General features: G+C 50.5%; 16 protein-coding genes across 45 annotated transcripts; 8 read left to right on the top strand and 8 right to left on the bottom strand.

Annotated features, from left to right (window-relative positions):
* The first annotated feature begins 3,529 nt into the window (after positions 1 to 3,529).
* DCAF11 (DDB1 and CUL4 associated factor 11) lies at positions 3,530 to 11,438 on the top strand. Of its 8 annotated transcripts, none has more exons than XM_019968306.2 (16): positions 3,530 to 3,854; positions 4,147 to 4,211; positions 4,313 to 4,656; positions 5,558 to 5,685; positions 5,918 to 6,045; positions 6,320 to 6,384; positions 6,697 to 6,797; positions 7,032 to 7,178; positions 7,345 to 7,399; positions 7,757 to 7,825; positions 8,168 to 8,225; positions 8,324 to 8,509; positions 8,871 to 9,024; positions 9,437 to 9,589; positions 10,396 to 10,502; positions 10,593 to 11,438. In XM_019968306.2, the coding sequence occupies exons 3-16, from the start codon at positions 4,634 to 4,636 to the stop codon at positions 10,725 to 10,727; spliced, it is 1,509 nt and encodes a 502-aa protein (XP_019823865.1). In that variant the 5' UTR covers positions 3,530 to 3,854; positions 4,147 to 4,211; positions 4,313 to 4,633; the 3' UTR covers positions 10,728 to 11,438. The 8 variants fall into 8 exon arrangements, with proteins under 8 accessions (XP_019823865.1, XP_019823858.1, XP_019823863.1 ...); XM_019968299.2 differs by having other exon boundaries at positions 4,313 to 4,679; XM_019968304.2 differs by lacking the exon at positions 4,147 to 4,211 and having other exon boundaries at positions 4,500 to 4,679.
* Positions 11,439 to 11,642: 204 nt separating this feature from the next.
* Positions 11,643 to 15,515, top strand: FITM1 (fat storage inducing transmembrane protein 1). 2 transcript variants are annotated; one of them, XM_070797092.1, is made up of 3 exons: positions 11,643 to 13,506; positions 14,428 to 14,509; positions 14,878 to 15,515. In XM_070797092.1, the coding sequence occupies exons 1-3, from the start codon at positions 13,380 to 13,382 to the stop codon at positions 15,488 to 15,490; spliced, it is 822 nt and encodes a 273-aa protein (XP_070653193.1). In that variant the 5' UTR covers positions 11,643 to 13,379; the 3' UTR covers positions 15,491 to 15,515. The 2 variants fall into 2 exon arrangements, with proteins under 2 accessions (XP_070653193.1, XP_019823856.2); XM_019968297.2 differs by lacking the exon at positions 11,643 to 13,506 and having other exon boundaries at positions 13,513 to 14,509.
* Positions 15,516 to 17,426: 1,911 nt separating this feature from the next.
* Positions 17,427 to 20,148, top strand: PSME1 (proteasome activator subunit 1). Its single transcript, XM_019968294.2, has 11 exons — positions 17,427 to 17,640; positions 18,184 to 18,216; positions 18,363 to 18,425; positions 18,536 to 18,646; positions 18,735 to 18,780; positions 18,898 to 18,995; positions 19,240 to 19,308; positions 19,394 to 19,461; positions 19,551 to 19,605; positions 19,681 to 19,767; positions 19,931 to 20,148. Exons 1-11 carry the CDS (start codon positions 17,602 to 17,604, stop codon positions 20,009 to 20,011), a joined length of 750 nt encoding a protein of 249 aa, XP_019823853.1. The 5' UTR covers positions 17,427 to 17,601; the 3' UTR covers positions 20,012 to 20,148.
* EMC9 (ER membrane protein complex subunit 9) lies at positions 20,147 to 22,323 on the bottom strand. Of its 2 annotated transcripts, XM_019968296.2 has the most exons (5): positions 22,077 to 22,323; positions 21,858 to 21,934; positions 20,718 to 20,787; positions 20,533 to 20,627; positions 20,147 to 20,383 (listed from the first exon to the last, which is right to left on the bottom strand). In XM_019968296.2, exons 1-5 carry the CDS (start codon positions 22,278 to 22,280, stop codon positions 20,203 to 20,205), a joined length of 627 nt encoding a protein of 208 aa, XP_019823855.2. In that variant the 5' UTR covers positions 22,281 to 22,323; the 3' UTR covers positions 20,147 to 20,202. The 2 variants fall into 2 exon arrangements, with proteins under 2 accessions (XP_019823855.2, XP_019823854.2); XM_019968295.2 differs by lacking the exons at positions 21,858 to 21,934; positions 22,077 to 22,323 and having other exon boundaries at positions 20,718 to 21,528.
* A 2,764-nt stretch (positions 22,324 to 25,087) lies between these two features.
* On the bottom strand, positions 25,088 to 28,379 carry PSME2 (proteasome activator subunit 2). The gene is made up of 11 exons (XM_019968292.2): positions 28,234 to 28,379; positions 27,888 to 27,920; positions 27,389 to 27,451; positions 27,058 to 27,144; positions 26,937 to 26,967; positions 26,753 to 26,850; positions 26,134 to 26,202; positions 25,914 to 25,981; positions 25,690 to 25,744; positions 25,306 to 25,392; positions 25,088 to 25,215 (listed from the first exon to the last, which is right to left on the bottom strand). Exons 1-11 carry the CDS (start codon positions 28,279 to 28,281, stop codon positions 25,135 to 25,137), a joined length of 720 nt encoding a protein of 239 aa, XP_019823851.1. The 5' UTR covers positions 28,282 to 28,379; the 3' UTR covers positions 25,088 to 25,134.
* A 761-nt stretch (positions 28,380 to 29,140) lies between these two features.
* RNF31 (ring finger protein 31) lies at positions 29,141 to 40,451 on the top strand. Of its 3 annotated transcripts, XM_019968286.2 has the most exons (21): positions 29,142 to 29,535; positions 29,622 to 29,768; positions 29,897 to 30,052; positions 30,276 to 30,335; positions 30,439 to 30,514; positions 30,745 to 30,916; positions 31,405 to 31,792; positions 31,967 to 32,257; positions 32,726 to 32,974; positions 33,074 to 33,259; positions 33,371 to 33,577; positions 36,115 to 36,288; positions 36,372 to 36,470; positions 36,564 to 36,653; positions 38,097 to 38,211; positions 38,301 to 38,419; positions 38,686 to 38,799; positions 38,940 to 38,997; positions 39,640 to 39,736; positions 40,028 to 40,196; positions 40,309 to 40,451. In XM_019968286.2, the coding sequence occupies exons 1-21, from the start codon at positions 29,344 to 29,346 to the stop codon at positions 40,360 to 40,362; spliced, it is 3,213 nt and encodes a 1,070-aa protein (XP_019823845.1). In that variant the 5' UTR covers positions 29,142 to 29,343; the 3' UTR covers positions 40,363 to 40,451. The 3 variants fall into 3 exon arrangements, with proteins under 3 accessions (XP_070653178.1, XP_019823845.1, XP_019823846.1); XM_070797077.1 differs by lacking the exon at positions 38,097 to 38,211 and having other exon boundaries at positions 29,141 to 29,535; positions 38,243 to 38,419; XM_019968287.2 differs by lacking the exon at positions 29,897 to 30,052.
* On the top strand, positions 40,333 to 45,938 carry IRF9 (interferon regulatory factor 9). 6 transcript variants are annotated; one of them, XM_070797082.1, is made up of 9 exons: positions 40,333 to 40,458; positions 41,845 to 41,981; positions 42,300 to 42,483; positions 42,735 to 42,865; positions 42,954 to 43,077; positions 43,181 to 43,252; positions 44,091 to 44,432; positions 45,266 to 45,381; positions 45,509 to 45,938. In XM_070797082.1, the coding sequence occupies exons 2-9, from the start codon at positions 41,940 to 41,942 to the stop codon at positions 45,677 to 45,679; spliced, it is 1,182 nt and encodes a 393-aa protein (XP_070653183.1). In that variant the 5' UTR covers positions 40,333 to 40,458; positions 41,845 to 41,939; the 3' UTR covers positions 45,680 to 45,938. The 6 variants fall into 6 exon arrangements, with proteins under 6 accessions (XP_070653183.1, XP_019823849.1, XP_019823850.1 ...); XM_019968290.2 differs by having other exon boundaries at positions 41,845 to 42,025; XM_019968291.2 differs by lacking the exon at positions 40,333 to 40,458 and adding an exon at positions 40,940 to 41,097.
* Positions 45,939 to 46,076: 138 nt separating this feature from the next.
* REC8 (REC8 meiotic recombination protein) lies at positions 46,077 to 56,278 on the top strand. 3 transcript variants are annotated; one of them, XM_070797080.1, is made up of 18 exons: positions 46,077 to 51,112; positions 51,213 to 51,281; positions 51,392 to 51,534; positions 51,619 to 51,694; positions 51,779 to 51,899; positions 52,596 to 52,680; positions 53,007 to 53,077; positions 53,301 to 53,394; positions 53,500 to 53,572; positions 53,650 to 53,726; positions 53,881 to 53,933; positions 54,250 to 54,396; positions 54,701 to 54,767; positions 54,855 to 55,015; positions 55,165 to 55,213; positions 55,470 to 55,536; positions 55,643 to 55,955; positions 56,062 to 56,278. In XM_070797080.1, exons 1-18 carry the CDS (start codon positions 51,057 to 51,059, stop codon positions 56,089 to 56,091), a joined length of 1,752 nt encoding a protein of 583 aa, XP_070653181.1. In that variant the 5' UTR covers positions 46,077 to 51,056; the 3' UTR covers positions 56,092 to 56,278. The 3 variants fall into 3 exon arrangements, with proteins under 3 accessions (XP_070653181.1, XP_070653180.1, XP_070653179.1); XM_070797079.1 differs by having other exon boundaries at positions 53,301 to 53,572; positions 55,643 to 55,774; positions 55,849 to 55,955; XM_070797078.1 differs by having other exon boundaries at positions 53,301 to 53,572.
* On the bottom strand, positions 56,246 to 65,562 carry IPO4 (importin 4). Its single transcript, XM_019968281.2, has 30 exons — positions 65,297 to 65,562; positions 65,130 to 65,216; positions 64,858 to 64,937; positions 64,739 to 64,780; positions 63,608 to 63,737; positions 63,342 to 63,521; positions 63,028 to 63,093; positions 62,817 to 62,918; positions 62,647 to 62,730; positions 62,226 to 62,390; positions 62,071 to 62,124; positions 61,826 to 61,935; positions 61,433 to 61,541; positions 61,124 to 61,253; positions 60,809 to 60,922; positions 60,578 to 60,691; positions 60,227 to 60,347; positions 59,985 to 60,096; positions 59,755 to 59,870; positions 59,572 to 59,649; positions 59,434 to 59,491; positions 59,237 to 59,342; positions 58,962 to 59,155; positions 58,771 to 58,821; positions 58,254 to 58,379; positions 57,942 to 58,150; positions 57,701 to 57,833; positions 57,512 to 57,616; positions 56,732 to 56,801; positions 56,246 to 56,607 (listed from the first exon to the last, which is right to left on the bottom strand). The coding sequence occupies exons 1-30, from the start codon at positions 65,363 to 65,365 to the stop codon at positions 56,477 to 56,479; spliced, it is 3,246 nt and encodes a 1,081-aa protein (XP_019823840.2). The 5' UTR covers positions 65,366 to 65,562; the 3' UTR covers positions 56,246 to 56,476.
* Positions 65,563 to 65,781: 219 nt separating this feature from the next.
* On the bottom strand, positions 65,782 to 70,950 carry TM9SF1 (transmembrane 9 superfamily member 1). 3 transcript variants are annotated; one of them, XM_019968284.2, is made up of 6 exons: positions 70,820 to 70,950; positions 69,925 to 70,301; positions 68,565 to 69,186; positions 68,102 to 68,287; positions 66,923 to 67,196; positions 65,782 to 66,357 (listed from the first exon to the last, which is right to left on the bottom strand). In XM_019968284.2, the coding sequence occupies exons 2-6, from the start codon at positions 70,267 to 70,269 to the stop codon at positions 65,964 to 65,966; spliced, it is 1,821 nt and encodes a 606-aa protein (XP_019823843.1). In that variant the 5' UTR covers positions 70,270 to 70,301; positions 70,820 to 70,950; the 3' UTR covers positions 65,782 to 65,963. The 3 variants fall into 3 exon arrangements, with proteins under 3 accessions (XP_019823843.1, XP_019823841.1, XP_019823842.1); XM_019968282.2 differs by lacking the exon at positions 70,820 to 70,950 and adding an exon at positions 70,588 to 70,746; XM_019968283.2 differs by lacking the exon at positions 70,820 to 70,950 and adding an exon at positions 70,588 to 70,744 and having other exon boundaries at positions 69,925 to 70,286.
* Positions 70,951 to 75,667: 4,717 nt separating this feature from the next.
* Positions 75,668 to 80,535, top strand: TSSK4 (testis specific serine kinase 4). Of its 4 annotated transcripts, none has more exons than XM_070797087.1 (4): positions 75,668 to 78,011; positions 78,333 to 78,547; positions 78,937 to 79,318; positions 79,663 to 79,868. In XM_070797087.1, exons 1-4 carry the CDS (start codon positions 77,793 to 77,795, stop codon positions 79,693 to 79,695), a joined length of 849 nt encoding a protein of 282 aa, XP_070653188.1. In that variant the 5' UTR covers positions 75,668 to 77,792; the 3' UTR covers positions 79,696 to 79,868. The 4 variants fall into 4 exon arrangements, with proteins under 4 accessions (XP_070653188.1, XP_070653187.1, XP_019823835.1 ...); XM_070797086.1 differs by having other exon boundaries at positions 75,669 to 78,011; positions 78,955 to 79,318; positions 79,736 to 80,535; XM_019968276.2 differs by having other exon boundaries at positions 75,671 to 76,221; positions 79,736 to 80,535.
* Positions 80,536 to 80,923: 388 nt separating this feature from the next.
* CHMP4A (charged multivesicular body protein 4A) lies at positions 80,924 to 84,950 on the bottom strand. Its single transcript, XM_019968277.2, has 6 exons — positions 84,561 to 84,950; positions 82,897 to 83,046; positions 82,632 to 82,809; positions 81,950 to 82,064; positions 81,656 to 81,791; positions 80,924 to 81,235 (listed from the first exon to the last, which is right to left on the bottom strand). Exons 1-6 carry the CDS (start codon positions 84,589 to 84,591, stop codon positions 81,177 to 81,179), a joined length of 669 nt encoding a protein of 222 aa, XP_019823836.1. The 5' UTR covers positions 84,592 to 84,950; the 3' UTR covers positions 80,924 to 81,176.
* Positions 82,914 to 86,604, bottom strand: MDP1 (magnesium dependent phosphatase 1). 4 transcript variants are annotated; one of them, XR_011568750.1, is made up of 7 exons: positions 86,443 to 86,601; positions 86,263 to 86,323; positions 86,079 to 86,189; positions 85,644 to 85,751; positions 85,461 to 85,546; positions 85,143 to 85,287; positions 82,914 to 83,046 (listed from the first exon to the last, which is right to left on the bottom strand). XR_011568750.1 is itself a non-coding variant. In XM_070797089.1 (7 exons), exons 1-7 carry the CDS (start codon positions 86,477 to 86,479, stop codon positions 82,999 to 83,001), a joined length of 606 nt encoding a protein of 201 aa, XP_070653190.1. In that variant the 5' UTR covers positions 86,480 to 86,604; the 3' UTR covers positions 82,914 to 82,998. The 4 variants fall into 4 exon arrangements, 3 of the variants coding, with proteins under 3 accessions (XP_070653190.1, XP_019823837.1, XP_019823838.1); XM_070797089.1 differs by having other exon boundaries at positions 85,451 to 85,546; positions 86,443 to 86,604; XM_019968278.2 differs by lacking the exon at positions 82,914 to 83,046 and having other exon boundaries at positions 85,092 to 85,287; positions 85,451 to 85,546; positions 86,443 to 86,604.
* Positions 86,605 to 87,485: 881 nt separating this feature from the next.
* NEDD8 (NEDD8 ubiquitin like modifier) lies at positions 87,486 to 96,376 on the bottom strand. Its single transcript, XM_019968280.2, has 4 exons — positions 96,152 to 96,376; positions 88,674 to 88,721; positions 88,423 to 88,505; positions 87,486 to 87,855 (listed from the first exon to the last, which is right to left on the bottom strand). Exons 1-4 carry the CDS (start codon positions 96,167 to 96,169, stop codon positions 87,759 to 87,761), a joined length of 246 nt encoding a protein of 81 aa, XP_019823839.1. The 5' UTR covers positions 96,170 to 96,376; the 3' UTR covers positions 87,486 to 87,758.
* A 195-nt stretch (positions 96,377 to 96,571) lies between these two features.
* On the top strand, positions 96,572 to 103,172 carry GMPR2 (guanosine monophosphate reductase 2). Of its 2 annotated transcripts, none has more exons than XM_019968275.2 (10): positions 96,572 to 96,765; positions 97,151 to 97,264; positions 97,406 to 97,525; positions 99,723 to 99,806; positions 99,951 to 100,124; positions 100,898 to 100,979; positions 101,071 to 101,177; positions 101,364 to 101,406; positions 102,190 to 102,349; positions 102,546 to 103,172. In XM_019968275.2, exons 2-10 carry the CDS (start codon positions 97,178 to 97,180, stop codon positions 102,733 to 102,735), a joined length of 1,047 nt encoding a protein of 348 aa, XP_019823834.1. In that variant the 5' UTR covers positions 96,572 to 96,765; positions 97,151 to 97,177; the 3' UTR covers positions 102,736 to 103,172. The 2 variants fall into 2 exon arrangements, with proteins under 2 accessions (XP_019823834.1, XP_019823833.1); XM_019968274.2 differs by having other exon boundaries at positions 96,573 to 96,765; positions 97,169 to 97,264.
* Positions 100,437 to 106,341, bottom strand: TINF2 (TERF1 interacting nuclear factor 2). 3 transcript variants are annotated; one of them, XM_070797081.1, is made up of 10 exons: positions 106,016 to 106,340; positions 105,780 to 105,925; positions 105,557 to 105,661; positions 105,336 to 105,437; positions 105,150 to 105,257; positions 104,956 to 105,052; positions 104,329 to 104,788; positions 104,178 to 104,242; positions 103,979 to 104,070; positions 100,437 to 101,431 (listed from the first exon to the last, which is right to left on the bottom strand). In XM_070797081.1, exons 2-10 carry the CDS (start codon positions 105,795 to 105,797, stop codon positions 101,261 to 101,263), a joined length of 1,218 nt encoding a protein of 405 aa, XP_070653182.1. In that variant the 5' UTR covers positions 105,798 to 105,925; positions 106,016 to 106,340; the 3' UTR covers positions 100,437 to 101,260. The 3 variants fall into 3 exon arrangements, with proteins under 3 accessions (XP_070653182.1, XP_019823831.1, XP_019823832.1); XM_019968272.2 differs by having other exon boundaries at positions 105,780 to 106,341; XM_019968273.2 differs by having other exon boundaries at positions 100,437 to 103,853; positions 105,780 to 106,340.
* Between the last annotated feature and the right edge of the window lie 8,978 nt (positions 106,342 to 115,319).

The raw sequence follows: 115,319 nt of genomic DNA, 5'->3' as shown, positions 1-115,319 counted from the left end.
AGAGGAAGACATGGCAACCCACTCCAGTATTCTTGCCTGCAGAAGCCCACGGACAGAGGAGGCTGGCAGACTACATTTCATAAGGTCGCAGAGTCAGACAGGACTGAGCACGCACACATGCACCCTAGACCTACCCCGAGCTCTGGTTTCCTTCATGGAAAATGGTATTTTAAGATTTAGGTGAAAAAAAAAAAAAAAAATTTAGGTGGTAGGAGTGTTTATTGCTACTAGATTGTTTCTAGATCTTTTCAGTGGATAGGGATAGGAAAATAAAGCACCTCTTGAGTTCAAACTGATAGTTCCTATTCAAATTCAGAGCTAAAGGGTTTTTAACTTCTATATCACATTTGTACCTCCTACCCGCCACACAAAAAATTCTGGTTCCCAAGGACACCAAAGTATTAGAAATCCCGTAATTACTCAATTGCTTTATAGTCAACACACTTTTAAGTCCTGGGTAAACCAGCATACTTCCCCCTTTCCTTCTACATTGAGTGTGCTATAAGAAGAGAATGTATAAACACACGTCATCCATCACTTCAGAAGACAAAAGGTTCCTTTGTGTTGCCCACGTGTTCCTTTGTAGCTGGACATGTGTTCCAGGAGCTCTGTGCCTTCACCAGGCTGGGACTGGGGAGAGGGAAGACAAAGGTAGCCAGAAAAAAATTTGCTTTCCTTCTCTCCTCTCAAGCCCAGTCCGCCCCCTGGTGGACATGCTACTGAGCAGGAAATGCCCAAAGCAGGTCAGACAGGAAGTCAACTAGCTGACATTTACAGAGCAATCACTAGAACCAGTCCTAAAATGGGTGCTAACTAAAAAATCTCTCTGTTGCTTTAAGTGTAGGTGGGGAGAGTGGAGATTGCCTAACCGAAAAGCACTTACAATTTGTCACCAAGCAACGTGCCAAATTTCAAATTCATGAGAGGAAGGGCCAATAAAGTTTATCAAAATGACTTAATTAAAATTATTTTTTAAAGAAACAGCATTTTCTTTCAATGAAACACACAGTACATCCTAACATATAAATGCTCATATGCATTTTTTAATTATTGTCACAAGTGATATAATCGAGTTCATAGGCTTAAAAATCTTTTACATACAAAAGTCAATCGATGCATCAAGAGAAGAAATCTTACACTCTTCAGCATTTGATGTCAAGACTCATTTTGGCCATAAAACCTCAGATTTTTCTTTTTAACATTTACTGTGACTTTAAAATGTCTTATTCAATAACACACAAGTTCCATCTTTCAAAGATTTGAGTATAGATTTTGTTCGGCTTTAAACTGCATTTGTAAATTAAAACAGATTTGTAAGCTAAGGAGGAAAAGAGGAAAGAGGTCATTTTTAAATGAGTTAAGAAGATGAGTTTAACAGAAGTTTTTGTTTTCTGTGGACCTCAAGTGGTTGAACTGTGTTAACCATAATGATTTGTTCATACTGTATCTTTGTCATATTAGTTCATGCAAGACTTTCTCTACTATTTGTCTAATAATAAGCCTGGGTATTTTTATACTTTTTAAATGCAGAATTTAAACATATTGTTTTTGCATCCACCACATGTCACCAGAAGAACTACCACCTTTTTGAAATCTAAAAATGTAACTTGCACAATTTCCCACAACATAATAATAGAAGACTACATCATTTTAATGGCTACCTGGCATTTTTGTGTCTACCATATGAACCAATCCTATCCTGTAGCAGTGTGCTTGGATCTATATTGTTTCCAGTGTTTTACTACAATCCATAATTGCTCTCCTGAACATAAACATTTATGCTAAACTTGGCGTATAGACTAGGACTAGCTTCCCAGAAGTGACACTATTGGGTCATGAGAAAGGGAGTCTGATTGGTAGAGACAAAGTTTCCCCCAGACAAGAAATTCAGGGAAGGTGCAGAGAAGAGAAACGAGTAAGGACTTTATGGCCATATTTGCTTGGCAGAAGTAACAAAAAAAATGACAAGAGGGGGACAGATCGTAGCACTTCTAAGAGTAAAAAAAGAGCCAAGCAGGCTTGGAAGTTTGTATTTGAAACAAACACTAATGAACCAGTTGTAGGTTCTTAAGAACTAAAGGCTATTAAAGAAGAATACTTCCAGAGATCAACTAACCGGGAGAGGTGTGAAACAATGAAAATTTGATGTTGGGTGATGACTCTGAAAACCACAGGACTTGAATAACTGAATTTAAAGGGCAAAGAGAAGGGAAAGGTCATTTTGGAAAAGGATTCCAAATTTTCCAGGCTGGACAACCCAGAAACCACAGAATCCTAAGATTCTCTGATGATGACTCAAGACGGTGAAGAAAGGATTGGCATTTCATGGACTGAGGAGCCTGGCAGGCTACAGTCCATGGGGTCACAGAGGGTAGTAACACTTTCGCTTATATTATTTTATAATTTATTTATAAATATATATATAATATTTACTGAGACAATAAACACTACAGGACAGATAGTAAGTAACCTGGCAATAGGAGATGGCTGACTGGCAGAACAGGCTACTTAATTAGTAGATCCCAGAGCAATAGAAAATTGTGGGGCACTTACTCAAATTTTTTTTTAAACATTTCAAAGGGTGATAGCAGAATATTAAACCAAGTGTGGGCCCAAGAAGCCGGCCCTGGTGATCAGGTGATAAGCACCGATCTAGCGACCTATAAACCAGGAGGCAACGCCCAAAGGACTAACCACACCTTCGCCCTCCCAGGGAGAATGAGCCCAGGGAAACTAAGGGTCCCCACTCCCCTACCTGCCCCGAGGCGGCACTGGGAGGGGGACAGATGACAACACTTCTAAGAGAGTGCTGTCTGGGGTTGCTGAGGTGCACCTCGGACCCCAGATCTACGCGCCCGGCACGGACAATCAACACTCCCCCCACAGACACACATACCCAACCCCAGCAAGGGCAAGGATCCCAAAATACACAAGTCGCGGCCTTGGACTTAGCCGAGTTATTCATAAACCCGGAGGACCGGGGTAGGAGGCGCCGCGCGCCAGGACCGGCCTGGAGAGGCACCCGAAGGACAGAAGGTCTAAGGAAAGTCCGCAAATCCCAGAGGGCCCAGGGGGCGGCTGAGGGGAACAGACAAAAAGAAAAGGCCAAAGGAGACCGGCGTCTGTGTTAGGGAACGTCAGCAAAGACCGACAGGGGTCACCTAAAAGTTGCCAAAGCTGCTAACAGGAGGTCTAGAAACGGCAAACCCTACAAGAACAAGGCTTCCGGAAGCTAAGTCCGGAAGGGAGGGTGTGAGGGCCTATGACGTGAACACGTCCCAAAGGCGCCGGGCACCTCTTAGGGCAGGGACGGCAGTAGCTGCAGTCGAAGAAAAGAGAAAGGCTAGAGCAGAAAGGGGAAAAGAGAAGGAAAGAGTAGGTCCTTAGAGGTCGTCTGAAAAGTGTGAAGCCAAACTAACCCAAGGGACCGACAGCAAATTGTATCCCTTGCTAAGACACCTCACGGAAGCACGCCAACGTCTTTTGTAAGCCCCGCCCCTCGCCCATCTAGTCTAGTTCCGTGGTCTCATATTCAGGAAGCAGCCGGTTCCCTACATACTCCTCCCACGAGGAGCGGTCGCCCCTACTGGGTCGCGCGCTTTCTCCTCCCCTCAAACCCCTCGCGCACTTTCTCCCGCCCGTCTGTCAATCACCGCGCTCAGCTGTCCAGTAAGCTGGCCAAGAGGGCTGGGCCGTCAGGGCTGTCGCGTGACGTCCGTAATCCGCCGGTCGCGGAGCGGGGAGATGCGTGACGAAGGCGGCGCGTGACGGAGAAGCGGTTAGCCGACGCTGCGGCGGCAGTCCGTGTAAACAAGGCCTCGCGCCGCTGCTGGTCCTGCGACTGCTTCTCGCTGGTGGGTGGTCTCGCGCGTGGCGGTAACCGCAAGCTCTGTGGGAGGTGCTTCTCGGCTTCCTCCCTGCCTGCCCCCGCTTAGCGTACACACCCCCGGAACACCACGTGGGCGTGAGGCAAAGTGGGGGGGGGGTGTTAGGCCGAATTTTAACCTCATTGGTTGTTGCTGCCACCGGCTTTCGCAAGGGAGTGCTCTAATTGGCCGGCAAGGGGGGCGTCGAGGGGGTCTCTGAGTTCTAAAGCTTCTGATTGGCTAGATGGGTAAGCTAATGAGGCGCCTTTCCTTCCGCGAGGTGTTTTGATTGGTTCGCCAGAGAGGTTACCTGGGAATCCACCCCCACCCCAGGGACTTTGATAGGTGAGTTTGAGGTGGAAAACTGAGAAATTCCTGTTCAAAGGATTTTCACTAGTGAGCTAGGGTCAAGCCCTAGGTTTCACTCTGCTTATTTTGCTTCACAGGATTGGGAAAGGTTTGTGTTCCCGAAGCCTTGGGAGTTGTTACAGGCTGAGGAGAAGGGATCTCAATACCTAGGAAGAGTCGCCCTCCTAGAGATAGCTACTATCGATCTCAGGAAACTCTGGTGTTTCTAGAGCAGGCTTTGCTTTCACCAAACCCAAGGAGGTGACAGGAGGAGTCCCCATACAGGACTTAAGGATGCTGTGACCAGAAGATGGGATCACGGAATAGTAGCAGCGCAGGAACTGGGTCTGGAGACCCCTCCGAGGGCTTGCCCCGAAGAGGGGCTGGCCTGCGTAGGAGTGAGGAGGAGGAAGAGGAGGATGAAGATGTGGATCTGGCCCAGGTACTGGCCTATCTCCTACGCAGGTAACTTACCCCTTGGTGTGTCCCCACCAGGCGCCACCACAGTCCCTTGATACCAGCTGCTGTCGGGGAAGTTACAGAGAACAGGGAATGGGATCAGCCCAGGACAGCTGTTCTGTTTGAGCAGAACAGCCTTCTCTGCTGGACACTGGCAGCACCCCCCTAGGCAGGGTCAACAGGATGATTTGCTTTTGTGTTGAGGGGACTATTCAAGGGAGTCTAGCTATGACTACATACATGTAACCTATTTTCCAAGTAAAAGAAAAAAAGAGGGAGGTGGGAAGGAAGTGCTATGAGGGGTGAAGAAAAGAGTTGGGGATGTGAGTGTTGAATTTAAGTGAAGTCATTGACACATGATATGAGGCCATTTGGATTTACCTGAAAAACAAGTTTAAATTAACCTAACTCTAATCCTGTTCCTGAAGAAAGAATGCTTTGAGGGAAGTGACTACCAGCAATTGACTGGAAAGGGGGTGCAACTGGCTTTGGTTCTTAGCTATGGCTCCTTGAGGGAGAAGACAGGCTTGAGAATCCCTTCAGAAAACCATGTCCTATGCTAGACTCCTTGGGCAGAGAGACTCAGAAGGAAATGCTCTCAGAATTTCTAACTCTCTGGGAAGTCAACTTAGTAGATCAGTCAACATCCATGCAATGCTGGGGTTTTCTACTCCTCTTGTAAGAGTGAAAATTAGCCTCCTGGTGTGTCTTATAGGAGACAAAATAACAGCCATGGTCTAGTCAGCCTCAAACCTCAATATGGGAACAGTACAGGGGTTTGAGGACAAGGTGGTCTATGAACTACATAACCATTGACTCTGAATTTGGTTGGTCTGGGGAAGGGATCCTCCCCTTTATCATGGGGGGTGGGGCTCTCTCCACAGAGGCCAAGTGAGGTTGGTGCAGGGAGGAGGTGCAGCAAATTTGCAGCTCATCCAGGCCCTCTCGGACTCCGAGGAAGAGCATGACAGTGCCTGGGATGGTCGTCTTGGAGATCGATACAATCCACCGGGTAAGAGGAAAGGCAGACAGAGACCCTAATATCAAAGGATTTCCACTACAAAAGTTTTAAAAAAATTAATTTCGGCAAAAATTGAAAGAAAAAGATGAGATAATTCAGGGAATGAGGGAGTCTTTGCAGCCCCAGTATATTCAGCCATATTGAGAAGGCTGAGCACAGCCTTGCTAACTGTCTGCTGGGGCTGGAAAAGACCTAGGATGAAACTTCTATTTGGTGCTCACAGTGGATGCAACCCCTGACACCCGGGAGCTGGAATGCAGTGAGATCAAGACACAAGTGGAATTGGCCACGGGGCGGCTGGGGCTTAGGCGGGCAGCCCGGGAGCTCAGCTTTCCTCAAATGCTGCACCAGGTAGGCCTCTCCTCATCCAGCCAGTCTAGCCGCAGGACTATCAGTGCAGCCAGAAGCCACAATCCCAGAGAAAAGGGAAGTAAACTTTCCAAGGAAGCCTCAAGTGCTGGGGCTGGAGAGCTCTCAACCAGCCTGAGTGGTCATTTGGTGGGACTTATTACTGTGTGCTGGGTTCGTTCCTGTAGCAAGAGCAATATTTTTGGAGGAGGGGGCTTGGTGTGGCTGAGGTGGCCCTCTGTTTCCGCTAGCAATATTCCCCAATCCCTTCCTTTAGAGAGAACGGGGCCTCTGCCACCAGGGAAGCTTCTCCCTTGGAGAACGGTCTCGAGTGATGTCTCAGTGAGTATGGGGCTTGGTGGAGAGATTCCAAGGGCCAGATAAGTCTAAACTTTCTTAAACTTTGAAAGGATGAGTGTTAAAGGATTCTCAGGGATATTAAAGTTAGGTTATGTGGGGTTGAGGCTTTGAGGATGAGCAAAGGGGAAAAGTATAGCAAGTGAGAGGATGATAGAATGAATCAAAGACAAAGGCTTATACCCAAAGCTGGGAAGAATGCCCCTGTATTCACATCCAGCTCTGTTAGGATGCTGCTAACTGGGACAGGAGCCATCCTGAGCTCCTCTTACCCTCACTTTCTTTCTGCTTCCCCAGCTTCTTGCCCAATGATCTGGGCTTCACCGATACCTACTCTCAGAAGGCTTTCTGTGGCATCTACAGCAAAGATGGTCAAATATTCATGTCTGCCTGTCAAGGTACCATACCCTAGTCCTACCAACTGCCTTAGAATAAGAGATGTTCCTCTGACTGATGCTAGAAAGCCCCATCCAGGGAGCTCAGACCCTGGCTTAAGGATGCTTAGCTAGAACACATGTTTTGTCCCATGATCAAGGGAACATTCCACAGATCAGTGGTGAGTGAGAGAGGTCTGATCTAGGGAGGATTCCAGGAGGCTGTTTTCTAATTCTGCCTGATCGCCACTCACACAGACCAGACAATCCGACTATATGACTGCCGGTATGGCCGCTTTCGTAAATTCAAGAGCATCAAAGCCCGGGATGTCGGCTGGAGCGTCTTGGATGTGGCCTTCACCCCTGATGGGAATCATTTCCTTTACTCCAGCTGGTCTGATTACAGTGAGTGTGCCCCAGACCTCCGTCTCCTCCGTGCCATGACTCCATGCCTTTTCCTGGACAAATTGCTCCCTGGGTCCAACTTCCTTCCCATTTTTTCTGTCTCTTCCTGGCTGTACCCTCCTTACCTGGGGCCCTGAAAGATTCTTGTTTCTCTTGCTTCTCTTAGTTCATATCTGCAACATCTACGGGGAGGGAGACACACACACTGCCCTGGATCTAAGGTACTGGCTTCCCTTCCTGGTCAGACTCATCAGAAACTACTCAAGAAAGGCTCTCTAGGAGCACACCACTTGAACTGGAATTCCTGCTTAGAGGGGAAAGTACACTGCTTGCAAGTTTCTCTGTGTGGACTTCTGGGAGGGAACCACCCAGCCTGTCAGCCAGAGGACCAGGAACAAATAGATGGCTGCAGGATTCTTCTTGGTTCCTCACTGAGGTGCCCCACATTCTGGCATGTGTGCTGGCGGGATTTCTTTTCCCCTCAGCAGTGTGCCTTACGGCCCCTGTCACATTCTGTGTGGATTAATCAGGGCTGAAGGGAAGTTCACTTAATGCAACTCCTCCTCGTCTCTTTTCAGGCCAGATGAACGTCGCTTCGCTGTGTTCTCCATCGCTGTCTCCTCAGATGGACGAGAAGTGCTAGGAGGGTGAGTGTTTGTGGGGATGCCTCCAGAACTTAATGAGATAGAAATTCTCCCAGAAACGGGCTCTGCCATTACAGAGACTACAGCAGATACCCGTATCCAGGCAGCTGTGGAGAACAACCAGGGCTTGTCCAGGGCCAAGATTTACGAGTGGCTTCACTTCTCAAGCACCATTTCTCCAGCACGAGATGGGAGGTCACAGCTAACTCTTCTCCCACCTCCTGTATAAGAAGACACAAGGGCTTGCCCCTTAGCGGGACTTCGAGACACAGTGTCTCCAGAGCACACGTAGCATGGGTCCTCTCGGTCCTGGCTCCAAAGCCCTCTTTATCCCCTCCCCTTCAGGGCCAATGATGGCTGCCTGTACGTCTTTGATCGAGAACAGAACCGGCGGACCCTTCAGGTATTGCTCCCAAGATTTCAAGCCTCTGCCTCCCAGTCCTTGGCTTGTTGGAAGACCTAGAAAGAGGTTGTAAACATCCTGGCCTCTTTCTCCCCTAGATTGAGTCCCATGAGGATGATGTGAACGCGGTGGCCTTTGCTGACGTCAGCTCCCAAATCCTGTTCTCCGGGGGTGACGATGCCATCTGCAAAGTGTGGGATCGACGCACCATGAGGGAAGATGACCCCAAGCCTGTGGGCGCGCTCGCTGGGCATCAGGACGGCATCACTTTCATTGACAGTAAGGTGGGTGCAAAGGCAGGACTGCACGGCCAGGCGACTGAGTTGTGGTATCAAAGCAAACAGGTGTGGCAACTCGCCAAGCTCCTCCTTTAGCCACGGTTTGCAAGATCGGCACCATCCCACAAGGAGCAGGGCTTTCTGTACAAGAAGAGTAGAAGACAATCTGATCCAAGGTAGAACAGGAGCCAGCCAGTGTGCTGGACAAAGAAGGGGAAACCTAGCCAGGGTGTGTGGCTCGTGGTAGGAGACCAATGGTGAGGCCCACCTGGGTGAAGAAAGAGGCGAGCAGAGAGCAGCCTGCGTTCATACCCCTCAACTGAGAGAGGGGGGCTCTGATCCTCCTTATCCATCCTGGGATTCACAGGGTGATGCCCGATATCTCATCTCCAACTCCAAAGACCAGACCATCAAGCTCTGGGATATCCGACGTTTTTCTAGCCGGGAAGGCATGGAAGCCTCTCGCCAGGCTGCCACACAGCAAAACTGGGACTACCGCTGGCAGCAGGTGCCCAAAAAAGGTGAGAGCGGTAGAACCTGAGACCTGGAGAGTGAAGAGTCAGGAGTGGTAGTTAAAATATTTAACCTGTGGTAAGGCCCAGCATGGGCATGGTGGATGAAGCTGGGACCCCTCTCCTGACTCCCCCTTGCCAGGCATTAACTCTTTGTTTGCTGAACCAAGGGAAAGTCAGGGGTTACCAATGTGGGAACTGGGGATCACTCACTCCAAGCCAATGGATACCAAAGTACTGCAGCATCTTGACAATCAGCAGAGCCATACTGGCGTATATCAGCTGACTGTTTGGTGGGAAAAGAGACACCAGTTGGGGATTGGAAAGATGACTGTCTGTGAGCATCAGTGTTTGCTGAGGACAGGTGATACAGGAGAATCCAGACTCCCTAACCCCGGGTTTGCCCTGCATCCCTCCCCAGCCTGGCGGAAGTTGAAGCTCCCAGGGGACAGCTCCTTGATGACCTACCGGGGCCACGGGGTGCTGCACACCCTCATCCGTTGCCGATTCTCCCCCACCCACAGCACCGGCCAGCAGTTCATCTACAGTGGCTGCTCCACTGGCAAAGTGGTCGGTAAGGACTGTGTCAGACCAGGGAGTCTCAGGAAGGGCAGGAATGTTCCCCTGGCATTCTACCTGTAACCATCAGTGAGCACCTTAAGAAATCCAGTGAGAACTATAATGAAATTTCATTTAGCCTGAAGTGGGGCGGCTTAAACAGAGAAAGAGAAAACATTCTATTCATTAGCATTTTAAATTAAGAAAGGAACACAGAATTCTAGTCAGTAAATATACTAGATCACCAAAAATATACACGGTTCTGTTTTTTAATCAGTCAGGGAAGAGATTACAGATGAAAGGTAGGAGGGAACAGAGACAGAAAGACACAAAAAGCAGCAAGTCGTAAAGGATGCACAGCCACTGAAGCAGGAGGAATGCATGAAAAGAAACACAGACACAGATGGATGGAGCTGAAGATAGACCTAGGGAGGTGCTGAGATGAAGGCCCATCCAGGGAGAGAGGAAGGCGCACCCGAGTCCAGAAGAGGAGCAGCAGGTTCACAAGTCTATGGAGACAAGCCCGTGTTCACCTTTGTGGTGTCTCCCGTATCTTGTGAGCTTTCAAAAAAATTGCTGCTTTAAAGCCACATTTCATTTTCTTAACTGTTGACCCTGTAACAGTTAGCTAAGGGCCAGAGATACCCAAGCTCTGCTAGATCATATTCTCAACCTGAGGTAGGGAAAAGAAACTAACAGCATCCCTAGATGTGGGCTTTGTTCCTCTGGGAAGGTGGGAGGTTGCCTGAGAGGCAGGGAGAGATGAGGGATGGCTGGAAGGTCTTCTGGCTGCCCTTCTCCACTCTGGCCTTCCCCGGACAGTGTACGACCTCCTCAGTGGCCACATCGTGAAGAAGCTGACCACCCACAAGGCCTGTGTGCGTGACGTCAGCTGGCACCCCTTTGAGGAGAAGATTGTCAGCAGTTCGGTGAGGATGCTAGAGTGAGGGTGGCCAGTGTGTGTCCGGGACCAGGTGAGGGCAGCGTCCCCTGATTACTTGCCACCTTCTACCCTGCAGTGGGACGGGAATCTGCGTCTGTGGCAGTACCGCCAGGCTGAGTACTTCCAGGATGACATGCCAGAGTCGGAGGAGCACCCCAGCACCCCTGCCCCAATGTCCCACCCCTCTACAGCCTTTTCCTCGCCCCAGTAGATCTGACCTCCAGGCCCAGTCATGGGTGAGCCTCTTCACCAGCTCTCCACCTTCTCCTCCCTTTCTCCCCTATGGGGGAATCTTTGGGGACTCACTGGCACTGGCTGGGGAGAAACAGAAGCCCAGGCTTTGGGCCCCTAGCTGACCCCTGGGAGATCCTCCCCTTGGGGTAGTGTGGTCCTCTCACATGCTCACACCCAATCATCTTGGACCTCTGTCTCGGGCCGGGGTCTGGCAGGACTGCCATTATCTGATCAGCAGGAGAACTGTCCTGAGGGTTTTTAATCATGTTTGGATGTTAAGTGTTAGCTCCTAGAGTAGATGCCTGGGGCCAGGTCTGAACTGTGCCATCAGCAAGGCCCATTGCCCAGGCCTTCACATTGAGGATTAGACTGGTCAGTCAGAGGGCCAGGAGTGCTGGCCTTTGTTCCAGAGGTCCTAATGGCTAGAGCTCTAGCCCCTCAGGGAGAGGGGGATGGATAAGCACCCTCCCATGGCGGGAATTATGTCTTCTCTCTCATGCATCTGGGTCTTTGGGGTGGGCAGGCTATGGTGTGAGAGGCTCTGTGTGGCCCCACACAGGGCAGGTCCTCCCCCTCCCAGAATGTTCCATCATGCCAGAGGCCAGCAGCTTCAAGGAGGGATGTTGAAGTAGGACTCCTTTGTCCTATCACTGGCTTTGGCTCCCTCAATAAACTCTGTGGGAACCTGGCTCAGCATCCGCTTGTCTCTCTCTTTATCCTATTGCAGATCTTTTATCCTCTCACTTTAAGAAAATGGTTTCAGCAAAGCTTTCAGATATGTTCCTCTGTTAGAGAAATCACTGCTTTGATGCCCGAAGATGAAGGGGAATACCAAAATCATTTGTTAACTGAGCTTTGCAACAGGGCGTCCCTCACCGACCTCAGAAACTTCTCAGCAAATGGAAATTGAGATAATAGGAAGGAAACACGTTTTAGATGAGAACCCAGAACACCCCCGTCAGCTCTGCCCTGGAGCTGGTCCAGTCTATGGAAAGAAGTAGCCCAGAGCCAGAGATCACCTGCTGAGCACTGACGGCAGGCCCCATCTGGGCACTTCACACTCAGGACCTCACCCATTCTCACAGCACCCTTTTTTCCAGGTGAGGAAATGGAGGCAGGCAGAGGTCAGCCACCATGCCTCAGGGGAGACCATGGTGTGGACAATAGGGGAGCAGCTTGGCCTGACCTTCCCCATTATCTCTAAGGCAGTTCTGGAACCAGAATGCACACCTCCAGGGGGTTTTAGAGACACAGCAAGGGGTTAAGAGATGTACCTGTTCAATAGCAAAACACTTTTAAAAGAATAAATTGTCCAGATGCTTGGCCTCCAGGTGATCTCTTTCCTCCAATTGATCTGCCTGCATGAAACCATCACATGGATCTTCCCTACTGGCTCCTTTCATTCCCGCCTCTGCCTCTTCTCCAAGGAGGGACTCCCTGTTGCAAAGCTTAGTTAACAAATGATACCTATCTCTACCCCCTAACACCCAGAGATGCCACCCATCTCACCCAGAACTGTTTTACCTCCAGGATGCTAGAAGGAGATGCCAACTAAAATGATTAGTGTCCTCAAATCCTCATTCAATCAAGGCCCCAAGGGCCATCTATTCTCATTAAGAGATGCATTTCCGATACAATCTTATTGTATTATCAAACTCTGTGAAAGGTTTGTTGTACAAATAATATATTTTGTGCTACTAACAATTTTGAAATTTGTACTAATTTATATGGAAATTCCAGAGAAGGCAATGGCACCCCACTCCAGTACTCTTGCCTGGAAAATCCCATGGATGGAGGAGCCTGGTAGGCTGCAGTCCATGGGGTCGCTGAGAGCCGGACACGACTGAGCGACTTCACTTTCACTTCTCACTTTCATGCATTGGAGAAGGAAATGGCAACCCACTCCAGTGTTCTTGCCTGGAGAATCCCAGGAACTGGGGAGCCTGGTAGGCTGCCGTCTCTGGGGTCGCACAGAGTCGGACACGACTGACGCGACTTAGCAGCATATGGAAATTCAATGCAGAAGAAAAAAATTCAACTTAACGGTCACAGGAAATGTGTAAAAACTGTTTCAAATCATCTACTCTCTTTTTTTGGCAGAGACTTATGTATGATCAATGAAAGATTTTCAGGCATAAAAACATATTAGGATAAATTCTGTAGGGAGAATAGAATGGAAATATAATTTCTGTTAAGATCTTGTCACATTTTTAAAATGAAAAATGGTGAGGTATATAATCACTAGTGTTGTGAAAGTGTTAGTCACATGGTCGTGTCCAACTCTCTGCAACCCCATGGACTGTAGCCCACCAGGCTTCTCTGTCCATGGGGTTCTCTAGGCAAGAACACTGAGTGGGTAGCCATTTCCTTCTCTAGGGGATCGTCCCAACCCAAGGATCAAACCCTGGTCTTATTTGTTGTAGGCAGATTCTTTACCATCTGAGCCACCAGGGAAAGAGTTATATAGATAGCTTTATTTTTGAAAAGTAAGTATATATAATATACTAGATGTTTTGTCTTTTGCAACTATTTAAAATTACAATGAAAAATTCTGTGTCAGCTTAAACATGTGTGAGTGCTTCTGGAGGTCTTCAGGTATAGAGGCCCTGAGCATGTGCTATGTCGAGGTATGGGCAATGGAATCTGGAAGGGTCCTAATTGGTTAATCCATCTTGCTCAGTTTGCAGATGATGGCACTGAGGACCAAAGAGGGTTAGTTTATTTTCTCAAAGTCACAGAGTTGGGCCAGAACGCAGGTACCCTTTCTTGTTCATTCCTTTCACTACTTCATGAGCCTCCACAAAGGTAGCCCCTGAAATCTCATTTTGAGAAATGAGAAGACAAATAGGGATCTCAAAACAGTTACTGAATGAATAACAGGGACTTCCCTTGGGTAAGTTGCTCACCGCCCTATGGCTCCAGCCTCAGTGGTCAGGCTCGGAGGCCACATTCTATGTGTAGCCAAGCCCCAAAGTAATTGAGGAGCACAACCCCAAGGATTCGATGGACTCCAGACTGGGATTTTCCTCCTAGGGTCTCCTCCACCCACTATCATGTGGGAGTGAATTTGATCTTTGGGGCTCTGAGAGTCCAACCTGTGTGGGGTGGGGGTGACTTTGGCTGACCAAATAGGGACAAACAGACCCAAGCAAGCTGTGGACAAAAACAGCTCTGAACCACAGGAGTGGCCCTAAAACATGAACATGGTTTGACCTAGAGACATAGGACCTAAAGTCAAGGGACACAGGACTAACAAGGAAGGAACAAGACCATTGTCAGGAAACACACCCAAAGTGAGAACCCTGCTGACGTGGCAACCCTCAGCCCTGGCCCCTCACTGCCCCCCGCCCCTCTCCCCCGCCTGCCAGCTGCCAACAGGGCTCTGCCCTGTGTCTGCCACACCTGTCACTGCCTGTCCTTGTCCAGGGGGGGCCCCATCAGCCCCTCCTCAGCTGCTCAGCAGAGCAAGCAGTTAGCGGGGAGGGGAGGGAACATGGAGCGGGGGCCGGTGGTGGGGGCAGGGCGGGGGGCCGGGGCCCGGATCCGGGCCCTGCTGGGCGGCCTGGTCAGGGTGCTGCTCTGGGTGGCCTCTGCCTTGCTGTACTTTGGAAGCGAACAGGCTGCCCGCCTCCTGGGCAGCCCCTGCTTACGGCGCCTCTACCATGCCTGGTTGGCAGCAGTGGTCATCTTCGGGCCCCTTCTGCAGTTCCACGTCAACCCTCGGACCATCTTCGCCAGCCACGGCAACTTCTTCAACATGTGAGTCCACTCAAGGCTGGGGGCGCTGGCTGCCTGGGCTCAGGGATCCCAGCTCCCTCCAGGTTTCTGTCCTCCTGCCAGTGTGAGACTCTAAAAATAGACTAGGAGGTTGAGGACAAAGTCAGAGGGGGGAGGGGAACAGAGCCGGGGGGTACAGAAGCAGGGCTGAAGAAGAAACATGGACCCTAGAAGACTGAATGGACCTCCAAGGAGATGGCCAAGTTCAAGTGGCTGTGGGAGAAGCGGGGCAGAGGGCACAGAAAACAACAGGGGTGACATGTGCGACTGGAGACAGAGCCAGGCTGGGAACACACAGGGAGCAATGGGGCTGAGGGGCCTCAATAGCCTTCCCTCTTTTCTGCCCACAGAAAGTTTGTGAATTCAGCGTGGGGCTGGACCTGCACGTTCCTGGGGGGCTTTGTGCTGCTGGTGGTCTTCCTGGCTACACGGCGCGTGGCAGTGACTGCCCGGCACCTGAGCCGGCTGGTGGTGGGGGCAGCCGTGTGGCGGGGGGCCGGCCGGGCCTTCCTGCTCATCGAGGACCTGACCGGCTCCTGCTTCGAGCCTCTGCCCCAGGGCCTGCTGCTCCACGAGTTACCAGATCGCCGCAGCTGCCTGGCGGCCGGCCACCAGTGGCGGGGATACACGGTCTCCTCCCACACCTTCCTGCTCACCTTCTGCTGCCTGCTCATGGCCGAGGAAGCAGCAGTGTTCGCCAAGTATCTGGCCCATGGGCTGCCTGCCGGCGCACCCCTGCGCCTTGTCTTCCTGCTCAACGTGCTGCTGCTGGGCCTCTGGAACTTCTTGCTGCTCTGCACCGTCATCTATTTCCACCAGTATACTCACAAGGTGGTGGGGGCCGCGGTGGGTACCTTTGCCTGGTACCTCACCTATGGCAGCTGGTATCATCAGCCCTGGTCTCCAGGGAGCCCCGGCCATGGGCTCTTCCCTCGCCCCCACTCCATCCACAAGCATAACTGAAAGGAATAAAGGCACGTCAGACCTAGCTCCGACTCTGCTCATCACTGGGTTGGCAGGACCTGTAAAGGGTGGGTAGGGTAAGAAGAGAGTATAATAGTCGCCAGGGTTCCCCAGTCATTCCTTGCTGTCACTGACCTTGAATGTCCTTATGCTTGACCCCTATCCCTCCCATTGTCCTTTCAGTCTCCTGGTCTCTGCAGACGTCAAGCTATCTGGGGCTCTGATGTCAAAGACTGGCACTGCCAGGGCAGGTAACTGTCCTCAGGGATAGGCAGCATTCCCGCTAAGCAGATGCTCCATCTCCAGCTTGGTTGATCTGTTTTTCCTGCCTCCAGCACTGAATCCCTCCTCACCATCCTCAGGGGCCTTTCTATCTGGGCACCCTACTCAGCCACCCTTTCTACCCTGTCTTTCCAAAGAGGGTCTATACGTGCTCATTTTCTTAAAAGATGTTCATTGAGCCAAGCATAGTTCTTTGCCATGTGAATAAGAAAGACAAAGTTTTTGCTATTTGGGGGCCCGTGGGTTACTGCCTGATGATAAACTCACAAATAATAATACTATTGTGCTTACTCTGTGTCAGGCACCATTCTAAGTATCTATAAATTCTTTATATAAATTCACATATTTAGCCCTCACAACACCATGAGGTAGTAGTGTTCCCACTGTACATATGTGAAAATGGAGGTGCAGAGCTAAGTAAGTTTTTCACAACTAGTAAATATTGGAGCTAGAATTATTAACCCAGGCAGTATGGATCCGTTGTTTGTGCTCTAAAACAGAGATCAGCAAGCAACAGTTCTCCTATGGCCAGTGTTTATATGGCCTGAGAGCTAAGAAATGATTTTACATTTTTTAATGGTTGAAAAAAAAGAATATTTCTTAACAGGTGAAAATTACATGAAATTGAAATGCCACTGTCCATAAATAAAATTTTAGGGTAACTAGCCACACTAATTCATTTAAGTATATAGCTGGTTTCCTGCTACAATGGCAGAGTTGAGTAGTTGCTACAGGTACTACAAGCCTAAAATATTTACTATATGGTCTTTGACAGAAAAAGTTTGCCAACCCCTGCTCTAAACCACAGTATCCTCAAAAAAGAAACCAACTTCATAGAGATAGTGCGTGAAGGTACTAAAACAGGCTACTTTCTAATAGACTTGGAGGGAGTTACTTTATAGGCAGAGTTCTTTCTGAAGAAGTGATATCTAAGCTGAGAACAGAATGACATCCTGACGCAAGGTAGGTTGTGTCAGGCAAAGGGATTAGCAAGAGCAAAGACCTTGAGGCAGGAATGAACAACGGTAGCAGGTTTGAGAAACAACTGTAAAGTCCAGGTATTTATAACTGAAAAGAGGGAGAAAACTGGAAAGCAAAGTTGAAGGGGAACAGGTGCCAGATAGGCCTTTTGGACCAGGAAAGTCCTTTGGATTCTAAGGTCAACAGGAAGTTGAGAAAGTTTTAAGCAAGAGCAAGGTGGAATCCTGCTGCTGCGTGGTGAGTGGGTTACAGAGGAATGGAGCCCACAAGGGTCTTAAGAGAGCTGACCGGGTCCTCTGATGGGATGATGCCAGAGTCTGAACGTCACTGCGTGGGCCAGACGATACCCGTGGAGCCAGGGGTCCACGCTGGCAGAGCAAAGGAAGGGAGGCCAAGTCTTGCTTCACTACCCAGAAAAGAAGAGAGGCAGGTAAGGCTAATCACTGTCCCAGGCGGTGCTGGGAAGAGAGCCCGAGATCTGGAGCAGGGGGCGGGAGGGGCGGGGAGTCCAGAGGCGGTCCCCGGCCTAGTGGCCGGGGAGGCGGGGCGTCAAGGGCAGGGCGGGGAGGGTGGGGCAGGTGGGCGGGGATGTAGGCGGGGAATCGAAAGACCCGCAGCTATGGGGATGCGGGGAAGCGGAAAGGCGCCTCTCCGACTCTAGGGGGAGCCCCGGCAGGGCTGCCTCCCGGCACTCCTCAGCTCCTCGCCTCTCTGGTCTGTCCCCGCCTCCTCTAGTACCTCCACTCCCACTACCCAGGAAGGCCGTGCGGGGAGCGAGCGCTGCTTTCACTTTCCCTTCTCCGTGCCCACTCCTCGCTCCTCGTGCGGCGTAGGCCCCTACCCCGGCCATGGCCACGCTCAGGGTCCTGCCCGAAGCCCAAGCCAAGGTGAGCGCTGCGGGTTCTAGGAAGGGTCTATCAGGGAGGCGTGCCTCCGAGACGTTGAAGGAGTCCGTGACCCGCCCCCCAGCCCCTCGAGTAGGGGTCAGTCATCCGAACACTCATGGGCCCCGTACCCAGAGCACCTGAGCCCCGGGAGCCCCGCCAGGTCTGCCTGCGGGAGGAGAGGCGAGGCGGCCGAGGTTCAGCGGGGTGAGGTGAAGCGGAGCCCTGGCGTGGAGCGGAAATCTGCTGGCCCGGGGCCCGAGCCCACACACAGACTGGGTTCGGGCCCTGTCCTGCCACCATGGGAGGCCCCGCGCCCATTCCACAGGGCACTCCGACCCTGCCCCAGTCGCAGCAGCTCTCTTACATCCCTCCTCCCACTGCCCACCGAGGGATCTGTTCCCTCTTGAATCCTTCGCCCTTCCCTTCCAGGAATGTTATTCCCCAAATCCCACCCAACCCAAGTCAGACCCCATGCAACCCTAAGGGTTCTCGAATAAACTGGCCATGAAGCCAGATGTCTGAAGGGCTGCTTGTGTTCCACAGGTGGATGTGTTCCGTGAAGACCTATGTACTAAGGTAAGACCTGCGTGGTCATCACCCCACCCCTCCCTAAGCCCGCTGCTCAGCCCTCCCTTGCTAGGCAGCGGCAGCCCTTCCTTTACTGCCTAGGAAGGGAATTTGATTCTGACCCCCATCCTCCCTTACCGTTACCCTACACACAGACAGAGAACCTGCTCGGGAGCTATTTTCCCAAGAAGATTTCTGAGTTGGATGCATTTTTAAAGGTACTGGGGATGGGCAGGGAGTAGAGGCCAAAGGGAGAGCTTCAGGGGCTGTGAGAGTGAGGAGGTGAGAGCTCGCCCCTGCCTCCAGCCCTTCTCCCACCCTGCACCAGGAGCCAGATCTCAATGAAGCCAACCTGAGCAATCTGAAGGCCCCATTGGACATCCCAGTGCCTGATCCAGTCAAGGAGAAAGAGAAGGAGGAGCGGAGGAAACAGCAGGAGGCAAGATGGGAATTCCTAGGAGGAGGGACCCAACCCGGGGAAAAATCAGCCTCAGGCCTGACTCCAAAGAGCCTCCCTTTCCCTGCAGAAGGAAGACAAGGATGAAAAGAAGAAAGGGGAAGATGAAGACAAAGGTATCACTATGGTGGAAGGGACTTGTGTCTCACTTCCCAGGAGCTCCTCCCTAAGGATGCCTTTTCCTTGCCTGGCACAGTCCCAGTCATGTGCCTGACCCAGCGCCCACCTCCTAGGTCCTCCATGTGGCCCAGTGAGCTGCAATGAGAAGATTGTGGTCCTCCTGCAGCGGGTAAAGCCTGAGATCAAGGATGTCATTGAGAAGCTCAACCTGGTGAGCCCTCCCACTTCCATCCACACACTTCAGGTCAAACACTTTGTCCTTTGTCCCTACCAGTTGGGCATGGCACCTGCCAGGTCTTAGCAGAGAGGGCACAACAAGTAAAGCCAGAATTCCAGGCCATGGCATTTAGGACAGACCTGACACACTCCCATTCACTGTGAACAAGGGAACAGGATAGGAAACTGGGAATTGGGTTTGGGACTGATGGGGCTTCATTGCCATCCCCTCCTCCCAGGTCACCACCTGGCTGCAGCTGCAAATACCTCGGATTGAGGATGGGAATAATTTTGGAGTGGCTGTCCAGGTGAGAGCACTGCCCCACTCCTCTGCCATCCTTCTCTCTCCAGTCCTTGCTGCTTTCCACATTCCCTCCTGCTTTCTTTCCCCAGGAGAAGGTGTTTGAGCTGATGACTGCTCTTCACACCAAGCTGGAAGGCTTCCACACTCAAATTTCCAAGTGAGTCATTGCCCACTGCTCTGCCTCTGGTGGAGACTGAGGCCTCTGCTCCCTCCTCCTCCTGCTCCATACCCTTCTACTTCCCACAGGTATTTCTCTGAGCGCGGTGATGCTGTAACCAAAGCAGCCAAGCAGCCCCATGTGGTAGGTGAGGCCTCAGTCTGGGTGCAAGGGAGGAGGGACACCCTTGAAGTCAGGCCTGATCCAAGTCTCCCACAGGGTGATTATCGGCAACTGGTACACGAGCTGGATGAGGCAGAGTACCGGGATATCCGGCTGATGGTCATGGAGATCCGCAATGCTTACGTGAGGAGGCGGGGGTGGGCCGAGGCAGCTTTCCACACCCACTCCCTGACCCTGCAGGCTGGGGGTGAAGGGTTACAAAGTTCAACCTCTCCACAAGGCTAGAAATGGGGTACAGAGCCACTGGGGGCTGGTGGCTGACTCCTACTCCTCCCTGGCCCCATAGGCTGTGTTATATGACATCATCCTGAAGAACTTCGAGAAGCTCAAGAAGCCCAGGGGAGAAACAAAGGGAATGATCTATTGAGACCCTCCTCTCATTCTGTGATGGCTCCAACAGAGACCTTCTGACTTTTACAGGGGACTCCAGACTTTCCCCACCTTCTGCCTGTTGGTTTCTCCCTCACCTTACCTCCCAGGCACAATAAATATAGTCATACCATTGCCCAACAGCCCAAGTCTCTTTATTGGATCCTGAGCCTCCCCTCTGGCCCTGGCTCAGGTATTTCCATTTGCGGGACCAACCCACTGAGTGATTTGGGCGTTGAGCTGCTGGTTGGTCCAATCCTCTCGGATGTCGTCAAGGTGGCAGTCAAAGTCCACAAGGTGCTGGTGGGCCCGGCCCTCTAGTAATGCTCCCACCATCTGCCGTGACTCTTCCCAGTCCCTCCACATCACTCTGAAATAATAACCCCCATGGCAGTCAAACTCAGCAAGGAGTGGGGCCAGGTTAGGGTCTAGAGAAGGACCCTTGGGACAGAACCAACAACAGAGGAGGCTCAGGAGCTGTGGGCTTCCAAGAAGAGGTGGAAGGAGAGGGGCACTCACAAGTTCTTGTCCTTGGGGACCCAGCGGAGACCGTGGTTCTCCAGGACGATAACTGGGGGCACGTGAGGCTGGGGTACCAGTTTCTGATTATCCAACTGTGTGGACAAGGAAGGGCTGGTGAGGGTTTCAAGGGTTCCCCCTTCCTACTTTCTTTCCAACTCCCCATTCCGAAAACCAAGCCTCACCATAATAAGTACTGCATCAGGGAAGAATTCAGCAATCCGCCCAGCGATTTTCAAGGCCAGGGGCCCAGGGCTGTGTGGAGGGAAGATCAGAGGTGTGAGGAGCATACTGTGGGCAGACCGCATCCATCTGAGCTGGGCCTCCCAGGTCTCAAAGACGTGGATGCAGCGATGGCCTTTCCCTGTATCTGGCCTGGGGGCGCCAGGCCTACTTGATGCTTCACGCATGACTGCCTGATGCTTGAGTGCTGTGGCAAACAGGTGCTCAGACACTGCTGGTGAGAGTGGAAATCTAAGATGGTCTTTTTGGAGAGTAATTTGGCATAACCATCCAAACTTATATTGTATACTATACATATGCTGGCCCAGAAATTCTACTTATAAAGAATTTACTGTGTTAATAGGACAGTGTGTAATAACAAAAAAAAAAAAAAATGGAAACAACCTCAATGTTTACTGTAAAGCATTAAATAAATTATGGTACACCCATATCGTACTATATAGCTATTAGGGTAAGGTAGCTATTAGTGTAGAGATGGAAAGATGTCAGATATTTATTAAGGTGGGAAAATCAACTTACAAAACAGTATAGTTTGATCCGAATACTTGATTATAACTAGATAGCTTTTTCTATATATAGTTGACCCTTGAGTTGAGCCTTCGGCAGCTGAAAATCTGCAGATAACTTTACAGTGGGCCTTCCCTATTCTGGATTCCACATTGGAATTCAACCATTGGGTCCTGTTGTATTGCAGTACTTAGTGAAAAACTTTTGCCTGTTTGTGGCCCCAGGTAGTTCAAGCCCGTGTCCTTAAATGGTGAACTGTATACATAAAAAGAAACTTCCTTTTAAAAAAAAGTTTCCAGTTGAGCTTTCTTTGTGTTTTCAGCACTTGTTGGGGCGGGACGGGGCGGGGGTATCTCACTTACAGCAGGTGTCAGACTGATATTGTCCTACCCACCCCCACCTAGCTCCTTCAGAAAAATACGTTTCTATTTCCTCACTGCGTACGCAGCCTAGTGCCTGCTTTACAGTGCCTAAGGCTTGAATGAAGGGAAGATGGAAGGAATGACCAAGAGAGGTTCTCTTTACACCCCCCACCCCATAACCCTTAGCCTTCTGCCTCTGGCTACCCCACTCACCTCTGGTCGTCCAAAGCTGCATTGGCATGGTAGTACCCTGCCACTACCAGCCCGGCCTGCGCGCCCCACACATCCACCTGCCATGGGAAAGGGGCCATCAGTAACTAAATCGTGCCGCCCGCCCTGTGGGTGCGCACTACTGCCAAGAGACCAGGGATGGGCTTGGGCTAGGGGTGTTAGGGGATTTCGCGGTGGTCGATGGGCGTCCGGCGGCGGCACCTGGTTGAGTGCGACCTCCAGCATGACAGACAGGGCCAGGTGGCTGTGGAACAGGGGCACACAGTCGGTGAGGCACAGGCATTCTCCCGACCGCGGCGCCGGCGCCGGCGCCAGCAACAGCCCGTTGACAGCGGCGTGCGGATACCGGGCGGCGTGCAGGCTCATCTTCACGTAGGCCCGGGCCGAGATCTCCACCTCCCCCATGGCGAGCGGAGCCCCCTCCAGAGCCCCAGAGCCCTCCTGGGCCCTTCCCCGTGCCCCCTCACTTAGGTTCGACGGTGACGCTGACTCGACTCGGAGGCAGCCAGTCAGCTCAGGCCGACCTCGGCCCGGCGCCCGGCCCCCTCTTGGCCCGGAATGCAGGCAGCCGAAACTGCATGTTGCAGCACCGAGCTCCGCCTCTCCCGCCCCCAAGCGGCGCAGCCTCCCACACGCAAAACCCGGGCTCCGCGTCCGAGCAGCTTCTGGAGTCACGCCCACATGGTACTCTGATAGGCTTAGAGGGTCTCGTTTGCCCAATCACCGGCAGTATCCAACCTTGCCCCGCCTTTGACTGGAAACTAAAGAGAGTTGCCCGCGGGCTGATTGGCTAAGCTGTCCCACTTCGGTTCTTGATTGCAAGATGGTTGCGTCTGTTACCTCTGCTTCCCGTCCGTACAGGCTCTGTTGAGCCCTCTGGGTGGAGCCCGCACCCAAGTCGGGAGTCTACAGGAGCCGTGGAGTCTCGAACTTGGGTATATAGCGGACAGCATGGTTCCTACTATGAAATTAGTGGGTCTATATTCTAGAGTGGTTCTGCCACTTACTAAGCCGTGTTACTTTCGCACTTCAGGTTATATGGCCCTTGGTTTCCTCGGGGAAGTAATTGCAGAAAGGAGGAGGTAAAGGTCAAAAAGAATTTTATTGACCTATCCTTCCCATAATGTCCTGTGGTATAATTTCCTTCGCCTTAATGCCTTGGGAGTGTTTTTTACCCTCCCAACCCTTGAGAAGAAGCCCAACCATCTACCCATAATTTTCGCAGTAAAACCTCATTCTCCCTCTGGGCTTCCCCTGAGCTGATGACAAGGGTTGTACCTTTCTTCATTCCCTGACCTCAGCCACAGAGCCTCCCAAAGCCTGATTATTCTTGTAAGGGCTCTGCCCAAATGCCATCTCTCCCAGGAAGCACTCAAGAGACCTCCAGATGGAAATGATCTTACGAAAGTCCCAAATACAGATTATCTTCATGGCTGTCATGGCATGTAACAGCCCCCACCCTGTTCTTTGGGATGACTTCCTAAGAATAGGATGGATCTCTAATTCATCTTTGTCTTCCTGGCACCGCTGCCTTTCCTATCACCACATCATTCACATTTAGTGTCTGGACACAGGTGACACTTGAAAGTAAAAGTGTAATTGCTCAGTCGTGTCCAACTGTCTGTGACCCCATGGACTGTAGCCCACCAGTCTCCTCTGTCCATGTAATTCTCTAGGCAAGAATACTGGAGTGTTGTGGTCACCAAGCACCTGGTCGCCTGAGCTGCTCAGACCTGGGAAGGGCACAAAGCGCAGGCCCAACCGAGACTGTGCCTTTGTGGAGTACCCGAGAAACTGAACCTGAGCAGCTTAGACCTGGGAAGTGCATACAACCCAAGGCCCACTTTAGACAGTTCCCCTGCAGAGCAACCTGAAGCCTGAGCAGTGTATACCCGGAAAGCACACACGCCGTGAGCTGGGACAAACCCAGTGTGGCCCAGACACTGTGAGCGCTCCCCACACACACCAGTGATATTTGTTTGCAGTGTTCCTCCCTCCCCACAGCACGACTGAACAAGTAAGCCTAAAAAAGTGTCCACCACCACCCCCTTGCGTCAGGGTGGAAATCAGATACTGAAGAGACTTGCAAACAGAGGAAGCCAAAATAAAGAAGAGGGAATGGTTTTGGAAGTGACAGGTGCAACAGATTAAAACCCAGTAGTTAGCATTGAGTACATCAGAAGGGGCCTATAGACCTTGAGAAGTATAAGCTAGAACAAGGAACTATCTGAAACTGAACTGACCCCACACTGCCCTCAACAGCTCCAGAGAAATTCCTAGATATATTTTACTATTACCATTTTTTTAATTTTTAAAAAATTTAAGTTATTACTCCTTTAATTTTCATTTAAAAAAACCTATTAGCTTGCAAAAAAAGACCCTATTTTAAAGCATATTTTGTATATATATTTTTAATAATTTTTGCAATTTTTTTTTTAATATTGTATTTTTGAGAGTCTAACCTCTACTCTAGATTTTTAATCTTTGCTTTTTGGTATTTGTTATCAATTTTGTACCTTTAAGAATCCAATCTTCAGTACCCATTTTTTACTTAGGAGTGTGATTACTGGCTTGGTTGCTCTCTCCCCTTTTGACTCTTCTTTTTCTCCTCCAGGTCACCTCTATCTCCTCCCTCCCCCTTCTCTTCTCTACTTAACTCTGTGAATCTCTTTGGGTGTTCCGGGCTGTGAAGAACACTTAGGGAACTGATTACTGGCTAGACTGGTCTCTCTCCTTTTGACTCCCCCTGCTCTCCTGGTCACCTCTATCTCTTTCCTCCCTCCTCTCTTCTCTGTGTAACTCCGTGAACCTCTCTGAGTGTTCCAGACTGTGGAAAGCAGATAGGGAATTGATTACTGGCTAGATTGCGCTCTCCCCTTTTGATTCCCCCTCTTCTCCTGGTCACCTCTATCTCCCTCCTCCCTCTTCTCTTCTCCATGTAACTCTGTGAACCTCTCTAGGTGTCCCTCACTGTGGAGAATCTTTTCATCATTAACCTAGATATTTTATCATCAGTGCTGTATGGATGGAGAAGTCTTGAGGCTACTGTAAGAATACTGGAGTGGATTGCCATTTCCTTCTCCAGGGGGTCTTCCTGACCCAGGGATCAAACCTGGGTCTCCTACATTGCAGGGAGATTCTTTACCATCTGAGCCCCAAGAGAAGCCCAGGTGACAGTACATGTTTTTTGAATGAAAGACACACACCAGAGGTTATCTACACAAAGTATAGGTCATTTATTTCCCTTCTAACCCTGGGCTCAGTACATAGATGGCTTCTCTTCACCCTTTGGGTTGACAATTTTCTCCAGGTTGCTGCTGATAATATGGTAAAGCTCAGCCTGGAAGAAGGCCAGAGGACAACAGTCAGTTTCTTGGCCTTTCCCCTGCCTCCCTCATCCACCTCCCTTAAGGGCTTACTCCAGACTCACATAGAAAGCTCTCAGGTCCAGCACCATGGCCCTGAGGTCCCCATAGACTGCCTCATCTCGTTCGTGCACCAGGGCCCGGTAGTCCATCTGGGATGTGAGAAGCAAAGCTGAGTCAGCCCCATAGAAGGGTGGGATATTAGTCTCATTTGCTCATATAGGGAATAGGTAACTTGAAGAATGAACCCCTTCTCAGCCAAGATATGGGATCACACAGGATCAGAGAAAGGGGTCAAGGTTTGTGAAGCCCAAATCAGTTTTCCTGGGCTTAATATACTCCACATTGGAAAGGTCATAAACAAGACAAAGAGGACCTCTATCCCCACTTCCTCACCCGCCCCCACCCCAGCCAGCCTCAGCTAAAAGGCAGGTAGACTATGTACTTACTACATGGGTCTCCTTAGATGCCTTGGCCACAGCATCCCCACGTTCTGAGAAGTACCTGCCAGAAGCAAGAGGAATAACCACAGGAATGACTATTCTGAGAGAGAGAGAGAGTCCCTCAGACCCTTCCCAAAGCCCTGCTACATCCCAGTGGGCATGCTCAGCTTTGGGCATGTCCAAATAAATGTCCTTGCAGACCCCCATACTAGCCCTCCAACTGTTCTCACTTGGAAATAGTTGTCTGGAAGGCTTCCACTTTGGTCTTGACTGCATTTACCCTCTCCAACACCTTTTCCTGTGGTGACAAAAGAGATGGGAGGCAAAGAAAACACTTCATCTCCCTCCTTCGCTCACTATCTCCCACCTCCTCCTGGTTCATGTCCAGCTCCTGTCCCTTTCTCTCCAAGTCTCTCCCTGCTTTCAGCATCCTCACATACCCTTTCTTACCTGGATTGCCACCCCAAAGTCATTTCCATCCTCAATTTTGGGGATCAGGTGCTGGATCCATGTGATCACCTACATTAAAAGATATCATGTAGGAATCATTCAACAAACTCTCTGTTCTTATTACTGCTACTTCCTAATAAACCTACATTTAACTGAGTACTTATTATATGCCAGGCACTGTGCTATGTATTATATATCTCATTTAATCTTCACAACAAACTTTCAAGGTAAATATTCTTATTGTACCCACTCAACAGATGAAAAAACTGAGTCACAGGATGTCTAAGTGACTTACTTTAAGTAACCAGCTAGGTAAGTGATAGAGTCAGGATTTGAACCAAGGCAGTCTCCCTCTAGTGCCTAAGTTCTTAAACCAGCTCACTATATCATAGCACCTGTGCTGCATACCTGGTACAGCAGTAGGTTCAGAGGTTATGGAGGTGGATACAGCACCATCTGACTTGGGGATGTGATCAACATTGTGATAAACAAAAGGTATCTAAACACAAGGCACAGAAGGAAGTTTCCTAATTGGGGAATAAGTTCCTGAATGAAGGACTTGAGTATCTAGGGCCTGGCCTTGCTTGTCTTCTCTATGTCCCCCAGTTCCCAGGCTTACCAGAATGCATTTTTCTTTGAGAGTCCAGACTTCTGGCTTAACCAGGGCAAGCAAGGCCAGAACCTTCTCATTCCCAGGGAGAAAGCCGCACTTAGGGACTGTGAGAAAGAGGGGATTTAGACCCTTTCTCATCCAGCAGTCAATGTGCCATTTCCCTTTCCCTAGCCACCTCTTCCTCTTTTACCTTCTTTCTTCTCCTGCTTATCTGTTTCCATCTAAGGGAAAAAGGGGAAAAGTAGCGGAGGTTGGAGGGCCATCATTTACACAGCGTTTATAGCCAGAGCCCTACACCCTGAGTGCCTCACCTCATCATCCTTGGGTGGGGGGTCTGGAATCGGGATGTCCAGTGGGGCCCGGAGAGAATTCAGGTCAGTCACATTGAAAGAGTCCTCCTGCATAGAGCTCATTGTCAGGGGCTGCCCAGCCTCTTCCCCCTCAACCTGGGTCACAGACTTCCCTTCATACATCACACCCACCCTCTGCCTCGGAACCTAGGCTCAGGCTTCATGTTATTCTAATGTTCCCAGTCTACCACTTACAACTGTATTCTGCATTCAGAATGCAATTGTTAGCTAGAGAGAGTGGATGAAGAGGAGAGAGGCCTTGGGATGGGCAGGAGGAGTTCACACTACTTACTTGCAAGAGCTGATTAAGGTATATGATTTTCTGAGGCAAGAATCTGTAGAGGAATTCCTCAGCCTGTGGGTTATATTGCAACGGTCAGAATCACAGAAGACATTCAGTGAGATGTCTGAGAAGTGGGACTGGAAGGGCCCTTGGAAATCATTGACTCTAACATTTACAAATGAGGGAACTGAAGCCCTGAAAAGTGAAGGGACTTGCCCAAGCTGGGACGCAGCAGAACCAAGAATTGTGGTATTCATTCCTACTTTGGGGCCATGGCTTTTCCCTCCACACCAAAAGAAGGGAGAGGAAGTGACGGAACTGAGGACGGTTTTAAGAGAGGTCAAAGTAAAAGTAGAGATCAACAATTAAGAGCTTATCTTGGGTGAAGGTTTGATAAAGTAGGGCACGGGGCGAGGGTGGGTTTGGGGATCAGTCTGAGAAGTTGCAACCCTCAAGTATTGGCTTTAGATTCTGGGTTAAATCGCTTGAATCCTGAAGATTTACTTACCTCCTGGAAAAGATTTTGCCTGAAGACGTCCACCTGCACAGAGAGCAGTACCCGGATGTCGGTTAAGGGTCTCGGTTGTCCAGAGTAAGATCCCACCCTCAATGGGATGCCCTCCAACTTGGCTCAGTTCTTTCGCACCACAAGCCAAATTTCCCTGGAAACCTATGCTCAGTGCAGAGATAGTCCAGAGAGCAGGTGGTATCTGTAATCCCCCGGGGCAGAAGTGAAAGCACTTAGAGAGCTTGGGAGATTTCTCTGGTGCGGCCTCGTTCCCCCGGAGCACCCAGTCTGGCCTCCATTCAGAGGGGCTCCTCGGCCCCTTCCTGGCCTCCCGGTCCGCCGTTACCTGTTTGAGGGCTTCCCCGCTCAGGCGCACCCCACAAGGTTTGGCCATGCTGCTCCAGTTGCTGCTAGATCTCCGGTCCCCCAGTTCGCCGCCTGGGCTTTCGCTTTCACTCCCGACGTCCAGGCCCGCCCCCCTCAGCCCCGCCCCTTTCCTTCTTTTCCCCCTCCCCCTGGAAGGCAGCAAACCGTAGGGAGCCCCTCTGCCATTCTCAGCCTGTGCGAGTAGGAGAGGCGGTGCCGACTGGTCACAAGCCCAGGGGCTGCCCGGGGGAGGGGCTAGGACAAGTGGAACAGGCGGAGATTGAACAGGGGCTGTCTCTCGAAGGGGAGAGGCTTAGAGGGAAGGGAAAGGACCGCCCAAGAATAGTCAGGGTTGGTGTAGGGATGAGAAGGGTGGGAGAGTGGGAAAGGGGGTGCTCAGTGGTGTGGCTCCCCCAGGAAGGCTCGACTGCGGGCAAGGGTCAGAGAGGGATCAGAGTGAGTGGGAGAAGTAGTAGGAGGGAGACAGGATAGAGGATATGGAAGAAGGAGAGGGGGCTTCCTCCTGAAGGGCGCTGTATCTTCAAGACTGACAGAGGGGCTTGACGGGCTCAGGCTGGCCAGAGTTGAGTCCCCAGCTGAGTGGGATTTCCTCAGTGGGGTGCGGATAGAGAGGAGGACTTTGAGGGGAATAAAGTAACCCCGCACCGGGAGCTACCCGGAGAAGGGTGGAACCAGCCTGGACCAAAGAGGGGAAGCGACCTAGAACGAGGTTTATTGCCTAGGCGCTCTGGGGGAGGAGCCAGGGACTATTTACCATTATAATTGGCTGGGTCTTCATGGTCACGCCCCCTGACTTCCTGGCCCCACCCCATCTGAAGTTTAAACCCCTCCCGTTCCCCTGAATTTGGGTCTCAATCCCGCCCTCTTTCCTAGTACTTCCTGTTCCCGCTAACCCTGGCATGGGGCCCGGGGCCGAAGAGTGACCGTGGCCTGAGTGACCCGGGGCGTCCGCACCGACCAGGGTCGGGCCGGGAAGCCAGACCCCAGACGCTCCGGGCGGTGCTCGGGCCGTGCACAGCCTGCGCCCGGTCCAGTTTGGCAGCGGGCCGGGGCTGACTCCTGTCTCAGGATGCCGGGGGAGGAGGAGAAGCGGGCCTTCCTGGAGGCCCGCGAGGAGCTGGCGAGCGCCCTGAGGAGGGATTCCGGGCAGGCCTTTACGCAGGAGCAGCTCTGGCCGCTACTGGGCACCTCTCTGCCGCCAGAAGCCCGTTACCTGCAGCTGGATGCTGCACGCCTGGTCCGCTGCAACGCTCATGGGGAGGTGAGGCCCGCCCCGGCTCGGGAGGAGGACAGAGGACCTGAGGCTGGGCCGGGGCTCACAGCTCTCTGCTCTCTGACTGCTCCCAGCCCCGAAACTACCTCAACACTCTCTCCACGGCCCTGAATATCCTGGAGAAATATGGCCGCAACCTCCTAAGCCCTCAGAGGCCTCGGTACTGGCGCGGGGTCAAGTTTAATAACCCTGTCTTTCGTTCTACGGTGGATGCTGTGCAGGTGAAGCCCCTGAGCCCCTAATGGGAGTAGGACTAATGGGACTTAGCCTTGGCTGGGAGTTGGCTAGAAGTCCCAGCCCTATTGGGAAGGGGGCCTGCTGGGCGGTAACTGGTTTGCCTGTGTGGTAGGGGGGCCGGGATGTTCTGCGATTGTATGGCTACACAGAGGAGCAGCCAGATGGGTTGAGCTTTCCTGAAAGGCAGGAGGAGCCGGATCAGCAGCAAGTTGCTACAGTCACACTGGAAGTACTGCTGCTTCGGACAGAGCTCAATCTGTTGTTACAGGTAAGGTATCTCTGGTCCTGAGGACTTAAGCACCAGAGCTGGGGAGACTAGCCTAACAACAAAGCCAGTCTGGGGACTCTCATACTGCTGAATCACAGGCATAGTCCCCACAGTAACTTGGGATCTCTCTGTTCTTTTCACTCTGAATGTTGGGAGACCAGGGCTTTAAGGGAGGGTCTTGTTCTAAGGCTATAGGTGGGAACTCTTCTCATCTTGTTTGCAGAATGCTCATCCAAAACCGCAAGCACTGGAGCAGCTGCTGAAAGACAAGGTTGAAGATGATGTAAGGAAGGCAGGAATGGGGCTTTGGGGCCTGATGAACAAAGGAAACCTGTTGTGGGCCTGTGTCCCCAAGCCCTTACTCATTCCCTGTCCTTTTTCCACAGCTACTGCAGCTCTCAGAGTTTGCCCCCTTACTGAGAGAGATTGCTCCCAGCCCCCTCACCATACCCTCTGCTGCAGGTATTATTGTTATGTATTAGGGGGAAGGAGTGCTAGTAGATCATGTTGATAGAAATTTCCTCTTTCTTCTTGATTATCTCCCTTTCTTTTAAAAAAGAGATTAAGATTGTTTCTTTGGGTAGAAAGATGTGTTGAAAAGTAGTCTGTGATTTGTTTCCCTCCACAGCTGATTCAAATGTAACCTGGTCTTTTTTAGAAAGATACTCTGTTCTTTGTCTCCCATTCTCCAGGCTCCACTCCTGCTCCCTGCTTCCTCTGTGGTTCTGCCCCAGGCACGCTCCACTGCTCAGCCTGTAAACAGGCCTTGTGTCTAACTTGTGATCGCCTCTTCCACGGACACCCAGAACGTGCACATCACCATCGCCAGACCCTGCATGGAGCCCCTCAGGCCGTCCACCCCAGGTGCGAGAGAGATCTTCTTTTCTGAGTGGGAGCAAAATTGAGAGAACTTAATATTCCTTGAATCTACTGTGTGCTGGATTTTGTGCTAAAGACTGTTTCATAGATGCCAAGCAGCTGGCTCCTGCCCTTCAGGAGATCATAGACATACATACCAAGCAAGATATACATACCAGTCATAGCAAAATAGATTGTCATGGTGTGCGAATAGGTAGTGGGAGGATGCACCCTCGTCAGAAGGATCAGCTCAATCAGTTGGCAGTATTTTAAGTGTCTAATAGGGGTGAGGCTGAGATATTTACCAGCCAGACCTGAACTTTAAGCTGTCATTTCACTGATGAATAGGCTACGAGTGTGCGAATGTTCCAGGCAGAGAGGATAACATGTGCAAAGGCCAGAGCCATGTGCTGTCCTGCAGGGTATGAGGGGGGCCCATGGGTAAGAGGCCTATGCAACCCCCTCAGCAGGCCATGTCTATTTATCCATTACAGCCTACCTGCCTCAGCTCCACCACGGCCTCAGCCAGCCTCCGGGCCGACCCTGGGAGACAGCTCTTTTTCTCCCCCCGATCCTGCAAGTGCCCGTCTGCTCTGGCCCTGTTCTGCCTGTGCCCTATTAAATGAACCTTGGGCAGTACTTTGTGTGGCCTGTGATCGGCCCCGAGGCTGTAAGGGTTTGGGTCCGGGAATCGAGGGTCCCCAAGGAACTGGGGGCCTAGAACCTGAGCTTTCTCGGGGTCACTGGGCCTGCCAGAGCTGCACCTTTGAGAACGAGGCTGCGGCCGTGCTGTGTGCCATATGTGAGCGACCTCGGCTGGCTCAGCCTCCCAGCTTGGTGGTGGATTCTCAGGATTCCGGCATTTGCCTGAAGCCCCTTCAGGTATCTTGTTCCTGGCCTTCTCATCTCTTTATTTACATCTGTTACCACAGGCCATTCTCTACTTCTTCATCCTCTGTTTTCCCTTAGTTCCCCGGTATCTTCCCCCAAGCTTCCTATATTTCCATTTTGAGCCTTAGCCACCCTTTGATAGGATAATTCTTTCTGCCTTTCCAGCAGGGGGATACTGTGCTTTCCCCTGTCCAGACTCCAGCGTGGTACTGTATTCACTGTACCTTCTGCAACTCGGGCCCTGGCTGGGTATGTGCTATGTGCAACCGGACCAGCAGCCCCGTCCCAGTACAGCAGACCCCCCAGCCCCATGCCAGCTCTTTGGAAGAGCGACACCCTGAACCAGGGCCTCCACGACCCCTCCATGCCCCCGTGACTAGTTCCTGTGGGGACCTTGAGAAGCAGCGCCAAGACAAGATGAGGGAAGAAGGACTCCAGCTGGTGCTCAAGATCCGGGTGAGGACGTGGGCCTGGGATGAGCTTGTCGGGGAAGGGAAAGGCTGCAGTTGATTGATGGGCGTTCTCAAAACCTGTCATTGTCAGCAGCAGCTGCCTGAACCCTTCCCCCATGGCAGGTATCAGACTGTGCACTGCTCACATGATCCATGGTCTCAAGCACTGTCAGCATTTTGGTTCAGGCTAAGGGGGGGATGGGCTTCCCTGGTGGTTCAGACGGTAAAGCGTCTGTCTACAATGCGGGAGATCCGGGTTCAATCCCTAGGTTGGGAAGATCCCCTGGAGAAGGCAATGGCAACCCACTCCAGTACTCTTGCCTGGAAAATCCCATGGACCGAGGAGCCTGGTAGGCTACAGTCCATGGGGTCACAAAGAGTAGGACATGACTGAGCAACTTCACTTCTTCAAGGGGGGGATGGAGTGTGCCCTTCCTGATGGGCTGTCTATCTGAGCGGGGCTGTTTCTTAGGAAGGGGAAGCTGGAGGCGCCTGTCCAGAGGAGGTCTTCTCGGCTCTACAGTACTCGGGCACCGAAGTGCCCCTGCAGTGGCTGCGCTCAGAGCTGCCGTACGTGCTGGAGATGGTGGCTGAGCTGGCTGGACAGCAGGACCCGGGGCTGGGCGCCTTTTCCTGTCAGGAGGCCCGGAAGGCCTGGCTGGATCGTCATGGCAACCTGGATGAAGCTGTGGAAGAGTGTGTGAGGACCCGGCGGAGGAAGGTATAGCAGCCATACTGGAGGTGAGGCACGGTTGAGGGCTGTGGATCTAAGAGCCTCTCACGCTCTGATTCACTGCTTCTCGCCCCTTCCAACTCACAGGTGCAGGAGCTCCGGTCCCTGGGCTTCGAGCCTGAGGAAGGGTCTCTTCAAGCCTTATTCCAACATGGGGGTGATGTGGCACGAGCCCTGACTGAGCTACAGCGCCAGCGCCTGGAGCCCTTCCATCAGCGCCTCTGGGACAGTGGCCCTGAGCCCACCCCTTCCTGGGATGGGCCAGATAAGCAGGTGCTGGAAGGAGGTGAAGAGCCCACTTAGTAGGGCTGAGGGCAGGCTGAAGGGTAGGCTCCTTGGGGTCTGACAGCCACTTCTTCCCTTTCCGCCTGAATCGCCTTGCAGAGCCTGGTCAGACGGCTTTTGGCAGTCCACTCACTCCCCAGCTGGGGCCGGGCAGAGCTGGCGCTGGCGCTGCTGCAGGAAACACCTAGGAACTATGAGTTGGGGGACGTGGTGGAGGCTGTGAGGCAGAGCCAGGACCGGGCCTTCCTGCGCCGCTTGCTTGCCCAGGAGTGTGCCGTGTGCAGCTGGGTCCTGCCCCGCAACCGGGTGAGTCTCCACTGCTTCCAGCCTTAGAATCGCTCTGTTCCCTTTGGACCTCCCCTCTACCCCGGGTCCTGTCTCTCATGTTGTCTTTTGCTCTGCAGTTGCCCATGTGCCCCTGAAGGCTTCTGGGAAGGGGAGAGCAGGAATAGGCCACCTCTCTCTCTTTTTCTTTCTAATGTTCTATTATGGGAAATTTCAAGTATGCAATAGTAGAGAAAATTGTATAAGAAATTCAGCCTCCCTCCCTCCACTATGTATTCATCATCACGCTTCAACCATTATTAATGTATGGCCAATCTTTACTTATCTACACAGGATTATTTTGAAGCAAATCTCAGACATCAGATAGTTCACCTGTAATATTTTCATATCTATCTCTAAAAGATAAAACTCTTTGAAAATACAAGCACAAATGCCACTGTCACGCCAACAAAAATTACCAGTAATTCTTTAATGTCCTGATCAAATACCCGTTTGGTAGGGATAGGCCCCTCTTATCTCCTGAGCCCCTTCTAACTTAACTCTAGGTCAGAAGTGGCAGTTCTTTGGCCAAATACAGCCCAGGTTAGTTAGGCTGGCTCTGTGTTTTTGTTTGTTTGTTTTTACTTTTTATTTTAAAATAATTGTAGGCTCACAGAAAATTGTAAAAATAGTACAGTCGTGTGTGCTCTGCCCACCTCCCAATGGTGATATCTTATATAATTGTAGTATAGTGTCAGGACCAAGAAATAAATATTGGTACAACATTAGCTAGACTGCAGACCTTGTTCATTTTGTTCGTGGACGTGGATGTTTGTTGTTCAGTCACCAAGTTGTGTCCAACTCTTTGCAACCCCCTGGGCTACGGCACACCATGCCTCCCCGTCCCTCACCCATCTCCCAGAGTTTGCCCAAGTTCATGTCCATTGAATCAGTGACGCTATCCAACCATCTCATCCTCTGTCATCCTCTTCTCCTTCTGCCTTCAAACTTTCCCAGCATCAAGGTCTTTTCCAATGAATCTGCTGTTCACATCAGGTGGCCAAAGTATTGGAGCTTCAGCTTTAGCATCAGTCCTTCCATTGAGTATTCAGGATTGATTTCCTTTAAGATTGACTGCTTTGATCTCCTTGCTGTACAAGGGACCCACCCTCAAGAGTCTTCTCTAGCACCACAGTTTGAAAACATCAATTCTTTGGTGCTCAGCCTTCTTTATGGTCCAGCTCATATCTGTACACGACTACTGGAAAGACTATAGCTTTGACTATACAGACCTTCGTTGGCAAAGTGATGTCTTCGCTTTTTAATACACTGTCTAGGTTTTTCATAGACAGAGAAGCAATCATCTTCTAATTTCATGGCTGTGGTCACCATCCACACTGATTTTAGAACCCAAGAAGAGGAAATCTGTTACTGCTTCCACCTTTTCCCCTTTTATTTGCCATGAAGTGATGCGACCGAATGCCATGATCTTAGTTTTTTTAATATTGTGTTTTAAGCTGGCTTTTTCACTCCCCTCTTTCACTCATGAAAAGGCTCTCTAGTTCCTCTTCACTTTCTGCCATTAAAGAGGTATCATCTGCATATCTGAGGTTGTTGACATTTTTTCTGGTTTATGTGTGTACTTGTGTGCAATTTTATCTCACATGTAGATTCATGTAACCACCACTACAATCAAGATATCACAAAAGAACCCCCTTGTGCTACAGCTTTATAGTTGTAACCTTCTTCCCCTCCTCCTGTCATATAGCAACCACTAGTCTGTTCTCCCGGAGAAGGCAATGGCACCCCACTCCAGTATTCTTGCCTGGAAAATCCCATGGATGGAGGAGCCTGGTGGGCTGCAGTCCATGGGGTCGCTAAGAGTTGGACACAACTGAGCAACTTCCCTTTCACTTTTCACTTTCATACATTGGAGAAGGAAATGGCAACCCACTCCAGTGTTCTTGCCTGGAGAATCCCAGGGATGAGGGAGCCTGGTGGGCTGCCGTCTATGGGGTCACACAGAGTCAGACATGACTGAAGTGACTTAGCAGCAGCAGCAGCAGCAGCAGCAGTCTGTTCTCCATTGCTATAGTTTTATCATTTCAAGGATGTTTGTATGTTTGCTTTTTGTGGCCATGCCACATGGCTTATAGGATCTCAGTTCCCCAACCAGGAATTGAACCCAGGTGCTCAGCAGTGGAAGTGTGGAATCCTAACCACTGGACCACCAGGGAATACCCCCCTCCCTTTTTTCCTTTGTAATTAATGTTTGGTTTTTTTTAATTTTATTTTCTATTGGAGTGTAGTTGTTTTACAATGTTGTGCTAGTTTCAGGTGTACAGCACAGAAGAGTGATTCAGTTATCATGTGTTTGCTTTTAATTGACTGAGGATGCCTTTAGAGTGTCTTCTTCCATTTACATTAGGTCTCACCATTGTCTGCTTTTTTTCCATCTGAAGGTCTTCAGACATTTAAGTTGCCTGACCAGTTGTAGCAGACACCAGGCCACTGCCCCTCCCACCGGCTGGCAGCTGTAGCTTCTGACCCCTCCCCTCCCATCCTCTCCCCTCCACCAGATGCAGTCCCTGACCTCCTGTGAGTGCACCATCTGCCCTGACTGCTTCCGCCAGCACTTCACCATCGCCTTGAAGGAGAAGCACATTACAGATATGGCGTGCCCTGGATGTGGCCGCCCCGACCTCACCGATGACACCCAGCTGCTCGGCTACTTCTCCACCCTCGACATCCAGGTAGGGCAGTCCCTCGGACTCGGGATGCCCTGGGCTTTGAACAGGAGCCTTGCCCACCCGCCACTTTGGCATCCTGTCCCCAGCTTCGAGAGAGCCTAGAGCCAGATGCCTATGCACTGTTCCACAAGAAGCTGACGGAGGGCGTGCTCATGCGGGACCCCAAGTTCTTGTGGTGTGCCCAGGTCAGTGGGGTGCCCAGAGTTGCTGACCGGAAGGAGGGGTGGGGAGTAGCACGCGGTCAGGCCTTAGATAGCTTTATGCTCTTGCACCCACAGTGTTCCTTTGGCTTCATATACGAGCGTGAGCAGCTGGAAGCAACATGTCCCCAGTGTCAACAGACCTTCTGTGTGCGCTGTAAGCGCCAGGTGAGGCACATCTAACCTTTTGGAATACCTGCTGAGCCACTGCAGGTGCTGTGTTAGGCTCGGGGTTTGCTACAGAACAGAACAGACAAGCTCTCCGGTCTCAAAGAGCTTACAGACTAGCAAGGGAGGGAGGGGGCAAGGTTGAGGAAGGGAGTGAGAACAGAAGTATATACATCACCATGTGTTCTATGAAGAAAACAAATAGGAGTCTGAGGTCAGGAATAACAGGGTGGACCTACCTGGTACATGGGATTGGGAGGTTAGATAAGTCTTCTCTAAAATGGCTTGATTTAGGAACTTCCCTGGTGGTCCAGTGGTTAAGAATCCGCCCTGCAATCAGGGGTTCAGTCTCTGGTCGGGGGACTAAGATCCCACATGCTTTGAGGCATCTGAGCCTATGCGCCACAATTAGAGCCCCAGTGGCTTGCCACAACTAAGACCCATCAAAGCCAAAAGTAAATCAATATTTAGAAATAAATGAAATGGCTTAATTTAAGCTCAGGCCTGAAAATTTAAAAGTCAACTATGCAAAAAGTATTCGAGAGAGAAAGAACAAAACACAGAAAGGCCAAAATCCAAAAAAGTGTTGTATGTCTGGAGCCTCAAGAGCAAGGGCGAGAGTGCCAGGTGGTCCGAGAGGAGCTGGCTGCCAGGTCAGGAGAGGTCATGATGAGGCCGAGTGAGGAGGGCATTGGCCTTTCATTCTCTGTTTTGGCTGTGCCATGGGTCATGTAAGATCTTAGTTCCCCAGTTAGGGATCGAACTTGCACCCTCTGCAGTAGAAGTGTGGAGTCTGAAGCACCGGACCACCAGGGAAGTCTCAGGTCCTTTCATTCTAAGACTGAACAAGGGGTTGTGCGCTCTCATGTACCTTTAAAATGTTGAATATTTGAATGGATTCCTAGTCTGAGTGAGCCCAATAAAATTGGCTGTTTATTCTTCATAAAAAAGGTTAAATATTTGATACCAAAAATTTGCGTCTGTCTTATGAAACACAATAATAAAGTGAACACCTGCCACCCTACCTCCAAACTTCCAAGCTAGAACACTCCCAGTGCAGTTGAAGCTGCCTGATGTGTGCATTCAGAGGCACACTGGCTGCCGGGTGGAGGCTGAACCACAGCGGAGCAGGAGTGGAGGCAGAGAGACTGGTCATCAAGGCAAGCAATCAAGGCGAGACCTGACCTGGCCTGGAGTAAAGGTCGTCAGAGTAGGGATAAAGAAAAGGGGAGCTGGGCTGGAGTGACAGAAATGAGACTTGCTGGTGAATGTGTCAGGTGTAAAGAGATGAGAGAACCAAGGCTGGCCCTGCAGTTTGGTGTTGGAGCACAGGGTGGATGGCAGAGCTGTACACTGAGTCAGGGCCCTCTGGATCTGAGTGGGGTGGCCAGCAAGAAGGGCCTGGCATGGAGCTTTCATGGGAAGCTTGCTTCCTTCTGGCAGTGGGAGGAGCAGCACCGAGGCCGGAGCTGTGAAGATTTCCAGAACTGGAAACGCACCAATGACCCAGAATACCAAGCCCAGGGCTTGGCGATGTACCTTCAGGAAAATGGCATAGGTAAGGTGCCCAGTAATCTCTCATTGCGTAGAATGACACTTCCTGGGGCCTGAGGAGCAGCCCCGACCCTGACCTGCTGACCCTTGCAGACTGCCCCAAGTGCAAGTTCTCGTACGCACTGGCCCGGGGAGGCTGCATGCACTTTCACTGCACCCAGTGCCGCCACCAGTTCTGCAGTGGCTGCTACAGTGCCTTTTACGCCAAGAATGTGAGCCCCCAGGACTGGGATGGAAGGGGTAGCAGGGTGGGGCTCCCATGAGGAGGGGCGGAGGCAGTGGAGGAGCAGCCCAGGGGAAGAGGAGACCAGGGCGGGTGAGGTCAAGGACCTCTCTCTGTCCCCTCCCCGCTTCTGCTTGCTCCAGACCCTCCAATGTCTCCATCTCCCCCACCCCTATACCCCTCATGCAGGGGTTCCTGAGAGGCCAGGACCCCAACAGTTTCCAACTGCCCCTCTCCTATCTGGGTTTCCACCAGAAATGTCCAGACCCTAACTGCAGGGTGAAGAAGTCCCTGCACGGCCACCACCCCCGAGACTGCCTCTTCTACCTGCGGGACTGGTCTGCTGTCCGGCTGCAAAAGCTACTTCAGGTTGGGTGGCCAACTTGGCTGGTTTGCCAGCTGCCCAGGAGAGGAGGCAGGGTGTAGGGTGGCAGGAAGGGAAAGGTCAGACGTGGAGAAATCAGCAGGTTGGCATCCAGGGAAACTAACTCCCATCCTTCTGTCCTCAGGACAATAATGTCATGTTCAACACAGAACCCCCAGTGGGGGCCCGGGCAGTGCCCGGAGGTGAGTGTCGGGACAGGCCTGGGAGGAGGGGCTGGCTCCCGCAGTGTGATGGATGAAGGGGGGCTTGGGTGTGGGGTTGAACCAGGATGCAGAGCCCGTCCTGTGCCTGCTTGCTGTGTCCTCTGGTGAGTCAGCCTCCCCGGGCTTGCTTCTTCCTCTGTGAAGCGGGCTCGTGTCCAACGTACAGCCCAGCTGTTTTATGTAAGGCCACATTCAAGCACCTGGTACCTTGATGCTAATTTTATTCTCCCATTCCCAAAGGATAGTGATTCATTAATTAACTCAATGCCTATTTAATGAGACTTACTAGTTGCACTGTTTTAGGTTCTGTGAGGACAACAGAAAAGATGTTACATGTGATTCTAATGTATCCCACTTCTCACCATCTACATAGAGTGAGACTTTCACAGAATAAGCTAACCTTGTAAGAGCTTAGCTAAACGCAAGGACAGCAGATCCCTGCTTCTGTATCACAAGTGGTCTGCATAGTGGCATCTGTTTCCCAACGCCCCCCCCGCCCCGCCCCCGTTAGAGCAGGGACTCCTCTCCTCAGTCCTCTTCCAGAGGCTGCCTCCCATGTTCTCCTGGGCCTTTGTGGTCAGTGGCCTCTTCCAGGCAAAGGGTCCCTTCCCTTTTCCCTAGGTGGCTGTCGAGTGATGGAGCAGAAGGAAGTTCCCAACGGGTTCCGGGACGAAGCCTGTGGCAAGGAGACTCCCGCTGGCTATGCTGGCCTCTGCCAGTGAGTGCCAGGCGGGGCATGGAGCTTGGTGTTGCAGGGAGAACTGGGGGTGTGCCTGGGCAGAGAAGTGGGCCTCTGGGAGTAATGCGTCCTGTGAGAAGTGGGAGGGAGGGGGCCCTCCAGGCAAGGGCACGGCAGGCAGCACGCACAGGTTGGCAAGTGCCTACAAGAGCAACAGGTGAGGGGCGTCCATCTGGTTCTTCTGAGTACGCTAGTGCCCAGCACGGTGCTCAGCTCACTCAGTTAAAATCAGCCAAACAGAACAAATGTTCTACCCTTTCATCTCCCCAGGGCGCACTACAAAGAGTATCTTGTGAGCCTCATCAACGCCCATTCACTGGACCCAGCCACCCTGTATGAACTGGAAGAACTGGAGACAGCTGCCGAGCGCTACCTGCACGTGCGCCCCCAGGCGCTGCCCGGGGAGGACGCCCCCACCTACCACGCCCGCCTGTTACAGGTGAAGCCTCCCCACCAGCCTTGCCTCTGACCCCACTCTCTAGGAGTCCCCTTTCCAGCCTGTGTCTGAGTCCCAGGCTTCCAGCATCATCGTCTTCTCTCTCTTTCTGCAGAAGCTGATAGAAGAGGTGCCCTTGGGACAGAGTATCCCCCGCAGGAGGAAGTAGCTGAGGGCGAGGGTCCCAAAGAGGGGCCTGTGGTTCGACTCCCACAGGAACAACTCCAGCACCAATAAAGAGGCATTTCCTTGCCCAGGCTTCTTGGTAGTCCTTCTTCCTTCCTGACCTAACCATCCTGGGGCACCAGGGAAAGGGGAATGGGGTGAACACAGCTTTGTTAAAACTTGTGGGTAGCCAAGGGCAACCTCCCCATCCAGCCACCTGGCCTGGGCTTCTTCCTTCCCTGCCTCCTTTGTTTCTTTCATTGAATTCAGCTGATATCTAGGGTCACCTAGTAGGTACCAAGCAGGCACCATGGGGGGAATATAGATGGGCAAGTGGTACAGAGCTATACAGAGGCCCCAGGCCAGACTCCAGGACACTGCAGCCTCCCAGGGGAAGCAGCAGTGTCATAAAGACGTCAGATACAAGCAAAGGGAATCTTAAGGGAGGAAAGGGAAGGAGCCTGAAGCAGGAGAGGCCTTCCTCCACCTTCCGACAGCAGGATTCTAAACATAAGGTTCTCAGATGTTGCTTCCCCCTGGTGGTAACCAGTTGCCCTGCAACTCTGAGACCACGTGATTTCAGGGAAAGGGCCCTCCCTGGAGGAGAACTGAAACTTAGGGTGGGGACTGTAGGAAGGGGTGGAGAGATACAGAAGCTGCCCAGCTGGGAGCTGAGCTGAGCTGGGCTGGGCTGAGCTGAGGTCGGCTGAGACCTGGAACTGCCTGCACAGCAGCTCAGGTAAGATTAACCAAAAATGGGTATCAGCTTGGGCCTAGGTTTGGAAAGTCCGGCCAGACTGGAGGTGGTGGTAGGGGCTTCTGGGGACGCCTCTGCTAGACTGAGGGATAGAGAGCAGAAGGCCTGTGAGCTAGGGAGCTAGAAGTTTGGCCTGAGTGAAAGACTGATCCGGGGCCAGTGTCCCAAGCCCTACAGGCCAAGGGCAGGTGGACCTGCTATGGGGCTGTTTGGGGAAGAAGATAGCCCCCATCTCCTGATTGTTTTCTTGCCTTCTGGCCCTGCCCACTTCCGCCCCAGCTCTGCCCCAGCCCCCAGCTCCCTGCCCAACTTGCTCCTGGGACAAGCACAGAGGAAGTTTGGGAAACATCAAAGGAGTTGTGGGTGGTGGGTGAAGAGGGTTCAGAAGCAGCTACTGTAAACACTGGGGATCTAGACAGGACATCTCACCTGGAGCAGGACACCAGGGGAATTCTCTTCCAAACAGTAGATTCCTGAAAAATATCAAGACCAATGCCTAGGATTTCCCTCCAGACGTCACAGCTTGGGATGTTAAAAAGAAAGCATTTTTGGTACTTGCTAGTGATGGCAGAAATGAAACAATTCAGCCTTAGAATTTTGAGATACGTCTGGAGGCAAAATATAAATGGGATCTCCAGGGGCCCTGGCCAGAAGCCAACCCCAAGGGCCAGGGTCTTACTCTTCCCAAAGTGTCAGTTCCCCTGACACTTCTGTTGCTCTTATCCCCAGGATGGCATCAGGCAGGACGCGCTGCACCCGAAAGCTCCGGAACTGGGTGGTGGAGCAAGTGGAGAGCGGGCAGTTCCCAGGAGTGTGCTGGGAGGATGCGGCCAAGACCATGTTCCGGATCCCCTGGAAGCACGCAGGCAAGCAGGACTTCCGGGAGGACCAGGATGCCGCCTTCTTCAAGGTGAAGCCTGGAAACTGGCCTCTCGGAGGGAGGGGTGGAGCACACGCTGGCACTGTCACCCTGTAGGGTGACAGATAAACGGGCGATTGGAGGGTAGGACCAGCCCCACGCAAGATGGAAAGGCAAAACTCAGCATGGATCTCGCGGTGGCAACAACTGAGCATAAACCTAGCTCGAGCCCTTCTGTGCGAGCGCTCAGGCTGTACATCCATGAAGCCAGGCGGGTCAGTGGTCCATTACCAGCGATCTCTTCTTTACTGCTGCTGTCTTCTAGGCCTGGGCGATATACAAGGGGAAGTACAGGGAGGGGAGCTCGGAAGGCCCTGCCATCTGGAAGACTCGTTTGCGCTGTGCTCTCAACAAAAGTTGTGAATTTGAGGAGGTTCCTGAGATCGGCCACAGGGATGGCGCTGAGCCCTACAAGGTGTACCGACTGCTGCCACCAGGAACTGTCCCCGGTGGGTGTCCCTGTGCCCCACCACTCTTAAAATCAGCAGCTGGGGGTGGAGTGTGGGGGAAGGATGGAGTTCTGCGCCTCCCAGGAGGGTGGTGGGCCTCCCTCCAGGCCCCTCGCTCAGAGATCTGCCCTGTCCTTGGGAAGGAGGTTCCCTGCCCAGTCCTGCCAGTGCTTTCACTGCCTCCTGTCTTTCCCCTTCCTTCTGTGCCCACTTAAGGCTCTGACGTTTGCCTCCCTCTCAACGTTCCACAGCTCAATCAGGGACCCAGAAATTACCATCAAAGCGACCCCACAGTTCTGCATCCTCTGAGAAGAAAGAGGAAGAAGTTACCGCAAAGAACTGCATACTCAGCCCCTCGTTGCTCCAGGAGCCCCCTCAGAATGTGAGAGCTGGGGAGGGAACCGGATGGGTCTGAGGGCAGAGCAGTGACTGGGGGCGAGGTGGGCCAACCACAGGGACTGTGTCTGCAGGAGATGGTGGAGACCAATGGGGGAGCTGGCCGTTTAGACTTTGGGAGCACCGGAAGCAGCAGTAGCAGCAGCAGCAGCAGCGGAAGCAGCAGCAGCAGCAGCAACAGCCCTGAGCCTCAGGAAGGTACTGAGTGCCCTGCCTTTTTTGTCATCCTCCACACCACACCCTATGGCCCTTGGACTCCCCGGTCCACTCTGAATGACCAGTACCTCTGCCTCCCTTCCAGGTAGGGACACAGCTGAGGCTCTTTTCCAGGGAGAACTGCTGTCCCTGGAGGTTCTGCCCCCTCCAGATTCAGGTACTTGGCGTTTCTGACTCACCCCTGTCCCTGTCTCCCTTCGTCGTCCTAAGGCCATGCATGTGTTATCTAATCTGTCAGGGCTTGCAGCAGGCTCCCTGACCCAGAGGCACTGGTTTCTAGGCAGCATGCCTGCCAGATTCCAGACTCCACACAGCTCACTTCTCAAAAATACCCCCTACACATTCTCTAACCTGGAAATCCACTTTGAGATGTTGATTCTGTGGGTTAAGTAGAGGCCTGATCTCAGGGACCCTCTTGTAAACTGTAAGACCCTGAGCATTAAGGCCTCAGTGGAAACCTATGTATTAGCTCCTCTCCTGAGTGCTGGGAGCCAGGGAATTCCCATGGTGTAGTGGTAAAGAATCTGCCTGGAATGCAGGAGACCTGGGTTTGATCCCTGGATCGGGAAGATGCCCTGGAGAAGAAAATGGCAACCCACTCCAGTATTCTTGCCTGGAAAATCCCATGGACAGAGGAGCCTGGAAGGCTACAGTCCATGGAGTTGCAGAGAGTCAGACACATACATAAGGGCTGGGAAAGCATGAGTGGAAGCCCCGCCCGCCCCCCGCCCCGCCCCCGGCTGCTGAGGTTTGGGGGATGAGGATAGGAAAGGCAAGGGTCTTCTCTGTCCTCAGAAGGTACAGCTGCTGCCCCCGCCTCGCAGCCTGCCTGGTGCTTACCAGCCCTCATTTGGTCTCTGTGAGGCCCACCTTCCTCACCAGCAAAATGAGGATATTGGATTTGCAAGGTGTCCCTCTTCATTTCTCCAGAACTTCCTGCCAGTCAGTGGGCCCCCTGGAGGGCACTGGTGCAGCTGGCCTTTCTCTGTCTGCAGACTACTCTCTGCTGCTCACCTTCATCTACAACGGGCGTGTGGTGGGTGAGGCCCAGGTGCAGAGCCTGGACTGCCGCCTCGTGGCTGAGCCCTCAAGCTCCCAGTGCAGCATGGAGCAGGTGATCTTTCCCAAACCCGACCCACGCGAGCCCGCCCACCGTCTGCTGAACCAACTCCAGAGAGGGGTCCTGCTGGCCAGCAACTCCCGGGGCCTCTTTGTGCAGCGCCTCTGCCCCATTCCCATCTCCTGGAACGCGCCCCAGATGCCACCTGGCCCGGGTCCGCACCTGCTGCCCACCAACGAGTGCGTGGAGCTCTTCAGAACCAGCTACTTCTGCAGAGGTGAGGCTGCTCCAGCCAAGCACCTGAGCCCCTTCCCCCACCTCCACTCCCCACCTGTAGGCCGGCCGTCACCCTGTGCTCCCTCCAGCCAATCCCCCAGCACAGTCCAGGCCTGGCCCCTGCACTTGTGTGGTGCACATCCCAGGGCTCAGCCCTGGCAGCCCTCCTTCCTGGGCCAAGGCCACAGAAGGTGAGGCCCAGGTGGAGCTCACCACCATAATATTGCATCTCAGGAGCGCCACCACATGGGAGCATACAGTAATTACAAGAAGGTGTGCTTTGCACCACACCCCTCTCCCCCGCCAGACACACTCGCACAACAACCATCCACACTTGTGAGAGCTGTGCATGTCACATGTTCTCACCCACTGCTCGAGCTGCCCTGGGGTTCCCCCTCTCCCAACCATGCTGAGAATTCCACTTCCTGCCTCCATTCAGCTCTCAACGGGACCTTGGGACTGGGGCCAGGAATATAGGGGATGCAGAGCGTGAGTGTGGAAGGGAGTGAACAGGCAACCAAGGTGTGGCATGGCTGTGTCAGCAGCCAGGGCTGCTGCCAAGCGGACCCTGAGCTCCCCCAGCAGAGGGGTTTCAGGGTGTGTGACGATCGGCTACCCCTAAAGGGGCCCTTTCCCTGTTGTCCTCAGGTGAGTAGCAGTTTAGCTCCTAGCACGAGACAGCGGTCCCACCACCCCCGGCTCCTGCTCTAGCCTTGGCCTCCGAGTGGCCCCATCACCACCCCTCTTCCTCCCTTATGGGTTCCTCCTTCGTCCCTCCCTGCCTGGGGCCTTCTGTCTTCTCTTTCTTCCAACTCCTGGCCTTTTCTCTCTCAGACTTGGCCAGGTACTTCCAGGGCCTGGGGCCCCCACCCAAGTTTCAAGTGACACTGAACTTCTGGGAGGAGAACCCTGACCCCAGCCACACCTCACAGAGTCTGATTGCGGTGCAGGTGAGTCAGCAGAGCCTGCCTTCGCGGGGGTGGTATGTTCCAGAGAAGGCATCCTGGGGAAGAAGGCCCGGGGTATAGCATCTGGCCCTGTGGTGCTCAGGGACCCCTCTCCCACCTCTCCGCACAGATGGAGCAGGCCTTTGCCCGACGTATGCTGAAGGAGACCCCAGAGGAGCAGGCGGCCACCCTGTCTCTGCTGCAGAGCCTGCAGGACCCGGTGCCTCCTCTCCTCTCTATCCCGCCCGTCTTCTTTGAGACAGCCTCAGCCTCCTTGCTGTCAACCTGCCTCCCACAGTGAGCGTTCTCATTGGTGGTCTGTGATGACTTTGTCCCTCAACTCCTCATGGACACTGATTGGTGGGAAACTCAAGAATGACTTTTTTCCCCCCAATTTTGAGATAAACCGTCTTTCATCTCTGAGGAACTGAACAGGGCAAGTCCAAATGGTATGAACGCAGTGGGCCTTTCCCTCTGCCCCCAACCCTAAAATCTAGCACTTTATATTTTTGTCTTAGATCTTCACTAAGGATTTAAAATAAAATGTTACTGAAAAAGGACTCCGCATCGGATTCATTGAGAGAAGAAGGCAGCGGGATCACAGGGAGATGATGGAGATGTCACCTGAGAGCAGGGTTCCCAGGGTTTCTTACTGCTGGTGTCTCTGGGCCCCTCTCCCCTCCTCCACCCACAGGTTCTGGCGAGGGAGTTGTCCAGGCTCTGTGGGTTCTGGGCCCAGCTCTCTGTGTCCTCTGGGCAACCAGGACTGGAGGGAGGGTTGGGGTCAGCCACCAAGAAGGGCTCCAAGCCACCTTCTCTCATGGGAAAGTCCTGTGTCCACAGCCCGTGGCTAGAGGCCTCTGATTCAGCCCAGGGTTGAACTCCTACCTGGAAGCCTCAATGAACAGACCTGAAACCATGAGCTCGAGGCCCTGGGGCCTGGCATGGAGGACATCAGAGGGATGAGGGGTTGAGCCTCCCGTGCCCGAGGCGGATCAGGTCCTGGAGCCTCTCTCCCAGGGTCTGGGGCACTGTCACCCTCACTGAAGGGTGCTCGCATGCTGGTCTCCTTGCTCCGCCAGAGCCCCACGACAAACAGCCTAACCTAGACTGCCCCGTCAGCAGCACTCTGTTTGTGGGGATCCCAGGGGCCCAAATCCACCAACGCCTCTCTCTCTTACTTTGTGTTTATCTTGCTCCCAAATTGGAAGTTCTTCCCAAGGACGACTTGCCAGCGGGCCTCCTACCTCTCTGGACGTTCACCTTCACCAAACTAGTTCACCACTTACCAAACTGCCATAGCCTCCAGCTCCCCCCTCCCCATACAGGACACCAGATGGACAGAGAAGGAACCTCCCAAACCAGCTCCTTCCTGTGATGCCACTTATATAAGCTTTGAGTGGTTCAGCTACATCATTAAGTCTAGATAGACATCTGGCTTCTTGAGGAAGTCCTTACTGTCTCACCTGACAAATGTCAGCGCTGCTTTGGCGCCTTCCTGCCTCCTTGGACCTTCCTTGTCCCTCCCGAGACAGGCCCTGCATAGGCAGTGAGGAAGTCGGGTGCTGAGTGCACAGGGGCACAGGCCCTTTACTTCCTGTTCTGTCATACCCCACCTCCAACCCATCAGCTGGTTCTAGCATCCCTTTCAGAATTCTCTCCAGAATCTGGCCTCTGCTTCCCTCGCTAAGACTGATTGTTCAACCAGTTATCTCCCACACCTCTTCTTTCTGCTTCCTTCCACATCTTTTCTGCTTCTACTCTTGTTCACCATCAGTCCATTCTCAACACAGAAGAGATCCTCTTAACACATAAATCTCATCATGTCACTCCTCTGCTCAAAGCTCTCCAATAGTTTTCTGTTCACTCAGGGAGGAGCCCAAATCCTCTCCTTGGCCTCCAAGGGGATGTGACTCCTATCCACCTTTCTAACCTCACCTCTTGCCATACTTCTCCTTAGTCACTTTGCTCTAGGCTCCTTGAACCTGCCAAACACATTTCTGCCTCAGGACCTCATTGCTTCTTGTTAAGTTTTTTTTTTTTTTTGTCAAAAACACTCTTCTTTCAGGTAAGCACTTTGACTTGCCCCCCTTCTCTTCAGAGAGCTTCCCTGAGCACCTGACCCAAATAGCACCCCTCACTCCTCTATTCTGTTACGCTGCCTCATTTTTCTTCACAGCACAGATTATGACCTCATACATTTCTGTTTGTCTATTTGATTATCATCACTCCTTTCCTATTCCTTGAGAACAGGGACTTATTTTGTTCATTGCTACACCCCCAGTGCCTGGAGGACTGCCTGATACATGGTAGGCATTTAATAAATATCTGTTAAATGAATGAACAAATTACTGTATCCCTTATCTCTTAAACTAGGTTATAAGTGCCTTAAAGGCAGATGCCCCCAACTTTATCATACGTGTGCCCCAGTGTGAACCCTTAGGAACATTGGCAATATATGATCCAAACAATTTGTAAGTATCATGAAGAAACCAGTTTAGCCAGGCACCATGGAAGGATTGGGAACACTGGAATTCAAAAGAGTTGAGTTCCCAACCAGGCTGCCACTGCAGAGCCGTGTGGTCTGGCAGAAACAGTCTGTATGGGACTCTCTTTTCTCACCATGAAGGCAAGTCTTGGACTAGATTTTGGAATCCCATTCACCCTTAATATTCAGTGGTTGTAAATTTAGGGCAATTGTACATTCATTTGACAAATATTTGCTAAGTTTCAGGCACTAAAGGAAAAAACAAGACCCCAATCTTTTTTTTTTTTCCCAAGACCCCAATCTTAAGAGCCCCTGGATTGAAGGAGCAAAATAAAATAGGGTTAGTTTGGCTCTAATAAGAGCTGAGGTGTTTTTTTTTTTTAATTGAACTACAGTTGATTATTGTTTTAGTTTCAAAAGTACTAAACAAGGTTATGTACATTTTTTTCAGATTCTTTTTCCACTATAGATTATTGCAAGATACTGAATATAGTTCTGTTATACAGTAGGTCCTTGTTTCTTTTATATTTGGTGTGGATCTGTTAATCCCACAATCCTAACTCATCCCTTCCTCCCCTTCCCTCTTTGGTAACCGTAAGTTTGTTTTCTATGTCTGTGAGTCTATTCCTGTTTTGTAAATAAGTTCACTTGTATTCTTTTTTAGGTTCCACATATAAGTGATAGCATATCATTGTATTTTTTTTACTTCACTTAGATAATTTCTAGGTCCATCCATGTTGCTGCAAAAGGCATTTTTCATTCTTTTTTATGGCTGAGTAATATATTCCATTGTATATGTGTATATATATAAATATATACCCCACATCTTCATCTGTTGATGGACACTTAGATTGCTTCCATGTCTTGCCTATTGAAAATAATGCTATGAACATTGAGGTATGTGTCTTTTCAAATTAAACTTTTTGTCTTTTTTGGAAATATGCTTAGGAGTGGGATTGCTGGATCATATGGTAACTATTTTTAGTTTTAATCACCATACTGTTTGCCACTATGGCTGCACCAATTTACATTCCCACCAATAGTGTAGGAGGGTTCCCTATACTCTACACCTTCTCCAGCACTTATTATTTGTAGACTTTTCAGTTATGGCCATTCTGATCGATGTAAGGTGATACTTCACGGTGGTTTTGATGTGCGTTTCTCTAATAATGTTGAGCATATTTTTATGTGCCTGTTAGCCATCAGTATATCTTCTTTAGAGAAATGTCTATTTAGATCTGCCCACTTAAAAAATATTTTTAAATTTGTTTTTTTTTTTTTGGCTGTGCTGGGCCTTATTGCTGCGAGTAGGCTTTCTCTAGTTGCAGTGAGCGGGGAGCTACTCTTTACAGTGCATGGGCTTCTCGCTGCAGTGACTTCTCTTGTTGCAGGGCATGGTTCTAGGGCTCGTCGGCTCAGTAGTGGCGCGTGGGCTCAGTAGTTGTGGCGCATGGGCTTAGATGCTCCACAGCATGTGGGATCTTTCCAGAGCAAGGATGAAATGCGTGTACCCTGACCACTGGACCACCGGGGAAGTCCCCTTTTGCCCATTTTTTTGATTGGATTGTTTGTTTTTCTGATACTGAATTGTATGAGCTGTTGTATACTTCGGAAATTACGCCTGGGTTAGTCACATCATTTGCAAATATTTTTCCCCATTCTGTAGGCTTTTCCCCTTTTGTTTATGGTTTCCTTTGCTATTCAGAAGCTTCTAAGTTCCATTAGGTTCCATTTATTTTGGAGTTTAATTTCTTTTGCCTTAGAAGACTGATCTAAGAAAATATTGCTCCAATTTATATCTGACAATGTTTTGCCTCTCTTCTCTTCTAGGAGTTTTATGGTGTCATGTCTTATTTAAGTCTTTAAGCCACTTTGAGTTTATTTTTGTGTATGGTGTGAAAAGCTGAGTCTTAGAGACAGAAGCACGCCCTGGAGTCAAGGGTGAAAAGTGCACTCTAGACCAAAGAAATGACTGTGCAGGAGGCATGAGGAAAGGAATATTTGCAACTACAGCCACACAATTTATAGCACATAAACAGTTGTTTGAGACAAACAGCTTTTGCTATGCTGATAAATACGCCCTACATCCAACAAAACTAAGGTCTCAGCCAGGAGAACATTCACACCTGGGAAACAGCCAGGAGAGGAATGCCTACAACCTAAGCTGTTCAGGTTTAGGAAGTGACTTGGCAAGTCCCTCACTGCTTGTGAGATCTTTCTTCCCCATCGACCTGTGGTGGCTCCAAGGCCACCTCACACCCGTTCACCATAGGCCTTAAGCTGGGCACAAAAGTAGACCAACCACTTGCTGCTCCGTGGGATTCGGAAAAAGGCTTAGGTCTAACTGCAAGTCAGGCGCCCTAAACAGGGCCTGGCGATTGCCCTTGTCATGACGCAACCTCCTCTGCTAGTTGAAGCACCCTTGTTACCAGGCTCGGTGCTCGGAGTCTCCTCCCCACTCATTGGTCCATGGGGAAGCACCTCCGAGGAACCTCTGTTACCCGGGCGAGGATGAGAGCCCATTGGTCCAGACACCTCACAATCCCTCCAACCTCCCCCCACCGCCTGCAGGGTTCGTCCCATTGGTTCGCTCGCTGCCTGCCTCGGGAGCCCCCTGTTGCCTCGGACTAGACTACTTAGCGCCCCGAACGAGCGCCCCCAAGTTGACCCTGTTCCCCATTGGCTGCTCTGGAGACCGCGCCATCTAATGAGGAGCAAAGTGCAAAGCACCAGAGCACGCGCTCCCCGCGGCGGGATCTAGGCTGCAGGAGCGGACCGGCGGCGGCCGAAGCTGCGCAACAGTCAGCTGCCGGGCCTATCTGCAGAGGACACCCGTTCTCCTTCGGACCGGGCCTGGGCTGTAGCTCGGACCCTCTTCCTTCGCGAATCTTGGCATCTCCAACCTGGAACCCAACCTGCAAGGCTCCCGTTAAGTTCGAAGCACCCACGTGGTGTGCAGACTGGCTCAGGGCTGACGTATATCCAGTCTGTCTCCATTTACTTATCCCCTTAATCATTTATCCACCCATACATAGTTCATCGGTTCCTTTATTTGGCATTCTGGGTCCACCTGCCACGCTACCTGTCCACATCCTTCTCTCCAACGGTTTGGGAAATTTTGTACCCTGAAGAATTTGGATTGACATCTGAACGGAAGTGGTGTAGACGAGGGTGAAACCCTGGAGGGACCATGTTCTATTATCCCAATGTGCTTCAGCGCCACACCGGCTGCTTCGCCACCATCTGGTAAGGGCGGGCCCGGCCAGGGTAGGTGCTCTGGGAGGGACACCCAGGGGTCCCAACCTGAGGGCTCCCCCTCCCTCTACACCCCTCATTCTTCTTCCAGGCTGGCAGCGACGCGGGGCTGCCGGTTGGTGAAGCGCGAATACCTGAACGTGAATGTGGTGAAGACCTGGTAAGGTCCATAAAGAGTGGCCCAGGGCTGGGGTGGGTTAGCAGATGGACTGGGCTGGGCAAGGCTGTAGGTCTTTGGTGCAGCAGTGATGGGGGGCATTGTTCCCCCAGCGAGGAAATCCTCAATTACGTGCTGGTGCGAGTTCAGCCCCCGCTGCCGGGTGCACCGCGGCCCCGCTTCTCGCTCTACCTCTCAGCGCAGCTCCAGATTGGCGTCATCCGGGTCTACTCTCAACAATGCCAGTACCTTGTAGGTAAGGCTGGAAGGCTTGGATGTAGGGCAGTGCCGAGTGGTCCTCCCCTGGGCGGGCACTGTAGCTTGCCCTCCCTCACCACAGAAGACATCCAGCATATCCTGGAGCGCCTGCACCGGGCACAGCTGCAGATCCGCATTGATATGGTGGAGACTGAACTGTGAGTGCATCCCTGGGGCTGGGACCACCCGGTCTTTGGAAGGGAACTTGGCCTCAGTCCTTGACAGCCCCCGGTCTCCCTCAGACCCAGCCTGCTGCTGCCTGACCACCTGGCCAGGATGGAGACTCTGGAAGATGCTCCAGACCCCTTTTTTGGGATGATGTCTGTGGCTCCCATGCTGCCTGATCCCTTTGATATCCCTCAGGTAGGTCTCCTCCCCCTCGGACAGCTCAGACTGATGAGCTGACAGTGCAGAGGGGCATGCTATTTCTGTGCCGGTCCAGCACCAGGGTTGGGGGTAGCCTGCTCCAGCTCTGCCCCACAGGAGTCAGTGCAGGGCAGCTGTCATGGTGGGCCTATCCAGACAAGCCTGCTGCACTTACCTATTCAGGACCAACCTAGAGGCAGCTTTGTCTTCACACCATTCCTCCAGGCCCTCAGTGTCCCTCGGCACTGGGTTTTCCATGTCCTTGTCCATCCACTCCTAACACCCCTACAGCTTGGACCAGCTTTTATTGAAGTGCAGTTGATTTACAGCGTTGTGCTAGTTTCAGCAGCACAGCATTCTTTGTGCTGGCTTTTGCTGGGGTCATACACAAACTTATCTCCCCACTAGACAATATCCTCAAGGTCAAGGATCTTTTGTTTCCTCTGTCCCTGACAACACTTGACCCCAGGATGCAGTACTTCTTTCACAAAGTGACCCAGGCTAGATGATTGGGCGGGGGCAGGAATGGAAGGGGAGCTGGATGGTGAGTGGGTTCAGCCTGCATGCTGCTGTTAGTGCCACAGGATTAGGCATAAAGGGGTGTCACTGTCCATTGTCTGAATAAGGTTGTAAAAGTGGGGGAGCAGGGCACTGAAGCTGAATCCCGTCTTTTGTTCCCATCCCTTCCCAAAGGTTCGACACCTTCTAGAGGCTGTGACCCCAGAGAAAGTTCCTGAAGAGATCCCTCCTGAAGTCCCCGTAGAGCCTCGGAAGCCAGGTGAGCAGAGACCCTTCTTTCCGGTGAGAGACAGAGGAACGCCCAAGGGCCGAAGAAATAACTGTTTTTGAGCTTCTTTCAGGAGCAAGGCCTTGGGAGGGGCACTACAAGATTCTTACAAGATTGGAATTATTATGCCCATTTTACAGATGAGGAAAGTGAAGTCCATAGTGGTTAAGCAATATGCCTTGGGTCAGACTGCCAGTGACTGGCCAGGGCCTGACTAGAACCCAGGTTGGCTTGACTCGAGTCCGTTTTTGCCTTACGTACATGGGTGTGGGGACTTGAAAAGAAACAGAGGCTGTGTGACTTCCCTCCCCCTCCAGAAAGGATTCGGGTCACCCCCGAAGCCATCACGATCCAGGAGGCGGAGCCCATACGTATGCTGCGGATCGAGGTGAGCTGTCCCCCTGCACACAGAGTCCAAGGCCTGAGTCCTGCGTCTGATGGCCCAGGCCCCCTGTACCCGCTCCTTCTGCCTCCAGAGTCCTGCCTTCTTGCCTCCATTTCTCTACCCCTTCCCTCGATGCCTGAGTACCCATAGGCTCCCTCAGCCTGGCCTGGCCTGGCCCTGTGGCATGTCTCTCAGACAGAAATGAAATTGTCACCTCTCCTGACAGGGTGAACTGGACCTCCCAGAAGTCAGCCGCCGAGAATTGGACCTGCTGATTGCTGAGGAGGATGAAGCCATCTTGTTAGAGGAACGTCGGCTAGGTAGGACCCGCCTGGCAGTGGACGGTCAGACCCCAGGCACTGGCCATCTGGGCCGGGCAATGTTCACATCTCTTCTGTGTCCTAAGCTTGATCCTCTCTTCACAGAATTAAAAGAGGAGCCCTGGGCCCCAGAGCGGGAGATCACAGTACCCCCGCCCTCGCCTTTAGCTCTTGTAGGGTAAGGGCAGGAGCCCCGGGCCAGGTAGGGGTCAGCGCTGGGAGGGTGTTTTCATCCTCTTGCCCATTTCCCCTCAGGGTGGAGGAGGCAGCAGAGCCACTTCCCAGGGAGGTCCTGGCCCCAGAGGAGCTGAAGCCGGAGGTCCCATTTCCCGGTGAGTACCTACTAAACCAGGGTCCTTCCTGGGGGTCCTGGCACAGCTGCTGCAGACAATGCCCTGTAACCCAACTTGCTGAAGGGAGGACCCTCTAGCTTCTCACCTGGGTGGCTTTGAGGGCAAAAGGTGTGGACCTAGACTGTTGTTGCAGAGGTGACACCCCCGCTGGAGCTGCGTCCGCCACCCATCCCAGTCAGCCCTGAGGTGAGTGGTGCCCCTCCACACTGCCTCCTCTGCCAGAGCTCCTCACCCATTTTCAGTTTCCTCAAGGCCCCTGCTGGCTTCCACAGGACTTTGTCCAAGTTTGTACAAGGTAGCCTGGTCCACACCCCATTTTATCCAGCCTAAACTTCCCAGATGGGAACCTCATACAGTGGAGGCTGCACCCCCCGAGTCCCCACCCAAGCCCTTCACCAGGGCACCTCTAGGGATTGGGAGTGTGGGGCCTATTTACAGTCCACCAGGACCTCAGGAAAAAGAGTAATGGGTAGCCTTGCCCCCACCTCCCCTCCCCATTCAGTGGAGGAGGCCCCCAGTCCCCCCACCTCCCAGGGGCCCACCAGCTCGCCGTCGCCGCCGCCAGTTGTTATTCTGGGATGAAGAGACTCAGATCTCCCGGAAGGAATTCCAGGAACAACTGCAAACCAGAGCCCACTGCAGGGAGTGTGTGAGTACACCCCAGCCTCTGGAGGGATGGAGGGAGGCAGGTGCATGCTGGGCCATCTAAACTCCTGGGGGAATCTTGAGAACAGTCCCCAAAACGCATGGGTTGGGGAGCTGCCCATGCAGCACTTCATGACCCTACCTAGCACATCCAAGGGCATCAATTGAAAAATCATTTTAACAATGAGCAGAGCAGGCAGGTGCACGAGCCTGGAAGAGCTGGAAGGCCAGAGGCCTTGGAACGAGGCATTACAGGTGAAGGGCCACAGCTCCTTCCTAACTGGTTTTCTGGCCTTCTCTGCACACAGCCAATGGTCCAGCCTCCTGAGAGGATGATCAGGACCCCTGTGGAGCTGTTCCGAAACCCGACTTACTGTGAGGAGTGATGGGAGCTGGTGTAGGGGATCCTCCACACCCCTATTCCTCACACCTCAACCCCCTCCCTGCTGCCCCTCTCCTCAGCTGGCTGGCTACCCCCAGAACTGCTGGCTTTCTGGACCCACTGTGCCCAGCCACCTCCAAGGGCACTAAGGCGAAGGCTGCCTGAGGAGCTAGAAGAGGCTGAGAGGGAGGCAGCGGCTGAGGAGGAAAGGAGAAAGGCTGAGACTCCGAGCGATATTGAGGTAGCGGCCCCCTCAGTCCTTCCTGGAGCCCCGTCTGCTCTGACTAAAGTCCCACAGGCCGCCTTCTGCCCACATGAGCCAACAGGCCTGCCTTACCCCTGCCCCAGGTGCGATGCTTGGGGCCTTAGCTCTCTTTCTTTCATCCCCAGGTCCTGAGGGAGGCCCAGGAGCCCAGTGGGCCCCTCATGGTATCTTCTGGTAAGTACCTGGAGAAGGGGCAACGGCAACCACCACTCTAACCACTGTCCCGGGAAAGTGGAGCCTCAACTGCTGACAGTTCTTGTCAGTGCATTTAACATAAGGACTCACAGACTGATTATCTTCATTCCCCTCCCTGCCAAGTGCCGTTAGCAAGTCACTGCCCACTGTGGCACCCAGTTGAGCCAGGTGACCCCAAATCCTGACTGCTCAGATGCACACAGATAAGCTCAAGACACTCCCCTTTCCCTGACAGAGCTCTCCCTGGAAGTAGCTGAGGAGGAGAAGACCCGCATCAGCCTCGTGCCCCCGGAAGAGCGGTGGTGAGCAGCGGCCTGCCCGCAGCCCTGGCCAGGAGGGGCAAGCAGTGGGACGGGCCTGTCACCGCTGCCTCCTCCCCTGCTCCGCCCAACTCGTGTGTTCTTCTAGGGCCTGGGTGGAGGCGGAGCAGCCAGAGGCCCCTGTGCTGCCTGTGGTGCCTGAGCTCCCAGAGGTGCCCGTGGAGCTGCCCGTGGAGCTGCCCCCAGAGCCTGAGCTGCTCTCGCTGGAGGCTGTGCACAGGTACCAGGAAGGACGTCCCTCCACGGGTGGCCGGGCTGCGGCCTCACCTGACGGTTCTTGGTTCTTAACCACAGGGCAGTGGCGCGGGAGCTGCAGGCCGACAGGGAGCCCGACTTCAGCAGCCTGGTGCCACCTCTCAGCCCCCGCAGGATGGCCGCCCGCGTCTTCTACCTGCTCCTGGGTGAGTGAGGAGCGTGTGCGCCCACGCGGAGGGTGGGGAGCGGACACACGGGCCAGAGGCTGTGGTAGCGACTCCTCTGACCGCCCCCTCCTCCTCTGTTGACCAGTGCTTGCCGCACAGCAGATCCTTCGTGTGAAACAAGAAGAGCCATATGGGCGCCTCCTGATCCAGCCAGGGCCCCGATTCCACGACAGTTAAGAGCCAATTTACAAAGCTGCCAGGCAACCAACTACATTACACTGTGTCCTTCTGAACGTGTATCTCTGTCCTTCCTGCTCCTAGAGCTACCGTTCAAGAAGAAAATAAATGCCTTTATTACAGAATGGTGTCACGACTCTGTATTGTCCCACAGCTCCAGCCCTAGGGGACACCCCCGTAAGGCAGCAAGTAAGGCTGGGACTCCAAGTGGGTATGAGGCCCAGGCCCAGAATCTTTGGTAAGGCTTGAGCTGGAACTGGGCTGAGAGCTGGTCTTGGGCATGGGCAGGCTTTGTTCTCTCCAGCCCAGCTGCAGCCCACAGTCTAGGTGAGGCCCAGGACGGCCTGGAGCTCCTGAGCCTTGTCGCCAGGCAGGGAGCCCAGTGCTGAATGGAAGCTGTCGGTGTGCTGTTTGGCCAAGAATGTGAGGAGAAGCAGCAGCGCCGCCTTGGTGTCTGAGTGGAGAGTGAAGAGGGAGACGTCTGGGGAGGACTGGCCCCCAACCCTAGCTGCCCCAGGCCCTCCGAGCCCTGCTGCTCCCTGCCTCCCCCCAGCCCTGCCCACAACTGCCATCCTCACCTGATGGGATCTTGTTCTCGGCCTGGATGAGGCTGTAAATACGAAGGAGCTCTGGAGCCACGTCTACAACCTGTGGGAAAAGATGGGCCAACTAAGGGGAAGGAGAACCTCTGGGCCCCAGCACTGGGGTGGGCAGCAGGAGCCCCGGAGAGGCAGCCTCCCACCTGAGCTGTTTGAGCCTGACACTGATTAACAGACATCCCAAACAACTGTGAACCCTGAGAAGGACCCATGAAACAGGGTAGTAGTAACTCTGCAGGGGGATGAGGGGTGGCGGGAGGATGGGATTGTGACCACAGATAATTGACATCCTGGCCTCAAGACCAACAGGAGCTCAGACACTCAGGAGCTCCACCAACACAGTCTCTGAAGGTGCAAGGCAGGGGTGATAGATGGGAGCACTGGGGCGTGGTTCCAGAGCTAGCCACTTGGTTCAGGCAAGTTGTATTCAGAAAGCAGAGCTGCTCTGATTAGAATAGGAGGCAGGGTGGCCCAGAGGAACCAGGCTTCATGGAGCACAGTCTGAAAGAGCCCTGGTCTAGGAAATCAGTTTATGAAAGCTGGGATTTCTGGCTCAGAACAGAGGGTGGAAACGAAGGCTCCCTGAGGAAAAATGCTACGTGGTAAGAGGAAGCCCATTCTCTCACATTAAAGTCCTGGCTGCCAATCCTGCCATACTAATGAGAAAGCTGAGAAGGGCAGCTTCAACTGACGCTAACTCTGCCCATCAATGAGACTGGAGCATCAAGCCCCTTGCAAGGGCTCCAATATCGGGGTTACCTGGTCAGGGCTGCTCTGGTACAGGAAGCTGAAGAGATGCCCCATGGTGACCCACTCCTCCAGGTCTTCCTTCAGTGGCAGGGCATGCAGCAGGGGGGCCAGCACCTGGACACACAGAAGACTTTGGCCCCTGGCCCCACACACTCTGCAGCAGGGTCCATGGCCTTGCCTGATGCCCCCCAACCTTACCTGGGGCTCCGGTTTCCTCGTGGGACTGGCTATCAGCAGGCGGGCAAGCGCCCCACAGATGTTGTCATGGACACGATCATGGCGTTCTCGCGCCAGGAGGGGCAGCAGGAGCCCCAGCAGTTTGGGGAAGTGTCTGGTCCAAAGTCAAGGAACAGGCACAGGGGCAGACCGCTCTCCTCCCGAACCCCGGGGCCACGCTCCCAACCGCATTCAGGCCCCCCCTCCTGCAAACTGAGGATACTCCTGGGCAGGGCGACCCCCGTGCTCTGCCAGCACACCCAGTCCAAAGATGGCATTACTTCGTACCTCGGGGTCTGCCTCCCGGGAGGCACTCAATAGCACGGGGAACAGCCGGGACACAAACTGGGCCGACGCGGCACCCAGGCCTTGAATGGACTCCGCCAGTGTTCCCACTGCAAAAGACTTCTCTGCCATTGTGCAGCCCTGCTTCTGGTGAGGGGAGGAGTGCAAGTCAGCCCGGGACGGGGACAGATAGGGGAGGAGGGCACTGGGGCCCGGGAGGAACAGGGTTGGAAGAGAACAGAGCACTCACCGTCTTGCAGAGCAGTAATGGCAGGAAGCCAGCAAAGAAGGGGGCAAAGGCATCTCCCCCAGCCGCAGCTGCCAGGGCAGGGATGGCCTCGCCAGCATGCTCCAGCAACATGGCATCGTATTCAGCCTATGGAGCCAGGTCAGACACTGGAGTGCCAGGGCCAGCTCTGAGCCTGGGACCAGCTCCCATCGCGCTCCTCCGCAACTGCAGGTGGTCTCCCCTGAGGGCTGCCCTTGGTCGACAGGACTGGGGGCCCCTCCCAAGCTAGGCTGGTTTGCAGCTCAGCCTTTCCTCTTTCCTGGTTCTCCTATCCCCGTCCATTGATCCAAGCTGCCCCAAATCCCCGCCGCCAGGAAGCCTTCCCTGAATCTCCACTGCCTCGGTGGGGGCAGGGTTGGTTGTTCAGAGCCACCAGCAATCTTTGAGCAGCCCCTGTACCCCCAGGCCAAGGCCAAGTGCACTGTCCACCCTGCCCCGTGGAGATGACCTGGTCCCAGTGTGCACCCGAAGCTCTCACCTGGTCCTCCTCCTCCTCCTCGTCCTCCTCATCAGCGTCCTGACAGGCTGTCTGCGGGAAAGGGCGCTCAGCTCGGTCTGGGCTCTCCAGCCCCTTCCCGGCTCCATGGGGTGGAAGGAGGGGGATGTCTCTGACTAGCCCCACCCGGGGCGGGGCCACCTCCTCACCGCGCAGCCTGCTGCCCTCCTCACCTTCCTTTGCAGCACAGCTTTGAGCACCTGGCAAAGCTCAGCAAGCCGCCCAGGGGGCTGCAGTGCCAGACCCCCACAGCTGCGCAATACTGCCGTCAGGGCCTCCAGCACGGCCATCACCACCTGGCGCTCTCGCTCCCCGTTCACCGCCTGCAGGTAGGATGGCACCACCCGGGCCAGGGCGGCCTGCAGAGCTGGGGACATGATTGGCTGAAGCCCTGGTCAGACCCTGCCCCTTTCCCCACCCACCCCGTTTCCTGGCCTCCCCTTCTCACCAGCAGTGTTGGATTCCGAGGGGCAGCTTTGACAGGCTTTGTGCAGTGCACAGCAGAGCTGACCCAGGGCCTCGTGGGCTGCCTTCCGCACGTTCAGGTGAGGGCACTGCAGCATGAGGAGAGGCAGGTCGTGCACGCTGTGTGCAGGGCCCACCCGAGCCCTCTGGCCCTGCTCACCGGCCCACTGGCCCACTCACCTCCAGCAGTTTGAACACTTCTTCAAAGACAGTCTCCATGTAGGGAAGGAAGGCAACGCTGTGACAGACAGACAGACACACCATGGAGAAGAGGGTCCCAGGAGGGGTTCCCAGTGCTGGGGAAGGGCTGATGCCCACCTGGTATTCACAGAGATCTCCCCCAGGGCAGCACAGGTGTCTTCCTTCTCATCAAAAAAGGCATTTCCCACACTGTATCTAGAGAAAGGCGGGCAGGCAGCAGCAATCAATGCCAGGAAGAGCAGAGCTGGCCCTGGGCCCGTCTGCGCCAGGACCCCCGGCCCAGAAGGGCAGCCGCCTCACCCTGAGATCTCTGAGTCATCCTCTTCTTCGTCATCCTCCTCCATGAGCTCCTCCTCTTCCTCACCACTGCTCTCATCGTCAAAAAGAAGGAATGAGCGGCTTCCGTCATACTGAGGCTGGATGGGGAGGCCCAGCAGGGACTTCAGCTCAGCTGGGCCCTGGAGAGAGCTCCCATCCCAGGGGTGGCCTTCCCCCACGGGCCCACACCCTCCCCCTGACCTTCCACTCACCACAATGCCCTCAGTGGAACGCAGAGACAGCAGCATGAGTGTGGTGATCTGTGGCAGGTGGGGAGCCAGGCTCTCACCCATTAGCCCTGATAAAGCTGCAAACAGGCTGTACCTGGGAGAGGCAGGTGGAAGCTGTATAGTCCTGCTTGCTGTAGCCAGGCTGAATGGGGGAGCCCGGGGAACCCATGGTCCAGAACAGGAGGTCTGGGGTCTGGGTGGGGGCAGGGTGACGGCTCACTCACGTGCAGCGCCGCAAGTCAGGATCGTCTACCTGGTCGCACAGGCCCAGCCCCAGCTGGCAGCATTCCTCAGCCAGGGGCCTCATGGGCTCTCCTACTGCCCGCACCAGCACCCCAAGCGTCTCTGCGGAGGCAAGGGCATGGTTAGCACAAGGAGCTCTAGGCTAGAGATGTGCAGGACCGAGGCTTGGGGAACTAGAGGTAGCTGAGGGGGATTCAGAAACCCTCCCACCCCTGGGTACAGTGCGAGGGAAGGAAGACACCTGTGCTGCCCCGGAGCCCATCTCTGTGAACATCAGGTGAGCACTGGCCCTTCCCTGGCCCCGGGAAACCTGCCAGGAGCCCCTCACTAACCCAGGCTCTGGATCCGAACAGGCTGCAGGTCCTCGTGGCTCGTCAACAGGAACTCCCGCAGGTGCGCCATGATGGTGGGGAAGTAGGGCAGCATGGAGGCCTGGGCAGCCGTGGCTATGGATGGAAGGACAGACTCAGAGCCGGCAGGTGAGCCAGGATACCTGCCACAGGCACGGCAAGTGAGTGAACGGTGAGTGAACCCTGGGCGCCCACCTCCTGCCTCGGACTCACCAATGGCTCCCAGGGCGCTCACAGCCAGCTCCTTGGACCGGGAGCTGCTGGGGGTCCTCAGAGGCTGCAACATACACTCCATAAGCTCCGGAAGGTAGGGCTGCACTTTAGGCCCTGTGGGAAAGGGCACCCCTCCAGCAACCAAGGTTCTCATGCCTGCCTCCAGGCCAATCCGCCTTGTGGCCCCACCGCGCCTGTCTCCCTGCCACACCTGTCCCCACCACGGGCAGTGGTTTATGGAGCTGCACATCCTTGCCCTTTCGGCCAAAACCACAGCCCCATCCGCTCCCTCACACCCCCAAATGCCCTCACTACCTAGGTTCTCCACGAAGTTCTCCAGGGCGTAGCAGGCCTTGGCCAGGTGATGTGTGTGCCCAGGAGGCACTGACTTTAGATAGGAGAGGAGCAGTGGCATCACATCCCCAGAATAGCTGCTGATGTGAGGCTGGGGGGAGGAGAAAGGGGGTCTGAGTCAGCTTAGCTGCAGGGCACGCGTCTAAGTGCTGAGGGCAACAGGTATACAGAGGGATGAGCTGAGGGGAGGCTGGTTCCTGGGACGGGGCAGGGGGTTGGGGGAGCGGTGGGAACTCTGGAATGGTGGCTGCCCCCTGCGGCCTTGCTGACCTGTAGGTTCTCTGAGAACTGGCCCAGGGCAAAGAGTGCGGCATTGCGCACAACCTGCGACGGGTCCTCCAGGCTCTTGCACACAATCTGCAGCAGTGGGGGCAGCAGTCTGGATGGGGCAGGACAAGACAATGGAGTCTGAGGGGCAGGCCCTGAGATCCCTGGGCTGAGCCAGGCTGCTATCTCCCCTGGGAAAACCAAGCTTTCTGTCACCAGACGGTAAGCACCGGCCTCTGGGGTATGGACAATGATCTGCCAGATCAGGACGTTTGAGAGGAAGGGCAGATGCTACTGATGATGAGGCTGAAGCACAAGCGCAGCCCAGGACTGCCATGGGCGGTGTGGTCCTCCTCACCATGGCCCACCCTCACTCCAAGACAGGGGAACAAACACCTCTGCCTGATGTGGTCGCCAGCTCCATCGGAGAGTACCGCCAATACCAGGAGCCCGGCCTTGCGCTGGTATGGGCTCTGGCTCCGCAAGGCCTCTTCCAGCATGGGCATCTAGGGGAGCAGATGGCAGTCTCCTGAGACCCCAGCAAGAGCCTGCCACGCCTACCAGAGCCCAAACATCCTCAGCCTCGGAGGGACTAGGCAAACCTGGGGTTAGGAGCACTGGAAGGACAGAGCCACACTTACCAGCAGGGGACAGAGCTTCTCAGGAGGCAAATGGAGTGCCAGCATGTCCACGACCTGGAACAAGACAGGAAGACCCAGCCGGACTCCATCTCTGTTCCGCAACCTTCTCCAACCACCTCACAGCCCAGCCACCGGACCCTCCACATTTATCGCACCTGAACAGCAAAGTGCTTGGGGGTCTCCCCTACCAGCCCAGGATCCAGCTCTTCCTCCTCCACATCCTGGTCCTCAGGATCCAGCTGGCCCAGGGGGGGCTCAGCAGCCATGATGGGGAAAAGGGTGTGCAGCAAGGGTGGCAAGAAGCGATTCTTCAGCAAGGCCTGAAGGGGAAGGATGGAAGGGTGTCCTGAGAATCTGCTCCCAAGATGGGCTCACGTTTAAAATTCTAGCCTTCCAGGCTACAACGGGTCCAGCAGGAGATTCCCAGTCCCCAAGCCAAGAGCTGGGCTGAGTCCAGGCCAAATCTGGAACACCTTAGCTATGGTATTTTATACATCCCCAGAAGGACAGCAAGCCCCAGGAGTGAGGCAGAGGAGGAGATGGGGGTGGGTTGATGTGTGTCAGAAGGCAACTCACCTTGCTCTTGACTTTGACCAAGAAAGTGAGGCAGCAAAGAATACGCACACGTATTGCATCACCCAGGGCCACGTTTTTAGCCACCTGCCCAGAGACCAGCTCAAGTCAGAAACAGGCAAGGAAGCTCCCAGCAGAACAAGCAGCAAGGACAGTGCTGACCCCAGGCTCACCTCCAGGCAGAATGTGAGGACCTCTGAGAGGTGCGAGGTGATGATGGGCACCTCTGACTCCAGCAATTCATCCAAGGCCTCCATGGCCTCACAGGCTTTTGCCTACCAAACAGAGAAGTCACAGGCCTATTATGCTCTTCTTTAGTGGATCAGGCTGAACACTCCTGCAACCTTCCTCCTTCCAACAGAGCTCCCACCCAAATGTCCTTACTTCATCTATGGGGATCAGAGTTTGCACGGCCACGATGAGCTTGGGCACCAACATCCGCGCAAGAGGCTGGAGGACACAAGATGAGATGAATCACAGACAGCATGACACAGCCTAATCTCCAGCCCGAGAAACTGGCAGCTTCCTCAAAGTCTGGACATAGGAGGAGTCCAGGGACAGCCACCCACAGGATCCCCTCTCAACTGTTAGGCAGAACAAAAACCAGGGAAAGAATCTCAAGTAGATCTGCGTGCACTAGGGGAAGGACACGAAAGCCCGAGGACAGGAACCAAGGAAGGTAAGGGCCCACATCTCACCACATCATCAATGCCGAGGTAAGGGGCCATGGTAGTCAGAGTGCGCAGGGAATAGAAGAGGAGCCCAGGAGAGCCCACCTCACCAAGGGTCTCATTCAGAAGTCGAAGAAGCTCCCGGTGGTGGGGTCGGAAGGCCTCGGGTCGGGAGGTCACCACCACACTTAGAAGCAAAAGCCCCATCTGCTCAGGAAGAAGGGTTGAGAGGGAAAAGCTTAGAGTCTATCCAGCCTCTGGGTCTCTTCCTCCCACCAACCATGTGACAGTACCTCTCTCTCCGGGATGTGGGGGCTGTGTGTGCTGTGCTGAAGAAGCTGCAGGAGCTGAGGCCAGGCCTCCAGGCCTTCTTTTCGGAAAATGGCAGCTGAGAGCTGGGCCAGGCTAAGACTCACAGAATGCCTGCAAACAGGAGAGATTCCCCACCCTATATCACCCAACTCCCCTTCTGTACACAATGGCTCTGTCTCCCTAGGATGGCCAGAAGAGAAACCTCCAGGTGTGTGCACATGGTCTCTGCCAAGTTGGGACACAGAAGATGGCAACTCAGAAACAAGAAGCGTGGTGGGCTGTTTATAATAGCCAGGACATGGAAGCAACCTAGATGCCCATCAGCAGATGAGTGGATAAGAAAGCTGTGGTACATATACACAATGGAATATTACTCAGCCATTAAAAAGAATACATTTGAATCAGTTCTAATGAGGTGGATGAAACTGGAACCTATTATACAGAGTGAAGTAAGCCAGAAAGAAAAACACCAATACAGTATACCAACGCATATATATGGAATTTAGAAAGATGGTAACAATAACCCTGTGTACGAGACAGCAAAAGAGACACTGATGTATAGATCAGTCTTATGGACTCTGGGAGAGGGAGAGGGTGGGGAGATTTGGGAGAATGGCAGTGAAACATGTATAATATCATGTATGAAACGAGTCGCCAGTCCAGGTTCGATGCACGATACTGGATGCTTGGGGCTGGTGCACTGGGACGACCCAGAGGGATGGTATGGGGAGGGAGGAGGGTTCAGGATGGGGAACACAGGTATACCTGTGGCGGATTCATTTCGATATTTGGCAAAACTAATACAATATTGTAAAGTTTAAAAATAAAATAAAATTTAAAAACAAACAAACAAAAAAAAGAAGCGTGGTGGGGTTGACCTCATATTGAATTTCAGTTCCATTCTCTGACTCGAGTTTGCCAGACCATCACAGCCCACTCTCAAGAACTTTAGTCTTTAATACATCCTGAGAAAAATTCTTCCTCCACCCTTGATCTAGAACCAAAGTCCCTGCCCCCCAAGACCCAGCCTAGAGCTGAAAAAGAAGTTACAAACCCGGAGGTCTCAGCCTGGAGTCTGTTAGAACCCCGGGGGGTGGCAGGTAGGCACTTACTCTGTCTCTCTCTGGAGGACCGTCAGGACCAAGGACTTGATGCTGGAACACAGGTGGCAGAAGATTGGTACCCAGGAGCCGCCTCAGTCTGGCCCCGCCCCGCCCCTGGCCCAACCCACCTCTCCCGTTGCTCTGCCGCCAGCCGACGCCAGCGGGTGCTCAGTCGTCTGCGGGTCAGCACGGCCGCGAACTGGCGGATCTGGGACAAGGAAGCAGATACGTGAGGGGCCGGGCCGGGACGAGGAAGCAGGCGTTTGGGGGTCCGGGGAAGGACGAGGAAGCGGGCGTGTGAGGACCGGGGCACGAAGATGCTGAGCGGATGGCCGAGGGCAGGAGCTAGGACTTGACATGTGGCTCACTACAGCTCAGCGGGAAGGGCCAGAAGCCTCACCTGAGGGTCGCCCCCTGAGGCCAGCAGTTCGCAGAGCGCGGACAGGGAGGCGGGGTCCCGAAGAGCGATCTGGAGCTGCTCGGTGGCCTGGGAAGAGGCTGAGGGTCAGAGTCGGGCCGTTCCCGCAATCCCCTACTCGCCCTGGCCCGGTCCCGCCTGCCCCGTACCCGACGGATGCGCTCGGTGTCCGGCAGCAGCAGCTCCCGCAGGATCTGTTCCAGGCCAGCGGGCTCCATGGCAGCAGCGGAGCCGCGGCTGCGGACCGGGAGGGGGGAGGGACAGCACGTGGAGGCTCTGAAACCCGCTTCCGGCGGAAAGGGCGTTACTCCGCGCCCCTCCCGTCACCAGGGTGATTCAACTCGCTTCCAGCGGAGTTCGGGCTCTACCACTTCCGTTGGGCCGAGCGCCGGCTGAGCCGCGGAAACAGGGCCCTGGTAATATAAGTTCCCCCAGCAGACAGTTCCAAAGCTCCGCGGAGAATTCCAGTTCCGTGCATTTCGCGGCCGACCCGGCTTCCTACGGGACATTGCCCTTAACGGCAGGGCATGAGTTCCTATAGCCAGACCAAACCTTTTTCTTAATAAATTTTATTTTGGTATTGTAAAAAGAAAAATCAGGCCCAAAACTAAACGCAACTTAAAAAATTCAAATATATACTCCTTATAATAATAGAGATTTATAATTTCCAGGCCCTCTGGTGAAGGGAGACCCAAAGGGCAAAGGGGAAGGCAACAAAACCACCACACAAGTCAGTCACTCAATCGAAGAGATGTTGGTATGAATGGGGGGGCAGCATGAAGAAAGGGAAAGAGCAATAGTTTTGCCACCCAAAACTCAGTCCATCTTGAGGTTAACATAGATATAACGGATGAACTTTAGGGAAGAAAAAAAGGAGATGGTGCCCAGCATGAGGAAGAAGACGTATCCAGTTAGTAAGGAGTAGCCAAAGAACTCTACTGTCTGTACCGTCCCTGACATGTTGGAGCGACGGGCATAATAGAAAACTGAGTAGAGGAAGATGAAGAGCCCAGTGGAGCCAACACTCAGCACAGATCGCCACCACCAGCGGTAATCCTCTCCAGACAACTGGAAGTAGGTGAGTGCGATGGAGATGCAAGCCCCCACACTCAACAGGATGGCGAAGACGAAGAAGAGGATGCCGTACAAAGTGTACTGCTCCCGACCCCATACTGTGGCAAAGATGTAGTACAGCTCCACAGAGATGGCACTGTCAAGAGAAGAGATGGTAGACAGCAGTTAAAGGACTGTGTGCATTGCCAGCGCAGCGGCCAGGCCAAATCCAGCCACCACCCTTCCGTGTTACCGGGTCACTATGGAAAGTGGGCCCTCGCCTCTTCCTGCCCTGGAGTTCCTGGCTTGATGGGGATTGTTTTTAACCTATGATTAGCTGCTTTCGTTTCAAGAACATCTTTGGTAGGTTGAGAGCAGAGATTTTGTCTGTTCTGTTTTGCACTGTATTTGCCTGGCATGAAAAGGTACTCAACAAATTGAGTAATCAAAAGGGTTTTAAGCCCCACATGGTGTCACTAAGGTCAGAAACTAGGAAGACAGTGAAAGGACCAATGTCTCTGGAGAGCTTTTCAAATTAAGACACCCTCATACTTGAAATGATTCTCCTGCTTGGAGAAAGGAGGAACCACTTAGTGATCTCTTAATGGTACAGCTGAACCTGGGACCATCACTGACATTGGGTTAGGGTACTGGTGAGTAGGGAAGGGGAAAGTTAAGGTCAGGATCCTGAGAGTGATGGCCACAGAATAAAGGGAGGATACCTGAAAGGTAGGAAGCCACCAACAGTCATGTGGACGAGCGTAGACTTGTACCAGGGCTGGGGCGGGATTTCCCGGGCGATGTTCTTGGTGCGACAAGGTGCATCAAAGGGGCTAGCGTTGTTCTTCCCGAAGATGCCTCCAATGACAGTGAGGGGAAAGCCCACCAGCAGCCAAACCGTTAGAAGCAGAAGGATGGTAGTGGCTGGCAGAGCCTGTGTTGAACCATTGGCCCAATGCACGGAGTTCACCACACTCCACGTCAGGAAGAAAGGCACTGCAGGGATGGGCCCCCAGAGGGAGGGTCAGCACTAGGAGCTACATCCCTGGGAGCACCAATCAGACTGGACCTAAAGGGGTGAGGAGTGAAACATCCTGCTCCCAGGCTGACTCCACCCTTTTCATGTCTTGTTCTTTGTTCCCTGGCTTACCAACACTCCCTCCACTACCCATTATCATTAAGGATCAAGGCAAGCCCGTTACATAATGATCTACAAATGACAAATCCACCTGCCTCCAAGGACTTGTCCTGCCATAGCACTGGCTGACTCCTAGTATGAGACATTCCTTTGAATTAAGGCCCTGTTTTCAGAAAGCTTTGGTTCAAATGTAAATGTGATGGAACAAAAATCAGACACTTGATTTGGAAACACAAAAGGTTCAGAATGCAAATTACTGTCTTTGAAAGGACAAGCTGGCTTGAAAGGCTGGAGTGGGGTAGCCCACTTCCAAATTTAAAAAGCTTCGGGAAAAAGAAAGGGAGTATCAAAAGATAAATTAAAAAATGTTATTTCAGTGGAATGGTTGAGAATACAGGCTCTAGAATTTGCCTAGTTATGAAACCTGCTTTTTAGAAGTATAATCTCAGGCAAGTTACCCAACCAGCCTTAAGCTGAAGTTCCTCATCTGTAAAATGGGAACAAGAGTACCAACTTCATAAAGTCAGTAATGAGGATTAAATGAGATGAAGGCATGTCAAGTGCTTATCATGCTGCTTAGAACATTTTAAGGGCTTAATCATTTTTAACTATGGAAAAAAATGCATTTTTGTTTTTTGAATAGTTTTTTTAGTGTTTCTTTTGCCTATTTTCATTCCCTTAAAGCCTTACTTGGACTCTATCTCAGGTTCCACAATGTGTTCTAAGTTCCTAAATTGGCCCACCAGGAAACAGGCAGTCATACCAGAGAAGAGACTGGTGGTGAGAATGATGTTCCACACCCAGCGCTCGCCTCCAATCTGCCGGTAGAAGTGGCTGGACACGTAGCCAGAGATGCAGCAAGTCAGGGCATACAACAAGATGGCTGCTGAATTAATAGCCCCATGACGGTGCACGTTGAACATGCCCAACAGCGCCATGACAATAATGCCTGCAGGGTGGTAGTGGAAAGCCTGTGTTAGATCTCATTTATCCCACTTCAGAGGGATCAGCCAGCCCCCTTTCTCCCAGACCCAGGGCTTCCAATATCCCCCAGTTCTGTTGTCCAGAAAACCCACAACAGAATATATGCATCCTCGCTAGAGCCATCCCACCCCTTAGGTCTGCCCCTCAACTTGAACAGAAAAGATCTGATCTTTTTTCTGAACAAACCACCTACTTAGTGCTACCCCTTGAAAGAAATCCCTGATTAACTGTTATCACCTCACCAGTGCCAAGGGCCAGGAACTGGGCACCCACACCAAGCACAGCACAGAGCAGACCACGGTATGGAGGGAAGCGGAAGACATCTGTATGGATAATTTTCCAGCCATTGTCACTTTGGTCAAAGTCATCACCAGAACCTGCAGAGGTTGTCTCTTCATCTAAGTTGTACCGAGCCAGGTCATTTCGAAGCACACGCATGAGAATAACAGCCACAAAACCCACCAGTAAAAACACAAGCACCATGGAATTGATGATGGACAACCAATGGATTTCCAGTGTTCGGGGAAAGAAACCACCATCATCACCACGGCGCCTGTCACTCCGACGCTCAACTGATGTCTCAGACCAGCGCACACTGTAGGTGTGGGTGAGGCCTAGAAACTCATCAGGCCGTAGCCCATCTAAACTGTGGGGCTTGACGTCCCGCACTGAGACATTGGCAAATATAATTCGATCTCCATGGAATTCTAGATGGAAGTCCAAATGGGTCCAGAGTCCTATCTTGTGGCTGTGAGGCAGGAAGCCACTCTCCTCCATGTAGCCCACAAAGCCACGGATTGGCAAGTCGTCCACCACAAATTCAAAGTAATATAGTTCCTCAATGGCCTGGCGTAGCTGTTCCACCTACAGAGAGCAAGTCAGGAGTCAGACAAGGCCTCCCCAAGCAATGGATTAGAGCAGGATTTCAGCCTCAGCACTAATGACATTTTGGGCTAGATGATTCTTTGTTGTTGGGGGGCTACGCATTGTAAGATGCTCCATCCCTGGCTTCTCACTAAATGTCAGCAGCAGCCCCCAATCCCGACAATCAAAAATATCTCCAGACATTGCCAAATGTCCCTTGAGAGACAAAAACCCTCTGCTGAGAGCCACGGGATCAGACCCTAGTATGTTGTGATTCTCCTAAATGAACAAGTATCATTTGTCAGGATGAAGGCCTTAGAAGGAGAGGGAGAAGGTGTAGGAAGGCCTAGAGTAGACCAAGGGAAAATGCCCTAAGATAGGAATCGCTGAAGAAAACAGCATGACAGGCAAAACAGAGTGTAAAGGAGCCAGTTAACATAGCTGAGAGGTAGGAATGGAAAAAAATGACTACGTAGGAGTTGGGACCTTATGATCAACAGAGAAGCTTCGAGTCAGGAGCCCTGGGCTCTCATATCAACTCTGCAATCCACCATCTATGTAGTCTCGAAAAAAGTTACTTCTGAGCAAGGATGTTTCTGTATCAACCAACTGTCCTGCCTGTCACATAAAGTTGTAGTTAGAATCAAATCAGATCATTTCCATAAAGGTGCTTTGAAAACCATAAACTCAAGGTCCTGGGAGGGTGGGCTGAGTCCCAGTCACTGTGGAGAGGCTGACCTGTGCGGAACTGAGCTGCATGTGGCACAGAACTCTCTTCTCCACATTCTCCCGAAAGCGGATCTCGTACAGAGACTCTGCCATTCGGTCCCCATCCAGCACTTCGCCCAGGCTGAGGCTTTTGTGGCGTATCTTCTCAGGGCAACAGACTGGAAGCTGATAGTAGTGGTAAGTCTCCTGAGGATTATGGTAAGGTCCCACTTTGTTGACATACAGAATGACGGGGTCGCCGGCCTTGTAGTGTGTCACACCTTCCACCCCCGGCTCACGGCCTGTGAGCAGCAGCAGCAGCAGGAGCGGCCACCACCGGCAGCTCCAACTTCGAGGGTGCCCTAGGACTGTCATCCTTAAGGCAGCGGAACCTGTTCGAGGGAGTCCTGCAGTTATGGGAACCAGGGATCAAATGACGCCCCAGGTCAGGTTCTTCGAACTGAAGCCGATGGCTCCAATTCCTCCCCCTGGCCTTTCCTCCCATCCCTTGGGAGACCACCACCCCCCGTCCCCACCGCCACACCACACCAAGTCTCTCTAGCCCCAACATTAAGTTCCGCCTCTGCTCTTGTAGTCCTCTGAACCTGGGGTCCCCCCTCCAGCAGCCATCCTGCCTGGGACCTCCCCGCGAGCCCCAGCCCATTTCCATGGCAACGCCACGCGGCCCCGCACCTCCGGCACCTTCCCGCTGTAGCCCCGGGGTGCTCTCCGCGCGGGAAGGGCTGGCCGAGGAGGCCTCTGCGGCCCCGTAGCCGCTCTTGCGCTCCAGCCGGGGTCTCCCCCAAAGCGGCGCGCTAGCGGGGGGCCTGGAGAGGACTTGACGACCGACCTCCACGGGGCTGGCCGCCGCGGTGCCTGATCACAGCGGCTGCGGCCGCACCGCAAAACATCGCGCTCGGCTCACCTCAGTGCTGCCGGAGGAACTTTCTACGGCTGGAGGCTCGGCCCACCTCTGCAGACCCAGCGACTCTCCGCTAGTGCGTCGCCCGGCGCGGGGCCCTCCCGGCAATCGAAAGGGCAGCTCGGGACACGTCAATCTTACCCCTTCCGCCTTCGCCCGCAGGGACCTCAGCCCCGCGGAAAACTCCTTTCCTGGAGCTTGGAGGGAGCCACGCCCCCCGGCTGAAGCCGATGCTACGCGATCCTGTTTGCACTGGAGGGGTTGCGGTTGAGACCTCGCTAAGAGGACACAAACACCTTTTTTTGGATAAGAGTCGCCGACAGTCCGTCCCCTCTCGGGAAGTTTGGGATTGGACGCCTAAGAGCAGTGCCCGCCGCGCGCACCGAGTGACCGTCCGGATCCCGGGGGCGGCTAGCCCACGCCTAGTGGATGCCCGAAGCGTTTGCCGGCTGAACCAACGGGACTCGCCGCCGAGTGCTTAGGCCGAGTCCCGAGAGGTGGTTCAAGGTTCCCACCGAGGACGAGGATGAGGCTTTGGGCGTTGCTGTGCTAGGACAGCGAGGACACAGCCCGTACAACGGCCCTGGAGTCGGATCTCACCTCACGGCTGCTCTGCCAACAGTCATAAATGGCCTCTCGCCAAAAACCAAATACGTAAATAAAAGTATCTTTCCGAGGCTGTACTGGAGGCCTCCTTGACTGTATAGTGACCGTCCTGTGTCCGACGATAGGCAGGCCTGGGCCAGGTCTGGTGCAGAAGCAGGCAAAGAGATCGGGTTTTTTACCCCGTGAGTTGGGCAGCCTGATGCTTATTATTAATTGCAGGTAAAGCATCTTAACATGCCTTGATCGCTGTTTTTATTTTTATTTACCTGTGTGTATGTGTTTGTTGTAGTTTAGTCGCTCAGTCGTGTATGACTCTTTGCGAACCCATGACTGCAGCACTCCAGGCTTCCCTGTCCTTCACCGTCTACCGGAGCTTACTCAAACTCATGTCCATTGAGTCAGTGATGCCATCCAACCATCTCATCCTCTGTCAGCCCCTTCTCCTCCTGCCTTCAATCTTTCCCAGCATCAAGGTCTTTTCTAATGAGTTAGCCCTTCTCATCAGGTGGCCAAAGTATTGGAGCTTCAGCTTCAGCATCAGTCCTTCCAATGAGTATCAGGATTGATATTCCTCAGGATTGACTGGCTTGATCTCCTTGCAACCCAAGGGACTCTAAAGAGTCTTCTCCAACACCACAGTTCAAAAGCATCAATTCTTAGGCACTCAGCCTTCTTTATAGTCCAACTCTCACATCCATACATGACCACTGGAAAAACCATAGCTTTGACTAGACGGGCCTTTGTTAGCAAACTAATGTCTCTGCTTTTTAATACGCTGTCTAGGTTGGTCATAACTTTTCTTCCAAGGAGCAAGCATCTTTTAATTTCATAGCTGCAGTCACCATCTGCAGTGATTTTGGAGCCAAAGAAAATAAAGTCTGTCACTGTTCCATTGTTTCCCCATCTATTTGCCATGAAGTGATGGGACCAGATGCCATGATCTTAGTTTTCTGAATGTTGAGTTTTAAGCCAGCTTTTTCACTCTCTTCTTTCACCTTCATCAAGAGGCTCTTTAGTTCCTCTTTGCTTTCTGCCATAAGGGTGGTGTCATCTGCATATCTGAAGCTATTGATATTTCTCCCGGCAATCTTGAATCCAGCTTGTGTTTCATCCAGCCCGGCATTTCGCATGAAGTACTCTGCATATAAGGTAAATAAGCAGGGTGACAATATACAGCCTTGATGTACTCCTTTCCCAGTTTGGAACCAGTCTGTTGTTCCATGTCCAGTTCTAACTTGCTTCTGACCTACATACAGGCTTCTTAGGAGGCAGGTAAGGTGGTCTGGTATCCCCATCTCTTGAAGAATTTTCCACAGTTTGTTGTGATGCACAGTCAGAGGCTTTAGAGTAGTCAATGAAGCAAGAAGTAGATGTTCTTCTGGAATTCTCTTGCTTTTTCTATGATCCAGCAGATGTTGGCAATTTGATCTCTGGTTCCTCTGCCTTTTCTAAATTCAGCTTGAACATCTGGAAGTTCTTGGTATGTGTTTGAGCATCTTTTTAATTTTGTATTGCAGATTATTCTGGAAAAGTTTATTCTGTCAAGGGGATCTGTCATTAGGGAAGTTCCTATGGAGATCAGACCTAGGGTCGGTGACTTTGGTCACTTGGGAACAACTTAAGGTTCCTTTTACTGGAGTAAATAAAGTGGAAAGTGTTAAGTAACTTCTGGCTTGAGAAGTCCTTCATTTACTCCCTCCCTCCCTGCAGGAGGAGGTGAGGTTCCAGGATGTAGGGGTTCAGATTTTTAGACAGTGAGTTTTGTAACTAGAAAAGTAACTTAGAGTGGCTTTGGAATAATCTTTTATGTGACAACCCTCTGGTCTCTAAACCTGGGCCTCTTTCACAGTTAACAGTCACTCCCTCCTCCCCCCCAGTAAGATCAGTGCCACCAGGATTCCTCTGCTTTTCTCTCGAGTATCTTCCAAATTGCTTTCCATGCTGCCTTGGTGCTGGCCCTATCCCCTCAAGTAAGTTGACAGCCACCTTGCTTCTCTCTTGGTCATCTCTCCCCTTGTATCTATTTTCCACACTGTTGCTGCAAGTTTTTTTTCTTTCTTTAATCTTAAAGATGTCCTATTTCCAGCACCCATGATTCTTTTTTTAAAAAAATTTAATATGATGTTTAAAGGTTTCTTTCCATTTAGTTATTACAGAATATTGTCTGTATTCCCCATGTTGTACATCCTTGAGCGTATCTTACACGCAGTAATTTGTATCTTCCATTCCCCCACCCCTGTATTGTCCCTCTCTCCCTCCTCACTGGTAACCACTAGTTTGTTTTTTTATCTGTGAGTCTGCTTATTTTTGTTAAATTCACTAGTTTGGGACTTCCCTGGCAGTCCAGTGGTTGAGACTCCTTGCTTCCAATGCTTGGAACGTGGTTGGGGAACTAGGATCCCACATGCCTCGAAGTGCGACCAAAAAAAAAAGTAAATTCACTAGTTTGCAACAACGGTTCTTAAATCTCAGTATGCATCAGGTTCAGCTAGAAACTTATTATAAACAGAGATACCTGGGTCCCCTCCCAAATCAGGATCTTGGGGAGGACATTACTGGGCATCAGTATTTTTTAACAAGCTCTGATTTTGATGCATACCAAAATTTAACCATGAGTACATAGGACAGAGCAAAAAAAAAAAAAACTTGGCATATTAGGCCTCTCAGACCTGGATCTAAATTACTTCTCCAGGTACATTCCCCTCTGGAACCCTATCCTGTATTTAAATTGAAATCTTGAATGTCATATTTTCTCAGGCCTGCAAGCTTCATATGGTTCATTCTGCCTATACTGTTCAATCCAGCATTCCCTGCTTACCTTTCTTTTGAACAGTACAAATGCCACCTTCTCTATAAAGCCTTCCCTTGCATCTCCTTTCAGACTTTGTTTATAGAACTTTATCTCACTGTACTATTTCGTTAACTTCTTTTTTTTTTTTAATTTTTATTTAAAATTAAAAAATAATAATAAAAAAAAATTATTTATTTATACCTGTGGCGGATTCATTTTGATTTCGTTAACTTCTTATGTGTCGGTCTCCCTTGCTAATTGCTAACTCCTCACAGGGGGATTATAATTTATCCATTTTGGTATCTTTAGCAAAGGATAAATCCTTAGCAAGCACAACCTAGCAGTGTTTTTGTATACAGTAGGCAGCTTAATGGAAACAGTGACAGACTTTATTATCTTGGGCTCCCAAATCACTACAGATGGTGACTGCAGCCATGAAATTAAGGAGCCATGAAATTGCTCCTTGGAAGAAAAGCTATGACAAACCTAGATAGCCTATTTTAAAAAGCAGAGACATTACTTTGCCAACAAAGGTCCATCTAGTCAAAGCTATGGTTTTCCAGTAGTCATGTATGGATGTGAGAGTTGGACCATAAAAAAAGCTGAGCACCGAAGAATAGATTCTTTTGAACTGTGGTGTTGGAGAAGACTCGTGAGAGTCCCTTGGACAGCAAGGAGATCAAACCAGTGAATCCTAAAGGAAATCAGTCCTGAATATTCTTTGGAAGGACTGATGTTGAAGCTGAAGCTCCAATACTTTGGCCACCTGATGTGAAGAGCTGACTCATTAGAAAAGACCCTGATGCTGGAAAAGATTGAAGGCAGGAGGAGAAGGGGCTGACAGAGGATGAGATGGTTAGATGGCATCACTGACTCAATGCACATGAGTTTGAGCAAGCTCTGGGAGTTGATGATGGACAGGGAAGCCTGGAGTGCTGCAGTCATGGGGTTGCAAAGAGTCAGACACGACTGAGCGACTGAGGCAGCTTAATACGCATTCTGTGCATGAACTGATTTACCTGCTATACATGATGAGAACAGAGGTGCCACCAAGTTGCCTATCCAGGGGAGCAGAAGACAGGCGGGGCTGGATGCGCCTTCTTCCCATGGTGTGTCCTGGACAGCTGCTCGTTTTGATAGACTGAGGATGTAGATCTGACTCCAACAGGACTTTCAGCCACCCTGCCAGCAGGATTATCAATAAATGAGAATTTACCAGTAGCCTATGGCATAATCTGTTGAAAGTTTTGTTTTGGAGGATGGAAGATAAAAGAAAATTTGATTCTTCCCTTGTTATTCCTTGTGTGCCATCCCCACCCCCCCACCCCATCATCTTAAATCCAGATAACCTCTCTTCCTCCGTCTTTCCCACCAGACTCGTTTCATTTCACAGAGACCTGCAGCCCCTCCCCCTGCCCTTTGGCCTTTTTCTTGCTTGTCTTCCTAACCCACGCAGCTTGGGTCTTTAGCCACCTTCTTGCCTGAGTTCTTGATTATCCTTTCACTGCAGCTGCCAAAGTGAAATCTTAATCTTGGGTCAGTTTGTCTGTTAATGTTCAAGCACCAATATCCAGGATGCTAAAAGAATCTTAACACTACACTGTGTTAAGATTGTGTCCATAAGCTGGGTTTTCCAGTCTCAGTGGGACCGTCAGTGCTGCCCAGTGTTCATTTTCCCAGTCAGCTCCCTCCCATTCTCCACAAGCCTTTCTTCTCAGATCTTTGACTTCATACCCCTTCTCTCATCAGTTGACCTTCCTTACAGCCTAGTGGGAGATGCAAGCAGGAAAAACAACAGACACTACATTAGACAAAGTATTGGAGCTGTGGGAGCACTCAGGAGGGAGGGACATCTGATTTGGACCTGAGCAGTCAAAGGCTTCCTTAAAATAGCACATCAGCTAAGCCCTGAAGAGAGTCACAGTCTGCCAGAACAGAGGGAACAACGAAGGAAAAGCAGTTGTTTGGCTGGAGCATTACATGTATGTTACAACAGAAAATTGGAGAGGTAAGTGGGGTCAAATTTGAAGTCACATAAAAGAATTTCGAGTTGATCCTAAGGAGAATGGGGAGGCACTGAACTATTGTGGGAACAAAATCATTTATTCCTGGATTTCACGGTGAACACACCAAGGGGAGAGGAGCAGAAGGCTTGCTGGAGTCATCAGTGAAGAAATGAAGGGTCTTGATGAGATCCTTAGGAAGGATGTAAAGGTCAGAGGAAATAAGGCTTGTAACAGAACCTTATTTCTATTAGTAACAGAGGGAGAAATAACAGAAATAAGGTTCTGTTACAGGGATGGATGGTGGGAGAGGCTCCAGGGAATCCTGGGGAATGGCTGGCTGGATGTAAGGAAAACTGGAGTCCAGGGTCATGGAAGGCAAGATAAGTGTGCATTTCAAGGTTAAGAAGCATGTCCATCCCCACCCCCATACATCCGAGTGATCCTTGTACCTGTCTTTATTCATATAAAGGTACGGAAGTGATGTTTTTTGATTTTGGACCCTAGGTCTCAATTGGTCATGCAGCTTCCGATTTTTTTTTTTTTTTCCACTTGGAATTCAGTGCAAAGTACGTAAGGCAACTTGAGCTAGTCTACTGAATAATGACATGATATGCAGCTCAGTTGGTAAAGAATCCGCCTGCAATGCAGGAGACCCCAGTTCAATTCCTCGGTGGGGGAGATCCCTGGAGAAGGGATAGGCTACCCACTCCAGTATTCTTGGGCTTCCCTTGTGGCTCAGCTGGTAAAGAATCTGCCTGCAATGTGGGAGACCTGGGTTTGGGTTGGGAAGATCCCCTGGAGAAGGGAAAGGCTACCTACTCCAGTACAGTCCATGGGATCACAAAGAGTAGGGCACGACTGAGCAACTTTCACTTCACTTCACTTATGCAGAAACAAACCAGCCTAGCTGAGATGATGTCACCAGATGAACTACTCAAGTGAGTCCAGCTCAATCTGTTCAAAAAAAAAAAAGCCACCTCCACAAAAAGAATATTTTAGATTCCTTAGAACATGCTTCTGCAATACCTTACCATTCTCTGTAATATTCTCACACTCAGGTGTTTCTCATGCTGGATTATAAACACTAGTAGCATAGGGTCTCTATTGGTCTTACTGGTAATTTTCCGGGATGCCACACACTGCCTGGCACATAGCAGGTACTCAATAAACATGATTGGTTGAAAGGACCAGATCCATGGAATGAGTCTCACCAGATTACAAAGGGATAATTTCCAGCAATGAAACTGCATTTCCTCTCAAGCCTTGTGGCCAGTGGTAGATAGAAGGTGAATTATGATGTGTGCAGAACATGGGACCTTGGGGAGTTCCGTAACCAAGAAGAGAAAGAAGTAACAACAGCCAGTGTAGATAAAAGAACTGCTTCTCCCTTCTTCCCCCTCCAAGTTCCTAGTGGAGAGCTGAGCCCAGCATCCCAGATTGCATAGGCAAGCTTTTGGAGACTTTAACTTCACTTTAAAGTTACCTAGCCTACAGCAGCTTAAGGTGTTGGCTTTCTAGGCAGACAGGAGGCTTTTAAGTAGCAAAGCTCTCTGCACTCAGCAAGCCCAACACCATGGGGAAGGGAGACATGGAAGCACCACCCACCTCGGCCTACCGCTCTGTCATGGAGGAGTATGGTTACGAAGTGGGCAAAGTCATTGGCAATGGCTCCTACGGGACAGTGTATGAGGCTTACTACACAAAGCAGAAGGTCATGGTGGCCGTCAAGATCATCTCAAAGAAGAAGGCCTCTGAGGACTATCTTAACAAGTTCCTGCCCCGTGAGATACAGGTTGGAAAGGGGTCTAGAAGAGGGAACTGATACCAAGATACTTAATGGTTCTCAAAAGGGGTACGGTTAGGAGGGGGTGGAGCCAGAAACCACTAAACCACGACTGAATGGCTCACTAGGCAGCTAGGAAAATTTAAGTTTCTTTCCACCTCACCTTCAGACCCTCCAAAAGTAAAAGTACAAAACAGGGTTTGTCCACAGGCCACCAGCCCTCTGGGGTTTGATTCTGTTGCAGAGTTCTAAAAAAGCAGCAGTGGGAGAGGAGGAGGGCTGGAGCACAGCTCCCTGCCTGGGTTTGATGGGTCCCTCTTCTGGAGCCAGGTGATGAAGGTCCTGCGGCACAAGTATCTCATCAACTTCTATCAGGCCATCGAGACCACATCCCGGGTCTACATCATTCTGGAGCTGGCTCAGGGTGGTGACGTTCTTGAGTGGATCCAGCGCTACGGGGCCTGCTCTGAGCCCCTTGCTGGAAAGTGGTTCTCCCAGCTGACCCTGGGCATCGCCTACCTGCACAGCAAAGGCATCGTGCACCGGTGAGGGCGCTGCCACTCAGACTGGGGCCTTTGGGCTCCAGGGGGTTTTATGCACATCTACTTTCTGCTCTCTTTCCCTCACCCTCCCCTCCTTGATCTCCCTCCTGAGAATCTAGGCCCATCCATCCACTTTAATCGTCTGCTCAAGAACACATATTAAGTGCCCCCTGTGAGCAGAGCACTTTATGAAAAGTGATGTTAAGCTCCCAGTAGTCCTTAGCTGCCATCCTCTCCCCTTTGGGTTCTGCTCACAACTCCCTGGCTTTCCTTCCTCTCTGCCCTGTGTCCTCATAATGGCATCTCTCTCCCTTTGCCTTTCCTCATCTCTAGCCTCTGACCCCTGGCCCTTCAGCTCCCAGTCTAATACTAAGCCCTCTCCTGACCCCCAGCCTTTCTGCTGCTGGTAGGGACTTAAAGTTGGAGAACCTGCTGCTGGACAAGCGGGAGAATGTGAAGATATCGGACTTTGGCTTCGCCAAGATGGTGCCTTCCAACCAGTCTGTGCGGAATAGCCCTTCCTACCGCCAAATGAACTGCTTCAGCCACCTCAGCCAGACCTACTGTGGCAGCTTTGCTTATGCCTGCCCAGAGATCTTGCTAGGCTTGCCCTACAACCCCTTCCTGTCTGACACCTGGAGCATGGGCGTCATCCTCTACACTCTGGTGGTCGCCCGTCTACCCTTTGATGACACCAATCTCAAGAAGCTGCTGAAAGAGACTCAGAAGGAGGTCACTTTTCCACCTAACTATGCCATCTCCCAGGAGTGCAAGGTGCTGGCTCCCCTAGGAGGGCTGAAGCCTTGGGTGCCCCGTAGGGAAGGAACACCCAACCTAGACCTCCCGATCCAGGGGAAGGCTCCCCGCCACCAGGGCTATCTCACGCCCACCCTCTGCCCTAGAATGGCAGGGAGGGCTTAAAGGGCCAACCCCTGGGCTTGCACCTGGGATGAGTGATGAGCAGGTTTTAGTCTCTATCTCTAGGCCAGAAGGGGATTCTGCAAGGTTCCCCTCAAGATATTGGCTTTCTGAGTAGACAGGAGGCTTTTAAGGGTAAAGTCAGGGCCACACTCCCTTTCACCAGAGTGGTGTGATGGGCTATCCTGCTTCTTCCTTAGGTCCAGCTGCTCATTGCCTGTGTGGCACAGTAGGGGGCCAGCTCAGCCAAGACCTCTCTCTCCCCTGCCCTAGAACCTGATCCTCCAGACGCTACGCCAAGCCCCCAAGCGTGCCACCATCCTGGACATCATCAAGGATCCCTGGGTGCTGAAGTTCCAGCCTGAGCAACCCACCCATGAGATCAGGCTACTCGAGGCCATGTGCCAGCCCCCCAGCACCACTAATCGTCACCAGTCCTTGGAAATCAGTACCTGAAAGTGGCAGAGGGGGGAGGGGGGTTGAAAGAGGAGCAAAGCAGGAGGGTCTGGGGATAAAAATCTTTTATACCAAAAATAAATAAGTCTAATTCTGTTTTAGTTTCATTAGCTGGAGTCACATTCTTTCCTCAGGGGACCCTTAGCAGGGAACAGTGCTGAGGGTGAGAGGTGGATTTCTGCCCAGAGCCTGTAACCAGTCATCTTGACACCAGTTAAGTCTAGATTGTAATTTACAGTGTAGCTCTTCTGTGGTTCTGAAGGTGGGCTGGGCGAGATGGGAGGAACACCTGCTTCGGAGACGCTTCACTGTTCTGGCTGAGGACATGCTCGCTGCTGTGTGTCTCCATGCACTCCACATGTTCAAGTAGTGGGGCAGAACTTGCTCTACCCTGGTTGCTCTGTTTGTCTACAGTCCAAAGGGACAGCACTGTTCATTCTTTTAGAAACCAGTATCAGGAGGTGGGCAATATTTTGGTTCCTTCCTCCTCCAAATGCCACCTTAACCACCACTGAAACAGTCCCGGGAGTTAGGGTCCCTCATTATTGTTCCTACACGTGGAAGTAACAGTTTCAAACCAAGCCTATTCACTATGCGTTCTGGAGAAAGCAAACCTATTTACCCCGTCATCCGTGTATTTCTCCTTTCCTATCTGTGAACGGGCTTAGTAAAAGGAATATGGGTAGTAAATCATGCGGCTCTCTTTGCAGTGGCACAATTGGGTAAAAAGGGATGAGGGAAGACTTAGGGGCAGCCCCACATGATTCTGGGATAACACTAGACGGCAGTTTCCTTACGCTCAGCACTAGGCATCCCTAGGACAAACCAGCTTGAGAGATGGAACAATATCTGCCTGGAACACACCAGGTTAAGATACTGGAAGCTCCATTTGTTCTACGCTACAGCTCCCCTTTCTCACTCTCATTGTCACTCATTTCTTGAGACAAAGCTCCAAGAACCAGGAGATGAGTTTCAGTGGTAGACAAGGCAGCATAAGCACTAGGGTTCCGTCCACCCAGTTTTATTGGGGATGAGGGCACTGTAATGCTATCCATGGGAGCCCAGGGGCTCTTCCCGTACCAATCCTTCTTCATAGTTGAGCCAGGGAAGGGAGGGCCACAGACCCTTTTCTCAGGCAGGGTCACACCACCACCCTCAGCAGGACCTACCAACAAGGCCATATTCCTTTAGCTCAGCATTTGGCACTTAAGGAAAAGAGAGCAACAAAGGCAGCGTCAAGCTGACAACCCCAGACTCATCAGGACACCCACTCAGCCAGCTGCTTTAGTTCCGCTTCATCTTCATCCGCTTTGGGAGCTTTGGAGACAAGGACACCCAGAGAAAGACAAGTGTTAAGGTCTCAGCAACTTCCAACCATCCCCTTCTGTAACACTAGGAACCTGCTGAATGCTCTCTCCCAGCAAAGAACCTAAGGGTATGGTCTTGCTTGCTGGGCTGCTGCTAATTCCCATAGCACCTTTGTGCAAATCAGAAGGTGCTCATTTCTCCCAGCATTTGCATCCCTAAACCAGGATACATGGTTTGTGGGGTGAAGGACAAGCTGGATCTCAGTCCCCATTCCCCTTCAGCCAGGTACCCTTATGCAGTTAACAACCTATGCAACTGTAGCAGTAACCCTCTCTGCCTGGATCCTTTGAGGCAGGATGGATGAGGAATAATTTCCCCCCTGTCTATCCCACCCTCAAGTCCTTGAGATGACAGAAGAGCCCTGGGCACCTGGCTCCGCAGGCAGATGTGTAGAGGGTGCACTGGGCAGTGCGACCGGGGGCTCCTCCTCCTCGTCACCCACGTGTAACAACTCTCGGGCCAATTCCTCCTGCTCCAGCTCCTCTAGCTCCTCCAACAGTTCATCCTGGATACGGGAGGACAGGCCACTCAGAACAAAGGAAAATTCTACTTCCAAAAACATACTTTTGGAGTTCCCCCCAAACCTGCCCCACAATTCTCTTGGGCATTCCTTCTGGCTGGTCCCATGCCTTCAACATTCCCTGACCCCTCTTGCCCAGTCACCTCATCCACGTCATCTCCAAAGCCCACAGGCCGAGAAATGGCATCTGAGATCTGCTGGGCCACCTCCTGTTGTTCTGTGATGTCAGCCATCAGTTCATCCACCTTGTCAATGTCCCTGAGAACAAGATACACAGCCCAGAAATCAGGTGACAATCCCCTTCATTTTTTAATCTCACATGAATGACGTCCCTCCTGCCTGTGGCTTCAGACTGACAAATCCAGGGCTACCAGGTAAAAGAGACCCCTGGAAAAGTATAAAGAGGCAAACATGGGCTGAGAAATGACATGAAGCCACAGTGGGGAAGACTGGTTGCTCTCTCTGAAGGGTCTTAAAAAATGAGAAAAATTGGGACTTCCCTGTGGTTCAGTGGTTAAGACTCCTCACTTCCACTGCTGGGGGCCCAGGTTCAAACCCTGATTGGGGAACTAAGATCCCATAGTTGCTCGGCACAGCCAAAAAGAAAAAAAAAAAAAAAAAAAACCCAGGAAATCATATTTCCTCCCTAGAATGTCCCAGCCAGCAGAGATCATCTTGTAGTAAGCAAGAAGGCTGACAGAGGTCTAGCCATCACAGGCGTCTCTACTCTAAATTCACATCTGGAGAGGTTTTAAGAGTCACAGCACAAAACCAAGCTACTCTCCCCAGTGCCTGGGTCCCCTCCTCCCCTCCCCCCATACCCACATGTCCTGGTAGGCCTTCTTCAAGCCTTGGGCAGCAAGCTCCATGGTACGAAGCACTTCTGCATTGGTGGTGGCATTCTCAATGGCCTCACGCTGAAATTCCAGGGTGGATAATGTCCCGTCGGTTTGTGCCAGCTGCTGTTCCAACCTTTTCTTCCTCCGCAAAGCCTGTAGGGCAGCTGATCCAGCCCACACCCTGAACATCAGAGCCAGAAGCCCTTGCCTCCCCCGGGCCCTCCCTGGTGGCACCTTTCCCTCCCCATTACCTCTCTTGTTCTTGGTCCCATGCTTCTTGGCAGCTTGTAGCTCCTGTTCAATCTTCTGCTCCAGAAATTCCTGTTTCTTGATCAATATCTTCTCCGTCTCCTTCAGTTTCTGTATTGCCTCTTCAGGGGTTGGCCCCTTCTCCTTCTTTCCTGGAATCCAATGGAGCAGCCCACATTGTGTGAAAGAAAAATATTAGCCAACGATTAAATGGCAACCCACTCCAGTGTTCGTGCCTGGACAATCCCAGGGACGGGGGAGCCTGGTGGGCTGCCGTTTATGGGGTCTCACAGAGTCGGACACGACTGAAGCGACTTAGCAGCGTGGAGTGCATGGTATGTGCCAGGCACTTAATAGTGTTGTTTTTAATCCCCAAATGACCTTCTATAATGAATGTACTAACTCCAGTTTACAAATGTGAAAACAGGCACAAAGAGGTTAACATTTTGATCTAAAATCACAACTACTGTAGTAAGAGACTGCAAGGGAACTGAAATGTGACAGTATGAATTCCAAAGCCAGTATCCTTTTTATTCCTAGCTACATTTCAAGTCATTTCCAATCTTTTTTTTTTCTTTTTTTTAGAACAATTTTGGATTTACAGCAAACTGAGCAAGTGGAAGGTACAAAGACTTCCCGTGTGCCGCCGGCACCCACACATGCATAACCTCCTCATTATCTCGTTCCCCACCAGAGTTCAATCACGTTTTATAATCAGTGTTCCACTTGTTATCCTAGAAGATACTCAAGGTCCTGACTCCACAGCATCAAAGTGAACAGAGCATAGAGGCTAAAGAAAAAAAGTCTGATCTCAATTTTCCCCTGTATCTTCTGCACTTCTAACAGACTTATTTTTTAAAAAATAAAAAAGCTGAAGGCCTGAGCCTGCTTAAGATCCTTCTATACTCTCCACTGCCTACAGAATAAAATCCAAAAAAGGTTTTTTAACAAGATACACAGGGTCCTTCACACACACACACACACACACACACACACACACACACACCCACCCACCCACCCACCCACCCACCCACCCATACTCAGAGGTCAGAACTTCTTTTCCCTAAATATACCACACTTCTCCCTGCCTCTGTTTTGCACAGTTACCTTTTCCTAGAGAACCTCAACCACCCTCCCACCCCCGCCACCCTCCACCCACCCCTCCACCCACCCACCCGCCGCTTGGCATACTGCTAGACTCCGGATCACCACCTAGCACCCTGATTCTTCTGTGTACCCCCTGGCTTTCGGGAAAATCTCCATCACGGAGTTGCCACACCACACTGTAAATGCCAGATTTTGCCTGTCTCCCCCACCTCAGAGGAGCTCAAGAGGGCTAACTTTCTTGGGTCACCTCAGATTGCCTCCGGCCCAGCATGAAGGAAGCACCAGTGCTTTGGAAAGGACTGCATGCCAAGAAACTCGTCCCCAAAGCCTCAACAGTGGGAGCCAGCACAGTAGCCACGCCCTCCACTCGCGCCCCCTCCGGGGCCTCAGGCTCTTCCCTCCCAGGAAGGCAGCTGGAACCGCGCACGCAGACAAGGCGGCGGTGCTGGCTCGGGAGAAGGCCGGGCTATAGGGGTTTTCCAGACAGCGTCTCCTGCTCTCCCCGCCTCCAGCCCCCTGCGGCCAGCACCTCCCGGGGACCAGTCTTGCCCGGGCTCACCCCTCCCGAACAGCCGGCCAAGCCCACTCATCGCGACCCTCGCCTCTCCCGCCTCCGCCCCACGGTATCCCGTGCGCTTCCGCCTTGCTCCCGAGTAGGTGCCGTACGCCTCACTCCGAGACCGGCCTCGGCCAATCCCTCCTTAGGGCACCGCGGCGACATCATCAACAGGCGCCAGTGAGACCACTGCTATCACGTGAGCCAACACACCAGCCCCAAACCCACGCGCTCCTCTCAAAGCGGCCGCTTAGTTTCCCGCTGAATAAAAAGGCCGCCCCACTCCAACCCGCAAACAAACTCTTTGTTTCCTGGAAAGAAATGTGCAGGGTAATGCACCCTACTACTTGGGGCCAGTGCAAGAGTTTTTTACGCCCTTGACAGAGCTCGGGAGAGGGGTGGGAATGGGGAGCGCACAAGGAGATCGTAGTCGGTTTGCCACAAGTTCATAAGGCGGATCCAGTGCCTCACGTTCTGGTCTTTGCACCTCTGGATGGCCCACCCCAGGTCAAAACAGAAACAACCCACACAGGGTAAGATCTCTTCTGCCGCACACAAATACACTTTAATAATTTACAAATGGACCTGAAAATGCCCTCCTGATTTCCTTTCAGTTCTGTGCCTCAAATGACTGGACCTCAGAGTCCAGCTTGGGCCTTTGTGAATGCATCTAATCCTTGAGTTAGGGTTTGAAGGCTCATTCCATGCTGGACATGAATGCAGGTAACACCTAGAAAGAAAAGAAGCCACATTTCATCAGGCCTTCAGGGCTCCCAGTTAGGACTCTCGCCTTTTTGGGGGCATCACCTGCATGCAGACTATCCTGTACATACCTCCCAACCCTTTCCCTCTTAGGAAGCCTTTCTCCTCATTCCCCAAATGGCTAGCCTCACCACTTAGTACCCAATTTGCTGACATCTACGATGTTCCTCTTCTCATCATCAAAGAAGATCATCTGAGAGAAAGGAACTCCAGTCTTCCGCTGCAACCTGTGCAAGACACGCTGGGAGTGACCACGCTGGCTTCTTAGCCCCTCCAGTCTCCCTGGTCTTCTCTCTCCCTGCTTCACCATTTATCGCTTCATACCTCTCAAAGTGCGTGACTTTGCTGCCTGGATAGATTTCCCGATGAACAAAGTATCTGACAAGGTCAAAGAGCTCCAGCAGCTGGTTGGCTCCTTCAACCTCACCTGTCCTGAAAAAAGGTGTAGTAGATGGGGAGAATGGAGGGCCAAGGCTGCAAGTGAAGTTAACGTGTAACCAGGGGGAAATCAACTTCTTGTTTGTCCGGGATGGGCAAGCATCTTCCGTCCAGCTTCAATTCCATATCCTTCCTGCCTGATACGGGTACCACTGAGCCAATGTTTATAAAGTTACAAAATGCACAGCAGAGGGTACAATTCGAAAATGTACAAATACCTGCAAATTTGCGCGGCCTAAATTTTTGCAGCCAAAGGGTTACACGGAAGTCTCCTCATGCACACATCTCTCAACATTAGACCGACTCAGCCCCTCTTCTTACCGTGAAGCGGCCGCGATGGGTACTCCCAGGCCCCGCAATCGTTCCAGGACCTCAGGCACCTCAGGGTACAGTTGGATGCTCTGGCCCCGCCTATCTCGTACAGTTCCGTCACTGGAGACGGCGAGAGTGCGCTCAGCTCCCGCGGAGCCCCGCCTGGCCCCAGGCCTCCCCAGCCCTGCCTCACCTGCTCTTGTGGAACGGGGGGTCTACGTGCGTGTCCACCCAGAACGGCCAGAGCGTGTAATCTGCGAGAGGGAGAAGATGAGGGTGTCTCAGCCTGCGAGGGCGCAGGGCCTCGAGAGCAGCTACTGGGCTTTGGAGAAATACTGTGCCTTACGAAACTTTCCCCAACCCGGTCCCTCACCTAGATCGAAGACTGCGAGTTTGGGGAGTCGCGCCATGACCCGTGCCCGCAGGCTGTGCGCACGGAGGCAGGCCTTGCTCTCACAGCTCAGTGGCCGCCGGCGGGCCTCAGAGAAACGGCGACTAGAGCGTCGCCAAGCCGAGCGGGGAAGGTCGGCCCAAGACCGCACAAGGGCGCCCTCTGGTGGTGGAGGAGGGGAAGGACCTCAGCAAAGTACCGTCGCCGACAGCTCCTATGACCCTCAGGTCTCTGCAAGGTCTTGTTTCTCCATCCAACCCAGGCTCATCATATACTACTGAACTAGAGGAGCCAAGGAAGGGAAGCCCTTTCTTCTAGTACCCCTCTCTCATTTTATCTCACCGAGACCTAAAGTGATCCATCATAGCTCATCACTCCTCATCCTATCTCAATATCAGCCTCTCCATGGTATAGAAACCTAAGCCCTCAGCAATATTCCAGCCATAAAAGAATGTAGTGTTGATTAAGCTCTTGAGGGCTTTTCTTGAACCAGGCCCAAATGTCCTGTAGCATCTCAATGGGGGAGAACTCACTCTCCTGGTTTCTACCACCCACATCAGTAGTATGCTGAAAGAGATTTAACAACCAGTTTGGGGGGAAGGACTGATTTGTATTGTCAATTTCTGTAAATACTCTTGACCATGGCCAATTTCAAGCTACCAACATGAAGTAAGTTAATATGGGGCTGGGAAAGATGCCAACGATTAGCTCTGGCACAAGTAACAGTTGGCTCTAGCACACTCCTGAGTATACACTTACAGTTTGAGAATTCCTCTAAGGGTATGTTCCCTTCCATTGTCACAGTCCTTCAACCTGGTGTAACTGGGTGTGCACTGGGTCCGTTCTGGGTTTTTTTGGCCACACCCAAAACTAAGATCCCACCCGTTTTGTGGGATCTTAGTTCCCCAACCAGGGACTTAACTCCAGCCCTTAGCAGTGAAAACAGGGAATCGTAACCACTGAACCACTGGGGAATTCCCTGGGTCCACTTTGATTTCAGTCACATTTGTGCAATAGAAGAAAGATTCCAGGAGGTCAAGAAATATTTTATTGAGAACCAGGGACACAGCCATAAGAGAGGGAAGCACACAGGACTGCAAACTAAAACCCAATAGCCAGCAAGGGCCCTTTGGGCCAGGAACACTGCCTCCTGGGGTCCTCACAATCTCCCACCAACAGACACACAAGACTGGGCATCCAGGGGAGGGGGTAGTGGCTCTGGTGTCCCACAGAGTGAGAGGATATATGATGCCTCATTATGAGTGACAGGGCAGGGAGGTAAAATGGAGCAGAGTCCGTCACTGCCTAAGACCACCTCCTCCTCTCAGAGCCAACACCAGGTGGAGGACTGAACCACCTAATATCTTGTAATCAGCTGCTGTCTTCTCATCATTCCTACAGGAAGAGGCAAAAAAGAAAAAAAAAAAGGTATTAGCAATACCCTTTAGAGTGGCGTTCTTAACCTGGGTTTCACGGATCTCTGGAGATCTATGAATGCATATGAGAAAAAAAATTACATCTTTTATATTTTTACTAATCCCCAACTGTAACTTGATATTTCTTTCAATTTTGAACACAGACAAAAGCCCACAGGGGTATTAGCAATATGGGTAACCTGTTAACAAGAGAAATTAGAGATATTTTCAGACTTCCCTGGTGGCTGAGTGGTAAAGAATCAACCTGCCAATGCTGGAGACAGAGGTTCAATCCCTGATCTGGAAAGATCCCACATGCCGAGAAACAACTAAACCCATGTACCACAACTGTTGAGCCTGTGCTCTAGATCCCGGGAGTTGAAACTACTGAAGCCCACATGCCCTGTAGCTGGTGCTCTGCAACAAGAGAAATCACGGCGTTGAGAATCCCATGCACTTCAACTACAGCAAAGGCAGCACAGCAAAGACCCAGCATAGCCAAGAAAAAAAACCCATCAGCATACTTTCATTTCCATTCCATACTTACATCTGTTTGCCACTGTAGATGAGCCGCTGCTGCTGTGGTGGAATTCCCTCTTTCTCCTCCACACGCTCCTTAATTCGTTCCACCTTTAGGGGTACAAGTAGTCAGGGGCTGCTCAGGGGGAGGGACCATGGAAGTGGAAAGAACAAGAGCTATGCAGATAGCATGAGAGCAAAAGGACTAAGTTCATCAGCATACCCAGGCAAAGGTACATGTAGGGAGATAGGCTTGGAGAGGTACTGGGCATACATTACCTTGTCCGTGGGTTCAATGTCAATCTCAATCTCCTTTCCGGTCAGCGTCTGAAATAGGCAAGGGTTTCCTGAGTCTTATAGTTCAGTATACAATTTGTCTCCTAGGTAAAACATCCTGGCCTAGCCTTGGGGGATCGACTTCCTTTTGAGAAATGCACACTCTCAGCAAAGTTGATTTGAAGTGTCAGGAGTATTTGCTCATACCCAATTTCAGACATTTTTAGGCTGTGAACAACTTTGACAGGGGAAGAGTCTGTAAACCATTTGACCTCTTAATCTCACAGGTCATCTCATCCCCCACCCAATTAGAATCCATGAGGATACTATAACTCCTTTGGATAAGACGTCAATGAGAGTTGTCCTAAGGAGAGTATTCCTTTGAAAAGGACCTTGTTTTATGTACTAATGCTAGAAATTAACACTCAGATAATTCAAAGCATTCTCAAGGACACTAGAGATCACCTCTGACCAGCTTTTTAAGCCATACTAGAACTCAACATTCTATTCTTCTGTATCTTCTCCAGATTTTCACCTAAATCCTAAAATTGCAGCTCTGGTCTTCTTGACTTCTTCCATAGGCTAAAGGTTGCTGATACCCAAAACACAACTGTACACTTACAAATACTGTGCTTCATCCTATCTTATCTCCCATCCATCCTTGCTCTTAAAAGTTCCACCTGCATCAGTCTACAGTAATCTAGACTACAAATGGACAGTCTAATTTAGGGGCATTTTCTTTGCTTCTACTGTTTTCCTTGTTGCCATCCCCTCTTCCACTCCTTCTCAAACCTTTAAGGGACCCTTTAAGATTGATGGCTTGTCACCAATGCACTTTAATAGATATTACAGCTAGTTAAGTGTCAAACTCTCCAATTTATACTCCAACTTCTTAAAGGACAGAGACTGTTCAATCTTCCCAGTCTAAGCACAAAGTATGGTGTTTGACATATAAGCAGTCAATAAATAATAATGGAAAGGCTAAATACACTGGTGGCTCAGACGGTAAAGCGTCTGCCTACAACGCAGGAGACCCAGGTTCAATCCCTGGGTCAGGAAGATCTCCTGGAGAAGGAAATGGCAACCCACTCCAGTATTCTTGCCCGGAAAATCCCATGGACGGAGGACCCACAGTCCATGGGGTCACAAAGAGTCGGACGCAACTGAGCAACTTCACTCACTAAATACACTGAAGATCATGTTATGATCACAGCCAACACTTACTGAACACTTTCTAAGAGTCAGAAACTATACCAAGTGTCTTAAATGCATCAATATTTAATCCTTGCAAGTAACTTGAGATATGTACTATTCCTATAACCATTTATAGATCAGGAAAATGGGGTTTGGACAGGTTAAAAAGCATGCCTATGATGTCAAAAGGACAGTGTGGATCCAAACACAAATTCGCTGGCCCCAGAACCAGAGCTTTTAGCTCCATATTCAGCACTGCCTGAGTCTGGCTGATCTAGTGCATGCGTGCTCAGTTGCCAAGTCGAATCTGACTCTTTATGACCCCGTGGACTGTAGTGCGCCAGGCTTCTCTGTCCATGGGACTTTCCAGACAAGAATACTGGACGAGGTTGCCATTTCCTTCTCCAGGGGATCTTCCTGACCCAGGGATCGAACCTGCATCTCCAACTCCTTCCTTGGCAGGTGGATTCTTTACCACTGAGCCACCTGAGAAGCCCAGGTGACCTAGTATTGGGACTCGATGTACACTCCTGTGGCAGATAACAAAATAACATATGGTTCCCACTTATGGGGTCAGAATGAAGAAAGGACATAAGACCTAATTTCTCAACCATGACAATGGCTCAGTACTAAGGATATTAAAAAAAAAAAAAATGCAGGAGTAACTCCCTTGGATTGACCTGTTTGGATGCAAAATAATAAATTACAATAGTGATTCTTAAGTTTCCACCCCAAACCAAGCTGGTCTATATGAAAATTCAATAGTCTATGTTAAAATGAGAAAAGGAATAGCAACAGTGAGATTTTCATGAAGCTAAATATGTGCATGCGTTCTCGATTGTGTCTGACTCTTTGTGACCCCATGGACGGTAGCCCGCCACACTCCTCTGATTTTCTGCAAAAATACAGGAGCAGGTTGCCATTTCCTACCCCAGAGAACCTTCCCAACCCAGGGATCGAACCTGTGTCTCTTGCATCTCCTGCACTGGCAGGCAGATTCTTTACTACTGTGCCACCTGGGAAGCCCTGAAACTAAATATATTCAGCTGTTAAAAATCCTTTCATGAAATGACAGTGACAATATACGGTATTTTTTTTAGGCTCTTTCCTGACCAAATGAAAAGTATACAATTCTGCGTTGTCCACAAATATTTCACTTTATTGTTCTTAATGCAAAGACTCTTTAACCAGACAATTCTATCTTTAGGTAACTAACCTAAAGGAAAAACTTGAAATTTCAGTACATATTCAAAGAGGAACATATAAAGTATACTGTAACACACACTGGAGAAGGAAATGGCAACCGATTCCAGTGTTCTTGCCTGGAGAATCCCAGGGACGGGGGAGCCTGGTGGGCTGCCGTCTATGGGGTCGCACAGAGTCGGACACGACTGAAGCGACTTAGCAGTAGCAGTAACACCTTTTATAAAAGCAAAACACTAGAAATAGCTTGCTGCTGCTGCTGCTGCTGCTAAGTCGCTTCAGTCGTGTCCGACTCTGTGCGACCCCATAGACAGCAGCCCACCAGGCTCCCCTGTCCCTGGGATTCTCCAGGCAAGAACACTGGAGTGGGCTGCCATTTCCTTCTCCAATGCATGAAAGTGAAAAGTGAAAGTGAAGTCGATCAGTCGTGTCCGACTCTTAGCGACCCCATGGACTGCAGCCTACCAGGCTCCTCTGTCCATGGGATTTTCCAGGCAAGAGTACTGGAGTGGGGCACCACTGCCCTCTCCGAGAAATAGCCTAATGCCTATTAATAAGAAAACAAACTATGGTACATCCATAGAATGATATATTTATTATGCAACAGCTTATACACAGACATGGAAAGATCTAAAAGAATATACGATTAGTATCACTTTCTACATGTAGATATATACATACATACATAAAAAGGATTAAAAGTATACATATCTCTTAAAATGATGATTATCCTTGAGAAGAGGAGTAGGACTGAGCACAGGGTTTACCAAACCTGACTCTCCCTTTATCTGTACTATTTACATTTCTAATAAAAATATATTCCTTTATCATATGGATATTAATAAATATTCATTCTGATTTAATAATAACAATTTTTAAAGAGTACAAAAAACTCTAACAGGAGGCCTAGAACTGCCCTCCCAAGAGTTGGATGCTTGTGCTTTACAAGGTTTGAAAAAAATTACTGGTTTATAAATTCTAAAAGTCTAGGACTGGTTCTCTTGTTTCTGAGATTGACTACAAAAGCCTATGAATGTATCCAGACAGCATTCTGGCATATGGCATCCCAGCAACAACGCTTCTGGGAAAATAATATGTCCAAAAATATATCTATGATAATGGGACTGCAACCTTTTGAAACTGCAAAACTAGAAAGAGCAATTTAAGGTTAAATTGAAGGTTAAATAAATTATGGTACAGACACAGGGGGAAAACCACAGACTCCTCAAATTGTGTTTAGATTAATAGTATAATTCTAATTTTGTAAATAAATAAATCAACATATGTATTTATATGCTTTCAAAAAAGTTTGAAAGGATATACACATCAGTGCTTTTGAGTTGTGAGATTATGGCTGACTTAAATTACTTTTTTTGTGCTTTTTTGTATTTTCCTTTTTTAAAAACCATGAACACTCTGGAATAAAAAAAAAAATTAAAATAATGTCCTTGATGAGAGTAAAGTAGCACCGTCTACTAGAGATAGAAACTTAGTAACAGCCACATATACAATATTAAATATTCTAGTAGCCACATTTTTTTAAGGTGCAATTTTAATATTCTGAAACCCAATATATGCAAATTATTAATATATTTTACATTCTTTTTTCTAACTAAATCTCCAAAATCCTGTGTGCATTTCATACTTACAGCACACTTCAATGCAGATGGTAAGTTTTCATCTCAAATACTTGATCTGTATTTAAATTTCATAATTTACAGTTGATGAGACTTCCCTGGTGGTCCAATGGTTAAGAATCCACCTTGCAACGCAGGGGATCAGGGTTCGATCCCTGGTAGGGGAACTAAGATCCCACACGCCAAGGAGCAACTAAGCCGGAGTGCCACAACTACTGAGCCGGAGTCCATGTGCCACAACAAAAGATCCCACATGATGCAACCAAGATCCAATGCAGCCACATAAATAAGTATTCAAAAGATTAAAATTTTTTTCATAATTTACAGTTGAAAAAGATTTACATTCCCAACTTGTTCCAAACAAGTTAAAAGGTTTCCCAGCAATGGCACCCCACTCCAGTACTCTTGCCTGGAAAATCCCATGGACAGAGGAGCCTGGTAGGCTGAAGTCCATGGGGTCTCTAAGAGTCGGACAGGACTGAGCGACTTCCCTTTCACTTTTCACTTTCATGCATTGGAGAAGGAAATGGCAACCCACTCCAGTGTTCTTGCCTGGAGAATCCCAGGGACGGGGGAGCCTGATGGGCTGCCGTCTATGGGGTTGCACAGAGTTGGACATGACTGAAGTGACTTAGCAGCAGCAGTAGCAAGGGCTGAATAAAGTTTTAGTTCTTATATTTAACTAAAATGAAATACAAATAAAATAAATAACTGAAATAAAACTTCCAATTCCTCAGTCTCACTGGCCACATTTCAAGTGCTTGATAGCCCACGAGGGCTAATGGGCACTGTGCTGGACACGGCTCAGCATTCCAGCTTATGTAGGAAGCAACAATAAAATCAGAATATCCCCATTTTGTAAACTCCAGTGCAATAATAGATCTAGGCAACTACTAACATCACAGAAAGCAAAACCACCTGACAGAAGTAAATGTCACAAAACCACCCCTGAATTATTCTCATATGAACAGACAAACAGAACTACCTGAGCCTCTAGATCTTATTATCAATTGACAGGAAATAAAGAGGAAAGAGATATATTAAAAGACTACATGGGGATGTAGTCAGCAAAATCCAAAACATAGGAAACTCTATGGGGCCAATAATCTAGGTTATTAAACAAGAAAAAATCAGGGAAATGTAGAATTACAATTTTAAAGAGGCCTAAAATACTTACCAACCAAGCACAATGTATGAATTTTAATTGGATCCAGATTCAAACAAATTGTAAAAAATAAATAAGACAATGATAGTGAGGAGTTATCATTGATTTTTGAGGTGTAATAATTATGGTTATGTTAGGAAAAAAATTCTTTTTTACAGATAAATACTGAAATATGTACAAATAATACATGGTACACTATCTGGGGTTTGCTTCTTAAAATATCAAGTAAGAAAAGTAGTCAGTATAAATAAAATAGGATTGGCCATGAGATGATAGTTTTGAAACTGTGTATAGGGTGCTTTGGGCTTCCCTGGTGGCTCAGTGGTAAAGAATCCGCCTGCCAATGCAGGAGACGGGTTTGATCCCTGGGTCCAATCCTTGGGCTGGGAAGATGCCCTGGAGAAGGAAATGGCAACACACTCCAGTATTCTTGACTAGGAAATCCCATGGACCTAGAGGAGCCTGGTGGACTACAGTCCATGGGATCACAAAAGAGCTGGACATGACTTAGTGACTAAACAACAACATAGGGTGCATTATTCCTTCTCTTTGCTGTTTATATGTTTGAAATTGTCCATAAATTAAAACTGCCTAAAACTGAACAATTAAAAATAAATAAATAAAACCGAACAATTTTAAAAGATCACGTCATACTGGGTTTCTTCCCTCAAATCTGATCATTGTGACCTAGGAATACATCTAATGGTATTCAACTGAACTATGATGAAGCTAAACTTAACATTCTGCTCTAAGCACTGGAGGGGATACAAAAGAAATTAAGTGACTCAGCCTCTGTCAACAATCTTTTTCAAGTGAAGATTTACAATCAACAGACAATGAGACATACAATTAATAAAACAAACCAACATACAAGGAAATGCCATACTGATTATTATTGTCCAAATACAAAAGTTCAATGACAAAATGCTGTGGTGGGGGAAGACCAACAGTGATTAATTTAAACCTGACTGAGGTAACATTTCACTGCCTTATAACAGCTAAAATAAAGACGGGTGCAGAGCAGCTAGAATGCTTACTCATTGCAGGTGGGGATGTAAAATGGTGCCACATTTTGGAGAACTGTTTGGCAGTTTCTTTTAAAGTTATACATGACCTAGTAATTCCATTCCTTGGTATTTATCCAAAGGAAATGAAAATATGTGGTTTAGTTGCTAAGTCGTGTCCAACTCTTGTGACCCCCATGGACTGCAGCCTGCCAAGCTCCTCTGTCCATGGGATTCTCCAGGAAAGAATACTGAAGTGGGTTGCCATTTCCTTCTCCAGGGGATCTATCTTCCTGACCCAGGAATCGAACCCAAGTCTCCTGCACTGCAGGCGGATTCTTTACTGACTGAGCTATAAGCTGTAAGTCATTATTCAAATTTTAAAAAACAATGACCTTTAAAATACTGCTTGGCCCCAATCCTTAGCTAAGAGGTAGTTCAGAAGAGCTAAAGATGTTAATTGCTATTATGCGTGGTAAATACACTAAGGAGCAGACGCAGTAACGACAGACTTACTTAGCAGTTAAAAAAAAAAGTTTAACGTTGCACTGCACCAATTGTTAGTTTTTGTCCCTCCGTCTTAAGGCACAAAGGAGGAAACTGCAGGTAGGGCTAATGAGGGTTGGGAATTAGTGAAGAACCATGGGAGGCGGGATGGAGATCGCGTACTAGGATACTGATAACTTGCCTCAGTCAAGGAACTGAGGCTAGTCCAGGATGCTGGCTCAGAAAGGCAGGCGCTGACTGAACACGCTCCCACCTTTGGTTCCTGAAGGAAGGCTGAGATACTACATCTTGGCAACAACTAGCCAAGGCTTACAGTCTAGTTTCTGGGAGGCCCCATTTCCCACAAAAGGCTAACGCTTTTGTGCTGTGCTGTACTCGGAGTAGCCTACGTTAGGCGCTGGGAGAACCGGGTAACTTGGGATGAAGGATGGGGAACAGAGCTCATTCCAAAAAAACCGAGAGATAAGGAGGCCAAGATGCTGCTAGGCCTTCTCTAAGACCGCGGGGGTGCATACAAACAGCGAGACTTCGGACAAAGGCAGCCCTGAAGTAAAAGCAGGTAAGGAAAAGTCTCCTGACGGGGCCAGCCCCCTGCTCTCAAAGTCCTCTTGGGCCTCCCCCCTACCTCCCGGCACCCCTCGCGCGGAGCCCCGAAGCTGTCAACCCCCTCCAGGCTCGGGAAAGGCGTGGTTTTCCTTCCCGGTTTCTCCCTTAAGGCACAGCGGCCAGCCCAGTACCACTGCGTCTTGGCAAGGCTGGTGGTGCTCCCACCTTCACTTTAATTAGCATCTTCTTCTCAGTTTGGGGCTGCACACAGGCAAGTTGCTGCTTCTGCCGCTACGGTCGCCGATGCCTCTCCCCAGCACTCCGCCGGCAGGAATCACTTCTACTTCCGGGTCACAGCCAGGCTCCACCCCTGCCTCGCATTCCCCCTCTCCCTTCTTTCCAAGGGGTTCCGGAAAGGCTCAGGAATATTTCTGCGTTTCGTTTCGGTAGCGTAGTGAAAGAAAAAAAAGAAAGTAAAAAGGCAGCCAGCTTAGTCACAGCAGAGATGACAATTCTGAGAGTCCCCAGTGAGTTGGGGCTAGTAATAAGAGGGCACGGAACGAACTACTCCTCCCATCATGCCAAGGGGCAGCTCCGCGCGTCTCACTCTGGGAGTTGTAGTCCCCTGTCCCTCGGATCCGACGGCATCCTCAGTGTGTGAACTCTGTTATCCAGAAGGCCTTGCACGGCTGCCACCGAAGCCGGAATTCCTCGGCTGCTAGTTCTCTGCGGCAAATTAGCCCAACCTGTTATCCCACAAGGCTCAGCGGGGCTGCGCGAGGCTGTGGTTAAGCGAGAGAAGCGTTGGTCAACTGCCACTCGAATCACGGAGACAGGAAGTGAGTACCCCTATCCCGGAAGCTGGTTTATGAGAAACCCACCACTCCTCGCTTCCAAATCTGCCCCTTACCCCAGATTGGTCTTTGTAAGGGTGGCAGAAAGAAGAGTGGTGGGGGTAAAGAATGCACCATTTTAGGGTCACTCACGACTCCATCCCAGTTCTCCCCAACAAATAGTACTATTTGTTGAAGACACCGAGAGAAAGTGAAACCGCATGGGTCTGAAGTGACATTCTTCAGGGACTGTACCTCAGTCAATGCTCAGACTTTCCACGATTTAAGCTAGGAGAGAGATAAGCCACCCAGCCCTAACAGGGCATTAAGAGCTAAAGGGAAGTTGACTCAGCTACCCTCTCCTAGACTTTTCCTACCTTCCAACCCTCAGATTCATTGCTATCTTAAGGTCCCTGCCATGCCTCACATCGACAACGACGTCAAACTGGATTTCAAGGATGTCCTGTTGAGGCCCAAACGCAGTACCCTTAAGTCTCGAAGTGAGGTGAGCCTGCTTTCCTAGTTGCTCTTTCTTGATTCCAAGCTCCTTGGAGGGCCTGAACTGGGAAAGATTCCTGGCTTTTGCTCTCCTGCAGTACTTGTTTTTGGATGAGTGAAACGCTCAGTTTCCTGTTCGCCTCTGCAGGTGGATCTCACAAGATCCTTTGCCTTTCGGAACTCAAAGCAGATGTACACTGGGATCCCCATTATTGCTGCCAATATGGATACTGTGGGCACCTTTGAGATGGCCAAGGTCCTCTGTAAGGTAGGACTTCCCTCATGCCCCTTCCTCATGGTGTTTTGTGGGCTGACTGCATAGGTATCTGCATCCCCACTCCCATCCCAGGTCAGCTCTGGCAATTAACAGGATGCTTGATTTACTGCTTTCTGCAATAGTACTAAGGCCTCTTTATCTGATAACTTTAAATGGCCATCTGACTTAGGGAGATTCAAAGCTAAGTTTTGCACCCATTTTAACGAAACTTCCCTCTTCTCCTGTCCAGCATTTTAAACATCCTGCCAATTTTTCCCACTACCCAGATCACCCTCTACAAACCACATGCATCTCTCTTTACACTACTGTTAGGATACTCAGCATTCACTGTTTTAGTCCAGAAACTAAATATAGTTTGAGCATTCAAAAATTCCCAACTAGAAAATCCTATCGAGAAGAAATTTAGTTTCTTTCATGCCTGCTATATATATATATTTTTTTTTTTTTAAATCTTCCTTTTAAGTCCTAGGTTCCTGAGTGTTCTGGGATGTGCCCAAAATGGAATGTTTTTCTTATTCAGGTTATTGCTTGTTTTCAAAATGGAAGATGCTGCTCCTGTCAGTTATATTACTTGCTTCTATACTTGTAGCTGAGAAAGCAGATAGTTACTTTGGGTATCCTGAGGACGTATACACTCTTCTGGTTATCCATGTAGCCCTGGTTGATGGATTCTGCTGCTGCTTGTGGCTCTGCTATCCTTAAGGACTTCGTCTCCCTTTCTGTTTCTGATTGCTAGAAGTCTTTCTGGAATGTATGCTGTCATTTCTCTGAGGTTCATAGTTACGCAGCTTTGGTACCATATTTCTGTTGCCATTCAATATCTGCTTAGCAATCCCACTGTTGCCTGTTGTCCACCTGGCCTGTCCAGTAGAGTTAAGCAGCAATGGTGAATCTGACTTCAGTGTTAACAGATGTCCTACAACGTATGGACCTTGCTGGGACTTTCTTGAGCTTTATGTTGAGACTGGCTTTTTGTTTCTGCTGATGAATGTTTAAGAAGTCAGATTTTAGAGATACAGGCAAGTCTTAGTAATAATTAAAAGGTTGGGTGCAAGCAAGGACCTTTTTCTAGATCTCTAGCTTGGTATGTAATTGGATGTATTCATCATGCCACCCTATGCCAAGATATCTCCCAGGTGTGATGACTTCCTAGAGTGATTTTTCTTTGTTAGTGGCAGTGTTCTGAGAAAGCAGAATTCAGTAGCAGCTTTGGCTGAGCAATGTTGATGATGTCTGAGTATAGCATGCGCACTTCCTTACTGCCGGCTAATCCCTTGGATCTCATCAGTTGCAAGATTTGTGCTTTCTCAACTGCTGCCTTGTTTATTCACATGTCTGCAGTTTTAAAGCACAAACACCAGCATTCACAGTGGCCTTTGTATTGGGATGTTGTCTGCAATTTTTTGAGCTAGGGAACATAAGTCTGATGAGTCATTCTAGCCTTGAACTTGGTTAACCAAAACAGGCTGAATGAAACAGACTTTTCAGGTTGGTCCATGATTTAAGAAAATCTGTCCATTACTTTTTTTTGGGGGGGTGGGTTCCATGTGTTGAAGCATGTGGCACCAGGGATCGAACCCACCCCCTGCATGGGAAGTGAGTCTCAACCACTGGACCACCGACAAAGTCCCTTTTGTCCACTACTTTAGCAGAGATGGAGAAAGGGTAGTACCTTATTGGCTGTTAACCTTAAGGCTTTACCTCTTTTGATTTTGTGAGCATTTAGGCTCACTGAATTACTGCTGATAAATGGAACAGAAAATACCAAAAATAGGTTAGTTCTGTACTAGGTTGTCATTGGAGGAGCTGAGTCAGTGCAGGCAGACACTGTCTCTGTACAGCCTTTTCATGGTTCTCTCGTCTGCTGCTTATCCCACTGCACCAACAGCTTGTCCTTGTCACCTTTTAAGTCAGAAGCACTGCACACGCTGGCAGGTAAAGTCCAATCCAAATGACTTAGTGCTTTGGTGGGAGTGTTGGGCAGGTACTGGCTTATGTGGAAAAGCCCGATTGCATTTGTAGGGAGAATAATGGTGGAACTGAGGTCTCAGCTCAACCACTGACATCTTCAAGTTGCTTTTTCCAGACTTCAGTCCTTTTGTCCCTCAGATAGGATAATATAAAGGTCTGTTTCCAGAGAAAGCGGTTCTAACAAGTTCTTTCCTTTTTAACGCTTTCTTCTCCCCAGTTCTCCCTCTTCACTGCTGTCCATAAACACTACAGCCTCGAGCAGTGGAAAGAGTTTGCCAGCCAGAATCCTGACTGTCTTGAGGTAACACCGGTCCTCCCGACCCCTGCCTTAGCCGTCTTCCGACAATCCCTTTTGCTTGTCTTCCAACCCTGACCTCCCCACTCCCCTTGGCTAACCAGCCATGTTGTTGCCTCTGACATGCTCATGGCCCTGTTTCTCTCACAGCATCTGGCTGCCAGCTCAGGCACAGGCTCTTCGGACTTTGAGCAGCTGGAACAGATCCTGAACGCTATTCCCCAGGTGAAGTATGTATGCCTGGACGTGGCCAATGGCTACTCTGAACACTTTGTGGAATTTGTGAAGGATGTGCGGAAGCGCTTCCCTGAACACACCATCATGGTATGTCTGTTGCCCTCTAGTGGGTCCGTTCCTCTCCTTCCTCCACTCTTCCTGCCACTCTATTTTGTTATAAGTTCCTTTCTCCTCTACTGCATTTCCTAGTCCACTTAATCATGGCACTGGATGGTTATCCACGGTTCCCCATTTTAGATGTTTGTTTACTGGCCAGTGCTGTTTTCTCTGACCCTTGATACACGGTCTTGTAAATCCAGTACCCGATGTCACTCACCAAACCACAATGGAACACTTATGCATTGTACATATCTCTGGTACATACACACCTGCCCAAAGACATGGACAGACACTACAGTCTTACATTAAAGGGGTTGCATGAAATGCAGTTTTATTTTTTACAAGCTCAGGGGAGTGATGACAAGGCCTTGTTTTCTTCACAGCATTGTGGGGTCTCTCTGTCCTGTTCATCAAAAGCAAATACAGCTGGGTAGGTGGGTACTGAGCCTACATTACCATGTCCTCCCACTTCCCCTGAAGCCAGAGAGGTCTCATGACGTAACAATTTAAGGACAGGATATGTTTGGGTGTCTTGGTGGGGAGGGAGAGAAATCTACTGTAAATCCGGTGTGATCTTATTCCAGCTAGACCCCACTTTACCCTAGTACAACCGTAACACTGGCCACTCACCCCCTTAGCTCAGCTTGGGAAGCAGGGTCCTCTGAAGTGACTCATCTAAAAGGGGAACCCAGCGACTCTTCTTCGTAATAATGTTGACTCTTTCTGACCCTGAGCATGCTGTTTTGATGGTTCTGTCCCAGGCAGGGAATGTGGTAACAGGAGAAATGGTGGAAGAGCTGATCCTCTCTGGGGCTGACATCATCAAAGTGGGAATTGGACCAGGTAAGCTGGTTCACTGGGGGCCACTGGCCACCCCTCCAGTGGCAGACACCTGTGAACAACTTCATCCTCATTCTTGTCACATTCTTCTCAGGCTCCGTGTGTACCACCCGGAAGAAAACTGGAGTGGGGTATCCACAGCTAAGTGCAGTGATGGAGTGTGCAGATGCTGCTCACGGCCTCAAAGGCCACATCATTTCAGTAAGGTCAAGGGCAGGATAGAGTATGAAGCTGCCAAACATCTGGGTTCTCACCCACGTCTGGAGGTTCTGGTAGAGTTTGGATTAGGGTTCCTGGGTCCCTGTCAGCATTGAGCTGGGCCGCTGGGACCTCCTAGAGGGCTTGGGGCATCCATGCTGTCTCTTCACAGTGCTCCTTACTTTGCAGGATGGAGGCTGCAGCTGTCCTGGGGATGTGGCCAAGGCTTTCGGTAAGGAGGGCACGTAAGGAGGATCCTGTAGAAGAGGATGAGTCACCTCTGAGGGTCTAGGATCAGGCTGCTGCTGCTGAGTTGCCTCAGTCGTGTCCAACCGTGTGCGACCCCATAGACGGCAGCCCACCAGGCTCCCCCGTCCCTGGGATTCTCCAGGCAAGAACACTGGAGCGGGTTGAGGATCAGGCTAGGGAAGTCCAAGAAAGCTGTTCTTTAATAATATGACTAGGGACCCAGAAGTCTATGGTGTCACCTGGGGCAGCCAGCAGGGGACATCCTGAAACTCTAATACAGACTCTCCAAATGTGGGCCAGGACCATCTGCACCATCGCCTGGACAACTGGATGGAGTAGAGGTCCGAGCCCCACACCACATCCACAGGATCTAGCTCTGGGGAGTAGGGCTGCAGATCTGTACTTTCCCAGCTTCCTGGGTCATCCTTGCTCACACTCAAGTTGGAGACCTTTGCTCTTGAGACACTTGAAGTGAGTCTTGGCTGGGCACAGTAAAAAGAGGCAGATGGCAAAAGCAACAAAAAGCAGAGAGCAGAAGCCTGGCAGAGACTCTTTTTGAAATTCTTGGAAAAGTCAGGCCTACTGAGGAATAGAGTCAGGGCAGAGCAGGCCTGTGTGCTTGGGTTATGGGCCAGCTAAGGAAACAAAACCAGGAAGATGCCAGAATCATTGTGAGGCCTGAAAACTTGGTGTGAGTTGCTTCTGAGGGTGACAGTTTGGGCACCTGGGCCAGTTTCATCTCTTACCCTCTCGCTGGTGCTGGCAGGGGCAGGGGCTGACTTCGTGATGCTGGGCGGCATGCTGGCTGGGCACAGTGAGTCAGGTGGTGAGCTCATCGAGAGGAATGGCAGGAAGTACAAGCTCTTCTACGGCATGAGTTCCGAAATGGCCATGAAGAAGTATGCCGGGGGTGTGGCTGAGTACAGGTAGGTGTGGTGGCCAGAGGCCAAGGGTTCTTGGAAAGCATGACTTTCCTAGAAGGGTGATGGCAGAACTCATGGTTGCTGGGAGATGGATGGTACAGTTCTTGGAAGAAAAGTGATGAACAGGGAAGAACTAAACGCTAGAGACCAGGGTAAGGAATCCAGCGAGAAAAGGTAAGAAAGCTTTTCTTCTTCTAAGGGCCTCAGAAGGAAAGACAGTGGAGGTGCCCTTTAAAGGGGATGTGGAACATACCATCCGAGACATTCTTGGAGGCATCCGCTCCACCTGCACTTACGTGGGAGCAGCTAAGCTGAAGGAGCTGAGCCGGAGAACTACCTTCATCCGTGTCACCCAGCAGGTGAATCCGATCTTCAGTGACGAGAGCTAGACCTGAGCAGTTCTGCCCTCCCAGGGCTCTAGCATCCACCACAGGGCTCCCAAGTGGGCCCCTCTCTCGTCCCAGCTACTTAGGCTATTACTTGGTCATTTCCTATCCTCTCCTGACGGTTCCTGCAGTAATCCTGTACTTCTCTATCTGCACATGCAAAATGCTGACGGCACTTAGTGGAGAGGAAGCAAGGCAGGCAGGCTGAGAAAAGGAAGCTGAGAGAATCAAGTGGGAATCTGGGGACCCAGCATTCTGAAGAGGATTGAAAAGAGAGGCTGATTCATACATAAATGTTTTATGTGGCCTTGGTTCTGGTAGAGGTAGGCTTTTAGAATCATGTTTTGTTAATCGGATTCATTAAATAGACCTCTGAATATCTACAAAGCGTGGAAGTATTTACATAATTTAAATACCTCAATAAAGAGAGATCCCAATGACTTTGAGATTCTGGGATTTTCTGCATAAGGCTGGCATCTGGGTGCTACCCCAGGGCAAGTGGAGCCGGCACTGACCCAGTAGAGTCAGGGACAGTGAGTACCCTTCCCGTGAAACATCTCCATTCTAGAGCCACTACCTGCAACGAACCTGGCAGCATGAGAATTTACAAAGTATATTCTGGCATCGGACCACAGAGTATTTTCAGAATAGCAAAAGGAAATTTTTCTTCCAGGCTCTCAGCCCTGGTAATTGGACATGTCTGAACAACACTCTCCAAGGGAAGTAAAATGGCAAAAGGATCAGCTTCCAGCCCCAGAGAGGCTGGTTATGTTTCTCAAGAATGACCTACCTAGACCTTAGAGAAGGCTTCATTCCCCTTCCTTGCATCAAGACAGTGTTTAACAAATCCAAAATTTAATTATCAAGCATTACAAAGTAACTTCAGCATTATAGTCGGGCAACCCAAGCCCAGGCTTTCACTTTATCCCCACTAAACTGTATGAGAGAAAGGAGACAGGCAGAATGTCGTGAGCATTTCAGTCTTATCACAGGAGTCTAGAACTGTCTGTACAGTCAGGGAAGGGGATAGACACAGTGCTGGGGCCAGAAGAGGGTAGATATTCACAGAAGGTGGGGATCAGGGTGTCAAACTTTGTCTTCTGATAGTTTTCCAGAGATTCCTGCAGAGAAGGGAGCAGGGAGATCCTATCATCATTGAAACGTGCCCTGAGCCCTCCATATCCTAGAGCATGTCACTTTCTGTCTTGTTCTGCCCACCCATCCACTTCCCAGCTTTCCTACTCACTCTTCTTTCCCTCTGGCCATCTTCTTCCTCGTCAGAGTCCAAAACCAGGTCCCCTATGGTAATGTCAGAGCTGTACAGAGATGGAGGACACACTGTAGGGAGAAAAGCAGAGTCCAGGCACTCTCCTCAGTGAACACAGATCCTCAGAAGTCCCCAGGAGGAAGGGCTGTTTGATCTGGTTCTGACTCAGGATACCTACCTGACTTCCTAGGAGGTGATAATGACAGTCTAAGTGGTTCCATGTGGCAGTCCATGTGGCAGTTCCTGAGGTGGGAGCAAGCAAAGACAGGGTGAAAGGAAAGCGGGCAGGGCACGTGCTGCTAGTAGGGAGATGCAGCTGTTCTACTCACTCCTTTTGCTCCGACGCAGATGAGTCAGTTGGATTCTCCTTCAGAGCTCTTCCTCCCAGGGTCTCAGATGGACTCTTAGACTTCCCGGTCGAGGGTGCTCTGGTGCCCACAGCACCGGCTGCATCTGCTGTATGTGTGCCATCTTTGCTCTTCCCAGGCTTAGATGTGACCTGGGCTGGTGAACCCACGTCCCTGAAGGGGAGCAGCATGACTGTGGGGCGCTCCTTATGGCCTCTGCTAGTGGGTGCCCACTGGGGCTGGATTCTTCGCCGGCCTAGAGGGGCCAGATTGAAATGGTGGCCTGTCAGAGGTTCCGGATGCTTCCTCGAGGCTGGTCCCTGAGGAAGCAGTGGGCCAGGAGAGGCTTTTGGCAGAGGGTCGTGGAGTGCTGGTCTTGGTTGCTGAGGAGGACTCTGCTCTGAGGGCTCTGTCGTGTTCACTGAATCAGTAGCAGAGTACTCTGAAGAAGAAAACAAGGCTTCTTAAAAAGCTAAAATTCGAACACATCCACTCAGCTTGGTTTCTTATACCTCAGGCCGATGTAACCCTTCCAGTGGGCTGTCTCAAAAGGTCTCAAGCTAAAACTCCACCCCCCAAATTCTTAGTTCTCCCACATGGTCCTGGTACCTGGAAGTGGCCACCCCATGTCCACACCATATTGGCTCAAGACAAAAGAAGAAGTAATAGAAACTCCAGGCTGCATCCAGCTCAGCACATCCTGAAGCTGTGAGAAGGGAGAGAGGCATGAAGACCACAGGCCTTGTTACAACCCCACCTGCCATCCCAGCATTCTGCCCTTAAGTGTTTTGCCCCAACAAAACCTGCTGTGCCTGCAGCGTAGGCAGTGCTTTTTCCAGCTGACACAAATATTCAAAAAACAGCTTTTCCATGGCTGCCATAAAAGTTTCCCCATACTCTTGTTCAAGTTCCTGCAGGAGGAAAAGCAGCAGGTCAGAGAGGGCTAGAGACAACAGCTACACCACTGCTTCCAAAGCAGCCAGTCCCACCTGCAGCTTCGAGGCCAAATCAACAGGGGCTTCTGCCAGCTGCTTCACCTGCTGGCAAAAGGTTTCCTGAGCCTCCGATATCTTCCTCAGATCCTGCTTTGTCTGTCGAGGGTAAGGAAGGCAAACAGGTTAGGGGCACCAGTATCCAGTGACCACGAAGAGAAGCAACTTTGCTGCATCAGGTATTAACCGGGGTAGGGCTCGCTTCAAGGGTTACTCACGATTTTGGGGTCCCGCACTACAGGTCCAGACTCTGGGAAGTGGTGATGTAGGGCATTTAGAACCTGGGCCCAAGGCCGGCCCTGCAGGATGAGGTCCACCACCAACTGTGGAGGGTACTGAGCTCAGAAAGCCCACGTCGGAGCAAACTGCCCTTTTCCTACCGGTTCCACCCCCAAGTAGTCGATCCCTATCCCTTCTACCAGGTCCTATTGGTTCCAATACCTTGGCCTTTAGGCCCATACACAGGCGTTCATGATGCCGGTAGCGAACCAAGCCAGGGGCAGCAGCGCGCAGGTATCGCAGAAACTCCACTACTCGGGGAAAATGCTCCACGCAGCGTCCGCGAATGACTTGCCAGCTGGCAGCAGCTACAAAGCGAAGAGCAGCGGGACCGGCCCCCGGGGGTGTGGCCATGGCAGGCGGACCCCACCCCAGGGGCCGTCTCTTTGGGTTCCTACCTCCTCGGCGCGGCTTCCCGACTCCTCCCAGGGGCGGGGCTTCCGGTGGCCCTCACTAGCTCCGCTATTTGTTTGCAACGGATACTTGGCTATCCGACTCTGCGCCTCCCAAGGGCCACCAGAATCCTGTTTCTCTCCAACTCGGGATGGAGCCTGAATGGAGAGGCTGGCCAGCTCCACTGGCACTAGACCGCTCTGCCTGAAACGCCGCCGCTGTCTCAAACCCGAAGTCTACCTCGCTTCCGGCTCTGCGACCAGTTCTCCTACCCGGGAAAAGGGTGGTAGTGGCGAACCAATGGGCCGCCAGACAGGGGATACGTTACGTCGCGTCACAAGGCCACGCCCGGGCAGATCCGGCGCCGCTGCTGGTCCCCGCCCTCGCTTCCGCGCACTTCCGACAGCTTCGGGGTGGACGGGGCCGCTGATCTGGGCTCCGCCCCCGACCGGTGCATTATTTCGGGGAGCCTGCAGAGAAAGCGCTTCGTTCTTTGAATTTCTAGTCTGCAAAGGGAGGTTCGTGCCAGTTTCCCTCTCCATCGTCTTCAGCCTCTCTAATCCGATTCCTTAAATCCCAGCGTCTTCAAAGCCTTCCCCGGGCGGTGCGCGGCTTCCAGTAAGGGTTCGGCTCTTTTCACAGAACAGGAGAGGGCGCCCGCCCTTAAAAAATAAAATACAAAGTTTGAAAAAAAATACGTCAGATAGTTAACTTTTTTCTAGATGGTGAGACTGTAGGTAATTTTTTGTGTTTTTCTGTGTTTGATATATTTTTTAAAGGCGTGTAGTGCTAAAAATAATAACAGATTTCCCTTTTCGAATTCTGTTGTGCGCTTACTCCAGTCAGCCCCCTCATATAACTTGTCTTTCTCCTTGTCACCCTTCCTGGAGTCTCTCCTTATTTCCAGGGACAGAACCTTGACACACAGTGTGTATTCTTTGTTTTCTGAATTAATTATCTGCTCTGACCGCCTTACAGCGATTTAGTGAAACTACCCTTTCCATGGGCCATCTCCTTAGAGATAATGGCCCCTATACTCCTCCCTGCAGAGCCGTATTCGACTGCCCGCGGGACATCTAGCTGCAAGTTCTAAAGTACTCAAATCGGACATCTATGAAATTCTAGTTACCCGACTTTTTAATTTTATCTTTATTCTTTTCCCTAAAGTTCTGCCTTTATGTAGATCTGAGTTTCTGGCCTATGTCGTTTTCCTTCTTTTCTGAAGAATTTCTTTTAGCATATCTTGCAAGTCAGATCTTCTGGCTGCAAACTCCCTCAATTTTTGTTTGCCTGAAAAAGTGTTACTTCTTCACTTTTGAGAGAGAATCTTGTTGGATACAGAAGTCTAGGTTGATGGACTTTTTTTTCCTTCAACACTTTAGACATTTTACTGTGCTCTCTTCTTGGTTTCTGAAGAAGTCTGATGTAATTATTATTATTTTGGCCTCCCCGCATGGGTTGCAGGGTCTTAGTTCCCCAACCAGGGATTGAACCTGGCCCTAACAGTGAAAGCACATGGTCCTAATCACTGGACCACCAGGAAATTCCCCCAATGTAATTCTTATCCTTGCTCCTCTATAAATAAGATGTACCCACTTCTACCCCTCAGGCTTCCTTCAAGATTTTCTCTTGGTTTTTGATTTTCTGTTCATCCTACTTGTAAGGACAGAAGTGAGAAGAACTTCTAAGCTCCTTATATGCCAGACTGAAAACTGAAAATTATCTTCTATTTTAAATTCTGTTCTTTCTCCTGGCCTCTGTATTTCTGTGCATGACATGTTTCTTTACCCGTGACTCAGAAAACAAGACCATTGCCCTTAAGTTTGTCCTCTCTGTTCTCCAAATCTAATCCCTCACCAAGTCTAATCAATTCTACTTCTAATGGAACCTTCAAACTTACCCCCTCTTTTTTTCATGCTCACAGTCTGTATCTTATATCAGGTTCCCTGTCTCTCACATTGAGAAGACTCTAGTTTCCCTACCTCCAGCCCAACTCCTAATTTCTTTTCCATGTTGCTTTCATCATAAATCTGGTGAAATGCAAAATTGATCACATCATCCCTAACTGAAAGCTCCCCCTTATTAATATGGCAAAAGGATTTTTAATGATCTGAATAAATTTACCTCTTGTAACACATTCCTTGCCACTTTGCACTTATCATGCACCTATAAGCCAATCCTCTTCAAACTGCTTGCATTTCAAGATATACTGAGTTGTCTCATATTTTGTGCTTTGCACATACTGGATGAGTCCTTTGTCCTTGCCTCGTGGACTTGACTTTCATCTTCTGTGGCTCATGTGTTGACTACCTCCACAAAAGCCCTCATAGTTATCTCCCCAAGCCTCCCTCAGCAAATTCTAGCAGATTTCTTTTTAAATTTTTTTAAAAATTTTATTTTGGGCTGTACTGGGTCTTCACTGCCATGTGTGGACTTTCTCTAGTTGTGGTGAACAGAGCCTACCCTCTGGTTGTGGTGTTTGAGCTTCTCATTGCCGTGACTTTTCTTGTTGTAGAGTACTGGCTCTAGAGCTCAGGCTCAGTAGTTGTGGTGCATGAGCTTAGTTGCTCCGAGGCATGTGGGATTTTCCCGGATTAGGGATTGAACCTGTGTCTCCTGCATTGGCAGGTGGATTCTTTACCACTGAGCCACCAAGGAAGTCTTCTAGTGAATTTCTTAAAACTAAGAATACATCTTTAATTTTTTAAGGAAGGCATTCTGTTAGATAAAGGAGGATGTAAAGGAAATAATCATATAAAATGTAAATGGTATTAAATAGGTTTCCCTAGTACTTTTGCTGAGGTACAACCCCAGTAAGAGTTTTGCTCGACTGGTCATTACTCAGCTCTCCCTGAGTACCCAATTATCTCTTCCCAGAGCTGGACTAGTTATCACTCATGCATTCTTCCCACAAATGCTCCAAAACATAATCCTCCACTGCACTCCTAAGCCTCCAGACTCTCCATCACCCTCCAATTTAGTTCATTTTCCATTCAACAGATATTTGATGAACACCTAGTATGTCACAGGCTATGAATCAGCGTGAGTAACAGAGATAAGGTCCTTGCCCTTCCGTTCTAGTAGGAGGGGAGCCAGAGGCCTAAGAACAAATTAAACTGGGACAATAGGGATTCTGATGCTCACCCCCAGAAAATAAAAGGAGATGATCCCCATAAAGCACCCAGTTTGAGCTTAACTCATAGTAGGAGCTCAACATATATTCATTTCTTTCCCTCTAGCTGTTTGGAGAATAACATTGCCTTCCCGTTTTTTTGTTGTTGTTTTTCTTTTTCTTTTTGAGGATTTCAAGCATTTTTGAGTTCTGATACATGCAGAGGACCAGGATGAAGTGAATAAATGTGAAGCAAGTTACAAAGTTGTTAGAAATCTTAAGCTCTCACATTTTCCCCCAAGTTCAATAAAAAGAGATACTGATGTATTTCTGGAAACTAATAAAGTATATTGAACCACCTTAAATGTGCTCAATCTTGTTTGCATAATAATTCTCACTCTGGGGGTTATCTTAAGGAAATAATTTAAAATGAGCCCAAAGATTTATTTTCTTGTACAAGGATATTTATTACAGCTCTATTTAGAATAGCAAAACTTTTGGAGGGGAGGGGAGGGATGGACTGAGGTTTGGGGGTTAGCAATGGCACCCTACTCCAGTACTCTTGCCTGGAAAATCCCATGGACCTCCTACCTACCTCCTGGTAGGCTGCAGTCCATGGGATCGTTAAAAGTCAGACATGACTGAGCAACTTCACTTTCACTTTTCACTTTCATGCATTGGAGAAGGAAATGGCAACCCACTCCAGTGTTCTTGCCTGGAGAACCCCAGGGACAGGGGAGCCTGGTGGGCTGCCATCTATGGGGTCGCACAGGGTTGAACACGACTGAAGCGACTTAGCAGCAGCAGCAGCAGATGCACTAGTATATATAGAACAGATAAACAACAAAGCCCTACTGTATAGCACAGGGAACTATATATTCAATATCCTATGATAAACTATAATGGAAAATATTTTAAAAGAATGTACATATACACGTATAATGGTTGACTTTGTTGCACAGTAGAAATTAACACTAAATCAACTATACTTCAATTTTTTTAATTTATTATTATTATTATTTTTTAATTTATCTGGCTGCACTTGGTCTTAGTTGTGACATGCAGAACTCTCAGTTGTGGCATGCGGGATCTAGTTCCCTGAGTAGGGATCGAACCCAAGCCCCCTGCATTAGGAATGCAGTCTAAGCCACTGGCCCACCAGGGAAGTCTCCAATTTTTTTTTAATTGAGAAAAAAATTAAATAGTAAAACTTTGGGAAGACTTAAATTTCTAGGAATGAGAGATTAATCAAGTAAATCACATCATTTTTATTTAAAAACAGTACAACTATTGGAGTTTGCTCCACACATTCAAGGAACAATGATAAGTTACATCTTGCAAATTGTTGCTTTTAAGTGTGTAAATAGCAAACACTTCTGCAGCTCTGTGCTCGACCCTGTTCTGGGTCCTGGGTGTGAACAGACAGGCTCTTAAGGAGCTTACATTTTAGAGAAAAGAGACAGAATTTAATGAACAAACAAGCACATTGATGTTAAACAATAAGTGCTAAGTAGGATACGAAATAAAATAGGGTGATATACTTAAGAGGCTGGCGGTAACCAACGAATCAGATTGATGGATAGAGAAGAGTTCAATGGGGAGGCGACATCTTTTTTTAAAAAATTCATTTATTTTTTAATTGAAGGATAATTGCTTTGCAGAAGTTTGTTGTTTTCTGTCAAACCTCAACATGAATCAGCCATAGGTATACATATATCCCCTCTCTTTTGAGGGAGGTGACATCTGAGTTGAGACCTGAAGAATGAGGGGCAGCCATGCCATGCGGAAGAGTGTTCCTCCAGAAGGAAGAACAGATGCCAAGGTTTAGGTAGAAGGTTGGTGAATTTGAGAAGCAGAAGGACTGTGGGGCTGAGGCAGCAGGGTCAGGGGCAAGTGGTGGAGTTGAGGTTAGAGACGGCTGCAAGGCCAAATAGATGAGGGCAGCACTTTGCATGGTTCTAAGGGTGTTGGGAAAGCACTGGAAGTGTAGCCATAAGATAAGCTGCTCCAGCAGCACAGATTTTAAAACTTACCTGCATCTTCGCTCCCTACTGACCCTGGCCGGTCTTAGAGCTTTTAGATAATGACTAGTTGAGTGGGAGACAATCTTGCTTGCTTAAGAATCCCAGGGACTGGCCTTAAGAATATGGGAGCAGACCGAGCCTGGAGTAGAAGACTAAATGCACATAAACCCTTCTAGATGGTGCTGACCAGAACACCACATGGCCAATTTATTATTATTATTGGAGCTGACTTTGCTCTTCTGCACATAGCCCCATCTCGAACACCCCTGAAACTCCAATTTATAACGCTTTGTCCTGTAACCGGCAACTTGGAGATGGTTTGGGGACATTAGTCCACCATCTTCTGAGGTTGATGTCCTCCTGAATAATGCAGCTAGTCCTTCCCACCAACAGGTGTCTCTTGAGTATTGGCTTTCAAGAAGCAAACAAATGAACTTGGGTTCAGTACCAGCCCTGTCTGGTTTTAAGCAGGAGAGTGCCAGGATTTAATTTAGAGCTTCGAAAGCTCACTGGCTGTGTAGAAATTGGATTATTCAGAAACAAGAGTGGAAAAACATCAGGAGGCTATGGCAGTTCCGTAGGGAAAGAGCACAGTGACAGTGTAAGTGGAGAGGACAGACTCGGATATATTTTGGACATAGAACTGATAAGAAATTCTGCTGGAGTGAACCTTGGGAGAGAGAATAGGGAGGAATCAAGGGTGATTTGTAGGTTTTTGGCTGGAACAACTAGATGATCATAGTAACAATGAGATGGGAAAAACTAGGGGAAGAAGAGTTTGAGGGTGAAATTAAGAACTCTGTGGGGCCACTTTCAATCTCAGATAAAATGCAGGCTGTGGAGCCAGACTGCCCAGGTTCCCATCCTATTCCAGACTGCTTAATGATTTTTGACAGGTACCCTAGCCCCTTGCCTCAGTTTCTTCATCTGTAGAGGGGGAATTACAATCCAACTACCTTAAGCGGTTGTTGTGAAGATGACAGTCATTCTTATACATAAGTAAAGTCGCCCAATCATGTCCGATTCTTTGTGACCCCATGGACTGTAACCTACCAGGCTCCTCCATCCATGGGTTTTTCCAGGCAAGAATACTGGAGTGGGTTGCCATTTCCTTCTCCAGGGGATCTTCCCAACCCAGGGATCAAACCTGGGTCTCCCGCACTACAGTTAGACTCTTTACCGTCTGAGCCACCAGGAAAGCCATAGGTTATACCAAATTCTTCTTCACTCAGCAAGTATTCACTGAGTATTTCCATGCACTAACTTCTGAGCATATAACAAAGACAAAATCAGACAAAAATCACTGCTTATATTACACTGTTTATAAATATAAAAATCACTGTTTTATATTACAGTTGGGGCAGGAGAGACACAATAAATAAATGCATTGTTAAAATATTGACTATGTTGGATGTAGATAGGTGTTATGGAGAAAAATAAAGCAAGGAAAAGTGGTCGTGAGAAGAGTGGGTTGCAATTTAAAATAGTGTGGCCAGGGACTTCCCTGGTGGCTCAGTAGTAATGTGCCTGCCAATGCAGGAGACGATTGAGTTCGATTGAGACGACTGTGGGTTCGATCCCTGATCCAGAAAGATCCCACATGCCTTGGAGCAGCTAAGCTTGTGCACCACAGCTACTGAGCCTGTGCTCTAGAGCCTGGGAGCCGCAACTACTGAAGCCAGCGTGCTTAGAGCCTATGCTCCGTAATGAGAAGCTACTGCAGTGAGAAGCCCTCCCTTGAATCACAACTAGAGAGTAGCCCGTGCAGCAGTGAAGACCTGGCACAGAGAAAAATAAATACAAAATAAAATTGGGTGGCCAGAAAAGGTTCCATTAAGACAGTGATATTCGAGGACAGACTTCAAAGGAAGGTACCTGCCACCTGGATAGCAGGGGAATGATGTGCCAGGCAGGGAAAACCATCAGTCGGAAGGCCATGATGTCAAGACTTTGAGAAACAAGAAAGGTGAAGTAGCCATAGCTGTCATTCTGTGAGAGGTGAGGAACCACTGGGGAGTGTGAGCAGACTGGTAACATAATCTGATTGACATTTAAAAGCATCCCCTGGATGCCAAGTTGAGAATAGACAGGGAAGGGCAAAGTCTTGCGGGAGAACTGGAACTTTGATCCAAGTGATGGAGCATGGTGGATTGCACTAGGATGGGGCAGTAGGCAATGGCACCCCACTCCAGTACTCTTGCTTGGAAAGTCCCATGGACAGAGGAGTCTGGTAGACTGCAGTCCATAGGGTCTCGAAGAGTCGGACACGACTGAGCGACTTCACTTTCACTTTTCACTTTCATGCATTGGAGAAGGAAATGGCAACCCACTCCAGTGTTCTTGCCTGGAGAATCCCAGGGACGGGGCAGCCTGGTGGGCTGCCGTCTCTGGGGTAGCACAGAGTCAGATACGACTGAAGCGACTTAGTAGTAGAAGTAGTAGTAGGGGCAGTAGTGGTAAAGAGAATTAGAGAATAAACAAACGATACAAAAATTCAATATAAGAACATCACATGGTAACATGCACTCTGGAGAAAAGTAAAGAACAAGGGGGAACAGCAAACATGGAAGGTGCTGCAATTTTAAAATAGAATGGGGGACTCTCTCTCCCGAGTGCATGTGCGCTCCTGCGCCCACGCACTCTCTCTCGCTCTCTGGCGCTTGCTCTCTCTCTCCCCCTCTCCCCTCGCACTCCTCCACTCTCTTCTCTTTGAGTCTTGGATTCTCCTGCTATCTTCTAAATAAAATAGAGCTGTAACACTGATTTGCCTAAGAGCTGTAGCACGGTTTTTCCAAGACCCAAGAGCTGTGACGTGCCAAGGGCTTTAATGTCTGTTGCTCCAAATCTTTGTTGTGACGAGACAAAGAACCGGGAAACATACACTCGTGTGACAAAACCATACTGAAAAATCTTTATTCTTCAGAAAAAATGCCAGTAACACCTTACTTAGAAATACAGCTAAGAAATTTATTGATGTTTGTGAATATATAGCAAGAATAATTTGAAAATTTAAATATTTATTTACTGTGCATATATATTCACTTTTTAGAAAAAAAATCTTTGCGAATAGTTTTAACAGAACTATTTAAGTTCATCTGTATAGCAAAACACTGAGCAAAAGTAAACGTTTCAAAAATTACATATTTCTTTTTTTAATAGGCATTAGAATTTTATTTTTATTGGAGTATAGTTGCTTTTAAAAATTATGTATTTCTAATGCCCCTTTCATCTCAAGCGTGTCTGGGTTTGGATGATAAATTATGTGAAAGGACTCAGAACTGTTGATCAGATATTCCACTGTAAACTGAATGTCCTTATAAGTTTGCAGAAAGGAAAATTCCAGATGTACACAGAGTGGGGACCCAGTCATTTTGTATACGAACTAAAAAGGGAAAACTTGAACTTAATTTTTTGTGGATCTGACATATTTCACAGCCATTACAGCACCTCTGGCCCAGAGATCCGCAAAAAAAAAAATAAATAAAATAAAATAGAATGAAAGAGAAGACCAGAAGATGGTGACAGTTTAGCGAGTCTTGAAGGAGAAGAGGGAGTGGGCCGTGGGGCCACGTGGGAAAGAAGTCTGCAGGCAAAGTGCAGCCCCACGGAGCTCATGGAGCAGGAGTGTGCCTCACACTGTCCAGGTAGGAAGGGGCCAGCGCGCTGGATGGACTGAGCCTGGGGCGGGGGTCGGAGTCACAGAGCGCTATAAGGACTTTGATTTGAGGGGATGCAGTGGAAGGCTTTGAGTAGAGGATTGACACGATCTGGTCCACTTGCTCATTCTGAGTCAAAGTGGGGAAATAATTAGGAAGCAAGTGCAACAGTCCAGCTGGGGGAGGAAAGCAGCTTGAGCAGGATGGTGGCTGTGGAGGAGATGAGGAGTGGTCAGAAGCTGAACACCTATGAATGGGAGATAAAACCAGCAAGATTTGCTGACAGATCCAAATGTGGGTTATGAGAGAAAGAGAGGAGTCAAGGGTGACTCCAAAAGTTTGGGGCCAAGAAACTGGAAAGATGGAAGTGCCATTTACTGATGTAGGAGGGGAAGCTGCAGGAAGATACCTGCTGGAGGGAGGTCATGAGTCTGACTTCAGACCTGGTACACTTGGGGTGTCTATGAGACAACCACATTGGACAGTCATATTGTAAAGATATGGAGACGGCAGTGAA

This window comes from Bos indicus, chromosome 10 (genome assembly GCF_029378745.1).
Source record: "Bos indicus isolate NIAB-ARS_2022 breed Sahiwal x Tharparkar chromosome 10, NIAB-ARS_B.indTharparkar_mat_pri_1.0, whole genome shotgun sequence".
NCBI lineage: Eukaryota > Metazoa > Chordata > Mammalia > Artiodactyla > Bovidae > Bos > Bos indicus.
Note: the sequence above shows the minus strand (reverse complement) of the source record. Positions and strands in the feature narration are given on the sequence as shown.

What these genes read in the sequence shown, in the direction of transcription:
- DCAF11 (XM_019968304.2), top strand. Translation starts at nt 4,525, where the DNA reads ATGGGATCACGGAATAGTAGCAGCGCAGGAACTGGGTCTGGAGACCCC. An exon ending in GGACGAGAAGTGCTAGGAGG is followed by an intron (nt 7,826 to 8,167) that starts GTGAGTGTTTGT and finishes CCTCCCCTTCAG; the next exon opens with GGCCAATGATGGCTGCCTGT. An exon ending in TCACTTTCATTGACAGTAAG is followed by an intron (nt 8,510 to 8,870) that starts GTGGGTGCAAAG and finishes TGGGATTCACAG; the next exon opens with GGTGATGCCCGATATCTCAT.
- FITM1 (XM_019968297.2), top strand. Translation starts at nt 14,244, where the DNA reads ATGGAGCGGGGGCCGGTGGTGGGGGCAGGGCGGGGGGCCGGGGCCCGG. An exon ending in CACGGCAACTTCTTCAACAT is followed by an intron (nt 14,510 to 14,877) that starts GTGAGTCCACTC and finishes TTCTGCCCACAG; the next exon opens with AAAGTTTGTGAATTCAGCGT.
- PSME1 (XM_019968294.2), top strand. Translation starts at nt 17,602, where the DNA reads ATGGCCACGCTCAGGGTCCTGCCCGAAGCCCAAGCCAAG. An exon ending in TCATTGAGAAGCTCAACCTG is followed by an intron (nt 18,996 to 19,239) that starts GTGAGCCCTCCC and finishes CCCTCCTCCCAG; the next exon opens with GTCACCACCTGGCTGCAGCT. An exon ending in TGGAGATCCGCAATGCTTAC is followed by an intron (nt 19,768 to 19,930) that starts GTGAGGAGGCGG and finishes CTGGCCCCATAG; the next exon opens with GCTGTGTTATATGACATCAT.
- EMC9 (XM_019968295.2), bottom strand. Translation starts at nt 21,071, where the DNA reads ATGTATAGTATACAATATAAGTTTGGATGGTTATGCCAAATTACTCTC. An exon ending in CTGATGCAGTACTTATTATG is followed by an intron (nt 20,628 to 20,717) that starts GTGAGGCTTGGT and finishes TTGTCCACACAG; the next exon opens with TTGGATAATCAGAAACTGGT. An exon ending in GTCCCCAAGGACAAGAACTT is followed by an intron (nt 20,384 to 20,532) that starts GTGAGTGCCCCT and finishes TTATTATTTCAG; the next exon opens with AGTGATGTGGAGGGACTGGG.
- PSME2 (XM_019968292.2), bottom strand. Translation starts at nt 28,281, where the DNA reads ATGGCCAAACCTTGTGGGGTGCGCCTGAGCGGGGAAGCCCTCAAACAG. An exon ending in ACCTTAATCAGCTCTTGCAA is followed by an intron (nt 27,145 to 27,388) that starts GTAAGTAGTGTG and finishes AGCTCTATGCAG; the next exon opens with GAGGACTCTTTCAATGTGAC. An exon ending in TAAGCAGGAGAAGAAAGAAG is followed by an intron (nt 26,851 to 26,936) that starts GTAAAAGAGGAA and finishes TCTTTCTCACAG; the next exon opens with TCCCTAAGTGCGGCTTTCTC.
- RNF31 (XM_019968286.2), top strand. Translation starts at nt 29,344, where the DNA reads ATGCCGGGGGAGGAGGAGAAGCGGGCCTTCCTGGAGGCCCGCGAGGAG. An exon ending in TTTGCCTGAAGCCCCTTCAG is followed by an intron (nt 31,793 to 31,966) that starts GTATCTTGTTCC and finishes CTGCCTTTCCAG; the next exon opens with CAGGGGGATACTGTGCTTTC. An exon ending in AGCTGGTGCTCAAGATCCGG is followed by an intron (nt 32,258 to 32,725) that starts GTGAGGACGTGG and finishes GCTGTTTCTTAG; the next exon opens with GAAGGGGAAGCTGGAGGCGC.
- IRF9 (XM_019968288.2), top strand. Translation starts at nt 41,608, where the DNA reads ATGCCTAGGATTTCCCTCCAGACGTCACAGCTTGGGATGTTAAAAAGA. An exon ending in TTAAAAAGAAAGCATTTTTG is followed by an intron (nt 41,667 to 41,844) that starts GTACTTGCTAGT and finishes TCTTATCCCCAG; the next exon opens with GATGGCATCAGGCAGGACGC. An exon ending in TCCAGGAGCCCCCTCAGAAT is followed by an intron (nt 42,866 to 42,953) that starts GTGAGAGCTGGG and finishes CTGTGTCTGCAG; the next exon opens with GAGATGGTGGAGACCAATGG.
- REC8 (XM_070797078.1), top strand. Translation starts at nt 51,057, where the DNA reads ATGTTCTATTATCCCAATGTGCTTCAGCGCCACACCGGCTGCTTCGCC. An exon ending in TACGTATGCTGCGGATCGAG is followed by an intron (nt 53,078 to 53,300) that starts GTGAGCTGTCCC and finishes CTCTCCTGACAG; the next exon opens with GGTGAACTGGACCTCCCAGA. An exon ending in GTTCCGAAACCCGACTTACT is followed by an intron (nt 54,768 to 54,854) that starts GTGAGGAGTGAT and finishes CCCTCTCCTCAG; the next exon opens with CTGGCTGGCTACCCCCAGAA.
- IPO4 (XM_019968281.2), bottom strand. Translation starts at nt 65,365, where the DNA reads ATGGAGCCCGCTGGCCTGGAACAGATCCTGCGGGAGCTGCTGCTGCCG. An exon ending in GGCGACCACATCAGGCAGAG is followed by an intron (nt 61,542 to 61,825) that starts GTGTTTGTTCCC and finishes TGCCCCATCCAG; the next exon opens with ACTGCTGCCCCCACTGCTGC. An exon ending in CTCGGAATCCAACACTGCTG is followed by an intron (nt 59,156 to 59,236) that starts GTGAGAAGGGGA and finishes TCATGTCCCCAG; the next exon opens with CTCTGCAGGCCGCCCTGGCC.
- TM9SF1 (XM_019968284.2), bottom strand. Translation starts at nt 70,269, where the DNA reads ATGACAGTCCTAGGGCACCCTCGAAGTTGGAGCTGCCGGTGGTGGCCG. An exon ending in CACCACCAGTCTCTTCTCTG is followed by an intron (nt 67,197 to 68,101) that starts GTATGACTGCCT and finishes CCATCCCTGCAG; the next exon opens with TGCCTTTCTTCCTGACGTGG. An exon ending in GGTGGCTTCCTACCTTTCAG is followed by an intron (nt 66,358 to 66,922) that starts GTATCCTCCCTT and finishes TTCTCTTGACAG; the next exon opens with TGCCATCTCTGTGGAGCTGT.
- TSSK4 (XM_070797084.1), top strand. Translation starts at nt 77,793, where the DNA reads ATGGGGAAGGGAGACATGGAAGCACCACCCACCTCGGCCTACCGCTCT. An exon ending in AGCAAAGGCATCGTGCACCG is followed by an intron (nt 78,548 to 78,936) that starts GTGAGGGCGCTG and finishes CCTGACCCCCAG; the next exon opens with CCTTTCTGCTGCTGGTAGGG. An exon ending in CCATCTCCCAGGAGTGCAAG is followed by an intron (nt 79,319 to 79,735) that starts GTGCTGGCTCCC and finishes CCCCTGCCCTAG; the next exon opens with AACCTGATCCTCCAGACGCT.
- CHMP4A (XM_019968277.2), bottom strand. Translation starts at nt 84,591, where the DNA reads ATGAGTGGGCTTGGCCGGCTGTTCGGGAGGG. An exon ending in AAGAAGGCCTACCAGGACAT is followed by an intron (nt 82,065 to 82,631) that starts GTGGGTATGGGG and finishes TCTTGTTCTCAG; the next exon opens with GGACATTGACAAGGTGGATG. An exon ending in TTGGAGATGACGTGGATGAG is followed by an intron (nt 81,792 to 81,949) that starts GTGACTGGGCAA and finishes TCCCGTATCCAG; the next exon opens with GATGAACTGTTGGAGGAGCT.
- MDP1 (XM_070797089.1), bottom strand. Translation starts at nt 86,479, where the DNA reads ATGGCGCGACTCCCCAAACTCGCAGTCTTCGATCTAG. An exon ending in ACTCGCAGTCTTCGATCTAG is followed by an intron (nt 86,324 to 86,442) that starts GTGAGGGACCGG and finishes TCCCTCTCGCAG; the next exon opens with ATTACACGCTCTGGCCGTTC. An exon ending in AATCAGGAGGGCATTTTCAG is followed by an intron (nt 83,047 to 85,142) that starts GTCCATTTGTAA and finishes ATTGGATTCCAG; the next exon opens with GAAAGAAGGAGAAGGGGCCA.
- NEDD8 (XM_019968280.2), bottom strand. An exon ending in ACATTGAACCCACGGACAAG is followed by an intron (nt 88,506 to 88,673) that starts GTAATGTATGCC and finishes GTACCCCTAAAG; the next exon opens with GTGGAACGAATTAAGGAGCG. An exon ending in ATCTACAGTGGCAAACAGAT is followed by an intron (nt 87,856 to 88,422) that starts GTAAGTATGGAA and finishes CTCTTCCTGTAG; the next exon opens with GAATGATGAGAAGACAGCAG.
- GMPR2 (XM_019968275.2), top strand. Translation starts at nt 97,178, where the DNA reads ATGCCTCACATCGACAACGACGTCAAACTGGATTTCAAGGATGTCCTG. An exon ending in AGAATCCTGACTGTCTTGAG is followed by an intron (nt 99,807 to 99,950) that starts GTAACACCGGTC and finishes TTTCTCTCACAG; the next exon opens with CATCTGGCTGCCAGCTCAGG. An exon ending in CAAAGTGGGAATTGGACCAG is followed by an intron (nt 100,980 to 101,070) that starts GTAAGCTGGTTC and finishes CATTCTTCTCAG; the next exon opens with GCTCCGTGTGTACCACCCGG.
- TINF2 (XM_019968272.2), bottom strand. Translation starts at nt 105,971, where the DNA reads ATGGCCACACCCCCGGGGGCCGGTCCCGCTGCTCTTCGCTTTGTAGCT. An exon ending in CTACGCTGCAGGCACAGCAG is followed by an intron (nt 105,053 to 105,149) that starts GTTTTGTTGGGG and finishes CCCTTCTCACAG; the next exon opens with CTTCAGGATGTGCTGAGCTG. An exon ending in TCTGCGTCGGAGCAAAAGGA is followed by an intron (nt 104,243 to 104,328) that starts GTGAGTAGAACA and finishes CTCCCACCTCAG; the next exon opens with GAACTGCCACATGGACTGCC.